The sequence below is a fragment of the Podarcis filfolensis genome, assembly GCF_964270895.1.
Source record: "Podarcis filfolensis genome assembly, chromosome: 8".
NCBI lineage: Eukaryota > Metazoa > Chordata > Lepidosauria > Squamata > Lacertidae > Podarcis > Podarcis filfolensis.
The window spans coordinates 6,314,177-6,457,746 of NC_139611.1; the positions used below are offsets into that span (position 1 = coordinate 6,314,177).

At 48.9% G+C, this 143,570-nt stretch overlaps 1 protein-coding gene across 1 annotated transcript; it reads left to right on the plus strand.

Moving 5' to 3' along the window:
• The first annotated feature begins 32,358 nt into the window (after positions 1 to 32,358).
• GFRA2 (GDNF family receptor alpha 2) lies at positions 32,359 to 115,383 on the plus strand. Its single transcript, XM_083629542.1, has 8 exons — positions 32,359 to 32,830; positions 48,866 to 49,180; positions 56,821 to 56,904; positions 77,288 to 77,636; positions 99,888 to 99,997; positions 102,482 to 102,622; positions 103,292 to 103,449; positions 113,672 to 115,383. The coding sequence occupies exons 1-8, from the start codon at positions 32,791 to 32,793 to the stop codon at positions 113,798 to 113,800; spliced, it is 1,326 nt and encodes a 441-aa protein (XP_083485668.1). The 5' UTR covers positions 32,359 to 32,790; the 3' UTR covers positions 113,801 to 115,383.
• Positions 115,384 to 143,570: the final 28,187 nt, after the last annotated feature.

Below are 143,570 nucleotides of genomic sequence, written 5' to 3' on the forward strand. Positions count from 1 at the left end.
TTCTCTGAGATTTATTTATATATAATGTGCTGTTTGTGTCTCTGATATTACTGTTATTATAAACTGAAATAATTCAGTGGTCTTCTGCTGGTGTATGCAGAATAAATTTTTCCAAGCTAATTGTTGCGTCCCAGGTTTTGCTCTCTCTCTCCCTCCCTCTCTCTCTCTCTCTCTCTCTCTCTCTCTCTCTCTCTCACACACACACACACACACACACACACACCTCGCTCACTGGGGCACTTTAAGAACCACACTTTCATAAACATTTTCAGGTGTAAGTGAAATGTGCCTCCAAGTCTAATTAATAAAAACAGCAGACCTGAACTCTCAGCAGTTTGGTATATGCTCATTTTATTCCAAATGAATGTTTTGCTCTGTGCTGCCAGATTGCCTTAAAGCCCTGGAAATTTCAGTTCATCAAGCCCTTGGGCAGCCTGTATTTGTACGCTATTTGCCACGGGGTATAAGAAGCAGTGTGGCATAGTGGTTAGAATGTCAGATGAGGACCTGGGAGACCAGGGTTCAAATCTCTGCTCAGCCTTGAAACTCACTGGGGGCCCCTGACCATTTGCTGCCTCTCAGCCTCATTTGCCTCACAGGGTTGTTGTGGTGATTAAATAAGAAGCAGGAAAATAATGCACGCCATCTTGAGCTCATTGGAGGAAAAGGTGGGATAAAAAGGCAACAAGCAAAGGTCAGTGGGTAGGGAAGATGTTGCTGTGGCAAAGCCCAGATGTGATGGATGGCCCAGATGGATCGCCCACCTGCTAAACTGAGCTATCTAGTATAAGTCTAAGGGACGTGGGTGGCGCTGTGGGTTAAACCACAGAGCCTAGGACTTGCTAACCAGAAGGTCGGTGGTTCGAATCCCCGCGACGGGGTGAGCTCCTGTTGCTCGGTCCCTGCTCCTGCCCACCTAGCAGTTCGAAAGCATGTCAAAGTGCAAGTAGATAAATAGGTACCGCTCCGGCGGGAAGGTAAACGGCGTTTCCGTGCGCTGCTCTGGTTCGCCAGAAGCGGCTTAGTCATGCTGGCCACATGACCCGGAAGCTGTTCGCCGGCTCCCTCAGCCAATAAAGCAAGATGAGCGCCGCAACCCCAGGGTCGGTCACAACTGGACCTAATGGTCAGGGGTCCATTTACCTTTTAGTAGAAGTCTAAAATCTCCCATTTTGTAACCAGTAGTTGTGGGTTGGGGGCAGCCAGCCCCAAGTCTCTTCTTGGGGTCCTGTACCCAGTGCGGGTTAGAATCAAAGAGAGGATTATATTGCTGAACTGGCCATGCAAGTTTCTTTGTAAGACAATGAGCTCGGCCAGCCCGTTGTGTGTCCTCATCAGCATGTCAAAAGAATGTGTTCGGTTGTGAGTTGAGGACCCGCCACCCGCATAGGATTATAATAAGACACACAGACACATTATGTTAGGTTAATGGGCAAAATTCGGCCACAACTTTTATTGGTTACAGCATGTGAGTAGTATTGGCTTAGGCGTTGGATGAAACAGCAACACAAGACTCCATGGGAGTCATATCAGGGTTAACAACCAATGGGAGGAGCTTGTTGATGCAAATACAACGGGAAGCTCGCCCATGACGTCACCGGGGGTCGTGCCATGGCCCTGGCCACCAGCAGGGCATCGGACAGGATCCACGACCGCTGGATTCCTTTAACGGAATACCCAGAAGAGGAGGGTAGATGATGGCCCATACCCAATCCTCCAACACAGCACACATATTCCAATGCCTAACCGCCAATACCATAAAGTTGTGACCAATTGCTACGAGGTAGGCGGAAAAACCAAGAGGCTGGTGCCAATTTGTCAAATGGATAAAAGAGTCCTACCAGGCCCCTTGGGCAACCAAGGCAACCAACCGAAGTCCATAGCAAGGTCAATATGCAAAAAGCAGCTGACCTAAGAGGGAGGGAGGGAGGGAGATCCGAAGAAAGCAGGAACAGACTGGGAGCTGAGCGCTGCCATGGCTGTTTAAATGCATTCAGCCCCACCCACCAGCCGGCCCTATTGGTCAGCTGGGAGGCTTGGGTGTGGCAGCTGAAGCAATCAGGAGCAGGGAGCCGAATCCGTCGGCTCCCTGCTCCTGCGGGAGGCTGCTCCCTCTCATAACCCCTCCTCTCTGGGAGGAGGAGAGGCCTTGTGAGAGCTACAACTAAGTGATGGGGCGCTAGTCCCTCCACTCTGCCTCTCTGCTCCAGGATCAGGTGATTCTCCGCCCCTCCCTCCATCAGCTCCAAAGCCCTTTGGCCAGAGTAAAGAAATGTTGACCGGGGAAGATTTAACATTGTTTTCTGACACGAAGCCCAAGTCCTCCCATCCTTTTTCAACAAAGGGAGCTCCTAATTCACTTACATTGTCTCTGCTCCCAGTTGGAACCTTCTTGATTACATCCCCCTAATGGATGGTGCACTCATTCCCCTCGGCCGCCCGGACAGGATCGGAGGCAGGCCTCCCAGGCTTTTAGCGAAACTCAATTTGCTGCCTGGCCTGAGCGAGGCTGAGTGGATGAAAGCAGAGCTGGCCCAGATCAGCAACTTGCTTGCTCCATTCCCCAAAGCCATTTCCACAGGAGCAGCTCTCCAAAGAATCCATCATGTTGCCCCCACACTTCCCCACTTGGAGTGGGAGGGGGGCAGAGGCAGGGTTTCCTTGCTCATCCTCAAAGTAAGCCTTTGCCAACCAGATGTGCCCTCTCCAGCTGTTTTGGGCTACTGCAGGGTACCAGGTTGGGGAAGAGGATGCTCAGAAGCAAGAAAGGATTTGAGGGACTTTATGAGATAAGGAAGGAAGAGCTGGGAAACTCCCTGCCATCAGAGTGAGGCAGTGTGGTGTAGTGGTTAGAGTCTAAGACCTGGGAGACTGGGGTTCTAGTCAGGCATGTAGCTCACTGGGTGGCCTTGGGCCAGTCACTGTCTCTCAGCCTAACCTACCTCTCAGCATTGTTGTGAAGATTAGGTGAGGACTAAGGCCTGGGAGGAGGGATGCGGGTGGCGCTGTGGGTTAAACCACAGAGCCTAGGACTTGCCGATCAAAAGGTCAGCAGTTCGAATCCCCGCGATGAGGTAAGCTCCCATTGCTCGGTCCCTGCTCCTGCCAACCTAGCAGTTCGAAAGCATGTCAAAGTGCAAGTAGATAAATAGGTACCACTCCAGCGGGAAGGTAAATGTCATTTCTGTGCGCTGCTCTGGTTCGCCAAAGCAGCTTAGTCATGCTGGCCACATGACCCGGAAGCTGTACACCAGCTCCCTCCACCAATAAAGCGAGATGAGCGCTGTAACCCCAGAGTCGGTCACGACTGGACCTAATGGTCAGGGATCCCTTTACCTTTACCTTTACCTTTTAAGGCCTGGGAGACCAAGGTTCAAATCCCCCCCTCAGACACGGAGCTCACTGAATATAGACAAACAAACACACTTCCTGAACTGTCTTAGAGTGTGAGGGGCATATTTTTTATAGAGGATCCTGAAGGGGAATCTTGTGGACTGCCCTGAGAGCTGTGGGTATAGGTAAAGGTAAAGGGACCCCTGACCACTAAGTCCAGTCGCGGACGACTCTGGGGTTGCGGCACTCATCTCACTCTATAGGCCGAGGGAGCTGACATTTTTCCGTAGACAGTTTTTCCGGGTCATGTGGCTAGCATGACTAAGCCGCTTCTGGTTTGCTAGAGCAGCGCACAAATGCCGTTTACCTTCCCGTCAGAGCGGTACCTATTTATCTACTTGCACTTCGACATGCTTTCGAACTGCTAGGCTGGTATAGAGAGATATGTAAATAAAATAAATAATAAATAAGCAAACCTTCCCCCACCCCCTGGCTGCACTTTCAAAAATCTGAGCATTATTGGGGGTGGGAGATGAAAACAGTACCTGGATTCTTCTGTAACAACGACCCCCCCCGTGGCCTTGCTTCAGTGCACCAGCAAACACTTGGTGTCTAATTATGCAACAACAAATGGGAGCATTTTTGAAAGAGAGAAAGGAAGAGCGGCAGCGAGACATGATAATGGGAAGATGTTTTGCAGGAAAACAAACCAGAAAGAGCAGCTATGGCTTTGTTATGAAGAGGAATGTAAGAACATGAGCCGTTGGCCTGATCCACCAGCAGGCTCTTATGTCCTTTATGGTGATATAAGTAAAGCTCGCCAATTGATATACCGTAAGTAAAAAAACTGCTCCTTTTCCCTTATGGGGTAGCCAAGAGCCCATATAGAGTCCTTTTGTAGGTTCTCTATGGGCAGGAGAAAATAACAGAGACCAACCAGAGAATATTGAGAAGCAAAGCAGCTGGTAAGCCTGATCTTTATTAACTGTTGCAACAGGGTGCTCTCCCACACGCAGGAGAGAGGAGGAGGACCCTGAACCATGCACACAAGCCCTTATATAGACATTTTAAATTGCCCATCCTGGAGTCCAAGACCACCCCCAGATACATCATACCCACATCACGGAAAAGGCGGTCTACAACAGAAATCTGAGTGTGTTGTTTATCTCCTGTCTGGCAAGTTACCTGATTGCATTATCTGGGTTTTGGCCACTCTTTTGTTACTATAACTACTTAATTCCTGAAACTAGGTCACAGGCTCACACCCTGTTCATATCTTGAATGTGCCCTTAAGACAGGATTTGTGAGGAAAGAAACAACGGGGTGGTTTCCCACTTTGACCTTGCAGAGAAATATTTGAGGTCAATTTGTTCAGGACCTTTTCTCTGGGGTTTCAGACATGTGTTTTAAATATACAGTTACAAACATTTGTTTTTTTTATATATGACCTTAAAATTCTTATAACAATGGAAAGCCCGGGAGCGCAGAGGTGTCACGGTCCGGTTTACGGGCGATCGAAGTCCCGGCAGGGGACGTCAGGACCGGGGGCAAGATGGCGGGGTGGGAGCAGGAACGGGGGTCCAGAAGCCAGGAGTCAGGAGCCAAAAGTCTGAGGGTCAGAGAGCCGGGAGTCAAGAAGCCAAGGGTTCTGAGAGTCAGGAAGCAAGGAGTCACGAAGTCAAGGGGCCGAGGATCAAGAAGCAGGGAGCCAAGTAGTTAGGGGTCCGAGGATCAAGAAGCAAGGAGTCACGAAGTCAGGGGTCCGAGGATCAAGAAGCAAGGAGTCACGAAGTCAGGGGTCCGAGGATCAAGAAGCAAGGAGTCACGAAGTCAGGGGTCCGAGGATCAAGAAGCAAGGAGTCACGAAGTCAGGGGTCCGAGGATCAAGACGCAAGGCAGGGAATGTGTTGCTGTGGCAAAGAGCCGAAGGGAAATGCTGACCTTATATCCCTTCCTGGCTCTTGCCACAAGATGCAGTGAGTTACCAAGCGGCCTCACCTGTGTGGCTGTGCCTTGCCTCTTCAGAACAAACTTAGGAAGGCCCCAGTCCTGCAAAGTCCTACTGGTCACAGGGCCTGGCTCCTGCACACACTCCTGACAAGAGGGCTCTTGTCCTCGGGTCCTGCTTCTGGGTCTCCCATCATGGACATCTAGTGGGCCACTATGAGAACGGGAGGCTGGACCAGATGGGCCATTGGCCTGATCCAGCAGGCTCTGCTTATGCTCAGGCAGCCTGAGCCACTAGCTCTGGGTCTGCGAGCCACCTTTCTCAGCCCTACAACCCAAGTGTGTGTGTGGGGGAGAGGCAGGCAGCTTCTGGGGGAGAAGGTGACGGGAGCCCCAGAGAACAGCGGATGAAGAGTTTTGCTCAATTTCAGAGGCAATCCTGGATTTGGTTGTCCTTCTTCCTCCACACTTCGCCCCCATCTCCCTTTCTCATTAAGCAAGTCTCCCTAACGCCTCATGAAGCTGCTGGATTGCCGCTGATCAAAATGATAAGAAGGGACCGGAGTCAAACAAATCTGCTCCTTAGGAAGAAAATCCCCAGTCATCTCGCTTCCGAAGCCAGCACTCTTTGCTTAGGTGCCTGAGGGAGCTTAATTAAATGTCAAATATAATTTGGGGCTGTGGAAGCTGATGTGGCCGTGACCAGGACGCCTGACATCTTTCCCCTCCGCGGACCTAATGCAGAGCATTTGGGAGCTAATTGGCCCCTCGTTCAACTGCGGGGTTTGGGGAGAGCAGATCGCACAGGTGGGCTTGCATCAGAAATGCAAAAGAAAGGAAGGGGCAGTTTTGCGCAGTTCTGATCAGCCCAGCGGACTCTTCGGCTTGGAGGCACATTGGATGAATCCAGGTTCCAGGAAGGGTCTTTTTACATGTGTAATAATAATAATAATTTATTATTTGTACCCCGCCCATCTGCCTGGGTTTCCCCAGCCACTCTGGGCGGCTTCCAACAAAGATTAAAAATACATTAAAATGTCACACATTAAAGACTTCCCTAAACAGGGCTGCCTTCAGATGTCTTCTAAATGTCAGGTAGTTGTTTATCTCTTTGACAACTGATGGGAGGGCATTCCACAGGGTGGGTGCCACTACCGAGAAGGCCCTCTGCCTGGTTCCTTATAGCTTTGCTTCATGCAATGAGGGAAACGCCAGAAGGCCCTCGGTGCTGGACCTCAGCATCCTGGCAGAACGATGGGGGTGGAGACGCTCCTTCAGATATACGGCTCGCCTTCTATTCTACATCAAAGTTGCAGCGCTCCCTGCAGTGCCCTTGAGGTGCCACACCCAGTGCAACCAAACTGGTCACAATCCCCTAAATCCACCTCTGCTGGGATCATCAGGTGGGTGTCCAGCACTCGTTGGTCCAACCCACACGCAAATTGCTGGGGGAAAGCTTCTAGCTGCCTTATGCCAGTCCAAGATCTAAGCAGCTCACTCCTTTCCCTGGCAGAGCCATCTCAGCTTCCTAAAACCCTGGAACTCTGAGACCCATGGCAACCTTGTCAGTTACTCAGAGGGTAAAGGCGATCCACACTCCCTGGGTCTCTCCCAGATCTCAGAAGAGCATGCTGGTCTCTTACAGCGCAGATCCTATGCTTCAAGCAGCATGAATTCCAGGCGTCTGGGTCCAACACTGGAGGCTGATGGTTTGAAGAAGGACCCTGAGCTGGCATCCTCTGCCAGTCCACCTGAGAGGCATCCCCTGCCAGTCCTCTTCAGAAGCAAAAAGGGTACTATCTGGGAAATGTGAGATATCTGTCCAGAAAGAGCCAAGTGTGGTGTAGTGGTTAGGAGTGGTAGACTCGTAATCTGGTGAACTGGATTCGCTTTCCCCACTTCTCCACATGCAGCTGCTGGGTGACCTTGGGCCAGTCACACTTCTCTGAAGTCTCTCAGCCCCACTCACCTCACAGAGTGTTTGTTGTGGGGGAGGAAGGGAAAGGAGAATGTTAGCCGCTTTGAGACTCCTTCGGGTAGTGATAAAGCGGGATATCAAATCCAAAACTCCAAAACTCCCTCCCAGGAGACAGGGAAGAGGGTTTAAGAAGCTGAGCTGCTTTTTGCAGATTGTTCCCCTCCCAACATCAGGGGGTCCAGTTCTCTTTCCAGCACTAGGGATCCAAGACTGACTTTCTTTTTTTTTCCTTTTTAAAAATAATTTTATTGTTTATTTAAGAAAATTGTTACAACATATAAGCAAAATATTACAAACACATTGTTGTTGTTTAGTCGTTTAGTTTTTCCGACTCTTTGTGACCCCCTGGACCAGAGCACGCCAGGCACTCCTGTCTTCCACTGCCTCCTACAGTTTGGTCAAACTCATGTTTGTAGCTTCGAGAACACTGTCCAACCATCTCGTCCTCTGTCGTCCCCTTCTCCTTGGGCCCTCCATCTTTCCCAACGTCAGGGTCTTTTCCAGGGAGTCTTCTCTTCTCATGAGGTGGCCAATGTACTGGAGCCTCAGCTTCAGGATCTGTCCTTCCAGTGAGCACTCAGGGCTGATTTCCCTCAGAATGGATAGGTTTGATCTTCTTGCAGTTCATGGGACTCTCAAGAGTCTCCTCCAGCACCATAATTCAAAAGCATCAATTCTTCGGCGACCAGCCTTCTTTATGGTCCAGCTCTCACTTCCATACATCACTATACAAATACATACATACATACGTATTTCAAATAAGCACATATATATGAAAAAAGGAACAAAAGAGAAAAAAAAGAAGAAAAGAAGAAAGAAGAAAAAATAAAGTGAGAAAAAAGAAGAAGAAAAGTTGCAAGATATTCTACAAATATCTCAATATGAAAATAATAATAAAATTTCATTAATTGACTTCCATCGTTTACAATCTTGCTTAAAATGTATATAGGAAGTACAGTGTATCTGTTATTCCGTATTTTTCCCCATATAAAGGTAAAGGGTAAAAGGGACCCCTGACCATTAGGTCCAGTCGTGGCCGACTCTGGTTTTGTGGCGCTCATCTCGCTTTATTGGCTGAGGGAGCCGGCATACAGCTTCCGGGTCATGTGGCCAGCATGACTAAGCCGCTTCTGGCGAACCAGAGCAGCTCACGGAAATGCCGTTTACCTTCCCGCCGGAGCAGTACCTATTTATCTACTTGTACTTTGACGTGCTTTTGAACTGCTAGGTTGGCAGGAGCAGGGACCGAGCAACAGGAGCTCACCCCGTTGCGGGGATTCAAACCGCCGACCTTCTGATCGCAAGTCCTAGGCTCTGTGGTTTAACCCACAGTGCCACCCGCATCCCTTTCCCCATATAATGTCACACAAATTTTCTAAGCAATAAGTTTTCTAAATCTCTCATAAATCTATTATCTATGTAGACAAGGATTAAATGTAAGGTATTGGTTGTGTTTAGAACAAGAATGACTTTCTATGAAGCTGACCAGCTTTGCTGAGTAAACCAGAACAACCAGTGTAGTGAGTGGATGAGGATTAGTTCAGTTTCAGAGGCACAGTGCTCCGTTTTATTTTGCGTTCTGTTTTGACCTTCTGCCTGCCCCCCCTAACTTTTGTTCACAACAAAGGTAATTTGACCGTGTGTATGTTTGCCATCCTCAGGGTTTTGGAATCCCTGCATGCCCAGGTGCTTGGCATTCAGGCTACTGGGAGTTTAGGATTGGAGTTGTAAGAGACCAACACACCCTTTTGAGGTCTCTGAGAAAGGGAGGGCTGCCTTTACACTCAGCGTGAATCACGAGGGTGTGAGCTGAACTGAGCAGTGCTGGGGCACTGACTCTGAACCTTTCCCAGAGTAATTTATTTAGTGCATCCCAGGTCCACCTGGTTTGCAGAAGTAAGTGGGATGGTTGGGGAACAATTACTGGAAAGTGCGACCCAGTGGCAAGGAAAGGAGTTTGAGAGGCTTCTCTTGGGCTTCCCCACTTGGTCACAGATGGATCCTGATGGATTTCTGAGAGCCTTCTGGGAGTTTCCCACTGGCATGGCTGGGTCACAGGGAACTGTTCAAGGAGCCCTTGGTGGAATGCTGTGACATTGCTAAACAGTTGGAAAGCGAAATGGCTCACATTCGCCCACTTTGGATGTGGTCCTGCGTCTGTGAAGGGCTGCAGTCCCAGCCACATTCTGTCTCTGCTGTCTTTTTCCCAGACCAGGATGCCAGGTGGCTTATACAAAATAAGATAGCTCAGATAAAATACAAAAAGCTAAAAATATATTAACAATGTATTAACACAAATAGAATTAAAGCAATATATTTTGCCAAGAAAAGTCTTCAAAGCTTCCATGCATTTAACAACAGGTGTGATGTACCCATATTTAGGGTCCCATTTATTCCTACCTAGACTGGATAGGGATGCGGGTGGTGCTGTGGGTTAAACCACAGAGCCTAGGACTTGCCGATCAGAAGGTTGGCGGTTTGAATCCCCATGACGGGGTGAGCTCCCGTTGCTCGGTCCCTGCTCCTGCCAACCTAGCAGTTCGAAAGCATGTCAAAGTGCAAGTAGATAAATAGGTACCACTCCGGCAGGAAGGTAAACGTCATTTCCGCGCGCTGCTCTGGTTTGCCAGAAGCGGCTTAGTCATGCTGGCCACATGACCTGGAAGCTGTACGCCGGCCAATAAAGCGAGATGAGCGCCACAACCCCAGAGTCGGCCACAACTGGACCTAATGGTCAGGGGTCCCTTTACCCTTTACCTTTAACTGTATGGTATAAGGTAATTGATAGATAAAGTGAGATTAATTTGAAGTCATTTTTGATTCTTTTCTCTATAAGTTTTATAATTGCTTTCAGTATCTGGAGTATAAAGGATGTTAGTTATATTAATTTTGTTGTTTCTAATATTGTGGTTGTTGTCTGATTTTCTATTGTTTGTTTGTTTGACTGTATGCCTGCCTGTCTGACTGTCTGTTTGTCTGTTTTCCGATAAATGTATTTATTTTAAATCAGTAAAGATATGCATGGGAGGGGGTGGGGGAAATAGCACAGCACTCTTTTAAATACCTTTCCTTAAAACACAGTCACTTCTCAAAGGACTGTTGGAATAAGGAGGACAGAAATGAGGGAGCCAGACTAGTTTCTCTAGGACAGGACTTATTGCTCTTGCCCATGCTTCCGCACTTATGTCGCCTACACCCCAGCCAGATTCCTCTCCTGTGGTGCTTGAGCCTCACAAGCAGCTGGGAGAGGAAAGACAGCGGAGCTATGGAGAGAAGAGGAGGGTGACCTTCGGTGAGTGACGCCTCCTGCCTCGACAGTGAGCAAGTGACAGGTTCCTGCATTGCATTGCAGAGGCGCTGCCTGGCTTTAATTGCCATCTTCCCGAGAGGACGCAAAGCAGCAGCGCTCTCTTAATGGGGACTTGTCCCGGTCAGATGTGTCCATGAGCAAATTCCCCAGGCAAGGGCGCTGCCGAACTTGCGCACCGCGTTCCATCCAAAGGAAGCTCTCTGGCTTGACAAACAGAGGTGTATTTATTCAGAGGGGTCACGGCTGTCAGGAGACTCTCTTTCTGCCAGGCCGACGGCTCACCTTCACTTCTGTAATCACAACAAGGCAGCTTCTCTGACAGCAACAATCCCTGAGCCTGCGAGAAGCTTCAATCAGCTGGAGGTGGTTGTGGCTTCCTGAGCAAGGTGACACAGGGGGGAGACCCTAGCAATCAGCTTCTAGGCCTTCATCAGGCTCGCATCAGGATTAATCAGGAGGATGAATACTGTGCCAACCAGGGTCCCCGCTGGGTGATCTAATTTCCCTAGGTGGGAACTTTTCTCTGCCCTGGACTCAAACAATAAAATAAAACTCTGCACTGTCAACAATGTGGGTGGAAGAGAAATGCCCCCTTTCCCAGGTAAGCGCACAAGAGCTCTGTTGGATCAGGCCAAACGCCCATCCAGTCCAGCATTCTGTTCTCACAGTGACCAGGGGGGCAGAGAGCAGGCAGGGGTGTGGCTGGTGTGTGCCCCGGGGGCGTGGCATGTGTCCTAGGGGCATGACGTGCCACCCGCAGGGGCATGGCAGCCAGCGTGGGCAGGGGGGGCAGCCACGATGGCACCCCACCAGGATCACGCTGCCGGGGTGATGCGCTCCCTCCGCTCCCCCTTTCTCTGCCAGTGCCACCCAGATGCCCCAGTGGGAAGCCTGCAAGCAGGATCAGAGCTGTGCTGGACCTGGGGGTAACCCGAGCAACGCGGTCCAGGTCCGGACCCAAATCCAAGGATTCCACAAGGAGTCAATCTAACAGGGCCAAGGCAGGAAACCAGGCTAGGTCAGGCACAGGGTAACAGGCAGATACCAGCAAGCGGCAATGTTGCTCCCGCAACTTGGGGTGGTGTCTGACAGCCTTTTATCTCTGACGGGGTAACGGGCGGTCCTGATCGCCCAGTGACTCACTTCCCTATTTCGCCCAGAGGCGAGCACTCCTCCTGCGAGTACTCAGGTCTCTCCTTCTCTCAGACCTGAGTCTCTGCAGCTCGGGAGACATCGGTGGGTTACTAGGCCCAGGGGCCACCTCAGCCTCCCCTGACCCAACCGGCAGTGGAGCAGCTGTAAGTGATGGCCCAGCTGAAGTCAACAAGGTAATCCCCACATCTGAAGCCAGGGCAGGCTCAGGCCCCTGACTCGGCCCAGCTTGTTGCAGGGGAACCTGTGCAGACTGGGGCTCTTCAGAATCAGGCCCCAGACTCGGTTCAGATGCCACCTGAGGCAAAGGACCCGGTGCGGACTGAGACTCCTCCAGTTCCGAGTCCGAGACTGAGTTCCAGGCCATCACAAGAGCAAACAAATGCAAGGATTTGAGAAGGGCCTGCTGGATCAGGCCAACCAGGGCATATCTGGTCCCACATCCTGTTCTTATGCCTGTTATGGGAAACTGCAAGCAGGATCCGAGCACAAGAGCCCTCTACCCTCTGGTGGTTTCCAACAACTGGTATTCAGAAGCATTGCTGCTTCCAGTTGTGGAGGCAGAGAAGAGCCATCCTGGCTAATAGCCATCAATAGCACAATTTGTCTACAGTATTCCTCTTTTAAAGCCATCTAGGCTGGTGGCCATCTCTGCCACCTGTGGGAGAGAGTTCCATACTTTAACTATGTGCTGCATGAAGAAGTCCTTTCTTTTGTCTGTCCTGAATTCAGGGCTGGCCCAAGAAATTTTGACGCCTGAGGCAAATGACAAAACGGCACCCCCCTCCCTGCCAGGGAAGAACTGGTGAGTTAAGATCTACATCAGGAAGAAGGGTACATCAGGAACAAGGAATAAAGATCAACGTCCAGATCTGCTGTTCGTGTGGATCCTGCCATCCAAGGCTGTCTCCCCACCTTGCCTCATAGGTGGGCCGGCTCTGCCTGAATCTTCAAGTGTTCAGCTTCATTGGATATCTGTGAGTTCTAATGCAGAAAAACAACCTACAGGGCTGGTCCTCCAGCCAGAGGAGGTGGCATCATCATCATCATCATCATCATCATCATCATCAACAGAGTAACTTAATATTCCCTATCCTGTAGAATGCCTGGAGGTAAAATAATAGAATAATTGAAGGGTAATCTAGTTCAATTCTGTGCAATGTATGAATTGCAGCTATGGTAGCCTTCAGCAGCCTGGCAACCTCCCAAAGGTTTGGGCTGCAAAGCCCCTCAGCCTCAACCAGCATGGGTCTGTCTTGCAGGGTGTGTGTGTTGGGCGCAGAACCATGCTGGCTGGGGTTGATAGGAAGAAGAGTTTGGATTTGATATCCCACTTTATCACTACCCGAAGGAGTCTCAAAGCAGCTAACATTCTCCTTTCCCTTCCTCCCCCACAACAAACACTCTGTGAGGTGAGTGGGGCTGAGAGACTTCAGAGAAGTGTGACTAGCCCAAGGTCACCCAGCAGCTGCAGGTGGAGGAGCAGGGAAGCGAACCCGGTTCACCAGATTACGAGTCCACTGCTCTTAACCACTACACCACACTGGGTCTCTGGCACACTGGCAGGCTGGGAGTTGTGCATCAGGTTGGAGAAGGCTGCCTTAAGGAGCGAGGGAAGATAGAAAGCGGCCTGGAGCAGGGAATGTAGCTGGCTGGGTCTGAATGCATGTGTCATCCTGGCAGATTGAGGGTGGGTGGGAGGGATGTGTCATTGACCAAAGTGTTTCTCAACTGTTGCAAGATTGTGCAGAGGCTGTTTGATACAAGGCACCAAATGCTCTTCTCAGTATTTGGGGTCAGTGCACAGCACAACGCCTTGCAGGGGTCAGGACAGCCAAATTTGAGGAGGCCAAGAAATGTGGCACATGGGGGTCAGCCTAGGGTCCAGCAAGGCCCTGCATGACAGAGGCAGACCAAGCACATCTTCTGAAGCTGGCGGCTGAAGAAGCAGGCCGGAGTCCCATAGCCATGGGCGTTCCTGGTGCCATCACCTCCTGGCTGGCCCTGAGTATTTTAAGATCCTCCAACTGACCCTATTTTACAGATTTACAGAAGCCTTCCTGGTTTCTGATTGGATGCGGGAACGTCCCACTTTTCCTTAGGATGCCCCCATTTTCATCAGAGAAATGTTGGAGGGTATGGAGTTACCTGACCCTGGAGCCTTCTGAAGACAGCCCTGTATAGGGAAGGTTTTTTATGTTTAATGTTTTATTATGTTTCTATATATGTTGGAAGCTGCCAAAAGCAGCTGGGGCAACCTAGTCAGATGGGTGGGGTATAATTAGTATAATAATAATAATACAACAACAACAACAACAACAACAACAACAACAACAACAACAATTGAATAAAGGTAAAGGGACCCCTGACCATTAGGTCCAGTCGTGACCGACTCTGGGGTTGCGACGCTCATCTCGCTTTACTGGCTGAGGGAGCCGGCGTACAGCTTCCAGGTCATGTGGCCAGCATGACTAAGCCACTTCTGGAGAACCAGAGCAGCGCACGGAAACGCCGTTTACCTTCCTGCCGGAGTGGTACCTATTTATCTACTTGTACTTTGACGTGCTTTCGAACTGCTGGGTTGGCAGGAGCTGGGACCGTGCAACGGGAGCTCACCCCATCGCGGGGATTCGAACCGCTGACCTTCTGATTGGCAAGTCCTAGGCTCTGTGGTTTAACCCACAGCGCCACCCGCGTCCCTTAATAATTGAATAGGACGTCCCTATTTTCATCAGAGAAATGTTGAAGTGTGTGTATTTAGTGTCCCGAAAGGCATGCTTTTTTCACTGCTAAAATCCATGCACAGCTTTGTGCTAAGGGCTGGGAGTGCGAAGGCACCAATTCTCTTCCCCAGCACTGCATGGATGAAACTGACCAAGGATGGATGAGTCAGAGCCCTAAGGCATCTCGCCCCAAATTCTCTGCTCAGACAGCAGCAGCTTTCCAGGGTCTCCTATGGTGGGGGCAAAGGGGCTGTTTCCATCATCACTTCCCTGCTCCTTTTAATGGGACATGCTGGGGCTTGGTCCTGTAGTTCTGGGCACAGCAAGCCTTCGCTTTGCCACTGAGCTGTAGCACCTCTCCATTTGCCGTCCACAGTCCATCCGGTGGGGGGGAAACACAGATGATGAATCAAATCCACCCACACATCTCCAGGTCACCTTCACTAAAGCTATTGCTTTAATGCAGGCTTTTGTATAATCTGCATTTATTCACTTTAATGGTATTTTGATTGTAGAAGATAACATTCAAGCCTCCCCTCAACAAATTCAGATACAGAAAACTCAAAACATCTGCCTTGCAAACATTCAGAAATGTTTCTCAGCAGGGCTAATTGTTTAATATGAATCATATTCATGGCAAACCATTGCAGTTCTTTGGTAAGTGGGGAGACCACAACCTTCCTACAGGAGGCCATGATGCGCACAAATTTGGATGGCTCTAAAAGAGAACTAGACAAATTCATGGAGGAAGAGGAGGCTACTAGCCATGATGGCTGTGCTTTGCCTTCACCGTTGGAGGATGGAAACCACAGGAGGGAAGAAAGCTCTTGTGCTTGCAAGAATGCTTCCAGAACAGGATGCTGGACTAGAAGGGGTCCCATTTGCCTGATCCAGCAGGCTCCTCTCAAGTGCTTATGCTTCTTAAGTCCTCAAAGAGCCAGTGTGGTGTAGTGGTTAAGAGCGGTAGACTCATAATCTGGGGAACCGGGTTCGCTTCCCCGCTCCTCCACATGCAGCTGCTGGGTGACCTTGGGCCAGTCACACTTCTCTGAAGTCTCTCAGCCCCACTCAGCTCACAGAGTGTTTGTTGTGGGGGAGGAAGGGAAAGGAGAATGTTAGCCGCTTTGAGACTCCTTCGGGTAGTGATGAGGACGCGGGTGGCGCTGTGGGTTAAACCACAGAGCCTAGGACTTGCCGCTCAGAAGGTTGGCAGTTCGAATCCCGGCAACGGGGTGAGCTCCCGTTGCTCGGTCCCTGCTCCTGCCAAGTTAGCAGTTCGAAAGCACGTCAAAGTGCAAGTTGATAAATAGTTACCGCTTTGGCGGGAAGGTAAATGGCGTTTCCATGCGCTGCTCTGGTTCGCCAGAAGTGGCTTAATCATGCTGGCCACATGACCCGGAAGCTGTACGCCGGCTCCCTCGGCCAATAAAGCGAGATGAGTGCTGCAACCCCAGAGTTGGCCACGACTGGACCTAATGTTCAGGGGTCTCTTTACCTTTACTTAGGGTAATGATAAAGCGGGATATCAAATCCAAACTCTTCTTCTTCTTCAAAGACAAGCTATGGGAAAACTATGAAATGCACAACTCTTCAGGCCCTTTTCTTACCAAGATCCTGTGGTTGTGAATCAGACACACAAATGCCCCACACAAAGCAGCCTGGTCTACCTTTCCCTTCCTAATCTGACGCCCAAACTAATCACCATAAATGCAGCTTGCTCCTTTCCCAATTCTGAGCATTGAGGTTCCAGCTCAGATACTGGAGACTCCCGGCCCTTGCTGGGACTCCTGGATCATGTTATTGTTGTTTAGTTGTTTAGTCGTTTAGTCATGTCCGACTCTCTGTGACCCCATGGACCAGAGCACGCCAGGCACTCCTGTCTTCCACTGCCTCCTGCAGTTTGGTCAAACTCATGCTGGTAGCTTCGAGAACACTGTCCAACCATCTCGTCCTCTGCCGTCCCCTTCTCCTTGTGCCCTCCATCTTTCCCAACATCAGGGTCTTTTACAGGGAGTCTTCTCTTCTCATGAGGTGGCCAAAGTATTGGAGTCTCAACTTCAGGAGCTGTCCTTCCAGTGAGCACTCAGGGCTGATGGAGAGGTTTGATCTTTTTGAAGTCTAAGGGACTCTCAAGAGTCTCCTCCAGCACCAGAATTCAAAAGCATCAATTCTTCGGCGATCAGCCTTCTTTATGGTCCAGCTCTCACTTCCATACATCACTACTGGGAAAACCATAGCTTTAACTATGCGGACCTTTGTTGGCAAGGTGATGACTCTGCTGTTTAAGATGCTGTCTAGGTTTGTCATTGCTGGATCATAGAATTGTAGGGGTGACAGGGACCCACAAGGATCATCTAGTCCAACCCCCGGCAATGCAGGAATGACAGCTAAGGAATCACTGACAGGTGGGCCAGCCACCCTCTGTTTAAAACCTCCAGTGAAGGAGAGCCTACAGCCTTCAGAGGACGGACTTTTCCTCTTGATTTCCACATGCTGAGTCTTGCTAGTGCCTGAACTTTGAAATTGCACTAATATTTGAGACAGATGGAGAATGCTGGCTAATTGCACATTCACGATTAGCACACAATTAATTAGATGGCCAATGAACAAGTTATCACCCAGGCAAGGCATGCCCAGGATTTTGAGAGCAAAAGATGAGGCAGTTGGTAGGAGCTGGGGGTGATGGTGGGGAATCTGGTCTTCTGCCCTTCCAGGCTTGAAATATACTCGGAGTCGAGCGTGAATTTCATGCTCTTTATTCAGCTCTTAGTAGCAATGAATGACACTTTCCCCAAAACATCTAGCTATATATACATTATTTACACAATGGGCCCCGCGTGATTGGCTAATTCCGGGCTGCCCCTGTAGGCCAATCAGGTTGCGGATTCACTTCCTCCAGAAACCTGATTGATTGCTCCTGCAGGCCAATCAGGTTGCTGATTCACTTCATCCAGGAGCCTGATTGGCTGCTCCTGCAGGGGCCAATCAGGTCATTGATTCACTTCCACCTGGAGCTGGATTGGGTGGCTCCTGCGGACCAATCAGACTGCTGCATTCTGGATCCTATTGCTCTAGGATTCAGCTCAGTACATAACAAGGCTCCTAACCCACCAGCCAGTCCTCCCTGAGAAAAGCTGGACTGGTTTGCCTTCCTCCTTAGCCCTCTCTGCAAGGCCCAAGAAGTCCATAGACATAAGTTTGGAAGGGAGCTCTGTGGTGATAATGCCGCTTTGTGATGTGGGCTCTATATATGTGAGTTGTGCTGGCTGCCTTACTGTGATTCTCCTGGTCCCTTGGGTGCTCTCCCCGCCGCTTTCTTGACAGCTCTGTGTGATGGCCTGGGACTCAGGCTCGGACTCAGAACCAGAGGAGACTCAGTCTGCACCGGATCCTTTGCCTCAGGCATCATCTGAACCAAGTCTGGGGCCTGATCCTGACGAGTCCCAGTCTGCACGGGTTCCCCTGCAACAAGCACCAGCTGGGCCGAGTCAGGGGCCTGAGCCTGCCCTGGCTCCAGATGCGGGGATTACCTTGTTGCCTTCAGCTGGGTCTTCACTTACAGCTGCTCCACTACTGGTTTGGTCAGGAGAGGCTGAGGCAGCCCCTGGGTCTAGTAACCCACTGACGTCTCCCGAGCTGCAGAGACTAAGGTCAGAGAAGGAGAGACCTGAGTACTCACAGGAGGAGTGCTCACCTTCAGGCGAAACAGGGAGGTGAGTTGCCGGGGGATCAGGACCAGCCATTACCCCGACAGAGATAAAAGGCTGCTGGACCCCATCCCAGGTTGTGGGAGCAACGTTGCTGTATGCCAAATCCTGCACCTGTCCTTGCCTGGTTTCCTGCCTTGGCCTTGTCCCAGTGGAACCTTCGGATTCTGGACCGGTTTCATGGGTTACCCCCAGGCCCAGCACACTCTAGTGACAAAGCCAAAACTAGGAGGCCCTGGATTTCCTTTGGGAACATAAGCACATCTGAAAAGCCTGCTGGATCAGGCCAGTGACCCATCTAACCCATCATCCCACTCTCACAGGGGTCAAGCTGGTTAGTTGCTTCAGGCAGCCGTCAGACACACAAATCACACTCTGTGCACAAGGAAGAAAATTGACGGTGTGTGTTTGTGTGCGAAGGGGTGTATGCTTCTGTCTCCCTGTGCCCCAAATGACTCCTGCAAAGGCAGACAGAGCCCACTTTGTGGTGTCCAGACAGGATTTCCCTCTTGGGAATCGCGCCTTAATGAGTTATCCATCACTTTAACAACCTTGACGCTGGTTAATGTGGTAATTCTTTCCGAATTAGATTCAGAAAGTGGGAGAAGATCCAGCTTATCCTAATGAAGCTTAAATGGAAAGGAAAATCCTTTCGTCATAATTATCAATTTCGTGCAGATAATGAAGACAACTCTGTTTTGACCCGATGCTGTGGTGCCCGGTGTGTGTGTGTTCTTGCTCTGGGATCAGCTGTGTACAGAGGAGCTCAGTGTGGAAAATTCAAAAATGGCACCACACTCTTGGATAGGGGCCCTTTACCTTGATGCCTAAAACCTCACAGGAAAATGAGAGGTTTCTATTTATTTAGAATATTTATATACCACCCTTCATTATCGAAACCCTTGGTGGTTTACAATATATATATATTTAAAATGGTATCTCAAAACACCAGCAAAATAACCACAATCACAAAATATTAAAATATGAGGTGGGTTTGTGGGGGGTCAGTCTGGATGTCCCTTCAACTTTTTGGGGTCCTGTATGCTGTGGGTTAAACCACAAAGCTTAGGACTTGCAGATCTGAAGGTCGGCGGTTCAAATCCCCGCAATGGAGTGAGCTCCCGTTGTTCAGTCACTGCTCCTGCCAACCTAGCAGTTCGAAAGCTCGTCAAAGTGCAAGTAGATAAATAGGTACTGCTCTGGCGGGAAGGTAAACGGCACTTCCGTGCGCTGCTCTGGTTTGCCAGAAGCGGCTTAGTCATGCTGGCCACATGACCCGGAAGCTGTCTGCGGACAAACATTGGCGCTGTACACCGGCTCCCTCGGCCAATAAAGCGAGATGAGCGCTGCAACCCCAGAGTCGGCCACGACTGGACCTAATGGTCAGGGGTCCCTTTACCTTTACCTTTACCCAGTGAAGGTTGGCATCTAATACAAGATTCTATTGCTGAACTGGTTGGACAAATTTTTTGTAAGACAATGACCTCATACCCCCCAACATTCCACAGATGAAAACAGGGACATTTCTCACTCCCTCACCAACTGACCCTCCTCAAGTCCTCTATTTCCCATCAGAAGAAGAGTGATTGCTGCCACCCCCAAGATACCAACAGGCCACAGGCCACATGCTCTACACCAGGGGCCAGCAAACGTTTTCAGCACAGGGTTGGCAACCAGTGTGAGGGACTGGCTACAGTTTGGGTCTCATTCCTGTGAGGCTGGGCTTCAGATCCCCAAGAAGATCACTGGATGATCTTAGGAGTCAACTTCTCTCAGCCTAACCACCCTCACAGGGTGGTTGTGTGAATAAAAAAGGGAGGGGGTACAAAAAACAGATAAATTTCAAAGTAGGGATAGATACGTGAGCAGCAGTTAATAACACTTGAGATATTGCATAGAATCAAAATGGGTTATATAAATGGATAAACAGCATAACAAGGAACAAAGCTGAAAGCCATGGAGCAGGAGGATGGGGGAGTCTGGATAAATGAGACGAATGAAGAGAATTGAAATATGAATTTTGGGAAGTGCATAAATAAAAAATTAAAGGGGGGGGGGGAGAGAGGAAAGCCCCACGTGAAAAAGAGGCTCTTAATTTTTGCTCCAGTGAGCTTGCGGTGGTAATGAGAAAGGGACTACAGTCAGACCAAAATAACATAAATGGGGAAGATTTGAATGAAAAAGGACAGACTCAGCAATAACGGAAAGATAAGAATAAAGAGAATATATGAATTAATTTATGCATTAATGGAAAACGGGATGAGAATGTTTAATCATTTTTATTTGCCAAACAGCTACCATGAAAGCATGCATGTTGCTATGCTCTGGATTGCATCTTCCCCAAACCTCCCCCAGTCAAAACTAGTTAAAAAGCTTACTAGATTCCCAGCCTTCCTTTAGTTTAGCCTGAAGATTAAATGTGTGTGTGTGTGTGCAGAATTATACTATCAATCTCAGCATAAGGAATCTGTGAACCTGGCTTCTGTGGGCTCCAAGGGAAAGTTGAGAATCCAAAATCCAGTATGGTCCAGGTGGGAAGTAAGTTCAGGAAAAATATTTAAAATCAGAATAATGCAGCCTGAGTCTCAGCAGTTAAGAAACGGAACAAACAAATCAAAATATGAAGGATCTTAGGGAAAACAAAGCCCCATAAAAATTGCATCTCATAAAAACTATTCATGAGCCAAGTATCCAGGCTTAGAAGGGCTGATTCAGATAAAATAGCCAGAAGGAGGGAGACGTTCAAAGCAAGGAATCTCTTCTCCTCGCAGAGAGAAGGCGAAAAGGCCTCAGAGCAAACAAGGCTCTATTAGCAAAACTTGGCGTGAAGTAAAAATAAAATTAAGCAAAGAAAAAGTGAGCACTAGCACTGAGTGCAAGTCTGTTATCGATTCCTCTGCACCTTCACATTTTCCTGTCGTCTGATTTGCTTTTTTCTCACTAACATTCAGTTATGTATTGGTAAATACAAACCCTCCACGATGCTGCCCCCCCCCCCCCAGTGCTGGATCAGATGCACGGGCACAATCCTGCAGCCTTTAATTTCTGCTGGTTTCTCTGTCTTGATGCTGTTTACAGGATCACTGTTTGTGTGATCTGCATTACGTTTTATATTGCATTTCTCTGCTTCTCTTTTCATGCTGGTTTATTGTTTAGTTGTACGGCATTTTTCATTCTTATGGTTTATTGTCAGGTGGAGTTGCTTTTATTGGAGATTGCAAGCTGTTTTGGTGAGGAAAAGCAGGATTTGAAATTGTAAATAAATAAATGCATGTGTAGAAGCACAGAGTTTCCCCTCCTTCCCCCCCAGCGGTGGAGCAAGCCGAGTGGGCGCCTGGGGAGGTGTGTGTGCCCTGTGCCCAGGGTGGCGGGGCCAGCCGGGGCAGGAAGCTCTGTGGGGCCTCTGAGTGTAGCACCCTGCTTGTGGTTAACGCTTAGCTGGAATGAAATATTCAACGCAGCAATAGAGAAATTAAAATAATAATTTATTTGTCAGACAAATAAATGAGAGACACAGTGGTATATGGTTACCAAAGCTCTGCCCCCTCCAGCCCTGATGGCCAGCACTTATATTTCCTCAGCCCAGCCCCCTTGCTCCTCCTTTGGCTGCCTCTGTCCAATCAGCCTGGTTGAAATTCCTGTTGGCTGTTTGCTAGAACCAATCATAAAAGATACACCCATTTCCTATTACCTTTTATGGGAGACAAAGAGCTATATTTCCTTCTATCTATAAATGGCAAACAAGTAGCCATATATCTTACATTTGCCTCAACAAGGCACCTTAATTACCAGATCACCTCTTGCCCTTCTTGCCCTTTTGCCCTCCAAAACAGATGGCTAATGGTTTTAAATTTTTATCTTAAACAGAGGTCAGAGATCTTGGGTTCACATTCTCACACACCATCAATGAAAGATCTCCTTCTTTGGAGGTCTTTAAGCAGAAGCTTGACAACCATATGTCAGGAGTGCTCTGATGGTGTTTCCTGCTTGGCAGGGGGTTGGACTCGATGGCCCTTGTGGTTTCTTCCAACTCTATGATTCTATGATTCTATGAAATAAGAATCTAACATAAGAATCTAACATTTCTTACTTTCTAAATCCTTTGCATAATTACATTTAAGCCAATATATTTCATACATAACATATATAGATTTTTAGAAGCAAAGGCTTTTTCAAAGTAAAAAAGGAACTTAGTAAAAAACACTTTTCAAAGGCAACCCCCCTTTCCTGGCCAGCTGCTTTTCCCATTAGCTCTTGCCCTTTAACCTGTGGCTCAAGTCTCTAATGGGAGACACATGGTATTATATTTTGTTAAACAATGAATCCTACTATGTACCAACTCTTAATTAGTGCTTTTGCCGCTTGATTGTATTCTGTAGGGTCAGTAACCTAGTAACCTTTGCTCTCAGCCTGTAATTCCCTTTTTACAACTTTGAGAATTTTGGCTCCTGCTATAAGTAAATCAGGGGGGCCTTTGTCCAGGAGGATAAACATCTGCCAGTCTTTTAGACAGCTGGTCTTCTGCCTGGCATTAAAACATCTTTAAGCTCATTTTTTAAATGCAGGCCTTGATCAGATGCCTCATGAGGAGTCTGCCTGCCTCCTCCCCCTCAGCCGCCCTACAGCTGAGGGAGAGGTGGCGGGCAAACCGTTTGGGGCAGTGCGGAGCCTGCGGGCACCCAAGTCACTGCATCACTCCCAGGAGAGGTGCATGACTCGGGTGCGCTGCAGGCACCGTGGTGAGTGCCACCTAGCATTTTGTCACATAGCTGTCAACTTACAGATTTGAAAATAAGGGACCAGCAACCAAAATAAGGGATTTTGCTTAACTTATACATAAAACTGGCACTGATGAAGCCATGCTGCTTTTGCTGCGACTGACTGTGTTTTGCAGGGGGTTGGACTAGATGATCCTAAGGGTCTACATCTCCGACCAAAGAAGAGTGGCAGACAAAACTGATGAACGACGTCGAGATGGCAAAGCTTACAGGCAGAATTAGAAACCAGGAAGAGGACCTCTTTAATAAAGAATGGGGAAAGTTTGTAATTTATTTGAAAAGCTATTGTAAAGAGTTACATACATTGGTAGGATTGACAGAAAACTTGTAGTAAAAATTTGAACTATGGATGGACAAATGATTTATAAAAAATAGAGTTATGAAAGGGATGCAGAGGGGGAAATCACTACATTAAGATGCTGCACTGGTTGGAGGGGATGCTAAGCAGCACGTCGGGGCTGCCGTCGTCCTGGCGCGAGGAGTTCCATCGGCCCTTCCCCACCTGAGAGAGAGGGAGGGAGGGAGAGAGACTCTCGCCCACGCCACCCATGAGCCTGGCATGTGGCAGTTGCGGTGCGGTCACTGAAGCGCCGCCATTCTGCGTCCCTCCCCATCCCCTCCTCTTCCTCCTCCCTCAGGCTGCCTCCTCAGCCACCGATGCCGCCTCCGGCTTCCCCTGGCAGCGCGGCGGAAGTCTCGCAAGAGAGGGGCTGCCTGTCCCCCCGCCGCCACCCGTCTCCTCACGACGTGCCCCTGAGGGGGAAAAGGGAGAGACGGAGACGCGGCAGCTCATGCGCGTGCTCTCTTGACACAGAGGACCCTGAGCCGCTGCTTCCCTCCCGAGCCGGGCGAGCATGAAACCCGGGAAATTTAAGGGACATCATCAATCCGGGACAGCAGCGGGAAACGGCGCTGGGATAAGGGAGTTTCCCACCAAATAAGGGACAGTTGACAGCTATGTTTTGTCACCCCCCTCAGTGGTGACACCCTGGGCGACCTGGCCCCCCCCACCCCCCGTGCTCAGCAAGCTTGACATTTGGCACCCACAGCATTGGAACAGGAGGTCAGCTCCCCCAAATAGAGTGGGGGGAGCAGAAGGGGCAAGAGCTTTGATGTAACTAGCCCCCTTCCACCACTCTGCCTGCCACTATGGAGACGGCAGCCTCGCTCACCTCCCCACCCCCATCCTAGACACATAATTCCATCTCTAATCACAGCCATGGGACACAACCATCCCAGCCAAAAACCAGCTCACCTGTCCCCTGGCATGTTGCAAGCACACACCCCTGCCTCTCACCCTTCCTTCCACCCCTCTCCCCCCATGCAAGCGCCTGCCCCGCCATGCGTTGACACTTGCTTCCTCCTCACGAGTCTAACAACTGATGCTGGATCCCTCCAATGGTGTTTCTCCACCAGACCTGCCCTCCCCACCTCTGACCAAGATGTCAGGATGCTGAGAACAAGGAAGATCTCCTGAGGTACAAACAGAGATATTTTTAGAAGCAGACAGCTACGAGGTTTTGCACTGTGAGGTGCAAATGCCTTGCACAATAGCACAGTCAGCCTAAACCCAGGCATGCTGTGAGATTTATGCAGATATTGCGGGTAACTTCAGGAGGCAATTTAGACTTTGATGGTGATGCAGCCACGAAACCTCTGAAGTATCATCTGATTATTACCAGTTAAAGGCTTCTGGTGGAATGAGTAGAGCTTTGAGGCATACGCCAGGCAGACCCGGGTCCAGCTCCCTGCCTATGCTTTATGTTCTCTGTGTAGCTTTGAACCAGCTGTTCTTTGTCAGCCTCACTGACCTCAAAGGGTGGCTGTGAGAATAAGGTGGGATCTCCCACACACGGCACCCTGAGCTCCATGGGAGCAGGAGGTGGGAAGGTGTGGGATGAGCCAAGTGATTCTCTGGGGCAGTGTTTCTCAACCTGTGGGTCCCCAGATGTTGTTGGACTACAACTCCCATCATTCCTAGCCAGAATGACCAGTGGTCAGGGATGATGGGAGTTGTAGTCCAACAACATCTGGGGACCCACAGGTTAAGAACCGCTGCTCTGGGGCAACCAGCCAGGTGTAACATTCAAAAGAAAGAAGGAAAAGCCCTCCAAATGAGAGCCTCCCTGGTCGTTCAGAGCAAGATCCTCCTAGTCCAGTCTTTGTCAACCAGGTGCCCTCCACTATAACTCCCAGCCGCCCTGTCATCCTTCAGGAATTGTAGTCCACATGTGGTGCTTCACTGTGTTTGCAGCAGCTCCCTGTCAGAACCCCTGCCAGACATAATGACATGAGGACATAAGGAGAGCACCTGCTGGATCTGGCCAATGGCCCATCTAGTCCAGCATCCTGTTCTCACAGTGGCCAAGCAGATGTCCCAGTTAGAAGCCCACAAGCAGGATTCAAGCACAAGAACACTCCCCTCTCCTCCTGTGGCTTCCAGCAACTAGCATTGCTGCTTCCAACTGTGGAGGCAGAACATAGCCACCATGGCTTAATGACCATGGATGGCCCTCTCCTCCATGAATATGGCCAACCGTCTTTTAAAGCCATCCAAGTTGGTGGCCATCACTCTCTCCTGTGGCAGGGAGTTCCATAGTTTAACTGTGCTTCATGAAGAAAGACTTTCTTTTAGCTCTCCTGAATAGTCCAACATCCAGCTTCATTTGTTCTTGTTGTTTAGTTGTTTAGCTGTGTCCGACTCTTCGTTCGTGACCCCATGGACCAGAGCACGCCAGGCACTCCTGTCTTCCACTGCCTCCCACAGTTTGGTCAAACTCATGCTGGTAGCTTCGAGAACACTGTCCAGCCATCTCGTCCTCTGTTGTCCCCTTCTCCTTGTGCCCTCAATCTTTCCCAGCATCAGGGTCTTTTCCAGGGAGGCTTCTCTTCTAATGAGGTGGCCAAAGTATTGGAGCCTCAGCTTCAGGATCTTTCCTTCCAGTGAGCACTCAGGGCTGATTTCCCTCAGAATGGATAGGCTTGATCTTCTTGCAGTCCATGGGACTCTCAAGAGTCTCCTCCAGCACCAGAATTCAAAAGCATCAATTATTCGGCGATCAGCCTTCTTTATGGTCCAGCTCTCACTTCCAGCTTCATTGCATGTCCACAAATTCCGGTGTTATGTGAAGAGCCTGGTAGCTGGATCAGACCAAAGTTGGCCCATCTAGACCAGCATCTTCTCCATGAAGTGGCCAACCAGATGCCCACAAGCAGGTCCCAAGTCTAACAGTACATGGTGCCCAGGAACTGAGATTCAAAGGCCCCCAGCCTTCAGCAGTGGAGGTAGGACCCAAGAGTTATCCCAGCCAGAGCAAGGCTGATAACTCTGTTCTTCAATCATTTCTTTAAACTCATGCATACCTCCACCCCAGGGAGATGACCATTTCTTTTCTTCCTCTTGCATTTGTACTCAAAACTCATTGCCGATCATTTCTGGAGTCTGAAGTGGGAAAGGAAGGGATCTTGTGTTCCTTGGAAATTTCCACTGCTAAATGGGAAAACTCGGTCCTTCTACTCTGGCCAGATTCAAACATACTTTGCTTCAGAATAAATCTCAGACACAATGTTTTCCGGTCACACATAAACTAAAAATAGCTATGTTGGCCCACAAGGGGGGGAAAAACAAACCAAAATCCTTATTAAAGTGATGTCTTTATCAGGCCAAAGCGACCCACCAGAGCAGACTCTGTGATAATAGATTTTGAACATTTTTGTCTGTGTTAGTGGAGGAAAGAAATCAGTCCAAGGCTTTTGTTATAATAATGAATAATGGATCTCTCTGCCCCCTGGAGCTTCTGTTGCCTCCCAGCTGGAAGGAAAGGTAAAAATACTGCCTGGAAGCTTTGTGGAGGAGATCCAGGAAAAGAGTTGAGATGCGGGCTGTGTACACATGACTCCAGCATGCTTCTACTCCTGGCTTTTGATTCCTTGTAAGTACATGAGAAAAAGGGACGCGGGTGGTGCTGTGGGTTAAACCACAGAGCCTAGGGCTTGCTGATCAGAAGGTCGGCAGTTTGAATCCTTGCGATGGGGTGAGCTCCCATTGCTCGGTCCCTGCTCCTGCCAAGCTAGCAGTTCAAAAGCACGTCAAAGTGCAAGTAGATAAGTAGGTACCGCTTCGGCGGGAAGGTAAATGGCGTTTCTGTGCACTGCTCTGGTTCGCCAGAAGCGGCTTAGTCATGCTGGCCACATGACCCGGAAACTGTTTGCGGACAAACGCCGGCTCCCTCGACATATAGAGCGAGATGAGCGCGCAATCCCAGAGTCGTCCACGGCTGGACCTAATGGTACCTTTTAGCTTTGGGAAGGATGTGGGAGGGAAGCTTGGGAAGGCAGAATGAAGGCTGGGGGGGCATCAAATTTCAGCCTCGCTCCCCACCCCACTGCAAGGCAGCGTGCAACCCACGGGTTCCGTGTCCAAGTGTTCTTTCGGCATACTTGGTGTGAAAAGTTGGACCGCCCTGTTCTAGATCTTCTCTGCGTAAAGAAGGATATCTCAGCAGGCTTCCAAAGGAAGCTCTGGCCCAAAGGCAGCAGCAATGGCTTAGCCCACATCAGTTAAAAGCTCCAGGCTGAAGGGGCCTCTTCCAATCTCTCTTTTTTTTCCATGAAGGCCAGAGCCAGGGGAACCACAGCAGAAGCAGCTGCTGCCAAATTAGGACCTTTCCTAATTGGAAAGATGGAAAGGAAAACAAACACCACATTTATTTTTAGTGCTTCCCTTGCAGTTGACCTAATCCAGCACGGCGGTGGGAGGCAGCGTTGATCTCTTGCCTCAACATGCAACCCTGCTGCGTGTGGTTCTGGAATCGTGAGGAGGGAAGTCTGTTCACAATGAAGAAACCCTGCAATGGGGGGGAACGTGCATTTTTGTCCTTGGAGGAGTGGAGCGTGCTGCCTTATGGAAAGGGTCAAAGAGGCAAAGGGCTTATCAACTGACAAAGCATCACTGAGGAAAAGAAGGCACGCAGTTTGACACAGGCTGCTTTTTTCCTGCAAAGGGTAAGGTTCCCCAGAGTGCTGTTCCCCAGATGGGGTGGAACAAAAGTAGCAAACAAGAACCTAAGAACATAAGACAATCCTGCTGGATCAGACCAATGGCCGCTTTAGTCCAACATCATGTTCTCACTGTGACCAGCAAGATTTGGCCACATGCTCCCATCACTGATGGCAAGTTTATGTGTTGCATGAAAATATACTGTCTATTATCTGTCCTGAATCTTCCCACCTTCAGCTTCATTTGGATGTTCATGAGTTCTAGTGTTTTGAGAGATGGAAGAAAACTTTTCTTTTCTATCCACTTTCTCCATGTCAGTCATGCTTTTATAAACTTCTATCATGTCACCTCTTACCAGTATTTGCTTTTTTCTTTAAACTGTCCTGTTATGTACTGAGTTGAATAGGATTCAGAATGCAGCAGTCTGATTGGTCCTAGAACAATACGATTCAGAATGCAGCAGTCTGATTGGTCCTCGAACAATAGGATTCAGAATGCAGTAGTCTGATTGGTCCTAGAACAATAGGACCCAGAATGCAGCAGTCTGATTGGTCCACAGGAGCCGCCCAACCCAGCTCCAGGTGGAAGTGAATCCGCAACCTGATTGGCCTACAGGAGAATCCCGGAATTAGCCAATCACGTGGGGCCCATTGTGTAAATAATGTATATAAAGCAGACATTCTGGGGGAACTTCCATTCCTCCTCACCACTGTGAGCTGAATAAAGAGCATGAAATCCACTCTCGACTCCGAGTATATTTCATGTCCCAAACGCCGCAGCCTTTTCATTCATTGTTTTCTTTCTTTTTGTTATCTCTGCACTTTTTTTTTGTTCACCAGTTGATGAAAATTAAACAAAAGAAAACAAAAATGAATTCTGAACCTTTAGTTAGATTTCCTCTGCAAAGTAGAGAGAGAAAGAACAAAGCTCCCTCACTCCATGAGGCAGCAAAAGAAAGAAAGCCTTGCATGAAAGATCAAAATTTTGTTTGACTTAAGTTTTTGCAAAACTGTGTTGTGTGTTTTAAGAAGTATCCACCATCATGCTACCTCCATGACAGTTGAGAAATTTCACCCTGCTGGGAATTCCCTTTGGGGGCATGAGTGCCTTCTTCCACTATTTCAGCTTTCCAGTGGGTGGCCCCATAAGCCTGCTTGGTCATGTGGGCTGACTTACTTTGTGCAGGGCTAATTTTAAGGGTGCCCCAGTTCTGCCCTCCCTCTATCCCTTTCAGCCAGGCATTGTGCTCTGGATTCCTTTCCTCCCACACTCCTGACTCCTGACTTTGTGTCCAGGGCAGCTGTCTACCAGCTCCATCTGATATGCAGGCTGAGACCCTACCTGCCCGCAGAGTGTCTCTCCAGAGTGGTGCATGCTCTGGTTATCTCCCACTTGGACTACTGCAATGCGCTTTGTGTGGGGCTACCTTTGAAAGTGACCCAGAAACTGCAATTAATCCAGAATGCGGCAGTGAGACTGATGACTGGGAGTGGCCGCCAGGACCATATAACACCGGTCCTGAAAGACCTATACAGTGGTACCTCGTTCTGGAGGTCTGTTCTTAACCTGAAACTGTTCTTAACCTGAAGCACCACTTTAGCTAATGGGGCTTCCCATTGCTGCCGCACCACCGCTGTGCGATTTCTGTTCTCATCCTGAAGCAAAGTTCTTAACCCGAGGTGCTATTTCTGGGTTAGCGGAGTCTGTAACCTGAAGCGTCTGTAACCTGAAGCATCTGTAACCCGAGGTGCCACTGTATTGGCTCCCAGTACGTTTCCGAGGACAATTCAAAGTGTTGGTGCTGACCTTTAAAACCCTAAATGGCCTCGGCCCAGTATACCTGAAGGAGTGTCTCCACCCCCATTGTTCAGCCCGGACACTGAGGTCCAGCTCCGAGGGCCTTCTGGTGGTTCCCTCGCTGCAAGAAGCAAAGTTACATGGAACCAGGTAGAGGGCCTTCTCTGTAGTGGTGCCCATCCTGTGGAACATCCTCCCATCAGATGTTAAGGAAATAAAAAACTATCTGACTTTTAGGAGACATCTGAAGGCAACCCTGTTTATGGAACTTTAAATGTTTGATGTTTTATCGTGCTTTTAATATTCTGCTGGGAGCCCCCTAGAGTGGCTGGGGAAACCCAGCCAGATGGGCAGGGTATAAACAAACAAACAAACAAACAAACAAACAAACAACAAAAACAACAATAATTAATTTCTCTCTCTCTCTCCCCTTCTCTCTCTCTCTCTCTCTCACACACAAATGGAATACCTTGTGCTGGGAACATAGGAAGCTGTCTTATATGGAGTCAGACCATTGGTTCATCTTCCTCAGTATTGTCTACACTGACCACCAGCAGCTCTTCAGGGTTTCAGATTCAGGGGTCTCTCCAACCCCTACCTGGTGATGCTGGGGATTGAACCTGGGACCTTCTGCATGCACGGCAGGTGTTCTGCCCCTTCCCATCCCCTTCCTGTCCTAGCCAGCTCCAAGAAGGGACAGAGGTCACTGTGTCTGCCCCATCATCTTGGCACCTGGGCAAGAATTCTCGTGGGAAGTGGGGAGAAAGTCAGCAGAATCTCCCACAAGATGCAGGGCAGCCCCAGGGGCAAAATCAGTCTCAATGTCACACAGGGTGTTATGTACTGAGTTGAATAGGATCCAAAATGCAGCAGTCTGATTGGTCCTAGAACAATAGGATTCAGAATGCAGCAGTCTGATTGGTCCGCAGGAGCCACCCAATCCAGCTCCAGGTGGAAGGGAATCCACAACCTGATTGGCCTACAGGAGAATCCCGGAATTAGCCAATCACGTGGGGCCCATTGTGTAAATAATGTATATAAAGCAGACATTCTGGGGGAACTTCCATTCCTCCTCACCACTATGAGCTGAATAAAGAGCATGAAATCCACTCTCGACTCCAAGTATATTCCACAGACCCAGGCAGGTTGGGAAAGCAGGAGCAGCAGTGGGAGCTCATAGCCCCCTCCAAGGTTGGTGGCCGGGAGACCCATCTAAGAAGCACAGGAGGAAAGAGATGGTGGGGCAAAACTAGCCTCTTTGGTTGTCGCATTCTGTCCCCAGGGATACAGCTGGATTCCTGCATTGCTAGCTGACCTTTGGTGGCCCTTCCAACTCTATCATTCTTTGATTCTAAGGCCTGGAGAAATGAGCCGCCCAGAAAGGCCGGGGGGGAAAGGCCCAGTGGTTTGCAGGCTGGGCAGAATCATGGCCCTGTCTCAGCTGAGGCTGCCTGGCCACCTGAGAGCCCTCAGAGCAGCCTGTGGCCAGTAGCAGCTGCTCACCAGTCTGCTGGGAGACACTCATGCATCTGTAGGGCTACCTATGCCCAGATTTCTCAGCTAGGGGTGGCAGGTGGCTTAGAGGAGGCTGAAAAGGCCTCTCTCAGAACCACCTCCCTACCAGTAGGCCCACTTCCCAAATCTGCACTCTGTCTCTCTGCCTCTCCATGCAGACACCCTCTCTTTAGAGATAATGGGCAAGGGGTCAGATCTAGAAAAGAGAAGATCCTCTACCTGGGGCAAACATTCCAACAGGAAGGTTGTTGAGCTGATGGGGCAGGCCAGAGTTCCTTATGAGCTGGTGGAGGCTGCAGTTGTCAGATCCTGCACTGAGATGACCTCCAAGGCACAAAACCAGAAGCTAGAGAGTCAGGGCAGCCTAGTGGTTAGAATGCTGGACTAGGACTTAGGAGAGACCAGGGTTCAAATCCCCACTCAGCCATAAAGAAGCTCACTGGGTGACCTTCGGCCAGTCACTGACCTTCAGCTTAACCTACCTCACAGGGTTGTTGTGAGGATAAAAACGGGGAGGCGGAGGAAAACCGGGTGCACCAAACTGAACTCCATGGAGGAAAGGGTGGGATATGAATGCAAAGATAGCATTCCTAAAAATGAACGTGGAGAGCTTTGGAGAGCAGGCTGCGTGAAATCAGCTGGGAGGGAAACGCACTCTGCACGCACACAGAGGTGTTCCTTTGCTTGGCACGCTTGTATGCACCTCAGAGATGCCCTCGGGGCCGTTTGGCGCCAGCGCGGCAGGACACCACCGCCAGGCACGATTTTGGTTTGGGGAGGCAGCTCCACGTCCCCGGAGACGTCCCGGGGAGGTGGGGTGGGAGGTCAGGTAGGTCCTGCGAAAGCTAGGCTCGACGGCGCGCGATCCGACTCCTCCTCGCCCCGCTGCATCCGCCTCTCGCCGCCTCCCTTGCGCCGCTACTCGGAGAGGAGGCATCGCCGCCGCCGCCGCTGCTGGGGCAGAAGGTAGCGGCATCCCGGGCGGCGCGTCTTCAGGGCCAAGTTGGACGGCGCGCCCGGGCGAGGCTGTGCCCCGCCCTCGCTCCCTCCCTGGCGGAGCCACCAAGGGCCTCCCCTCCGCCTCAAAAGGTCCCCGCCCGCCCGCGCCTCCGCCGGGGGAGAGCTCTGCACGTCTGGGCTCCGGCGGGCTGCGGAGAGGCTGCCGAGGAGCGGGCGCGGAGGCCGGGCGAAGCACCGCGGACAGCTCCGCCTCCTCCGCCTCCTGCCGGCCACTTTTGCGGCTGCTTCCCGCGGCCGCCAGAGCGAGCCGAGCGCCGTCCTCGTTGTCGTCGTCGGGCAGGCGGAGAGCGCGGAGAGGCGGCGCGGCATGGAGCCTCCGCTCTGAGCTCCGCTCCGTCGTCGTGGAAGAGACAGGCAGGCAAGATGCTGCCGGCGGAGCGGCGGACGGCGCCTCCGCCTCGCGGGGACTGAGGAGCAGGGCGGCGGCGGCGGCAGGACGGGCGGACGGAGCCGTGAGAGCGCACGGAGCGCGGGAGCTGCTGCTGCTGCCTTGGCGGAGCCGCCGCCGGTCCCGGGGACGATTTGCCTGCCATGATCGCCGCCGGCGTGCTCTGCCTCTTCCTCTGCCTGGGTGAGTGACCGAGCAGGTGCGCCGGGGAAGGTTGGACCCTGGACGGCGAGGCGGAGGGGCGCCCGAGCCTGGACTGAGAGCGGGGTGGGGGGAGACTGGAACGGGGGCGCGCTGGTGGGTCTTCTTGTGTGAAGGGAGGACGGGTGTGTGTTGGAGGGGCGCATCTGCCTGGCAGGGGGCGTCTCAGCTGGTGGGGGGCAGCGCTGCCTTTGCCAGCTGGGAGCGCGGCAGGAAATGGGACATGGCTGGCGGGGGGGGATGGGGGGGGGGTTGGCTGCTTCACCGCAGCGCTCCTGATCGGAGCTGCTTCTCCGCCGCCAAGGTCGGGTTGGAGAGCCCCCCGCCGAAAGTTTAGTTGAAAGAAGGAGAGCGCGGGGGTGCGGGCGGCATTGTCACCTTTGTCTTTCCAGGCCAACCGGAGCTGTGGGGGTGGGAGGGTGGTGTATTTGGTTGGCGGAGGGTGGGGGGCGTCCTCTCTTTTTGTCCGGAGGAATCAACCTCCCTGGCTTACGAGCTGGGGGGCATAAAAGTGCGCCTCGCCCGCCTGCTGGAGGATAGTGAGAGGCCAGTCTCCTGGGGTTGCCCCAGGTCGAGTCCTAGGTTGAGGGGCGGGAGGGGAGTGTCCTGAAGGGCGAGTTGGAGAAATAGGCCAGGGCGGCGGAGAGGGGGGTGTCTCCTGCCCACCCACCCATATATAAGAGGGGAGAGAAGCAGGATCACCTCCATCTCTCCCCAAATGCTGACACCAGGCTGCGGGCGGCCAGCGCCTCGTGAAGAGACCGCCTTAAGTGCTTTGCTGGACTAGAAAATGACCTCAGTGGGAGCTAAGCACTTGCCCACCCCCAGAATGCCAGATGTCTGTGCAGGGATGGCAGAACCAGCGAGGGAAAGGAAGGGTCTTCCTCAAGACCTCACAAAGGTCTGTGGCAGGAAGACCAGCTGGAACAGGCGCAGGGACCCCAGGAGCCTACCAACCCATCTTTGCCCTCTCTGGGCATCCTGGCTGTAACTGGGCATGAGAGAGCGATCCTCGCCACACTGGAGATGCAGCTCACGCCTGCCCTCCTGCCACAACCTGGCCACTCCCCATTTCCCGCTTGGGCTAGTGACTGGTGCTGTCACTGAGAGAGCCTCCATTCTCAATGGAGGAAGGGTGCGTGTGTGTGTCTCATTTCAGGCCTGCTGAGCCCCCCAGCCTTCCCCCACCTCTGCCTCTTCCCTTTCCACTGCCCTTGCCTTCTGCAATGCTTTTGGAGGCTGAGACTGACCCCAGTCGTCATGTTGTCTTTCTCTGCACAAATGTGTGTGCATGCAAACAACGCAGTGTAAGGAGATGGTGGCCAGGATTGGGCCGCTGGCAACAGCAATGACCAGCAGGGCTGATGATGAGGTCCAGGATCCAGTGGACCCCCCACCCAAGCCACCCAACTGGATCTAGACTGCCCACCTCCTTCCTTTTACCGGGAATACTCTCCAACAACCTGGTGCCCTCCTGCTGTGTTGGGGAAGGGCTGTGGCTCAGTGGTAGAACATCTGTCTTGCATGTGGAAGGGCCTGGGTTCAATCCTTGACAGCATCTCCAGAAGGGGCTGGGAGAGATCCCCTGCTGGAAATCCTGGAGAGCAGCTGTCAGTCAGTGTAGACAATACTGAGCAAGATGGACCAATGGTCTGACTTCCTACGTTCCTATGCAACTTCCCTTGGTGTCCTAACAAACCTACAGCTGTGTGATGCTTCAACGAATGGGAGAGTCACTGCACTGGCTGGGGGTGGTGGTGAGAGTTGTAGTCCTAAACATCTGGAAGGTGTCAGCCAGGTTGGTGAATAAAGCTGCTCTCGTGTGGGGCTGATTCTGGGAGTTGAAGTTGAGTTGCAAAGCCACAGCTGGGTCACTCTACCTTTCAAGAGTGGCATGCAACTGAAACGGTGTCCTTTGTATGATAAGGAAAGCTGGAACTTGTCAGCAGAACCAACAGTCCAGTTCCACAAATCTGCTGTCCTCTGTGTGTGTTGCCTCACATATGACTTTTAAAGAAAAAGGCCTGCTGTGGGTTTGGAGGAGAGCGTACAGACTTGACTAGCTGGCAGCGAGCATTTCTGGCTTTCTTTGTTGGGGGGGGGGGTATTCTGTCTTCGGGAGGCGTGTGTGGGATTTCTTCTTCTCTTGATACAACAGCAAAGTGTGGGCTGGCACTAGGACAGGTGATCCAGGCAGGGGGCAAACCAATTACAAATGCAACCTTTGGAACAAGAGTTTGGCACCCAGACAAACTGCATGATTAGATTTCCAGATCTGCTTTCCGTTTGCTGGCTGACCACAGACATCAATAGGTGCCTGGGATAACTTGGGTGTCCAGAAGATTTAGCAGGGAAAGGCATTCGTTTTTCGTTGTTTTTCGCACAAGCCAGGTCCTGGATCACCAATGCAGAGCAGGTCCAAAATCCATGGAGAGTGTCTCGTTGTGAACTGACAGGACATCAATTCCACGGATGTCTTTAGGCTGGCTTCTGAACAGGGTCACAAAACGAGGAAGAAGCTGATGTTTTTAAAGTGGGATGGGCTCAGGCACCATGTGAAAGGAGAGCGATCCCAGTGGGAATGGGGAAGTTGCCCTTCTCTTCCTGGTTCGGGGGGCGGGAATGTGGTTTTCAGGCCCTTGTTCCTGATGCAGGGCATGAGATTTAGGGGCTAGGTCTCCTGGAACGACCCTTGGGGGATTCCCATAGCACTGTGAGCTTTGTGTCCATGGCTTGGATTACATTATCCCCGTATGGAAGCATATTCTGGAAACAGAGAAACTGAAACAGGACAGATGGATCACCGAGTCTTAACCAAGTGGAGTATCTTGAGTTGGGTGCTCTTGATTGCAGTTGCAGTAGAGTAAATACGGTTCCTGCTGTTTTGTTGCTAGATTTAGTTCTCTCTTGATACCTTGGGATATAGTGGTCTCATCTGGGCTGGATTATCGTGAGTGGGACCTGTGGCAGTTTGGTGGGTGACCATCCTGAGTGGGTGACTTTTCCCATCCCTCTCATGGATGATTCTGTTAACGATCAAGGTTGCTGCTGCTTGCTGAAGCTGCTTCCTTGCTTTGTGGATCCCAAGCCTAGAGGGAGGACTGCTTTGTTTCTTGCTGTGCTTGGTGTCTGCTGCTTCTAAGAGTGTTGTTTGGTGGTGATAAAGTCAAAGCAACCAGTGTGGTGTAGTGGTTAGAGTGTTGGACTAGGGCCTGGGAGATCAGGGTTCAAATCCCCACTCAGAAATGGAAACAAGAGGAACTACCGACGATTGAAGAATGGAGAATGAAACTGACAGACTATGCAGAATTGGACAAATTAACTGGGAAGATTAGATATCTTTGAGACCAAAAGTTCTTCGAGGACTGGGAAAAATTTGTAGAATATCTGAAAAGCTTAAGTGATGGACAGATAACGCTAGTGGGGTTTCAAGAAGCACTGTGAAAATTGAGAAGTATTGTTAAAAAGAAATAGAAGTAGGAGGGTATATTAATGACAATATAAAATTTAGGGAATGTGTAACTAAAGATTAAATATGGATGATTAACAGAGAAGCTGAAGGAAGTTCAAAAAGAGATATTCTGTGAAAACTTGGATATGGAATTTTTGTACAATTTTTGTATTGGAAATCAATAAAAATTATTATAAAAAAACAACAAATCCTCACTCAGATATGAAGCTTCCTGGGTGATCTTGGGCCAATCGTTCACTCTCAGCCTAAGCTGCCTCACAGAGGTCTTGGAGGAAAAGGCGGGATATCAATGCAACAAACAAACAAATAATATTCTGCCACCATTTGCCATTGCAACTTTTCTATGTTGCCTTGCATAAGTGTCTGGTGAAAAACTGCCTAACCTCATAGCACACAGTGCTGCCATATTGGCCTCTAGGGCCGAAGTGGCTTCTGAATTCTGTCTTGGCCTTCCGCTGACAGTCACACAAGGAAAGGAGCAGGTACTACATGGGATGAAATTGTCTCTCAGCACGTGTCCCCTGGGTGCTGGGCTCCACTCCTTTCCAGCAACTTGATCAGAGATGCATTGTCTGGTTATGCAAGACAGTCTGCTATGCTCAAGGGGGGGGGGGTTCCAGATGAGGGATGAGCTGCGCTAGACAAGGGTACCAAAGCTGCCTAAAGGGGGAGGGAAGACCATTGCTGAACACCATTCAGATAATGGCTCTCTTCCAAGTGCTTGTGTGTGTGTGTGTGTGTTGTTGGGGGGGGGGCAGGGGAGGAAGGAGCAGGGGGAATCACATTTCTCCTGCACACAACGAAAATGAATGGCAACAGCCACTTCTTCACACAGCACATGGTTAAACTACAGAACTCCCTCCCACAGAGCAGGAGGCAGTGATGGCCTCCACCTTGGATGGGTTTAAAAGAGGATTAGACAACTTCATGGCAAAGAAGGCTCCTAGCCACAATGGCTATGCTGTGGAGGCAGCAATGTTTCTGAATACCAGTTGCTGGTAACCACTGGAGGGGAGAGTACAGTGGTACCTCGGGTTAAGAATTCGTTCTGGAGGTCCATTCTTAACCTGAAACTGTTCTTAACCTGAGGTATCACTTTAGCTAATGGGGCCTCCCACTGCCACGCCGCACGATTTCTGTTCTCATCCTGAAGCAAAGTTCTTAACCCGAGGTACTATTTCTGGGTTAGCAGAGTCTGTAACCTGAAGTGTCTGTAACCTGAAGCGTCTGTAACCCGAGGTACCACTGTACTTGTGTGCTCAAATCCGGCTTGCGGGTTTCCCTTTGAGGCATCTGGTCAGGCACTGTGGGAACAGAGTGCTGCCCTAGATGGGCCCCTATGGGCCTGATCCAGCAAACTCTTCTTATGTGCTTATGATCTTACTGTACCAGGTGACTCCACCTGGTGGTATAGAAGTGCCAGTGACGGGCTGTTGATTGGTGGTCATGGAGGCAGCGAGGTCAAAGGTCTCAAGCTCCTCTTGCACAATCAATATGCAGCCAATTTTGGGACTCTTTCCTGAAATAGCTGGTGTTTAAAACCGAGCACCCCTTCCCCAATGTAGAGCTCACATGCTTCTCACCCAACACCCTGTCCAATGACTGTTGTCCACACAAAATCATTTCACAAATCTTTCCAATATTTTATTGAGTTTATATCCCACCTTTTTCTGCAAGGAGATCAAGGTGACATAGATGGCTCTCCCCAAAGGTCATCCAGTGAACTTCATGGCTGAGTGGGGATTCAAATCCTGCTTTCCCAGGTCCTAGTCCAGGCAGTGGCAAACTTGGCCCTCCAGATGTTTTGGGACTACAACTCCCATCATCCCTAGCTAACAGGACCAGTGGTCAGGGATGATGGGAACTGTAGTCTCAAAACATCTGGAGGGCCGAGTTTGCCTATGCCTGTCGTAGTCCAACACTCTAACCAGTACACCACACTGTATCTCAGTGTACACCGCCCCCTTCCCCGCTGTGTCCAGTGTTGGAGCAGAACTCTGCTTCTTTGCAACGGGTTTGTTTGTTTACACAACGTGTTTACTGCATGCACACCACAAAATGGTGTGCATAAAAATATTAAAACAAAAAGCACCAATTAAAATGATGCAATAAAGCCAAAGGGTGTGTGGGAGGGGAACAGCTGGAACGTGAGAGCTCTCTTTCCTTCAGGACGAGATGCTGATGGAGTAGTTCTGCGGTGGTGAATTTTGCCAGGAACGGTTGTCTGAGTACAGGAAAAATGTTAATACTTCTGCTCTTCCTGCCCTGCTGCCCCCCCAAACAGAAAGGCTGCCCCCTCCCCTCTAGAGGTGGGAAAGGACTTATTTCTTTCTGTCTGGAAATGCTCTGAGACTCAAGTCATTGAACTTAGGAGTGACCACTGTCATAGGCCAATGGCACTGCAGGCGCCAGTGGTGGTTTAAGAGAGAATTGGACAAATTCATGGAGGAGAGACCTATCAAGGGGTGCTGGCCATGATAGCCATGCAGTCACACTTCTGACTCTCAGGGCTTACCTTTCCTCCCCTCTTTCCAGTGTTAAACCCGGGGGGGGGGGGGCGGAATTGCAACACCTTCTATTTTCCCTTATCAACAGGCACAGCCTGCGATTTAAAGCTCCGTGTCTGAGTGCCCACCCTCTTTTTGCTCTAGAGCTTTCCCCGCGAACACCCACCCTTTAAATCTCATTCAGAGCAAGCGTCAATCCGCTGAAAAGCCAAATTGATGTTTTCTCCGATTCAGCTTTAAAGAATGGGTATTTGCAGGGAAAGTTTGGGGCAAAAACAAACAAACCCTGCTCTGACACAGACCTCTGCCTGGAAATAGGGGTGGGGGGGATTTAAGTAAGAATAATCCTCCGGTTGTTCAGAATCGCAAGTGGGGAAAGAATTGCTGTTATGTTCAGCTCCTTCTTGCAACATTCCCTTTAGGACATCTGGTTGGGCAATGTAAGAGCAGGATGTTGGACTAGCTGGGCCATTGACCTGGTCCATCAGGATCTTATATTCTTATGGAACCTCCAGGTCCACAGGCAGTCTGTCCAGAATCTTAAGTTCTTAGGAGCATTTGGCCACTGTGAAAATGGGATACTGGGCTAGATGAAACCCCTTTTCACCTGATCCAGACCCTTCACACGTTATTTCAACTGCTCCAACTTTATCTCATTTCCTGAGAGCCAGTATGGTGTAGTGGTTTAGAGTGGTAGACTCGTAATCTGGTGAACCGGGTTCGATTCCCCGCTCCACCACATGCAGCTGCTGGGTGACCTTGGGCCAGTCACACTTCTCTGAAGTCTCTCAGCCCCACTCACCTCACAGAGTGTTTGTTGTGGGGGAGGAAGGGAAAGGAGAATGTTAGCTGCTTTGAGACTCCTTCGGGTAGTGATAAAGCGGGATATCAACTCCAAACTCTTCTCTGAGGAAGGATAGGCCAGGATGTGACCGGTGCCACACAAACAACCATTCAACTTTCCTTTTTGCCTACCTCTCAGAGCGCTCCGCTTTTGGCCTCCTTCTGGCCCCAGCTGTTTGACCCTCCTGCCTATGCCAAAGCAGCTCCACCCTGGTCCCCCTGAGCCTCTGTGTGCTGTAGAGCCAGGTCATGAGGAACTGGGGCCTTGATCAGAAGGCCTCTCTGAGGCAGCTGCACCTCCCTTTCAGGTGGGGGTCACCATGCAAGGCTTCAAGGCCAGTGTCCAGGGTCTCCCATAAGCCTCTGGGATGGAGAGGCCGTGTGCTGGCTACTGCCAGGGACCAGGCACTAGCCTTCAGAGGGCCTTGCAATGGAGCAGGCAGGCTCCGGTTTGAACACGATGCTGGAAAGTATCTAGAGGAGCAACCCTTCGAACTGCCCCACCTGTGTGTTGCCTTGGGAAGCACTGAATGGGCAGAGGGCCCACCTGCCTGTAGGTGTCGCTGCTGCCTCACTTCCTAGGGGCTCTGCCCGGTGCCTTTTCTATGTATGGTGGTGGCATCAGTGGGGTGGGGCGGGCAAAGGCTCTATGGGCCCAGATTACAAGCCAGTGCCAGGCTGTGTGTGCTTGGAGGCAGGGGGCCTTGGAGAGGCAGCCCTTTTGACCCCCCTCCCCACTGTCTTTCAGCCAAGAAGCTGTTGGGAAACCTTCCCAGTCTTCCCTCCTTAGTCAAGTGGGTGGCAAGAGGGGGGGGCGTTGCCTGAACCAAGCTAGGGGAAAGCTGAATTTTCCCATTCAATGGGATGTTCCTGCCAGACCAAGCCAAACAAAGTACAAAAGAAGCGAAGTTCCCTCCTGGGGGAGCAGGGTGGAGAGCTGCAGCCCTGAAATGCTGAGCTTATTTACGCTGGATTAAGTGGATCAGTTTGGGGGTGGGGTGGGGGGAGGAGAAGGAAGATGGGGAGAGACAGAGAGACTCACTCTTGCGAAGAGAGGAGGTGATTGTGTTTGCTGGCCTGCTGGGCTCCATGGATGTGGGGCAGAGCCTTCTCTGCCTCCTTTCCAACATAAGAGCAGCAGCCTGCTGGGTCAGGCAAATGGACCATCTCGTCCCGCATCCTGTTCTCACACTGGGGAGCTTGCAAGCTGGACATGAGCACATGAGCACTCTGCCCACTTGCAGTTCCTGGCAGCTGCTTTTCTGAGGCACAGTGGCATCTTGGCTAGCAACCACTGATAGCTGTATCCTCATCCCATGGTGGTCGAATCCTTTTTCAAAGCTTTGGAGTACAATTTCCATCAGCCCCAGCCAGTGCAGTCTTAAAAGTTCAGCATCTGTTACGCTGTCTGGGACTGATGGGAATTGTCGTCCGGAGCATATGGGGTTGGGAAAATGCCATGCACCCAGCAGGGATGGGCAATGCTCTAATAAACCCCCTAAGGCAGGCCATCCTTTCCCTGAGCTGGGATCTACAAAGCCTTAAAACTTTACTGACGCACTTCAAAGAGCAACTGGGCCAGGAACAAAGTCTTGGGAGAAGATGCCCTTTGAAGGCTCAAGTTTTGATCTCTGCTGGCGGCAGCTGGATCCTGTTCCTCGGGTTTCTTAGCAGTTTCTTCTCACCCACTACTAAGGGGTTGTCCTGCCATGGCTCCCACCCAGGCCTGCTTCTCCCTCTGGATTGGGGGTGGTGGAGGTGGAGAGAGCATGCCCCAAATCCCAGAGTGCCCCTGTCAGCCCCTGTCGACAGTGCTGAGCTATATGGACCAATGGTCCGATGCTGGATGAACCAGCTTCCTGGCTTCCCAAACTTTGCTGTTGCTTGTTTGCCTGTGTCAAATTACTTTAGGCAACTGGTCATTTGGTCATTTCAAGTTTCCATTGTATCTTCTTGTGCTGACATTGACAGCCCTCCCCTTCCCTCCTTTTCCTTTAGCCTTGTTCTTGGCTTTGACTCAAAGGGTTGACACCACCTTGGCCACCAGCTTCCCAAGTTGCCTGCAACTCTTGGCCTTACCTTGGACAACCCGTTCTGCCTCATTCTGTGCAGTGCTGGTCTCTGTGGCTCATATGACACTCAGAGCAGGTGCCCAAAGCTGAGCAACCACAGCTTTGGCCAAGTATGGATGTCAGGATTGAGCAGCCCAAGATGCAGCCTTTGTTGGCTCTTCTTGGAGGTTCCCAGGAAGCTAAATCAAGGGAAGTATAGTACTGTTCTGTTCTGCGTTGGTCCGACTCCACTTGGAGTCTTGTGACCAGTTCCGGTCAGCCCAGTTTAAGGAGGAAATTGACAAGCTGAAGGTGTGGAAAGCTGGATGGCCAAACTGATCAAGGGTCCGGAACCAAGAATTATGAGAAACAGTGGAGAGAGTTGGGTACATTTAACCTGGAGAAGAGATGACTGAGAGGTGACACAGTAGCCATCTTCAGATGTCTAAAGGGCTGACCCATGGAAAATGGAACAAGCTTGTTTTCTGCTGCTTCAAAGGGGAGGATCCAAACCAATGGATTCCAGTGACAGTAAAGGAGATTCTGGCTCAACATCAGGAAGTTGAACAGATTACCTGAGAAGATGGTGGGCTTTCCTTCACTGGAGGTTTTTAAACAGAAGGTTGATGGCTATCCGTCAAGAATTCTTCAGCTGTGATTCCTGCTCTGCGGGGCATTGGGCTAGGTGACTTTTGGGGTCCCTTCCAGCTCTACAAGCCTATGAAATCAGAACACACCAACTTATTCACCGCTCCCAAATTCCCTCCTCTCCTGAGTCTGCGTGACTTTAATCCTGTAAAGCAGATGAAGGCATCAAATCTTGTCATGCTTTCTCTCTCAGCGCATCATGCAGTTTTAATGAAAACAACATGTCCCAGGCATGGAACTGGGTGAACTTAGGTGAACCCTGAGAGGGTGCTGAATTCAAAGGAATGTGTGAACTGTGGCTCTTGTGTCACCTTGTGCTAACCTCCGCGCAGCACCCACATGTCTGACACGTGATGGAGCCCAACCCCTTTGCATTTGGAAGACGGGGTGCTCTGCTTCAAGGCTGCTAGGATAACCCCTTCAGGGCTTTCCAGACTTTCAGCATCTAATTCCTGCAGACAGCAGTCTGAGACCGAGGTCATTTCACAGATGGAGGCTTAGAAGAGGAAGCAGCAATTCCCTCTCCACTTTCTCACAGGACCCTCCTGAGACGGCATGACTGGAGGGCCAGTGAAATGCAGAAGACCCCCAGGCTGGGGACAGTGAAAGCCAGCCTCTGCCAACATGGTGCCCTAGCAGCCATCCATAGCCTTGTTCTCCATTCATATGTCTAATCTTCCACCAAGTTGGTGATGGTCACAGCTTCCTGTGCAAGTGAGTTCCAAAGCTGAACTATGTGAAGACACGTGTCTGTCCAAAATCATCCAACATTCAGGGCTCGTCCACACCCTGCCCTTTCTAGGCACAAGTTGGCACTTCCCTGGTCTGTGCCCAAGTGCTGCTTCCCTCCCCTTCCCCACCGAAAACCTGCTCTTTGCTGCTGAATTGGAGCAAACAACAGTTCAGGTCAGGCATCCCCGAACTCGGCCCTCCAGATGTTTTGGGACTACAACTCCCACCATCCCTAGCTAACAGGACCAGTGGTCAGGGATGATGGGAATTGTAGTCCCAGAACATCTGGAGGGCCGAGTTTGGGGGATGCCTGATTCAGGTTTTCTGCAGACTGCTGTTTGCTCCAGTTCAGTGGTAAATAATAGGTTTATAGACCTTGAACAGTATCCTTTTTGAGGCTCTATAGAGCGAGATGAGCGTGCAACCCCCGAGTTGTCCACGACTGGACCTAACGGTCAGGGGTACCTTTACCTTTTAAGCAGAACTGTACACAATATTCCAAGTACAGCCACACCATAGAATTACATAATGGCATTCTGATATTGGCAGTTTTATTTTCAGTTTCCTTTCCTAATGATCCCTAGCACGGAATTCACTTTTTTCAAGGCTCCCACACACTGGGATTGAATCCACCTTTGCCCCCAAATCTTGTTCCTGGTCAGTAATGCCAATTTGAACCCTGTTAGAATATATGTTAAGTTAGGAATTTTTGCCCAAATGTAGAGCTTTGAAGGCTGGATGGGGATGGACTGGAAAAAGGGGAGAAAACAGGTATTTCCCCACTTCTTCAAAGCCCTTTTTCTCCCATTCTGTCCTTCCTGTCCCCCCTCCCCCATGGACATTTTGAAAGGTTTTTGGATTAAGAAATATTTTCTTTTAGAATGAGGAACAAAATGTTTAAGACCAAGTTTTCATATATTTATGCCCTCCAAATGATTTCTAAAACTGTGTAACAGTAAGACATTTGTGTAACACCATGTACTGTATTAGAGACGCGGGTGGCGCTGTGGGTTAAACCACAGAGCCTAGGACTTGCCGATCAGAATGTCGGCGGTTCGAATCCCCACGACGGGGTGAGCTCCCATTCTTCGGTCCCTGCTGCTGCCAAACTAGCAGTTTGAAGCACCTCAAAGTGCAAGTGGATAAATAGGTACCGTTCCGGCAGGAAGGTAAACAGCGTTTCTGTGCGCTGCTCTGGTTCGCCACATGACCCGGAAGCTGTATGCCGGCTCCCTCGGGCAATAAAGCGAGATGAGCACCACAACCTCAGAGTCGGTCACGACTGGACCTAATGGTCAGGGGTCCCTTTACCTTTAGCTATGTACAGTATTGGATCACTACAATTCCTGTACCCCAGGACAAGCAAGCCCTGAGAGTACAGCTCAAATGCAAGAGAGAGATACATTTCTGCCTCTTGGGGGGCCTTGCCATTGTGACAAGGGAAGTAAGAAGGATTCAATGCTTTCTTTGTTTGTAGTCTTCCTCTTCTTGGCATAGTTGGTGGATCTCTTTCTGCCTTCTAGATGAAACCTCAAAGGACTGGGCTTGGGAGTAAGAACAAAGCAACATAAATTTTATTGCCATCCGATACATGCTCCTGAAAATCTGTCGGATCCAAGATTCAAAGCCAGGAATGTAAGTGATGACAGCACAGTTTCTTCATTTGACTGGACTACAAAACAGGCAACACATTGCAGTCTGGATGTTGGGCATGTACTTTTTAAGTGTTTCAGAGTACAGACCATCTTCATGCATTTGGTTAAGGGATGTAGTCTGGGATTCTGCCAAGCATATCCCTCCTGCAAGACGGTGGCAAGGCCTTTGCGCAGCACAACCCCTGACTCCTCTTGCTTCTTAGCTACTTCTGATTCCTCCGTCTTCTGCAGCACATGAAAGAATCGCCATTGTCCTCCTCTTGTCTTGCAGTAAGGTTTGATGGATGTTTTAGGAGGCTCTCGGAGTCTGCTGGGATGTTTCTTTGGTGCCTGAAAATAAAAAGGCAACTGGATTCTTTAGAAAGGGCTGACTTTGTAGGACAGCTGTGCAGGAGATGGGTTCTTCAAATCCCAAGAATGACTATAGCCCCAGCATTTCAATGGGATATTCTTGGCTTTGGAGAAGAAACAGCAGGACTCTCTCTCTCCGCCTTTCTCTTTAAACGTGGTGTTTGGAAGCTGTCCTTCAATGAACAACACTGAGCTTGCTGTACCCTTATTGCTCCTCTTGGCTCCACCCAGCTTGAACAGTGAGGAAAGTTGTGATACATGAAAAATGAAACGTGAACTGTGTATGTGATAAAGGGGAACCATACCGCGGTAAAGGCGTCTTCTTCTGTTTGTCCCTGTGCCAGTTTCAGTTTACAGTGGTACCTCGGGTTACATATGCTTCAGGTTACATACGCTTCAGGTTACAGACTCCGCTAACCCAGAAATAGTGCTTCAGGTTAAGAACTTTGCTTCAGGATGAGAACAGAAATTGTCCTCCGGTGGTGCAGCAGCTGCAGGAGGCTCCATTAGCTAAAGTGGTGCTTCAGGTTAAGAACAGTTTCAGGTTAAGTTACGTACCTCCAGAACGAATTAAGTACTTAACCCGAGGTACCACTGTATTGGTTAATTTTTGTAGTAGGGCTGTTTCCCATACTATTTGGTACTATTGGTCCATGCTTACTCCTGACAGGTCTCTCCAATGTCTGGTTATGGTGTTTCACCCACCCACCCGACTCACACACAAAAACAAAGATCACCACAGCCAATCACAAACAACCACACCCTAGGCCAACCCCAACCTCTCTCACCACCAAAGGAACACAAGTGAACAGCAGAGAACCTGCACAAGCAACGTTGACACCAAACCCCACATACATTAAGCAAAATAGATACATCGCCACCCGACCCCCACCCCCCCATCTTCCCCCTCTGCCCCCCTAATGTCTCAACAAATGAAACTGATTTGTAAAAATGTTACATGGAAAAAATATGAGAGACATTACACATACTTCTGTAAAACAAGAAAATCTTTAATAAACAACAACAACAACAACAACAACAACAACAACAACAACAACAAAAATATGAAAAGTGAGGCTTGGCAGTGCTGGGCAGTCCGCCTCCCCACTGTGCCCCCAGAACTGTCGTTCCAGTAACACTTTCATTTGACATTCAGTTGTGACCTTCCTGCCAAAGACAGGCTGGCAGCTCGGTGTTTTAAAGTGACAAAAAGAAAGAAAGAGAAGAAAGCGCTTTACCTGCAAAAGAGCTGCCCAGGTGCTTCTGCTGCTGCTGAGACAGGTGTTGCCATCTGCCAATGTGGGATAAATGAGCCTCATACAAGCAACATGCTTAACCCTAATTAATGCACGAAGGGGTTAAGACCATAGAGTAAGTTGCTCTGCCAGACCTAGATAGGTCACACCCCCTCACCTTGAGAGGAAGGTTAGCAAATGCTTTGCTTTCTCACTTCCACCATGTGAACCTTACCTGTAAGGAGCCCTAAGCTAGATACTCCAAGCTTAGACTGCATGGCTTAAGCAAGCCACTTTTATGTTTCTATACAAATAATTTAGACATAATTTAGTGCCCTAGTTTAATGTGAAGAAAAACTTGCTTCTATCTGTCCTAAATATTCTCTCTGTGTGTATGCCTTTCCTGTTGTGTGTGGGCAAGGAGGTTCTTGAGTAACCCTCAGTTTTTCTTCCACATTTTGTGGTGCCCAGGGCGTTTCTTCAGATCTCCAGATGTGCACCTGGTCCCTCAAAGGTTGTCGTCTCCTGGCTGGCAGGAGCACACCTGGTTTCTGTCAGCAGATGATGAGACACAAGAAGCTTGCATTTTCTCATGGCTCTTGGTCCATGTGTGGTCCATGCATTTGATTGCTAGATGCCTTCTCTGCCTTTTGCCCGAACAAATGCTTCAAGGCAGTTTCCAGCAAATATATGAAGTATTCAGGAAAGCACCCTTGGGTGCTGCGCGATGGCAGGTTCTGGGTGGTGTGCTCTTCACTTCTCCTGGGGCTAGTCTGGGAAAGGATGGTGGGTGGCCTCCGTGTGCTAACACTCACCAGCTGTGAGGCCTTGAAGGTCTGGTGATCCTGCTGAGTTGAAGGAGAGGCAGCCTTTTAGGTGGGGCAGGAGGAGCTTGGGGCTACTATTTTAATACTTAGATCCTCTCATTGCCATTTCTGGTAACACAGAAATGTTAAAACATCAGAACCAAAGAACATTTTGGGTCTGTTCTTGGGGGACAGGGGGCAGGCTGGTGTGGAAGACCTCCTGGTTCTGAATAGGGTAACTGTGCCTCTGAAGGACCATGTGCACAGCCTGGGAGTCATTTTGGATTCACAGCTGTACATGGAGGCGCAGGTCAATTCTGTGTCCAGGGCGGGGTATAAATAAAATTATTATTTATTATTATTATTATTAAATTGGTACACAGGCTGAGACCCCACCTACAGGCAGACTGTCTCGCCAGAGTGGTACATGCTCTGGTTATCTCCTGCTTGGACTACTACAATGGGCTCTACGTGGGGCTACCTTTGAAGGTGACCTGGAAACTACAACTAATCCAGAATGCGGCAGCTAGACTGGTGACTCGGGGCAGCCGCCGAGACTGCATAACACTGGTCTTGAAAGACCTACATTGGCTCCCAGTACGTTTCCGAGCACAATTCAAAGTGTTCGTGTTGACCTTTAAAGCCCTAAATGGCCTCGGTCCAGTATACCTGAAGGAGCATCTCCACTCCCATCATTCTGCCCAGACACTGAGGTCCAGCTCCAAGGGCCTTCTGGCGGTTCCCTCACTGTGAGAAGCAAAGCTACAGGGAACCAGGCAGAGGGCCTTCTCGGTAGTGGCACCCGCCCTGTGGAACATCCTCCCACCAGATGTCAAAGAGATAAACAACTACCTGACATTTAGAAGACATCTGAAGGCTGTTCCCTGTTCAGGGAAGTTTTTAATGTGTGACATTTTAATGTATTTTTAATCTTTGTTGGAAACCCAGCCAGATGGGCGGGGTACAAGTAATAAATTATCATCATCATCATCATCATCAGACCAGGGGCTAGATACCCACAAGCAGTTCTTAGTGTTATGAGAGAGGGAGAATAACTTTTCTTGGTCTACTTTATCCATGTCAGGATGATTTTTTTATGAACTTCTTTCATGCCACCCCTTACCCACAGTGTTCAAAATTAGCCAGGCACCAGGCTCATTTTGCACCTGGCTTTCAGTCACTTGCAACCAAGTGAAGATGCCTGGGGGCCAGGATGACACCTGACATCTCCACCATCTGGGGACCGTTGGATCGGCACAGTTTTCACAGCCTAATCCTGCAGAATTCTATCAATTATATTTTATCTGCACAGTTGCAATGAATTTCTGCAGCCCAAATGCTTTTTCTGTGCAGCGTGATTCATGATTAAGAGAAAGAGGTCAGAACAGGCCTGTTGGACTGTCCTTGGCTCAAGTGACTTTTCTTCTTTAAGTTCTCAATGCTCTTAACCTAGCTCAAGATTGTGAACTAGCGAGATGTTCAACTGAGAATCAATCACGGTCAGTCCATCATTTTGGGAAAAAAGACTCTAGAGCCGTCTTGCCTCCTAGACATTCCGTTTTGGTGACTGCAAATTTGGTTTAAGGAGCCATTTGGTGCCTCGCTTATATATCTGAGTTTGTAACACTGCTTACCCAGGCTTTGGGGACGTGGTGCCCTGTATCTCTGCTCTCTGCCTCTCTGAGCCGCTTCTCTATGTTCTCCTCCTTGCCTGCAGACAAGATGTTGCACACCTGGGCTGCTTCTTCCTCGCTCACCACCCAGGACTTCCACACCTGGCGGATCCCTGTGGACTGTGTCCGCGCCAACGAGCTGTGTGCGGCCGAGCCCAGCTGCAGCTCCCGTTACCGCACGCTGCGCCAGTGTGTGGCCGGGCGTGACCGCAACACCATGCTGGCCAACAAGGAGTGCCAGGCAGCGCTGGAGGTGCTACAGGAGAGCCCCCTCTACGACTGCCACTGCAAGCGCGGGATGAAGAAGGAGCTCCTGTGCCTTCAGATCTACTGGAGTATCCACCTTGGCTTGACAGGGGGTAAGTAGCTTCCTGGCTAGCAGGGGTGTGCATGTGTGAAACTGAGTTGATCTTTGAGAACTGGGCTGGATTGCTGCAATGCGCTCTACGTGAGGCCGCCCTTGTGCTTCATCTAGATCAGGCATCCCCAAACTCGGCCCTCCAGATGTTTCGGGACTACAACTCCCATCATCCCTAGCTAACAGGACCAGGGGTCAGGGATGATGGGATTTGTAGTCCCAAAACATCTGGAGGGCTGAGTTTGGGGGTGCCTGATCTAGATGCCGCAGCATGACTGCTGGCAGGAGTGAGGCCCTTCACCAGATGGAATACAGTGGTACCTCTAGATGCGAACAGGATCCGTTCCAGAGCCCCATTCGCATCTCGAAGCGAACGTAACCCGTGTCCACGCATCTGCACGTGTGCGGGTCACGTTTTGGCACTTTTGCTCATGCGCATGACGTCATTTTGAGCATCTGCGCATGCGCTAGTGGCGAAACCCGGAAGTAACACGCTCCATTACTTCCGGTTTGCCGCAGAGCGCAACTCGAATGCGCTCATCCCAAAGCACATTCAACCCAAGGTATGACTGTACACAGGACATGAAAAAATAATTACCTTTTGCTTTAAGAGATTATTTTTTAAAAAACAAAACAGAAAGAAATCAGTGCCTAAAATGGCTAGTAAGCCTCTCCTTGTAAGCAGGTGAAGGAATAATTCAGGGAGTACAGTTTCAAACAGTTACGGACAGCTTAGCCACAGTAGTTCATGCACCAGTTATTTCATGGATGAGACTGCATTGCACTCTATGTGGGGCTTCCGTTGCGCTTGATCTGGAAGCTGCAGTTAGTGCAGAATGCTGCAGCACGATTGCTGACGGGAGTGAGGCCTCGTCAGCACAGAACACCTTTGCTCAGAGATCTGTACTGGTTGCCAGCTTGCTACTGGGCCAAGTTCAAGGTATTGCTATTAGTATATAAAGCCCTTAACAACTTGGGACCGGTTCACTTGCGAGATCGCCTCACCCTTGTCTGCCGACATGACCGCTTCGGTTGGCAGCACTGGCATTGTGAAAAGTACAGTGAAGACGCCGGCCTGATTTCAAGAGGCGGGGAGTTCCAAAGAACCAAACGATTTGAGTTCTTATAAATGCATAACGGGTATTACATGGCACCTGTACCAGTGCCGGTTGTGCAAGTCTGCATCTTATGTTTCGATGGGAGAATCCCAGGGAAGCCTAGACCACGCTTCCTTTGAAGAGAGGCTGGATAAGGTTTACTGCTGTATGGACTTGGTTAAGATTGTAGGCTTTTCAAGCACATCTTCCAAGCCACATGACCTTGCTGGCTGCTCTTGATGCTGCTGCTCTTGCAGACCAGATGTGCTCCCTTTCCCATGCCTTCTTTCCCTGGCCAGCTGTTAGACACCTCTTCCCCTTCCCCACCCAGTGGAGAACAAACCCTGCAAAGAAACCACATTGAAAGGGACTTGCTTCTGTGTTGCTGCAGGCAGTGAGGGGTATGAAAAAGGAAGGGGACAAAATATGGTTTGCTATCCCCCTAACGGGCTGCCCAAGGCACATGTCCCCTTTGGCACTCCCTGCAATCCAGACTTGCAATGCCATGGCAAATTCTGAAGTGCAGGAGCTCATCAGGAGAGTCCCACATGGCCATGCTCCCCACAGCGTGTCCAGGAATGCAGGTAATGGTGCTGATCCATTACGATGCACACATATCAGCAATCTAACTAGGGGTAAGATCCATGGAACTCTGTGCAGTTACAGGGAACCAGGCAGAGGGCCTTCTCGGTAGTGGCACCCGCCCTGTGGAACGCCCTCCCTTCAGATGTGAAGGAAATAAGCAGCTATCTTCTCTTTAAAAGACATCTGAAGGCAGCCCTGTTTAGGGAAGTTTTAATATTTAATGCTGTATGGTTTTAACACTCGACTGGAAGCCGCCCAGAGTGGCTGGGGAAACTCAGCCAGATGGGCGGGGTATAAATAATAAATTATTATTATTATTATTATATATTATTCCTGACTGCAGAGGTTCAATGTGCAAAACACATCGAGATTTCACAAAAGATCTCCAGCCAGCTGAAATGCAGCCGTTTGCCTTTCACTGGAAATGCAAAGAATCTTGTAAAGAGTCCTGCACCGGAGTGGGTTGGACCAGATGATCCAGGGACAGGTGGTACCTTCCGTCTCTTATAATTCTAAGTGTTAACATTTAAACTTTTAGCATGAAGTAGGGACCCTGCCAATGAAAAAGAAGGCAGTACCCAGCCTCTGTGTGACATTTACCTCATTATCTCAGTTTTTCTATGTTAATCTGTCACAAACAAACTAGCCCAGGAAGGTGCAGCAGCTGTAAGTAAACTGGCAGGAGGAGGGAGGAAAGCAGTGGTGAAAAGGGGGGTGCTCTATTGATGGATGCACCCCATTTTACACATATAAGATCTGTGGCGCAGTTTCCTGTTTCCAGCAAATGCAAGTCCCTGGGCATATTTCTCTGCACCTACAGGCAAAGGATAGTTTGCAAATGGCAAGATCTGCCCACCTGCCCAAGGTGTGGCCCCTGACCAAATGCCCAAAGGTCCTCTTTCCTCTTGGAAAGAGCCCAGCTGAGCTCCCCACCCGCCACAAGGCTGCTCCCGTTCCACCTTGGTGCTTCCCCCCAGAGGCTATTTCTGCCTCCTCCAGCTCAGGGGAAGTCCACTGCCCTTTTGATGCAAGGCAATTTTCCTAGCGAGGGGCAAAGTTTTTCAGATACCTAATTACCTATGGCCCTGGCGAGGCGATATAGAAAAAGAAGCAGCTGAGGCACCTGAATTGCGAATGTGTGATTTGTCATTGCAAGCCCAGCGAGGGGGAAACGCAAAGCTGTGGCCTGTCAGAGCTGCCCATGGAGAGACAAAGCTTTGATTCCACGCCAGCAATTCTCCAGCTTCATGGAGGCAGAAGCAAGGCTAGCCACTTAATCGATTTCATAGAATTGCTAAGTTGGAAGGGACCCTAAAGGTCATCCAGCCCAACCCCCCGTGCAGTCCAGGAATCTCATTTAAAGTATCCCTGGCAGATGGCTATCCAACCTCGGCTTAAAAACCTCAAAGGAAGGAGAGTCTGCCATCTCTCATGGGAGTCTGTTCCACTGCTGAACAGCTCTTACCGCTGAATCAGAACAAACAGCAACTGACTTTTCCATGGATTGCTGTTTGTTCCAATTCAACAGCAAAGAGCATTCTTCCAGGGGAGCTGTGGGGCAAATGCAAAACCTTTTGGACCTGTGCCTAGAAAGCATGGGAGAAGTGGAAAACCACTCGGACCTGAGCTTTTTAAGCATGGGACAAGCAGGGGTGTGGACAAACCCTGACTGGCAGCAGCGCTCACCCAGTCAGGGAGTGAGGTCTCTCCCAACCCTTCCTGGACATTCCAGGGATTGGACCTGGTACCTTCTACATGCAAGGCAGCTGCTCTGCCACTGAGCTATGGCTGACAGACACCAGGACTTCCCTCACTTGCTCCCCCTTTGCACACTTAGATGGAAGTCAGAGCCTCTTTAAAGGCAAAGGGACCCCTGACCATTAGGTCCAGTCACGGACAATTCTGGGGTTGCAGAGCTCATCTTGCTTTATTAGCTGCAGGAGCCGGCGTACAGCTTCCGGGTCATGTGGCCAGCATGACTAAGCCACTTCTGGCGAACCAGAGCAGCTCACAGAAACGACATTTACCTTCCCGCCAGAGTGGTACCTATTTATCTACTTGCACTTTGACATGCTTTCAAACTGCTAGGTTGGCAGGAGCAGGGACCGAGCAACGGGAGCTCACCCCGTCGCGGGGATTCGAACCGCCGACCTTCTGATCGGCAAGTCCTAGGCTCAGTGGTTTAGACCACAGCGCCACCTGCATCCCCAGAGCCTCTTTGGGCATGTTCAAATGACCGCTTCCTCCGCATCCAGTGCACGCCCACTGCTAAATTTAGAAGCCGCATTCACACGATGTTAGCCACGATCCGTTTTGTTCCTGCTGTTCCTTGACAAATGCTGCCATTTCTGAAGCCAGCTGCAATCTGATTAGGAAACTGGGTGCGGAGTCAGCGGTCACGCGAATGTCTGGCCATCCCGTGTGCGCAGACAACAGCTTCGTAAATAGGAATTGTCAGGGTGGGAAACTGAAAAGGTCCTGAGATAGATAGATAGATAGATAGATAGATGATAGATAGATAGATAGATAGATAGATAGATAGATAGATAGATAATTTATTACGGTCAGAGACCAGCTTATAAAACACACTTGGGGGTACAGTCCCAGAAGGAAAACAAACATTGAAAACAATGTACAACAGTAATTTAAAATTTATAAATGTGATAAGTGTATAGACACTTAAAACTTTAAGATAAGCTACCGCAGAGAATTGACCCAGAGTCACCCATGGAACCAAGTACAGTGGTACCTCGGGTTAAGTACTTAATTCATTCCGGAGGTCTGTTCTTAACCTGAAACTGTTCTTAACCTGAAGCACCACTTTAGCTAATGGGCCTACCGCTGCCACTGCGCCACCAGAGCACGATTTCTGTTCTCATCTTGAAGCAAAGTTCTTAACCTGAGGTAATATTTCTGGGTTAGTGGAGTCTGTAACCTGAAGCGTATGTAACCCGAGGTACCACTGTATGGGGATTTTCTTAACGAACTAGTTTGGGTCGGGGGATGGTCTGCGCCTACAGATCTATACACAGAATCTGGCGACCATCGTTCAGGCATCCCAACCCACCACTCCCTGATGGGAACGATACTCTGTAAATGCATCTTGGAACTCTGTGGGCGGCTGGGAAACGACCTTGCTGCGTCTCAAGTCGGATTGCAGGGGGTTGGGTTCCGTGACGCCTCTACAACTCTATGATTTCCATGTGAACCTCCCGTTAAGGCTCTGTCTTTCCCTTCCCGGGCTCCCGTTCCCTATTGAGAAAGGAGAGGAGCAGCCTGTGTGAGAAACGTGCCCTTGAAAAGCAGCCTCTGTGCACGGGGGCAGCTGAGCTCGCCTGGCAATGGGGAACAATCCCCAGTACTGTAATGAAATGCATTTGTAACTGTCCAGCGAGGAGCTCCCGTGGTGGGGGCTGACCCTTCCTGGAGTGCTCCTGGCTTGCTAATAACCTTGTGTTTGAGCAGCTGAGCTTCTTAATTACAAGAGAGGAGGGGGGCAGCTGCCACCATCACCTCCTCCTCCTGCAGGCTGAGAATATCTTCTATGAGTAAGCAGCCCAGGAGGAACCTGGGAGGGAGGTCTCCTCCTCCTCCACCACCAGAGTCTTTCCATCCTTTGAGCTTGTTTTGCAACTCCTGATCGCAAAGGGTGGAACAAGTAAATCAGGGGTTGGCAACCTAAGGCCCGTGGGCCACACGCAGCCCACGGAGGTCGTTTAACCGGCCCCCGAGCCGCCCCCGAACTGAGCTGCCCGCTCAGTGAGTCCCCACGCGCTGCGCTAAACCGGTGTGGCGCAGGGACTCACTTCTGTATTGCTGGAAATTGCATCTGCATGCATGTACACTCTCTCACACACGCAATCCAGCCTACAGAGGGATCCGCGCTGGAGTGAACCTGTCCAGGTGAGGTAAACCTTGCTGACCCCTGAAGTAAACGATCAAGGGTCTGGAAACGAAGCCTTAGGAGGAGGAACAGTTGACACTACCCAGACACTGAGGTCCAGCGCCCAGGGCCTTCTGGCAGTTCCCTCACTGCGAGAAGCCAAGTTACAGGGAACCAGGCAGAGGGCCTTCTCGGTAGTGGTGCCCTCCCTGTGGAACGCCTTCCCACCAGATGTCAAAGAGATAAACAACTACCAGACTTTTAGAAGACATCTGAAGGCAGCCCTGTTTAGGGAAGCTTTTAATGTTTGATGCATTACTGTATTTTAATATTTTGTTGAAAGCTGCCCAGGGTGGCTGGGTTATAAATAAATATATAAATAATAATAATAATAATAATAATAATAATAATAATAATAGTTATTTAGCCTGGAGAAGGGAAGGCTGACAGGTGACATGATAGCCATCTCCAGATACCTGAAGGGCTGTCATATGCAGGATGGAGCAATCTTGTTTTCTGCTGCTCCAGAGGGCAGGACCTGAACCAATGGGTCCAATTTTAGGGGAAGGAGAGTCCGTCTAAACAATAGGAAGAACTTTTCGGTGGCAAGAGCTGTTTGCCTGTGGAACAGACTACTTTAGAAGGTGGCGGACTCTCTGTTGTAGGGTGCTCGCTTTGGCAGCACATATACTGTGAGTTAAACCACAGAGCCTAGGGCTTGCCGATCAGAAGGTCGGCGGTTCGAATCCCCGCGACGGGGTGAGCTCCCGTTGCTCGGTCCTGCTCCTGCCAACCTAGCAGTTCGAAAGCACCTCAAAGTGCAAGTAGATAAATAGGTACTGCTCCAGTGGGAAGGGAAACGGCGTTTCCGTGCTCTGCTCTGGTTCGCCAGAAGCGGCTTAGTCATGCTGGCCCCATGACCCAGAAGCTGTACGCCGGCTCCCTCGGCCAATAAAGTGAGATGAGCGCCGCAACCCCAGAGTAGGCCACGACTGGACCTAATGGTCAGGGGTCCCTTTACCTTTACCTTTATATTAAAATTGGAATGATACAGAGAAGACTCTCCTTTGTAGGAGGCTTTTAAACAGACAGTGGATGGCCAGGGATTCTTTAGCTTTGATTCCTGCATTGCAGAGGATTGGACTAGATGGCCTTTGGAGTTCCTTCCAACTCTAAAATTCTATGGTTTAAAGTGGCGTTGGGACTAAGAGCTGCTGAAATCCATGGTTTAAACTGGGGCCCTCCCTCCTCTGGATTGCTTCCATGCTCCTCTGGTCTGGTGTGAGAATCACAGTCACACCAGGGCTTCAGAGGTGAATTGGGAAGCCAAGGGCTCCCCAATGCATCTGAAATGCCTTGCCTGAGCAGCTTCAGGGGCCGTTCAATCAAGCTACTTAGGCTCTTGACGCTTAGAACTGTCCATGTTAAAATAGCCTTTTCCTCTTTCGTCCTTGCAACAACCCTGTGAGGCTGTCAGTCCTGTTTCATAGGTCAGATATCAAGAAAAAGGGGGCAAGAGAGCTTCATCTGGAGAAAAGTGTTTGTGAGCTGAATCCGATTTCACAGATCAGCTAAGGCCAACCCATGATAGCTGCTGATCCACACCACTCTCTTATCCAATCAGTGGAGGTGGTGCTGTTATAGGTGCCACGCAATACTCATTCCACATTTGCAAGAAGTTGGTATTTTAGTGTGGTGGAACCTGCACTCTGGAACTCCCTGCCTATTGACATCAGACAGGCGTCTTCACTATCCTCCTTTTGGTGTCTGTTAAAAACATCCTTGTTTAGACAAGCCTGCCCGGATCTTTAGAAAGTTGGTGTGAGTTTTAATCTGTGCTTAGTCTATTGTCATTTTAAATTCTCCAAAGCCTTAAACTGTTGCTGTTAATTTTTCTGATTAACAATGCTATTGATTCAGGTTTTCGGTCAACTGCTTCGCGTTTGTTTTCACAAGAAACAAATCGCAGATTAACAGGGATCCAGGGATCTGTGGCTCTCTGCCCCCACCCCGCGCAAAAGCAAAAGGACATTATGAGTTTCTAAGAGTCTCCCTTTCTCCTCCTTCTCATTCCAGGAGAAGAGTTTTATGAAGCTTCCCCCTACGAACCAGTCACCTCTCGTCTCACTGATATATTCAGACTCGCTTCAATTGTCTCAGGTAAGAGAGGCCAAGGGAAAAAGGCTTCCTGGCCATTTCCGTTTGCTGTTTTCTATCCAGGAGAACCAACATCTTCTTGCTCCTCTCTCGTGGGAGTTCAGGGCTGTCTGTGTATGTACACATGGCACTTTAAAGCAGATCTGGTTCATCCCACCAGGGCCAGCCCTACAATGAGGCAGAATGAAGCAGCTGCCTCAGGCGGCGGATGCTGAGGTGGGGCAGGGAGTGAACAGAGCTGTGATTGCCACATGACCTGCCCTGTAGCCCCTAGGCTAGCCTTTTGCCCTTGAGGGTAGTCATTTCACCAGTATTAAAGTAGGATTCAACTACCAGTCCAGTTGGCTTCAGGACGGGCCTTGGAGGAGGGCGCCATTTTGTTTTTCGCCTCAGGCAGCAAAATGTCTTTTCCTTAGCTACTGTTTTGTGCATGTCTGGTATATTGGAAACTGGTATCTTGAAAATGATTTAGAAATTGGCTGGGTGCACAGTAGGCCTCGAGTTTCCAGAACTCAGGGCAGGTGGGGAGACCCACAGGCAGTGCAAAGGCATCCCATCCTGAGAAACATGGAGATATTCAACTGAGAGCGTTGTGTGTCAGCAAACGCTCACAAGAGAAATTGGATGCGTGCAACTTTTGAATATGCTGTGTGCCTGGGACAGAGCAGGGCATGGGGTATGCCTGTGGCTCTGTGGGCCAGTTTTTGACCAGGATAGGCCTTCTGGGCCAAGCCGCATGATTGACTGGTGGGTTGTCTCACAAAGTCCCTTGAGAAAGTTCTAACACTAGAACTCTTGGACGTCCAATGATGCTGACTGTTGGAAGATTCAGGACAGATAAAAGGAAGTCTTTCTTCATGTAACACATAGATAAACTATGGAACTCATTGCCACAGGAGGCAGTGATGGCCACCAACTTGGATGGCTTTAAAAGACGGTTGGACATATTCATGGAGGAGAGGGCCATCAATGGGGATCAGACTAAGGTTACCAGATTTTTTTCAAGAATTCGGGGACACTTTTTTTTTTGAAAAGAGAAAAAAATAGTTATTAAAAAAGTTATTTTTTTAAAAAAAATAAGAAGTAATATCTTCTCTTCTGTGGTCTCCTCTGTCGTGCGGCTTTCCTCTGGGCCCCGGCCTGCTCTCTTGGAGCGCTAGCCACCGTGGAGTAGGCTCAGGTCGGGCCTGGGCTCAGCCACATGTCCTTGCCCTTCCAGTGCTCTCCTACCTCTCTTCCTCAGTGGCAACGGCCCGGCAAGGTCGGGGCTCCCCTCTTCTTTTCCCTTCCTCTTTTTCTCTCTTCCTTCTCCTTCTCCCTGTGTCAGCTACAGGGTTTTCCTGGCCCCAGAGTACCACTGGGCTGTCAGCCAGGCGCTCTCGCTCCCGGCTCGATTTGGCTTGGGGGGGGATGGTGGTCAGCGGTTCCCCCAGTTGACGCACCAGGCGTCCCTGGTTCCCCCTTGGCAGTGGCGGCGGCAGCGGCAGTCTCAGCAGCCCGGAGCCAGCCTGGTAGCGCAGTTGGCTCTGGCTGGCTTCAGGAGCTGCTCACTGCCATGGCGTCTGCCATTTTGCCTCGCCGGAAGTCCCCATATGATGTGTCTTGTGCTGTTGAACCAGTCACGCAACATTCATTCCCTACTAATAAATCTACCACACTTAAAATATAAATCCGGGGACATTCCGGGGACAGATCTGAAAATCCGGGGGACTGTCCCCGGGAAATGGGGATGTCTGGTAACCATAGATTAGAAACCATGGCTCGGCTCTGCCTTTGCAGTTGGAGGCAGCAGTGCTTCTGAATCTCAGTTGCTGGAAAGCACAGGAGGGGAGCTGAGGTCCTGCTTGTAGGTTTCCCACAGGAATCTGGTTGCCTATTGCAAGAAGATGATGCAGGGCTGGATTGGCCACTGGCCTGATCCAGCAGCTTCTTCTAATGTGTGTGACCTGCTTTGGTCTTCCTCCTGTGACATCCAGTCATCCCCCAAAACACAAGTTTGTTGGATGGCTGAGCATTGACATTATACATCTGTTAACACCTGATCCTGCATAATAATAATAATAATAATAATAATAATAATAATAATAATAATAAATGTTTTATTTATACCCCACCCTCCCCAGCCAAGACCGGGGCTCAGGGTGGCTAACACCAGATACAAAAACAATTGATTGAAATACAACTTGAAAAACAAGATTAAAATGCAGCATTAAAATACAGCCTCCTTTCAGTAGAAACTCAAATCAAAGACTTTTTTGGGGATGAAAACGCCAAGTCTTCACCAAGGCTAACTATCCAGACTGGTCCTACATGGGCCAGAAAAAAGCCAGGGAAGTCCCCAAATAGGAGTTCCATCACAGAAGGAGAAAGGAAAAAAAGAAAGAGGGGGAGGGAATCAAATGAATTCTAAGCCAAAGGCCAGGCGGAACAACTCTGTCTTACAGGCCCTGTGGAAAGAAATCAGATCCTGCAGGGCCCTGGTCTCATGAGGCAGAGCGTTCCACCAGGCCGGAGCCAGTGTTGAAAAGGCCCTGGCTCTGGTTGAGGCTAATCTAACTTCCTTAGGGCCTGGGACCTCTAGGGTGTTGCTATTTATGGACCTTAAGGTCGTCCCTGGGGCATACCGGCAGAGGCAGTCCCGTAGGTACAAGGGTCCTAGACCGTGAAGGGCTTTAAAGGTCAAAACCAGCACCTTAAATCTGACCCTGTACTCCACTTAAGGCTCTTGCAGCCATCTTCTGCATCAGCTTCTGGACCATAGCTGTCAACCGTCCCTTATTTGGTGGGAAAGTCCCTTATCCCAGCGCCGTGTCCCGCTGCTGTCCCTTATTGATGATGTCCCTTAAATTTCCCAGGTTTCAAACGAAGCAGCTCCTCTCCCTCCCTCCCCGCCGGCCAGGGAGGAGGGAGGCTCCAACTGTGTTGCTTGGCTGCGTTGCTCACCCAATAAGGAGTCTAAGAACGACTGGGGGGGTGGAGCTTGCATGCCTTGTGCCGATCAAATTGGCCGCATTGCCTGGGGACTCGCCTTTGCTCAGCGCTTCCCAGCGGAGAGGTGATGGTGGTTTTCCTTGCCGCATCCCCTTTGCCGGGTTGCTGCGCTGTGGGAACCACCTCTTGAGGCTTCGTTTGGCTGCCGGTTGACTAAAATTCCTTATTTTGGCTGCTGATCCCTTATTTTCAAGGCTGCTGGTCCCTTATTTTCAAATCTGTAAATTGACATCTATGTTGTGGACCACTTCGTATATTACTCACCACGGCAACGCAGCCTGGACATAACTAGAGCATGGATCTCTCGGTGGTCTGGTCATCCCTTTCCAGGTATCGAGAGCAGGCAAAAGGCACCTTGTGTCAGCAAAGTGGGGCAAAACAACCCTTCCTCCGCCCCATCCCAGTTCAGGAGCAGATTCTTTGCTTCTCAGACTCAACGTCAAGCCACTGACTCAGCATTCAATGGTCTTGGCCAGGAAGGATGCCAGAAAGAGGACTTTCCCCCTCCCCTTCCAAGGAGGCAGGGTGGCGTCCAGCTGACTTCATTTGCATTTTTCTGGAAGGCCTGGAAGGGGGGGGGGGGACTCGTCTCCTAGCGGAGTGGTGAAATCCACCCTCCTTCCCTCACCAGGTGCATCTAAATCCTACTCACTCCAGACATTGATGGAAACAGTCTTTCCTTAGATCATCCTGTCATGATACTAAGTAACCTGGGTAAATACAGAAGCTGTTTTTAATTATGATATGTGGAATGTTTAGAGCAGAGGCTTACATTTGGCATGGAAACAGAATATCCAGATACGGCAGCAATAAAGGCATGTAAATATTTGAGAGAAGAATAACCTCAAATAAAGGTAAAGGGACCCCGGACCATTAGGTCCAGTCGTGGCCGACTCCGGGGTTGTGGCGCTCATCTTCCTTTACTGGCTGAGGGAGCCGGCGTACAGCTTCCAGGTCATGTGGCCAGCATGACTAAGCCGCTTCTGGCGAACCAGTGCAGCGCACGGAAACGCCGTTTACCTTCCCGCCAGAGTGGTACCTATTTATCTACTTGCACTTGACGTCCTTTTGAACTGCTAGGTGGGCAAGAGCAGGGACCGAGCAACGGGAGCTCACCCCGTTGCGGGGATTCAAACTGCCGACCTTCTGATCGGCAAGTCCTAGGCTCTGTGGTTTAACCCACAGCGCCACCCGTGTCCCAACCTCACCTGCAGTACTGTGTCCAGTTCTGGGCACCACAGTTCAAGAAGGACACTGACAAACTGGACCGTGTCCAGAGGAGGGCAACCAGAATGGTCAAAGGCCTGGAAACGATGCCTTATGAGGAACGGCTAAGGGAGCTGGGCATGTTTAGCTTGGAGAAGAGGAGGTTAAGGGGTGATATGATAGCCATGTTCAAATATATAAAAGGATGTCACATAGAGGAGGGAGAAAGGTTGTTTTCTGCTGCTCCAGAGAAGCGGACACGGAGCAATGGATCCAAACTACAAGAAAGAAGATTCCACCTAAACATTAGGAAGAACTTCCTGATAGTAAGAGCTGTTCGACAGTGGAATTTGCTGCCAAGGAGTGTGGTGGAGTCTCCTTCTTTGGAGGTCTTTAAGCAGAGGCTTGACAACCATATGTCAGGAGTGCTCTGATGGGGTTTCCTGCTTGGCAGGGGGTTGGACTCGATGGCCCTTGTGGTCTCTTCCAACTCTAGGATTCTATGATTCTATGAAATACCAGTCAGGTAAAAAAAAAAAGTAAAAAAAAGTGAGGGTGAGTGTCTGTTGATTCTGCCCTCTTAGAATCATAGAGTTGAAAGGGACCCCAAGATTCATCTAGCCAACCCCTAGCTAATGAACCCCTGACAGATGGCCGTCCAACCTCTGCTTAAAAGGAAGGAGAGTCCACCACTTTCCAAAGGCATCCTTTCCAATGTTTAACATCTCTTTGCCCTCAGGAAGTTCTTCCTAATGTTTATTCGGAATCTCCTTTCTTGAAACCAAAGTTGGGAACCTGCTGGCCAGCGGGGGGAGGAAGGAGTTGGGTTGTTTCAACATAGGTGGGACCTGACTGCTGCTACCAGATGTCAGAAGCACGAGTATTTACTAGCAATGCCCCACATTCTGAGCTCTGTGCAAATGTTCTTGTGCCATCATTCATGGAACTGGAATGAATCAAGAGCCTTGTTCTCAGCTTATTTCTACATGCAATCTAAACATTTTATTTCACAAAGCTTTTGAGATCTGGACTGGCTACCAGGTATGTAGTAGGGGTGGGGCTGGACTCCAAGTCCCATCAGCCAGCCTGACCAGCTGCCAGGGGTAATGGGAATTGTAGTCCCACAGCATCCTTGTGGGTTGATTCTGCTTTTGGTGGCAATGTTGCTGCACTGTTTATACCTTTTCTCATTGCCAGATTGTTTTATTAATGCTTCTGCTAGTTGCTTGCTTTAAATTTGGGCAATGCTGTGGACATTTTGGCTGAACAGTAGCAGATAAATGCTTCAAAGCAATAAATAAATGCTGAACTTGATTCTGTAAACGAGGTTGCAAAGATTATGAGCTGACGACAGCTGATGGCAACCCAGAGAGGCAGAATAATAAATATAGCCAATGACTAATACTTGATCTTAGAGGGAAAGTCAGTTTCCATCGTCACGTGGGTGCATGCTCGTGGCATTTTAATGTCATAAGAACATAAGAAGAGTCTGCTAGATCAGGCCAGGGGCCTATCTAGTCCAGCATCCTGCTTTCAAAGTGACCAACTAGATCCCCTGTGAGAAACCCGCAAGCAGAATTCAAGAACGAGAGCCCTCTCCCCTCTTGTGGCTTCCCGTAACTGATATTCAGAAGTATTGCTGCCTCTGTCTGTGGAGGCAGAGCAGAACCATCATAGCTTGGTAGCCATCAAAAGCCCTCTTCTCAATGCCTTTGTCCAATCTTCTTCTAAAGCCATCCAAGTCGGTGGCCATTCCTGACTCCTGTGGAACTGGGTTCCATAGTTTAACTCAGGGGTCCCCAAACTAAGGCCTGTGGGCCAGATAAGGCTCGAGGGACTTGTTTATCCGCCCTGCGGTGACCCCTGCTGCCCACTGCCACCTGGCTCTAACCAGCACTGCACTGCACGGCTGCCCACTTCCGGGTCGGAGGAGCACCGGAAATAGCTTGTGCGCATGAGCATGCGTTATTTGCGCATGCACAAGCGTTATTTCCAGTGCACATCCAGGTCGGAGGGGGCCCATGCACATGCACACAAGCTATTTCTGGTGCTCCTCCAACCCGGAAGTGTGCCGGAAACAGCGTGTGCACACGCGTTTGGGCATGCGCTCCCCTGCGCGATCGGCGCTGGAGACACCAGCCCGAGGCGCAGCAAGTTTGCTGACCCCTGGTTTAACTGCACAGTGCATGAAGAACTTTATTTTATCTGTCCCAAATCTTCCAGCAATCAGCTTCACTGGGTGACCTTGGGTTCTAGTGTGGTGTAGTGGTTCAGAGCGGTAGACTCGTAATCTGGTGAAGCGGGTTCGTGTCTCCACTCCTCCACATGCAGCTGCTGGGTGACCTTGGGCTAGTCCCACTTCTCTGAAGTCTCTCAGCCCCACTCACCTCACAGAGTGTTTGTCATAGGGGAGGAAGGGAAAGGAGATTGTTAGCCGCTTTGAGACTCCTTGGGGTAGTAATAAAGCAGGATATCAAATCCAAACTCTTCTTCTTATGAGAGAGGGAGACAAAAATTTTCCCTGCCCACTTCCTCCACGCCATGTAAAATTGTATGCATGTTCAAGCAGACCTTGGGGAAATTCCTTCAAGAAAGCTGTGGCTCAGGAGGGCAGCCATGCAGCCCCATTGATTGCCCTGTGGTTTGTGTGGGCTCTTTCCTCTCTTTCCTGGAGGTGCTGGGGTTGGGGGCAGCCAAGGAACCTGCTGTGTGTGTGTGTGTGTTGTGCCGGGCAGTGAGAACTGGATGTGCTCAGACAATGCCCCATACACAGAGTTGCCCTGAAGGGCTGCCGGGCCGCTTTGGTCCTCCCCTCCCCTCCTAATTCTGTGGGCAGGAAATATGAATTGACATTCAGAAGGAAATCTGCAAAACTCCCTTCCAAGAATTGCAGCACGTAGATTCCAGTCGACAATACTTTTCTTCTTTTCCGCTCTGAAGCAAATCCCCATCAATAAACTATTTAGCTGGTGGAAAATAAGGAATGGGCCGTGTTTGGCATCAAGAAGCATTAGCGCTTGGATGTATTTATTCTGGATCTCATCGCCGAAAATATTTTCAGGAAGCGTGTATGCGTGTGGGTGGGGGGCGGGGGCTGAGAGCTGGGGGGGGGGGTTGTCCTTGCACAAGGAAAGGAGCTAAACGCTGAGGAGCGTCGCTTTTCCAGCTGCACGGGGATGTAAAACGATTACCCTCAGGTTGGATCCAAAGGCAGATGTGGAAAACATGCTATTTAAATTTCAAAACCTCCCACCTCCTCGCCCAGCGGCTGTCAAACCTGCTAAGTCTCACCACAAAGCAGGTTAGCGACGGAGCTCAGCTTTTCAAAGCTTTCTTTTGCAAAACCAAGGAGCCCCTTGGGACATGCTGGGGATGGCAGCTGGACAGGCAGCTTGGAAGCTGGGGTGGCTCCAGATGCTGTCCCTGGGGGGGGCATGGCATGTTCTATGGGCAGGGCCACAAGGACCCCTTACCTGATGAGCATAGGCCAAGTGCCTGGGAGCCCAGGAATGACTGCAGCATCATCTACTAAGCATGGTATGTTGTAGCATCCGAATAACAACGACAATTTATTTATATCCTGCCTTTTCCCCAGACCAAGTCTCAAGACCATGGGTAGGCAAACTAAGGCCCGGGGGCCGGATCCTGCCCAATTGCCTTCTAAATCTGGCCCACGGATGGTCCGGGAATCAGCGTGTTTTTACACGAGTAGAATGTGCCATAATAATAATAATAATAATAATAATAATAATAATAATAATAATAATTTATTTATACCCCGCCCATCTGGCTGAGTTTCCCCAGCCACTCTGGGCCGCTCCCAATCAAGTGTTAAAACAACACAGCATTAAATATTAAAAACTTCCCTAAATAGGGCTGCCTTCAGATGTCTTTTAAAGATAGGATAGCTACTTATTTCCTTCACATCTGAAGGGAGGGCGTTCCACAGGGCGGGTGCCACCACTGAGAAGGCCCTCTGCCTGGTTCCCTGTAACTTGGCTTCTCGCAGTGAGGGAACCGCCAGAAGGCCCTTGGCGCCGGTTCTCAGTGTCCGGGCTGGGTTATTTGTGGGGCCTGCCTGGTGTTTTTACAAGAGTAGAATGTGTGATTTTATTTAAATTGCATCTCTGGGTTATTTGAGGGGCATAGGAATTAGTTCATTTCCCCTCCAAAAAAATATAGTCCGGCCCCCCACAAGGTCTGAGGGACAGTGGACCGGCCCCCTGCTGAAAAAGTTTGCTGACCCCTGCTCAAGACAGCTCCCAGATTAAAATACAAAAACACAGGTAAAACAGAAGAAGCTAAGAACATAGAAAGGATAATCATTAAAAAACAACAGCAATTAAACAGTAAAAGAATTAAAACAATATTTAAAAATCTATTAAAGGTATAAAAGCTTCATAGTTCCATCCCTTTCCTTTAAAAAAGTCAGCAGTTGAAGGCACAGGTTTGGTCCCCATATGGGACAGCTGCATATTCCTGCTTTTCAGGGGGTTTGACTAGATCATCGTCAGGGTCCCCTCCAGCTCTATGATTCTATGCTTCTATGACTTTTGGAATAGAAAGGTCTTTCTTCACCTGCTGGCAAAAGGACAACAAGGAGGGAGAAAGTCTAACTGCTCTAGGGAGGGAGTTCCAAATTGTATCAGCGTTTCCAAAGGCTTGTTGTCTTTGATTCCTTCTCTGCTGTCACAAGTACAGAGCTTTTCTGGGTGGTGAACGGCCTTCTGTCGTCTAGCTAAGCGGGCCACCCGCCCCCCCCCAGTTGTGTGCCATAGCACTGTGACCCCATCATCCCTAATATAGTAAAAATAACCAGGCAGGACAAAAAATGTAAAGGTAAAGGGACTCCTGACAGTTAAGTCCAGTCACGGACAACTCTGGGGTTGCGACACTCATCTCGCTTTATTGACCGAGGGAGCCGGTGTACAGCTTCCGGGTCATGCGGCCAGCATGACTAAGCCGCTTCTGGCGAACCAGAGCAGTGCGCGGAAACGCCGTTTACCTTCCCGCCGGAGCGGTACCTATTTATCTACTTGCATTTTGACATGCTTTCGAACTGCTAGGTTGGCAGGAGCAGGAACCGAGCAGCGGGAGCTCACCCTGTCGCTGGGATTCGAAACGCCAACCTTCTGATCGGCAAGCCCTAGGCTCTGTGGTTTAACCCACAGTGCCACCCGCGTCAAATAGGCCACAATTTTATTGATTACGGATGTAAAAGGTGTGGCATAGGCACTGGGTATACCTTTTCGCACTCCAGCCCCTCTGCTTGGGGTGTTTCCAGGGCCAACACAACTCTGGGGAGACCTTCATCAAATAGGGGTACCCCCAGAGGGGTCCCCATCGGGGAGTGCTCTGGCCCTAGCACCCACCTGGGTACCTGGACAGATGCGACTCCTCGCAGATCCCATTAAGGGGATATCATTTTCCATGAAGGGGCAGGCAGAGGCTACAACCTCCCCTGCATCTGAGACTAAGGCCCACTAGTCCACAGTCTTGTACCTGGGTCCTGTCTTGAAGTCTCCCAGAATGGTCATCTGGTCAGCCACCGTGAGATGCTGGACTAGATGGGCAGGCTCTCCTTAGGTTCTGAACTTTATTTGTCCCAAGCGGTTTCTGGCAAGCCCTGGAGATGCAGGAGGGCAAAGGGAAAACATGCCTTTCCTTTCTGAGTGTGGAATAAAGGATCTTGGGTATTTGAGACCTTTTGAGGCAGGAGAGGCAGCGGATGTCTCTTTGGCCCCTGAGAACAAATGGGGTCAGCGATGCTCAGCTCCCCCTCCGAAAGGCCCGGCTCCAGCCTCCCTTTCTTCTTCTTCATGAAAGTTTAATGCTTGTACCTCATTAATGAGCTCCCCAGAAAGCAAGACTCCTGCAAGCCCTGGATCTATTAAAATGCATCCAGGTCCCTGCCGGTCTCAGGCAGGGCAAGAGCAGGGGGGACTCGGGAGGATTAGGCAATCAAGCCTGCTTTACATAGATCCCTGCACTGATGCTCTTGCAAAAGGGCAGCTTGGATTCAGGCTCGAAAGCTGGAGGAGCTGGAGGAGGAGGGGAGATGCGTCCCCTGCTGTTCCTTTCTCCTGTGCCAGGTTAAGGATAGGAAGATGGGGAGGGGGTGTGTGGCCCAGGGTTGGCCCAAGACATTTTAGCACCTGAGGCAAACCAACAAACGGTGTCCCTTGCCAGGGAAGAAGGAGTGAAGTTCCACATCAGGAACAAGGGGGTGGTGGTTGTGGGAATGTTCAGGGATGCAGGAGAGGATATATTGTTTGATTATAGCCTTTCCAACTTGTGTAAACAAGTTCGCAATTTAGCAGAGTAACATTCCCCTTTTTAAACTTGCAGCGGATGCGTATGCTCAGGCTCGCTAAAGCCTCTATAATAACTGTTCTGGTATTTTCCCCTTATTCCCTCATAAAAGATAAGACACGACACAGTCTTCTACAGAAGTATAAAAAAAGTTTACTCACATTCTGTTCACAATCGGATCCCAGAAGGCGGACTTAGCTTAGAAAAGTTACATATACCTGGAAACTATCTCATAAGGAGAAAGTCCCTTTGTCCTCTCTTGGCTGGAAGTCAAGAGAGCATCTTTGGCTAAGCAGATGTTGCTTCTTCGATGCATGTAGTCAAAGAGAGAGGTGGCTGCCCTGCCCTGTGCTTTTGTCATTACCTGCACAGGTGAGGCCATGCCCACGTCTAGTCACATGCAAAGGAAGTCTGTCCCAGCCCAGAAGGAAACAGGAAGTTTACCTGCTGGCTGGACAAACATTTCTCCCCATGTGTAAACATGTTCACTCTAGGAATATTGTACTTGACTGCTCTTGTGTTTCACATCCCACAGTGGTGGAATAAAGATGTACCTCGAGAGCAGACCAGTGGATCATTGCGGGGGCGGGGGGGCTGCCAAGGGGACAACAGATCCAGCCTCCAAGGAGTGTGTTATGAGAGAAAAACTGCTCCTTTCCCCTTATGGGGTACCCAAGAGCCCATGTAGAATCCTTTTGTAGGTTCTCTATCAGTAGGAGAAAATAACAGAGGCCAAGCAGAGAATATTGAGAAGCAAAGCAGCTAGTAAGCCTGATCTTTTTTAAAGCTGTTGCAACAGGGTGCTCCCCCCACACGCAGGAGGGGAGGAGGGACCCCGAGCCATGTGCACAAGGCCTTATATAGACATTTTAAATTGCCCGCCCTGGAGTCCAACACCACCCCCAGAAACATCATACATACATCACAGAAGGGGTGTGGCCCAAGACCACCCCCTTAATGCATCAGAGAAGGGGCGAAAATCTGGGTGTGTTGTTTCTTCCTGTCCGCCAGGTTACCTGATTGGATTACCTGGGCATCCTGGCCACTCTTTTGTTATGATAACTACTCAATTCCTGGATCTAGGTCACAGGTCACAGGCTCACACCCTATTCATATCTTAAATGTTCCCTTAAGAGAGGATTTGTGAAAGAGACAATGGGGAGAGTTCCATTTCCTTTGATCTTGCAAAGGAGTATTTGAGGTCATTTTGGGAGAGAAAATGGTTTCAGGACTTTTCTGTGGGTATCAGACATGTGGTTTACATATTTGTATGTGTTTGCTTGGTACATTTATGAACATCTATTATATATACAGTGGACGCTCGGGTTGTGAACGTGATCCATGCGGGATGCACATTCACAACCCACAGTGTTCGCAACCTGCGTCTGCGTGTCTGTGCATGCGCGGGTTGCGATTCGGCGCTTCTGCGCATGTGCAAAGTGTGATTTAGTGCTTCTGCGCATGTGCGGCCGCCAAAACCTAGAAGTAACCCTTTCCGGTACTTCCGGGTTTGGGCAGTCTGCAACCCCCAAAAAAGCAACCTGAAGTGTCTGTAATCCGAGTTATGACTATATAAGACCTTTATAAAACTCTTATAACAAGCGCACCAGTGGCAGCAGCAGCGAGAGACACATTCTCACATCGCCTTGCCTTACGGGTGGGCTGGTGCTGGTGTGACTTGCCACGTTCTCCCTCTTGCAACTTCCGACAGAAGAGTCTGCCAGTTCAGGCCAATGGGGACCCATCTAATCCTGCACCCCAAATGGAAACCTACAAGCAGGATTGGTGCACAAGAGCCCTCTCCCGTCCTGCAGTTTCCAGGCATAGCTGCCTCTAACTGTGGAGACAGAGCAGAGCCTTTGTGGCTAGGAGCCACCAATAGCCCTCTCCTCCATGAATTTGCCTAATCCTCTATTAAAGCCATCCCGGTTAGTGGCCACCACTGCCTCTTGTGGAAGGGAGTTCCACGGTTTAACTATACGCTGCATGGAGAAGGACTTTCTGCTGTGGCTTTAGGAGCTCTGTGTCCCCCAGCCATAGAGGGCTGGTGGCAGGGCCAGGATCAGCTTCAGCAAAAGGAACCGAAACATTACTCCCCTCGCAGAGAAAGCTGGTTTGAATCAAGAGCAGATGGCGGATGAGGACAGGCTTGAGTTCAAGGCAGGCACGTGGGAGAGGCGCCCCTTTCACTTGCGTGTCGTCTCATGCTTTCCCTGGTCTGACTTTAATTTTACGCTGTATTAGAACTTGGCACATGACACATGTTAACTCTATCATGAAGTATCCAAACAAACCCCTGTGTTGCAAAGAGAACGTCAACAATGTCTAGGCAACACGATGACCATATACATACGTAATAGACAATCTTTATAGAATTCCTTCAAACCATAAAGAGTGGGTGGATATAGAATGCTTCAAAAGCCCATCTTATTTCAAATGAATGTATGTAAATGAAAATATCAAATGCTGTGGAACAGTTCTCATGTAATAATGTGGTCATTTGAAATAAGATGGGTTTATGAAGCATTCTATGTCCACCCACCACGCTGACGAAGAGTTCTGCGAAACAGTAGTCAATATCCGGAATCACTGTTCAGTGTTGGACATCATATTTGTTGAATACACAAAGCTTCACAGCTTGTCTTTCATTGTACAAAGTCTGGTAAAGGTAAAGGGACCCCTGACCATTAGGTCCAGTCGTGACCGACTCTGGGGTTGCGGCGCTCATCTCGCTTTATTGGCCAAGGGAGCTGGCGTACAGCTTCCGGGTCATGTGGCCAGCATGACTAAGCCACTTCTGGCGAACCAGAGCAGCGCACAGAAACGCCATTTACCTTCCCGCCGGAGCAGTACCTATTTATCTACTTGCACTTTGACGTGCTTCGAACTGCTAGGTTGGCAGGAGCAGGGACCGAGCAACGGGAGCTCACCCCATCGTGGGGATTTGAACCGCCGACCTTCTGATCGGCAAGTCCTAGGCTCTATGGTTTAACCCACAGCGCCACCCGCGTCCCTACAAAGTCTGGTACCTCGCTTCATTTAAAGATTTTCAGAGACTTTGAGACTTCAAGATTTCATTTTGAACTCTTTATGGTTTGAAGGAATTCTATAAAGATTGTCTATTATGTATGTATCTGGTCATCGTGTTGCCGAAACTCTATCAGGAAAGCGGCTAACTGGCTCTGTGCAGTAAAGGAAACTGGCTATTGCAGGAGAAGGGAACTGGGGGCACCAGCACTTCCCAGTAAGCTCTCTTCCCATTTAGGCTCACCGGCTTAGGGTGGGGAGGGCCCAGGCACCATAATAAGACTGGCATGGAATGACTAATGATGAAAGTGAATGGAAGCAAGAAGAACTACCGACGAAAGAAGAATGGAGGATGAAGTTGAGGGACTATGCAGAATCAGATAAATTAACAGGAAGGATTCGAAACCTGCGGGATCAGAGACTCTTAGAAGACTGGAGTAAATATATGAACTATTTGAAAAGTAATTGTGATGAACAGATTACGCTCGTAGGACTGCAAGAAGTTTTGTAAGGTGGATTATCAGAAATATTACAAGAAAGACTATGATAAGAATTATTAGTTAAGGATAATTAAATGCAATACAGAAATTAAGACATGCAGAATAAGTGATAAAGAACGGAAAATCATCAGAGGTGTTGACGGATGTCTAAAATATTGTATAAGATGAGAAGTTATGTTGTATGACTGTTGGAACCGATATGTTAAATATATATATATATATATATATATATATATATATATATATATATACCGGTATATATAAAAGACTAATGATGAATGTTTATTTATTTTATTTATTTAGTTTGGATTTGATATCCTGCCTTTCACTCCCTTTAAGGAGTCTCAAAGCGGCTAACATTCTCCTTTCCCTTCCTCCCCCACAACAAACACTCTGTGAGGTGAGTGGGGCTGAGAGACTTCAAAGAAGTGTGACTGGCCCAAGGTCACCCAGCAGCTGCATGTGGAGGAGCGGGGAAGCGAACCCAGTTCCCCAGATTACGAGACTACCGCTCTTAACCACTACACCACACTGGCTCTCACAATGTGCTCCTACCATAAGAACATATGAAGAGTATGTGCTGGATCAGGCCAGTGGCCCAAGTAGCCGAGCCTCCTTTTCTCACAGTGGCCAAACAAATGTCCGTGAGAAACCTGCATGCAGGAATTGATCACAAGAGCAGCTCTCCTTCCTGTGGAACCCAGCCACTAGGCTTAAGAAACATTGCTACATCCAGCTGTGGAGGCAGAGCAGAGCCACCTTGACTAACAGACTTTGATAACCTTTTCCGCCATGAATTTGTTTAAACCTCTTTTAAAGCCATCAAGGTTGGTAGCCATCACTGCTTCCTGTGGGAGCGAGTTCCATAGTTGAACTTTGTACTGCATGAAGAAGGACTGCCGTATTTTTCCATGTATAAGACGACCCTTTTTCTGGTTTACAGTGGTAAGGTAAAGGTAAAGGGACCCCTGACCATTAGGTCCAATCGTGACCAACTCTGGGGTTGCGGCTCTCATCTCGCTTTATTGGCTGAGGGAGCTGGCATACAGCTTCCGGGTCACGTGGCCAGCATGACTAAGCCGCTTCTGGCGAACCAGAGCAGTGCACGGAAACGCCGTTTACCTTCCCGCTGGAGCGGTACCTATTTATCTACTTGCACTTTGACGTGCTTTTGAATTGCTAGGTTGACAGGAGCAGGGACCGAGCAACGGGAGCTCACCCCGTTGCGGGGATTCAAACCGCCGACCTAGGCTCTGTGGTTTAACCCACAGCGCCACCCGCGTTTCTCGGTTTACAGTGGTACCTTGGGTTAAGTACTTAATTCATTCCGGAGGTCCATTCTTAATCTGAAACTGTTTTTAACCTGAAGCACCACTTCAGCTAATGGGGCCTCCTGCTGCTGCCGCGCTGCTGGAGCACGATTTCTGTTCTCACCCTGAAGCAAAGTTCTTAACCTGAAGCAATATTTCTGGGTTAGCAGAGTCTGTAACCTGAAGTGTATGTAACCCAAGGTACCACTGTATTTTTTTTTTGATAAATTGAGGGTCTTCTTATACATGCTAAGTAAGCGAGGGCTGGTGCTGCGGTGGTAGCAGGGAGATGTCCGAGAGGAGGCTGCTTACCCGATCTTCCTGGCTTAGGAAGATTATTTGGTGAGTGCCAGTATGCGGTGTATTATGGCACCAGTTCCGTCAACCAGAGCGGGGGATCGTGGAAAGGCTGCTCAACAGCTCAGCGAACTTACAAAAGAAGCTTGAGGGCTCCCAAAAATAGGAGTCGTCTTATACATGGGGTCGTGTTATACACAGAAAAATACGGTATTTTTTATCTGTCCTGATTCTTCCAAAGTTCCTTTTCACTGGATGCCTGTGAGTTCTAGTTTTATGAGAAAGGGAGAGAAATGTATCTCTATCTACCGTATTTTTTGCTCTATAAGACTCACTTTTTCCCTCCAAAAAAGTAAGGGGAAATGTGTGTGCGTCTTATGGAGCGAATGCAGGCTGCGCAGCTATCCCAGAAGCCAGAACAGCAAGAGGGATTGCTGCTTTCACTGCACAGCGATCCATCTTGCTGTTCTGGCTTCTGGGATTCAGAATATTTTTTTTCTTGTTTTTCTCCTCCAAAAACTAGATGCATCTTATGGTCTGGTGCGTCTTATAGAGCGAAAAATACGGCACTTTCTCCGTCCCAGGCATCATTTTATAAACTTCTGTCAAGTCACCTCTTCCTTGCCTTTTCTCCAAACTGAAATTCCCCCAAAGCCGCAACTTTTCTTTACAGGGGAGTCACTCTGGCCCCTTGACCATCCTGGTTGCCAAAGGCAAGGAAGATGCTTTGAAGACTCAGGCCAGCTTGTGGCAGACTGAATCAACTTCCCCCATGAACATCTGGAAAGGATCTCTGAGGTCAGAGATCTGTGTGCTGGAGTGAGGCCGTTGCTCAGGGAGGCCTCTTGCCTCAAGCCAGCTTGCTGGTCACCACTGGAGACAGCACATGCTGGGGCGGGGAGCCAGGATGGGTGCATGCTGCTCTGAAAGTCGCTGTGGATCTCTTCTTGTTGATGTGTGGCCAGAGGAATGGTGTGTCCCCAAAACTTGCTTGTACAACTCTCATTCAGATTATGTGCTTCACTGACCTTTGTTGAAAAATGAATATGTTGTGGGAAGAGAAGTCCATTCTACAACCTGTTGCCCCAACCCCTTGATCCTTTTAGTTGCCTTTTTCTGATGCTTTCCCCCCAAACCACAAGTTGAGCCTGTTAACCAGATCACCTCTATCTATCTGCTTCTTGACAAAGAGCTCCAAGAGGTTCTAATAGGTCCATGAGGTATGAATAACATGATGGCTGAGGTTCTGGGTGGCTATGGAGCAGACTCAGTGTGGTGTAGTGGTTAAGAGCGGTAGACTCGTAATCTGGTGAACCGGGTTCACTTCCCCGCTCCTCTACATGCAGCTGCTGGGTGACCTTGGGCTAGTCCCACTTCTCTGAAGTCACTCAGCCCCACTCACCTCACAGAGTGTTTGTTGTGGGGGAGGAAGGGAAAGGAGAATGTTAGCCGCTTTGAGACTCCTTAGGGTAGTGATAAAGCAGGATATCAAATCCAAACTCTTCTTCTTCTTCTTCTGGTGGGGGGGGGGGGAGCAATGCTTCTTTCAGACAGAAATCCCAGCTTTCATTTTTTCTTGCAACCTCCTCTGTTTATGCAGTATTTGGTGATGCAGGGCAGATGCTGAGAATCCAACTGCAGTTGGCAGGAGAGGATTTTCCACTTTGGGTGGGGGTCATATTTCTCCACAATAGAACACATAAATGGCCCAGCCCAGCTCAGTGCTGCAGGGTTAATGGCAGCTTCAGACGTGCCTTGTTCCTTTCTTCTGGTGCTTCTGGTGGAGCAAGGCAGTCCACTGGGGGCATGTGGGCTCTCCCTGCTTCCCACCTCTGTCCAATTTCAGCTGCAGTTGACAGGAAAACCCTTGAGAAAATGTGCAGAGGAGCCCCTCCAGGGATGACTGCGAGCTGGAAGAGGCCTTCATTAGGCTCTGCCGCATTTTCTGCTTTTGTCCAGTTCTGCATTTTCAGTTGTGATTTCCCCCCTTTCCTTTTAAAAAGTTGATGCTCTGTTATTCTTGTTGTATGCTGGCCTGTGGGACACTGGCCTGTGGGACACGGGTGGCGCTGTGGGTTAAACCACAGAGCCTAGGACTTGCCGATCAGAAGGTCGGCCATTCGAATCCCCGTGACGGGATGAGCTCCTGTTGCTCAGTCCCTGCTCCTGCCAACCTAGCAGTTTGAAAGCACATCAGGTGCAAGTAGATAAATAGGTACCGCTCCGGCGGGAAGGTAAACGATGTTTCCGTGCTGGCCACATGACCCGGAAGCTGCATGCCGGCTCCCTCGGCCAATAAAGCAAGATGAGCGCCGCAACCCGAGAGTCGGCCACGACTGGACCTAATGGTCAGGGGTCCCTTTACCTTTATGCTGGCCTGCAGGTCTCACTGATGGGCATCCTAAAAAATATTTTGACTAAGTAGTTTAGGGCTCCAGAATGCTCTGCTGGTGTCAGCCCTTGAGGGTCTCAGTGTTACCCAAAGTGGGCAGGGGGTGCTAAGAGGCAAGGGGGTGGTGGGGTGTGGGGTGGCAGAGGTGTAAATGACTATCAGACTTTGAATAGCTGGTCTCGCTGGATCAGTTTTGTTGAATCAATTAAATGAAATACTTTTAATTGGCTTTTGAATAACTGCAATTAATTGTTACTGTTTTGAATTTTATTGTGCTATTACCCTCCTTTACGGGTTGTGCAAAGTGATGTTCTGAACAATGTTTTTTTGGGAGCCGCAGAGTTAGTGGGTCAGTGCTTCTGTGGTTTGGTGAGAGGGAACAGCTGGATGGAGGGGAAGGAAAGGGATGGGGGGGGGCAAGCCCCACAACGATGCTTCTGTGCCAGTCCCTTCTCTCTTGCTTGATTGCCCCTTCTGAGCATTTTAGAGGTATCTATGCCAAATCTCCCAGGTGCACATCCTTCAAATTGGATCAGAGATGCATGTAATCTTGGACCCAGATGCCATGCTTGGGAGTTCTCCTTCTCGAATGGCTGCAACCTGCTGTTCCCAGAGCATAGATAAGAATCCCACCTGCTGCAAAAGGACCCCAGAGAGCAGCTAGAGGAGGGGTGCATGTCTCTCTCGCATGCCCCAAAGCACCAAGGGCACAGATCACACAAAGTGCACATTATAAAGGACCCGTCTGGAAGCGCCCAGAGAACCCTGTGGTGCATGATGGAAGATCTAGGACAGATAAAAAAAAGGTCTTCGTCAGACAGTCCATAGGTAAACTATGGAACTCCTTGCCACTGGGGGAAGTGATGGCCACCAACTTGCATGGCTTTAAAAGAGGATTAGACAGATTCATAAAGGAGAGGGCTACTGGGGGCTCCTACCGCCTTCTGTCGGGACGCGGGTGGCGCTTTTTGGGTTAAACCACAGAGCCTAGGATTTGCTGATCAGAAGGTTGGTGGTTCAAATCCCCGTGACAGGGTGAGCTCCCATTACTCTGTCCCTGCTCCTGCCAACCTAGCAGTTCAAAAGCACGTCAAAGTGCAAGTAGATAAATAGGTACCGCTCCGGTGGGAAGGTAAACGGCGTTTCCGTGCGCTGCTCTGGTTCGCCAGAAGTGGCTTAGTCATGCTGGGCACATGACCCGGAAGCTGTACGCTGGCTTCCTCAGCCAATAAAGCGAGATGAGCACCGCAACCTCAGAGTCGGCCACGACTGGACCTAATGGTCTTTACCGTTACTGCCTTCTGTCAAGAGCTTGGGTGTAACATTCAACTCCTCTCTTTCCATGGAGGCACAGGTGGCATTTTCCCATCTCCGCCGTATCAAGCAGCTGGTCCCTTACCTTTCTCGCCCTGATCTGGCCATGCGACGGTCACCTCCAGCCTTGATTATTGTAACTCGCTCTATGCGGGGCTGCCCTTGAAGCTGACCCAGAAACTCCAGCTGGTGCAGAATGCCGCAGCGAGGCTCCTTACGGGGTCCTTGCCACGGGATCACATTCATTCAGTGCTTTACCAACTGCACTGGCTCCCGGTGGAGTACAGGGTCAGGTTCAAGGTGCTGGTTTTGACCTTTAAAGCCCTATGCGGCCTAGGACCCATGTACCTACAGGACCGCCTCTCCTGCTATGTCCTGCGGAGGACCTTAAGGTCCACAAATAACAACACTTTGGAGGTTCCGAGCCGCAAGGTGGTTAGATTGGTCGCAACTAGGGCCAGGGCCTTTTCAGCACTGGCCCCGACTTGGTGGAACGCTCTGTCACAAGAGACTAGGGCCCTGCAGGACTTGACATCTTTCCGCAGGGCCTACAAGACAGAGCTGTTCCGCCAGGCCTTTGGTTTGGACTCCGCCTGACCCTTATGTTTCCCTCTCCTTATGGTCTTGATCTATTGGCTACTTTTAAAATGAGGCTGCATTTTAAATTGCACTTTAACCTGTATTTTAAATTGGTCCCCCCCCCCCCCATTATGTTTTTACTGTGATTTTAGTGGTGTTAGCTGCCCTGAGCCCAGCTCTGGCTGGGGAGGGCGGGGTATAGATAAAATAATTATTATTATTATTATTATTATTATTATTATTATTATTATTATTACCACCCATGATGGCTATGTTGTACCACCACAGTCAAGGGCAGCAATGCTTCTGCATACCTGTTACTGGAAATCACACAGGGAGGAAAGGGCTCTTGTGTTTCGCCACAGTGAGAAGAGGAGGCTGGACTTGGTGGGTCATTGGCCTGAAGCAGTGGGCTGTTCTTATGCACAGTAACCCCTTTTTCTCTTCTTCTGGGACAGGGATGGATTCGACTGCCAACGCCAAAAGCAACCACTGCCTCGACGCGGCCAAAGCCTGCAACCTGAACGACAATTGCAAGCGCCTCCGCTCGAGCTACATCTCCATCTGCAACAAGGAGATCTCCTCCACGGAGCGCTGCAACCGCCGCAAGTGCCACAAAGCCCTGCGCCAGTTCTTCGACCGCGTGCCCCATGAGTACACCTACCGGCTGCTCTTCTGCTCCTGCAGGGACCAGGCGTGTGCCGAGCGACGCCGACAGACCATCGTCCCCCATTGCTCCTATGAGGACAAGGAGAAGCCCAACTGCCTGGAGCTCCGCAGCCTGTGCAGGTCGGACCCCCTCTGCCGGTAAGGACCGCCTCACTGTGAAGCTGTAGCCTTATTGGACTTTAGCATTCCTCCTGGACGGGAGGAAGGAAGTCAAATGACACCGAGGGTTGGTTCAGAGAAAGAGTTTATTCTGCTCTCCGGATAGCAGAAGGTACTTGCATGGTCAGCTCACAGCAAGTCCAAAGAAATGAAAAATTTCATGCAGTATATATATCCTCCAGGCACTCTCTCCCCCCTTTCCCAGGAATCCAGCCACGTCAGCTTATACACGCAGGTTGACATCACAGATGTTCCTGCTCTGGTACTTTTAACCATAAAAGGGTGTTCCTCTTCCTGTACTCTTGACCATATAAGGGTATTCCTGTTCCAGCACTCTTATCTTGGGGTAAGAAGGTCACCAACTCTCCTGGCGCTGTTCCTGGACTAGACCTGTGCGTCAGAGTGTGGTCAGGACATAAGATAAGACCCAGATGCGCCATCCCTGCTCCACTGGAACAGTCAAGGCCATACATTGCCGTCACGGACTGATAAGGGAGAGGGCTTTGAGCACTTATTTATACAGCTGGGTTTCTGTTACGCATTTGCTCAACAGCTCAAGTTAATGCATTTTAGAAATGCTCCCTTGGAGAAGGAAAAATGCGGATTTTGGGTCAGTTTCAAACTGACTGCACAGAAACCCATTCCTTCAAAGCCAGGTTTCCTAATGGCAAAGCCCCTGGGGCTCATGAATGGTTTGTGAAATTTGGGTTTTGTTATGAGCAGAGTTTTCAAACGTGAGGGAAGATACCTAGGAAGGAAGGCCTTGAGCCCTGGAGTTTATTTCCAAAGGAAGGTCACTAAGGAAAACGGGCTCAGCATCCTGGGCTCACCAATGAAACGTTGTCATTGTGGTCCATTTGTGGCTCTGAGTTTTGGGTGTGTGTGGTTTTTGATGGAGTCTCCAGCATCTCTGGCGATGGATTGCTTTGACGCAGTGATTTGGGTGCATGCTGCAAGTGTTCTTGGGGAAACCATAGCTGTCAACTTTCCCCCCTTTTAAAGTAATAGTACCACTCTATTCTGTCTTGGTCCAACCCCACCTGGAGTCCTATGATTGACAAGCTGGAAAGTGTGGAAAGGAGGGGTACCAAGGTGATCAAGGGCCTGGAAGCAAGAATTGTGAGGAACAGTGGAGGGAGCTGGCAATGTTTAGCCTGGAGAAGAGAAGACTGAGAGGCGATTGGAGAACCGTCTTCAAATATCTGAAGGGCTGTCATGGGGAAGACAGACAAGCTTGTTTTGTGCTCCTTCTGAGGGTAGGAGCCAAATGAAAGGATTCAAGTTACAAGAAAGGAGATTCTGACTAAACACCAGGAAGAAATTTCTGACAGTAAGAGCTGTTTGACAAGGGAATGGACTTCCTTGAAAGATGTTGTGCTCTTCTTTCTTAGAATTTTTTGAACAGAGGTCAGGGATTGTTTAGCTGCAATTCTTGCCTTGCCGGAAATTGCACTACATGGCTCTTTTGGTTCCTTCCAGCTCGACAATTCTATTACTCTAACGCGGATGGGGTGCTGTTGGGGAAGGCGACAGTGCTGGCCATGCTGGTTCATCCCTCATGTCTGCCACTGTGGGACAGGATGGGGATCCTGTCAATCATCTGGCCCCAATGGACCAGGCAACCTGGAGCTGGCTTTGCCAAGAAGACAGGCCTGCTTAAGAAGGCAGAGGAAGGGAGCTGGTCTAGGCGCATGTGTCTCCGTGTTTGTGGGGGTGGGAGGGCACGTGATACTCTGCTAGGGCTGGACACAGGGGCAGGGATGTGTCTCAGGAGATCAGGGAGAAAGAAATTGCAAGTGATGTTGAAAAAGGAGGTGTCAAAGTGCTGGCCAAGGGGGAAACATCATTAGTGCTAGACTTGTCTCCCTGAATTTCGGTCTCTTGCTCTGCCCTGTCTCTCTGGTTTTGTCTCTCTGTCTCTCCAGCTGCCAGAACTCCCCCGGCAGTCTAATCAGCTGCCAGGGCAATATTCTCTTCCAAGGGCCAATGGGCACTGCCGATCCTTGTGTGCCTCCCCTTGCCCCTTGCTAAATGCTGGGTACAAAGGCAGGAGGCGGGGGGAAGAAACTCTGAGCTGCTGGAATGGCTAGTGGATGAACTACAGCACATAGGGACATGCAAAGAGCCCTGCTGGATCAAGCCAGCAGGGCTCATCTAGTCCAGCTGTTCTCCCAGCGAGCAACCAGATGCATCACTGGGAAGCCCACAAGCAAGACCTGAGCACAAGAGCCTTCTCCCCTCCTGTGGCTGATATTCAGAACCATAGTAGCCATCGGTAGCCTTCTCCTCCATGAATTTGTCCAATCCTCTTTGGAAGCCATCCAGATTGGTGGCCATCACTGCCTCCTGCAAGAGTGAGTTCCACAGTTTAACTCTGCACTGCATAAATAAGTCCTTTTTAAACATCTGCATTGACCCTTCCAACATTCAGCTTCACTTGATGTCCGCGAGTTCTAGTGTTATGAGAGACGGAGAAAACATTATTCACTTTCTCCAAGTCATGCATAGTTTTATCAACTTCTACCATGTCACCTTTTATTCCCCTAAACTAAATTAAAAAGTCCCAAGCACTGCAATGTCCCTCCCTCCCTCTTGCTCTACTCTTTTCTAAACCGAAAAGGTCATCTTATTTCTCAGGCTCTCCCATGAATTAAGGCCATCATAATGATAATAGATAAAAGGGACGCGGGTGGCGCTGTGGGTTAAATCACAGAGCCTAGGACTTGCCGATCAGAAGGTTGGCGGTTCAATTCCCTCGATGGGGTGAGCTCCTGTTGCTCGGTCCCTGCTTCTGCCAACCTAGCAGTTTGAAAGCATGTCAAAGTGCAAGTAGATAAATAGGTAGCGCTCCTGCGGGAAGGTAAATGGCGTTTCCGTGCACTGCTCTGGTTCGCCAGAAGCGGCTTAGTCATGCTGGCCACATGACCCAGAAGCTGTACGCAGGCTCCCTCGGCCAATAAAGCGAGATGAGCGCCACTACCCCAGAGTCGTCTGCGACTGAACCTGATGGTCAGGGGTCCCTTTACCTAATGATAATAGTAGAGAAAGGCCTGGGAAATGGTGTTTGGAATAGAACTGGGCCCGGGCCCAACAAGTGCCCAGGAATGGGGAATCCCTGGCAAAGCCTCACCCTGGAAGAGGGATGATTCCTGTACTCAGGTGGCCAACCAGATGTCTGTGGAAAGCCTGCAAGCACAACCTTGCAAGTGCAAGAGCATAAGAACATCAGAAGGGACTGCTGGATTGGGCCAATGGCCTATCTGGTCCAGCATCCTGTTCTCGTAGTGGAAACCCAGATGCCCCAAAGGGAGACCCATAAGCCTATGGGAAACTTGCTCCAGCTTGGCTCTGCCTGCTCAGTAGGAATGTTGGGCAGCCACCTCACCCTCCTGCTGCCCAAGAAAGTCTCCCTGGGCATGGCCAGCATCTAATGCTTGGTGTTTGTGCCTCCTCTGTACACTCTTAGGTGGATGCTCGGCTAATCAAGCAACTACAGTGGTACCTCGGGTTACAGACGCTTCAGGTTACAGACTCCGCTAACCCAGAAATAGTGCTTCAGGTTAAGAACTTTGCTTCAAGATGAGAAATCGTGCTCCGGCGGCGGCAGCGGGAGGCCCCATTAGCTAAAGGAGTGCTTCAGGTTAAGAACAGTTTCAGGTTAAGAACGGACCTCCAGAATGAATTAAGTACTTAACCCGAGATACCACTGTATTTTCCTGTTAGTTTCTTTCTATACATTCGAAGAAGAAGAAGAGTTTGGATTTGATATCCTGCTTTATCACTACCCGAAGGAGTCTCAAAGCGGCTAACAATCTCCTTTCCCTTCCTCCCCCACAACAAACACTCTGTGAGGTGAGTGAGGCTGAGAGACTTCAGAGAACTGTGACTAGCCCAAGGTCACCCAGCAGCTGCATGTGGAGGAGCGGAGACACGAACCCGGTTCCCCAGATTACGAGTCCACCACTCTTAACCACTACACCACACTGGCTCTTGAGGTTAGCTCTGCTGTGGAACTGGGAGCAGTGAATTCTGGGTGGCAAAGGGGACCACCGAAATAGGTTTGGAATCAACCAGGCCATTCTAAAGGGAAATTTGTTTATGGAACATCCAGCATGAATATTAAGGCACCTTTCACTTTGTTCCCTCCATTAACAGCCTTTGCACAAGGTTTGTGGGGATGGGGTCCTTCAAAGGTACTTTCATTGTCCCATGTGGAATGCCTTCAGAAGGGTTTCCCCTGGCATCTGGTGGGCCACTGTGAAAACAGGGTGCTGGACTAGATGGGCCCCCATTGGCCTGATCCTGCAGAATATTCTGCTCCAGTACAGGATAGTTTGCCGAGTGTCAGGAAATGAGCAGGGGGCTACCTGAATTTTTCTGAGTCTCTTCTGCTTTGAGGGAGGGCCTTCCGTGGCACCTTGGACAGTTCCATGCAGGGCTCTGGCTGAAGGCTCCATAAAAGCCTAGGTGTGGTTTCAGCCTCTTTGCTCCAAGGCTGAGTCCTGAATAAGAGCTGCAGCTCTTCCTCAGTGGCTTGCTCTGTCTTTGGTGGCAGAAACTTCTTCAGTTACAGCAGCCTAGCTGGCTTTAGCAGTTGTTGAGCAGAGCAGGAGAGATGATGGTGTCACTGAGGCTTCCAAGCTGGAGTCCAAGGAGAGCAGCTTGGCCTCTGTGGCTGGAGAGGTCCTGGCACATTGGGATCCTCTTGCCCAAGTGCTTTGGGAAGCTGAAGCTGGTACAGAATGCTACTGCCCATTTATTATCTAGAATGGCAAGACAGGCTCATATTTCATCCACGAAATGACCTGGCCCAGTTTCAGAGGATTGGTACTAATGTACAAATCCCTGAATGACTAAGAGCCCAGTACTCAATGGAGCGTCTTGCCCAGTGCTGACCAGCTTGGGCATTGGGAGCTGCAGGCGGTGTGTGTGTGTTCTGCTGGTGGTCCCCCCGTTGAGGATGGTCTGAGGGCGGGGGCTTCTTGGTGGCGGCATCCAGTTTGTGGAATTTATTCTCTCTGCAGGTCAAGTTGGCTCCTCCCCTCCCCAACTTTATTCAGATGCCAGCAAAGAACATTTATGTTCTGGCAGGCCTCTGGGACAGGATGCCTGCAGCACTTCGGATTGTGATAGGCTGCTTAATGGCATTTTTATGGCTGTATTTTTAGTCTGTGCTTTCAGGAGTCATTTATTGCTATATTTTATACATTGGTAGCTACTCTGGGCTCTACATGAGGAGCAGCGAGATAAGGAATGAAGGAGAATATGTATGTATATAAATCAGCCCAGAAAAGATGACAGCGAAAGTGGAGGAAAGTGTAAAAGAGAGCAAATCGGGTGGGCATCCTGGTATTTTAGGATGGGCCATTGTTTTCTGTGATTGGCAAAGGTTACTGCCAGCAGGGTCAGGGCACAAGGGGACCAAACCCGAAGGCTTGGTGGAAAAGGGGAGAGGCATAGATGTATAAAGGGGGAGCATTGCAAGTCCAAGAGGGCAGCAAGGGGAAAGGGAAATTGGGTGGCTGAAGGCATTGGAGAAAAGCACACAGGTCGGAAGTCAAAAAGCATTAGGAGTGGATTCCACGGAAGCCATCATGGCCTCTAAATAATGGACAGGTGGTCACTGTATGCACCTTGACCTGAAGCAGCAGCTCTAGCTGGACTGGGAAAAAAGAAAGTCCTTCTTCACAAAGCACATAGTGAACCTGTGGAACTCTCTCCCACAGGAGCTAATGATGGCCACCAATCTAGATGGCTTTTAAAGAGGATTTGGACAAATTCATGGAGGAGAGGGCTATTGATGGCTACTAGCCAGGATGGCTAAGCTCTGCCTCCACAGTCGGAGGCAGCAATGCTTCTGAATACCTGTTGCTGGAAACTGCAGGAGGGGAGAGGGCTCTTGAATCCTGCTTGTGGGGTTCCCAAAGGCATTTGGTCGGCCACTGTGAGAAACAGGATGCTGGCCTAGATGGGCCATTGGCCAGACCCAGCAGGTGCTGTTCTTATTTTCTTATGAAACATGCAGTGTCAGGTGCAAGAGACCACGTGAAAGGCGCTGCTTGGCTGCTCTTGGGAAAAAATGCCTCCTTGATGCTCATTCCTTCGGTTTTCAGGTGGCACTGTGGGTTAAACCACAGAGCCTAGGACTTGCCAGTCAGAAGGTCGGTGGTTCGAATCCCCACGATGGGGTGAGCTCCCGTTGCTCAGTCCCAGCTCCTGCCAACCTAGCAGTTCGAAATCACATCAAATCACTCCAGCGGGAAGGTAAATGGCATTTCCGTGCGCTGCTCTGGTTCGCCGGAAGCGGCTTAGTCATGCTGGTCACCTGACCCGGAAGCTGTATGCTGGCTCACTTGGCCAGTAAAGCGAGATGAGCGCCGCAACCCCAGAGTCGTTTGCAACTGGACCTAATGGTCAGGGGTCCCTTTACCTTTAAGTGATGGGTGCTGTGCTGGTGCTGGAGGAGACTCTTGAGAGTCCCATGGACTGCAAGAAGATCAAACCTATCCATTCTTAAGGAAATCAGCCCTGAGTGCTCACTGGAAGGACAGATCCTGAAGCTGAGGCTCCAGTACTTTGGCCACCTCATGAGAAGAGAAGACTCCCTGGAAAACACCCTGATGCTGGGAAAGATGGAGGGCACAAGGAGAAGGTGACGACAGAGGACGAGATGGTTGGACAGTGTTCTCGAAGCTACCAGCATGAGTTTGACCAAACTGCAGGAAGCCATGGAAGACAAGAGTGCCTGGCGTGCTCTGGTCCATGGGGTCACAAAGAGTCGGACACGACTAAACGACTAAACAACAACAAAGTGATGGGACTCCAGCCAGAACCAAGAACACCACACTTATCACCCCAATAACAACCTAGAGACAAGATAAGGTTTCTGTGCTAGGAGGACAGCAGGTAATTAAACCTCCAACCTGAGAGCTAATAGGCAAAGAGATGAGCTGTAATTGGAGAGCCTTTAAAGAGAGTTGTTTTTCCCCCTTCCCCCTTACTGTTATCTCAAGTGCAGGAGGACATCAGAGGAAGGAAGGCGGGAGCAGATTGCCCCTTATAGGACTGGGGTCAAACTGCTAATGCAACCAGGGGGGCAGAAATGAAGAATGGGAACGTGGCTAGCAGGGGAATGGCTAACAACACCGTCACTTCCTTGTACAAATCTTCGTTGGGTGTGTTGTTTTTTTAAAAAGATACAGTAGGTTGGATGGCCACCCATCAAAGATTCTTTATTGGGATTCATGCATTGTGAGGGGTTGGACTAGATGGCCTTTGGGGGTCCCTTGCCACTCCACAATTCTGTGATTCAGCCTCCCAATGATCCGCTTTTCATTAAAGCAGCAGCCAGGAAACCACCCTCCCATGCATTTGTATGTCACGTGCAGTTTGCCACCCCTTGGGACCTTGGCTGAGAGTAGGAAAAGCCCCCACCCCCACCCCAGGGTGCCTGGATCAGGCTCCCCATCCCCTTGGAATGGAAAAAAGGTGGTAGGAAAAAAGGAGCAGCACCCCCTCCCTCTGCTGGCACCCTCGTTCCCCTCTGTGTGGCTTTTCTTGTCTTCCCCGCAGCTGCGGGGATTTCTGACAGACTCTTTGCACCGCGGCGCTGATTGTACCGGACAGGTTTTAGCTTCAGAATATAAAACCTTTTTCAAAACCATAACCTCAGCTAAGGGGAAAGAGGAGGGGAAAGGATGAAAAGAGCTGATTTCAGCAGCTGCAGTTTGCTGTATTTTTTCATCTTGCATCAGCAAATCAGGACCACAAATAATCTGGTCTTAACATGCTTCACTGAGTGCTGCCTCGGAAGAATTTCCCATCTTCTACAAAGGCTGTGTTTCCACCGTCTCCAGAGGCAAGGAGAGACCTTCATCTTTCATTGGGGTTCTTCCTTCAATTCCAACTCTCTTTTCCACACCCTCCAACGGAAAACCTCGAAAGAGGAGAAGATGCTCATTAAATGACCTGACTCTGAGAGCATCCGTGTTCCAAGTGGGACGCTTGCTTTTTTATTTTTTTATTTTTAACTGGACCCAAAGAGCTTCACACCCTCTGCAGCAATGGGCAAAATGTCATTTGGTAATACAGTAGATCCATCTCTGGAAAAAACCAACAACCAGAGCGGTTCAGCCTTCTCATTACACTACATAATGAGAAGGGCTTGGAGCAGCTGTTCATAGGTCCAGGTTTTAGCCAGAGACTAGGCAGGGCAGGAGAGGAATCAGAATTGCCTATTAATCTGTGGAAAGGAGGGGTTCAGAAATGCTTCTTAGGGAAAGAGCCATATATTTGTGGTGTTGAGCTCATCATCTGCTCAACAGTCAGTTCTCTTTGTGGGAGTTGTACCCAATGTGACTGGCCAGATTTTCTAGCGTGTCTAGCAATGCAATGTAATTCTTTCCCTGTTTTGTTTTCTCATGTATAACCAAGGTTGGGGGTTTCATCCAGTCGTAAGGCTTCCCCAGCCTTTACTGCTTGGTAAAACGGTTGTCAGGGATGCGGGTGGCGCTGTGGGTTAAACCACAGAGCCTAGGACTTGCCGATCAGAAGGTCGGCGGTTCGAATCCCTGCGACGGGGTGAGCTCCCGTTGCTCAGTCCCAGCTCCTGACAACCCAGCAGTTTGAAAGCACGTCAAAGTGCAAGTAAATAAATAGGTACCGCTCCAGCGGGAAGGTAAACGGCATTTCCGTGCGCTGCTCTGGTTCGCCAGAAGCGGCTTAGTCATGCTGGCCACATGACCTGGAAGCTGTACGCCGGCTCCCTCGGCCAATAAAGCGAGATGAGCGCCGAAACCCCAAAGTCGGCCACAACTGGACCTAATGGTCAGGGGTCCCTTTACCTTTACCTAAAATGGTTATCTGGATCAATAAACCATGGCAGGTAACACCTGTTCACGTGCCACAGGGATCCATGGTTAATGGCTTACCTTGGATGCTTTGCTTTCATGGGAAAACAAAGCTTGAACTCCGGCTTAGCATTATGTTGGAACTGTAAGTCATAGAAATGACACACCCACACCCATTTCTCTCATGACAGAATGGCATTCAGCTGACTCACCCTTCACACAGGACCACAACCTCCCCTGTAATTATATAAATACTGTCCATGTAGTTAGATGGGGAAATGTCAGCTTTCCTTGGTCCCCATCAGGGAGGAATGGAGGGGAGGGGCTGTGCCGAATGGAAAGTGCTCCACAAGGGGGAGGTGACCCTGAGCCTCCCTCTGATTGGACAGGTCTCAAGACATCCATATATACCTCCTCCTGCTTCCCCTGACTTGAGCTTCATTCTTCAAGGTGGTGGGAACACGTTAATCCCTGCAAGCATACTGTTGTGGGGTTTTTTTTGGGGGGGTGAAGGTCAGTCAGGATGATGCCTAAGTTTAGACCCTCTAATTCTTTGGGGCAACAAGGGTCAGAATCTAGTACAGTCATACCTTGGGATAAATACGCTTCAAGTTGAGTGCTTTCGGGTTGCGCTCCATGGTGAACTGGAAGTAATGGAGCGCGTTACTTCTGGGTTTCGCCGCTCGCGCATGCAGTCAAAATGACTCCCTGCACATGCGCAGAAGTGGCAAAATGTGATCCGCGCATGCGCAGACGCGCTGTCGTGTCTTAGGTTCTGTTCAGGATGCGAACAGGGCTCTGGAATGGATCCCGTTCACATCCCAAGGTACCACTGTAAAGGATTCTATTGTTGAATTCGTCAGATAAGTTTCTTGATATGACAAAGACCTTAGCCTGGCCACTTAAGTGTCCTCATCAGCATCCCAAAAGAATGAGCCAGATTGCAAGAGCTACAACTAAGTGATGGGACCCTCCAAGCTAAGGGATGGGTTGCTCCTCACTTAGCTGCTAGGCAGGAGAACAATAGCCAGAGTAGTTTGTGGGAGCTGAGCTTTTGGACGCAGGCTAGAAGCAGGATACACAGAGACCTGCTTGCTCTGTGCTGGAGCCAAAGCTGTGATTAATGGAGAAGAAAGATCTGCTGGGGTATTGATGCTGTGAACCCCTTCATCTTATGCTCAGTATGTCGGTGTAAATAAAACCACATACCCTAAAGATGCAACAGGCTCCACTGACCTTCATTCCAGGGAATCTGAACCCTGGCTAAGCATGCAGGAGCCCTGGAGTCTCTCATCGCTCAGAGACTGGGGCAGCGTGGAACAATACATCTGGGGGAATTGAGGCTCTTCGATTAGCTCTGAAAGTGAAATAAGGCTGGTGACTTTTTGTTAGGGAATCATTGATCTCAGCTGGCTGATATTCAGCTCCAAGGCTTGCTGGGGTCGTGCTTTGATTCAGGAATGTATGAATGGAAAGATACAAAAATGGAAAGCTGCCTCCTTCTCCCCATCCCCAGCTGTGTCGTCCCCCCCAGTCGAAGGAGCTTCTGACGATGGTGAAGATGTGAGAGACCGTCTATCTCTCTCTCTATCTCTGAGCCCCATCCCATTCTGGGGAAAGCCGAAAGAAGCCTTTTCAGTTCTGCGGCTCCCTTTGCTCAAGGCTAACCACCATCTTAACACAATAATAAGTCAATCCTCACTGAATAATTAAACAGAGAACTTTCATAAGTATTGACTTAACGTGACAGCAAGTCTATATCGACTCGGGGCTTGCTTATGTAAACACAATCCTGTGTTCGGCTTAGTTAGCAGTTCAATGGGATAGAACATTCCTTCAATTAAAATCAAATGATGCATGCCCTTAATTCTTCCCTTCCCTCGCTAGGTAATCATGGCCTCTGAGCACAGGTGAGGGGATGCCATGGGGAGGGGGCTCCTTTTCAAGTGCATTTAACCGCTGTGAATTAAAAAGAAAACACAGGCTCTTAAGAGGAAACAACACCACACCGGCAAATACTGAGGTGCGATTTGAAAAGGAAGTTTTGCTAGTGGAACATAAGCCTTTGAACACAATCCCCCTGGTGGGTGCATTGAAATGTACCAGAGTGATGGAAGATGCTGTCAGGGACCTCCCATTCACTTCAACAAGTCTCGCCGTGCAAGGAGATGTTCTCTGTGGCTGGCTGGCTGCTGGTTTCTCTGACCCAGCCCTGGCTGGCCTCCTAAGTGAGATGTTGTTGTTGTTGTTTAGTCGTTTAGTCGTGTCTGACTCTTCGTGACCCCCTGGACCAGAGCACGCCAGGCACTTCTGTCTTCCATTGCCTCCCGCAATTTGGTCAAACTCATGCTGGTAGCTTCGGGAACACTGTCCAACCATCTCGTCCTCTGCCGTCCCCTTCTCCTTGTGCCCTCCATCTTTCCCAACATCAGGGTCTTTTCCAGGGAGTCTTCTCTTCTCTTGAGGTGGCCAAAGTATTGGAGCCTCAGCTTCAGGATCTGTCCTTCCAGTGAGCACTCAGGGCTGATTTCCTTCAGAATGGAGAGGATTGATCTTCTTGCAGTCCATGGGACTCTCAAGAGTCTCCTCTAGCACCATAATTCAAAAGCATCAATTCTTCGGCAATCAGCCTTCTTTATGGTCCAGCTCTCACTTCCATACATCATTACTGGGAAAACCATAGCTTTAACTATACGGTCCTTTGTTGGCAAGGTGATGTCTCTGCTTTTTAAGATGCTGTCTAGGTTTGTCATTGCTTTTCTCCCAATAAGCAGGCGTCTTTTAATTTCGTGGCTGCTGTCACCATCTGCAGTGATCATGAAGCCCAAGAAAGTAATTGAGATAGACACCTACAAATCTCCACCTGCACTCTATGGCCCCACTGCAGTCTGATCCAGCACAGGTGGTCATGTTTTTAAAAGATAAACACATCTACCTGTGCTGGACTAGACTAAGACTGGTCCACAGAGTGCAGCCTGGTTCAGCTTTGTAGCCTTCACCTCTATTAGATTATCACTCCCATCAGTCTGTGGTCTACAACACCCAGAGGGCACCAGGTTGAGGAAGGTGGATCTGGAACCACATCCCCTTTGTGTTTGCTGCTGCAGGGACACACTTCCAAAAGATGCAGGCCAATCCAAAGTTTCAGGGGACCAGAGGGGAATTAAGGCTTCCAGAAGAGAGATGAGCCAAAAGCCAAAGAGCTAGAACTATAGTCTAAGGGACGTGGATGCAGTTTACTACAAGGATAGACCGACAAAATAGGTACGTGTCTTTCAAAGGTCAGGGCATTAAGAGAGACACTGTAGTGAACAGAGGGCTACACAGATAACATCTCTGAGAAAGGTCACACTTCTTCATGGCCTACATTCCCCAAAGGAAAGGCTTCTTCTTAGCAAGATATAGAACAAGGTGACTAGAAAGGAGTTTTTTTGGCAGGAGCTTTTTGTGGAGGAGGGAAGCAAAAGACCAAAGCAATTGTGCCAGTTCAGCAGAGTCTCTCTCTCTCTCTCTCTCTCTCTCTCTCTCTCTCTCTCTCTCTAGTTTTGGAGGCTCCCAAAACATCCGTTTGAACAGTTGGCTCAATTACCTTCCTCTGTATAAAATAAGAAACTCACTTAATGTTCCTTGTAGATTTTATAGTTGTTTTTTATGGGCTGCCATTCTCAATTCTATTTGCCATTTGTGACGGAAAGAAATCCACACGTGTGGTTCATGGACTTGCATGGGAACAGTCCGGATGATCCCACCTAAAGGTGTGCATTTTAATGCATACATTTTGAATGTGTGCGTTTTAACACATGCATGCATACATAATTTTATTTGTATGCCACCTTTCCATACTTTAAACCAGGCATGGCCAAACTTGGCCCTCCAGATGTTTTGGGACTACAACTCCCATCATCCCTAGCTAACAGGACCAGTGGTCAGGGATGTTGGGAATTGTAGTCCCAAAAAACATCTGGAGGGCCAAGTTTGGCCATGCCTGGTTTAAACCACGTTTAAGGTGGCTTACAACATGGAAAAGTACATAATTACAACGTAACAAAGTACTCATAAACAATCAAACATCAAAAAATACACAACCAGTTTGAACAATTCCCACATAAATCACAGTAAGATCTAAGATAAAGATACAAAAATTAATATCAATTGATTAACAACTACAGTGGTACCTCAGGTTAAGAACTTAATTCGTTCTGGAGGTCTGTTCTTAACCTGAAACTGTTCTTAACCTGAAGCACCACTTTAGCTAATGGGGCCTCCTGCTGCTGTGCAATTTCTGTTCTCATCCTGAAGCAAAGTTCTTAACCCGAGGTAATATTTCTGGGTTAGCAGAGTCTGTAACCTGAAGCATCTGTAACCCGAGGTACCACTGTACACAGAACCTTAAAACCAGGGCTACTCCAAATGTTGGTCTCCACTGAGCCAATACTTCTGTAAGATAGAATCTCTCCAAGTCAACCTGCAGTTTCCTTAGCCCAAATTTGACAAATGAAAGCCATTCTGTGATTGTCCTCTCCTTCCAGACACTCAGCTCCCCTCAGCCCTTTACTTGCGGGGCCTCTGGGGACTCTGCAGATACTTGCAGGCCTTGGAGAAGCGTAAGAAGTCTTAAGCATAAGGACATAAGGAGAGCCTGCTGCATCAGGCCAGTGGCCCATCTAGTCCAGCATCCTGTTCTCACAGTGGCTGACCAGATGCCTCTTCTGGGAAACCTGCAATCAGGATTCATGCACAAGAGCCCTCTCCCCTCCTAAAGTTGAAGCATTGCTGCCTCCAATTGTGGAGGCAGAGTGTGGCCACGCTGGCTAGTGGCTTGGCTCCATTATTGTTTGTCTAACCTATCTTAAAGCCATCTAGGTTGGTAGCCATCACTGCCTCCTTTGGGAGGGAGTTTCAGAGTTTAATGACATGCTGCCTGAAGGACTTTTTCATCTGTCCTGAATGTTCTGACACTCGGCTTCATTGGATGCCCACAAGCCATTTACTCCTCCGATTATGGTTAGATAAGGGGGGTAAAGGGACCCCTGACCATTAGGTCCAGTCGCGCACGACTCTGGGGTTGCGGCGCTCATCTCGCTTTACTGGCCAAGGGAGCCGGTGTACAGTTTCCGGGTCATGTGGCCAGCATGACTAAGCCACTTCTGGCGAACCAGAGCAGCGCACGGAAACGCCGTTTACCTTCCCACCAGAGTGGTACCTATTTATCTACTTGCACTTTGACGTGCTTTCGAACTGCTAGGTTGGCAGGAGCCGGGACCGGGCAACGGGAGCTCACCCCGTTGCAGGGATTCGAACCCCCGACCTTCTGATCGGCAACCCCTAGGCTCTGTGGTTTAACCCACAGTGCCAGCCGCATCTCATATGGTTAGGTGTTAAGTGGTAAATAGCCAGCATTGTGATCCCCAGTATTACTGATTGATTGATTTCATTGACGGCCCACCTTTTTCTCCAAGGAGCTCAAGGTGGCATACATGGTCCTCTCCATACTCATTTAATGCACCTGCTGCTTATTTCTCCAGATCTCCTCCCCCTTGACACCTCCACTTTAGACTTGCTCTTCCATTATTCAATTGCAAATACCTAGTTCATTATTTCTACTGTGCACTTGCACATCTGCATATCAGCGCATGCACAGAGCACTTCAAATCCAGACATGCTTTGAAATCCAGGCCTGGGCTGGTTTTACAAGAGCTGGACCAGAGGTGTAAGGGATAACGCATCTGACTATGGACAAGGAGATTGTAACTTCAACTCCTGTCTGGCTCCATGGTTGAGAGCCAGTGTTGTGTAGTGGTTGGACTAGGGAGAGACCAGGGTTCTGATGTCCCCATTCAGCCATGAAGCCCACAGGGTGGCCTTGGGCCAGTCAGTGCCTCTCAGCCTAGCCTACTTCATGGGGTTGTCTGGGGGATAAAATGTGGAGGGAGAGAAGAATGGAAGAAGAGTTTGGATTTGATATCCCGCTTTATCACTACCCTAAGGAGTCTCAAAGGGACGCGGGTGGCGCTGTGGGTTAAACCACAGAGTTGCCGATCAGAGGGTCAGTGGTTTGAATCCCCACGATGGGGTGAGCTCCTGTTGTTTGGTCCTAGCTCCTGCCAACCTAGCAGTTCGAAAGCACGTCAAAGTGCAAGTAGATAGATAGGTACCGCTCCAGTGGGAAGGTAAATGGCGTTTCCGTGCGCTGCTCTGGTTTGCCAGAAGTGGCTTAGTCATGCTGGCCACATTACCTGGAAGCTGTACGCTGGCTCCCTCGGCCAATAAAGCGAGATGAGCGCCACAACTCCAGAGTCAGTCACGACTGGACCTAATGGTCAGGGGTCCCTTTACCTTTAAGGAGTCTCAAAGCAGCTAACATTCTCCTTTCCCTTCCTCCCCCACAACAAACACTCTGTGAGGTGAGTGAGGTTGAGAGACTTCAGAGAAGTGTGACTAGCCCAAGGTCACCCAGCAGCTGCATGTAGAGCAGCGGAGAGGCGAACCCGGTTCACCAGATTACGAGACTACCGCTCTTAACCACTACACCACACTGGCTCTATGAGGGCCATCTTCAGCTTCTTGGCAAAGAAGGTGGGACAGAAATGCAATAAATAAATAAAAATAAATGCCAGGGGAAGCTCGGGGGGTTCTGCAAATTAGGCCAGCGCTTGATCATGGCCCTGTCCCATGACAGAGGTCTGGGGATCCAGCCACTTTGAGCGATGTGTGCTCTTTGTTTGCCAAGGAGACATTCTCAGCAAGTCCCGGCCAAGTCAAATGGTTCCAGAAGGAAAGTACATTCATGTAATGAGTTCATCAAAGAGGAACAACTGGGAGATTTAATTTTGAAATGGAGCCTTTGGAAAGCAGCCTGCGTTTTTCATCTGTTTTTCTTTATACCTTTCTCAAAAGTATTTCAGGAAAGGAACCCAACCAAGTTCTTGGACTCTTCTCCTGGCCTCCTGGCCTCCCTTCAGCATTAATCCCGTTTTCCAGAACCTCAGCCAGGTCCCCCTTCAGCTTTGAAGCCTGGACGGGACCACCTGCCTGCCCCAGGAGTGCTTCAGTGGCAGCTTGGCTTGACTTCTCCATGCCACCACACCCAGGGACTTGGCCCAGGGCTCCCGACTGAGGCACTTGAAAGATGGAAACCTGAGAAGCCCTGGAATGGCTCCAGGAAGGTTTATTCCTGGCAGTTAAAATCTCATCCAATAACTGTGAATTCATTGTGCCTAATGGAAAGAGCGACATCTGGCTTGGATATTACGGAAAGATTACCAGCTGGCCTGTCATGTATTGTGCAAAGAATAACATTTGCCTTGGAGGATGCTACAAGCCAGGAGCAGGACCCAGTGGGGGTGTGTGTGACAAATTTCTCTCCTTGTTGGCAACGAGCTTGTGACGCTTCCTGGGGCAATTGATGCGACCGACTCTGATCCTGGGATCAGGGATGCAGCAGAACCTGAGCACTGAGATACCCACCCAGGGAATGAATCTGTGAAAATGCAACATGTACTATTTCTCCAGATTTACACCAGGGGGTTGATTGATTGATTGATTGATTGATTGATTGATTATACCCCACCTTTTCCCTTGACATGGACCTCAAGGATGCTTATAGATTAAAATAGGTAAAGGGACTCCTGACCATTAGGTCCAGTCGTGACTGACTCTGGGGTTGCGGCGCTCATCTCGCTTTACTGGCCGAGGGAGCCAGCATACAGCTTCCAGGTCATGTGGCCAGCATGACTAAGCCACTTCTGGCGAACCAGAGCAGCGCGCGGAAACGCCGTTTACCTTCCCGCCGGAATGGTACCTATTTATCTACTTGCACTTTGACATGCTTTCGAACTGCTAGGTTGACAGGAGCTGGGACCGAACAACAGGAGCTCACCCCGTTGCGGGGATTCGAACTGCCGACCTTCTGATGGGCAAGTCCTAGGCTCTGTGGTTTAACCCACAGTGCCACCTGCGTCCCTTTATAGATCAAAATAAGAACAGCTTAAAAGACAGGGGGGAAATCATTAAAAAACAACAACATTTATACAGAGAGAGAGAGAGAGAGAGGGAGAGAAGCACAGTGCCATCTCCTTCCTTAAAAGAAGTCAGCTCCCAAATGCCTGTTTGGGAAGTCTTCAGCTGCCGGCAAAGGGACAGCAAGGAGGGAGCCAGTCTGGCTTCTCTAGGGAGGGAGTTCCAAAGTCTGGGAGCAGTCACCGAGAAGGCCCTCTCCTGCATCCCCACCAAGTGTGCCTGGGAGAGTGGCAGGACCGAGAGAAGGGACTCTCCCGAAGATCTCAAAACCCGGGCAGGTTCTTATGAGGGAACAGAGTCTTTCAGATAGCCTTGATTTAAGCCATATATAAGGACCAAGCCATATATTCCACCTGGAATATTGCTTATTCTTTGTGTGCTTCCTTTAGCCTGTGGTTAAACAAAGAAATAACTATTCATAATTCTACCCGCCTGCCTGGACAAAGCAGGTTTCAGCCTAGGAGCAAAATAAGAAGAAGCTTCCTTAGTATTTAGGTGGCCTTGTCCTATGCAGGCACTGAACATCTCTTACAAGCGTGATGCCAGAAATCCTTATACCAACTGTATATGGTAGACTCATATTACAGGCTGATATTTACCTCTCAATGGTTCCCAAGCATTTTATTTCCATAAACTCACCCCTGCTGCCCCTACCCTCTAAAAAGGGTTATCCGGAATAGTAGTATTCACGACCGACTAAGAAAGATAAGCAGTGCTCCCAGTGTCTTGCTGGTGCCCAGCCTGGCCCCACGAAGGGGCTGCAAATGAAATGTTGTTGTTGTTGTTTAGTCGTTTAGTTGTGTCCGACTCTTTGTGACCCCATGGACCAGAGCGCACCAGGCACTCCTGTCTTCCACTGCCTTCCGCCGTTTGGTCAAACTCATGCTGGTAGCTTTGAGAACACTGTCCAACCATCTCGTCCTCTGTCGTCACCTTCTCCTTGTGCCCTACATCTTTCCCAACATCAGGGTCTTTTCCAGGGAGTCTTCTCTTCTCATGAGGTGGCCAAAGTATTGGAGCCTCAGCTTCAGGATCTGTCCTTCCAGTGAGCACTCAGGGCTGATTTCCTTCAGAATGGAGAGGTTGGATCTTCTTGCAGTCCATGGGACTCTCAAGAGTCTCCTCCAGCACCAGAATTCAAAAGCATCAATTCTTTGGCAATCAGCCTTTTTTATGGTCCAGCTCTCACTTCCATACATCACTACTGGGAGAACCATAGCTTTACGGACCTTTGTTGGCAAGGTGATGTCTCTGCTTTTTAAATGCCCCCCCCCTTCTCCTGCTGCGGCCACAGCACCTTCCCTGCCCCCACCCTGGAGCCTCCCTCAAAGTGAAGAAGGGTGAAAACCCATCGATTCTCTTGCTTCATTACCTGCCCAGAACATGCCAGCTTTCCAGCAGGAGATGCCTCAAGACACCAGCGCGCCCAGGCTCCAGCGAGAGGCAGAGAGAACATGTCAAACTCAGCAGCGCAGGCCAGGATTTTAGCATTGCCAGCCTGCCCTGTATCGCCGCGAAGACGATGAAATACCTATGAAATGCCAACAGGCTGAATTGCTGGAAGATTTGGGCAGAAGGAGGTGCTTCTTCACCAAACCATGTAGTTAAACTGGTCACTCCACAATGCACGCCATACATTTACTGGACACATTAAAAGGGGGTTCAGTGTTATCTGGATTAAATAGGGGTGCAAGTTTCTTTCTTGATGGGGTGGAGGAAGAGAGAGCTGTGAGGTCAACGCCAGCGAAATGAAACGCACATAACTTCCCAGACACACAGATTAAAAGGCTTCCTCCAAGCAGGTGTGTTGAATTATGTGATTATTTATTGGTTCAAAACCAATAGGTTTTAAATGTAAAGTTCTCCACTTAGATAGGAATAGAGAGATCCACAAATAGAATGTAGGGAGAGGAGACACCTGGTTTGACAGCGGTACATGTGAAAAGGATATAGGCGACCGTGTCTAAACACAGTACGTTTCCGAGCACAATTCAAAGTGTTGGTGCTGACCTTTAAAGCCCTAAACGGCCTCGGCCCATTATCCCTGAAGGAGCGCCTCCACCCCCATCATTCAGCCCGGACACCGAGGTCCAGCTCCGAGGGCCTTCTGGCGGTTCCCTCACTGCAAGAAGTGAGGTTACAGGGAACCAGACATAGGGCCTTCTCGGTAGTGGCGCCCGCCCTGTGGAACGCCCTCCCATCAGATGTCAAAGGGATAAACAACTACAGTGGTACCTCAGGTTACATACGCTTCAGGTTACAGACTCCGCTAACCCAGAAATAGTGCTTCAGGTTAAGAACTTTGCTTCAGGATGAGAACAGAAATTGTGCTTCGCGGCGTGGCGGCAGCAGGAGGCCCCATTAGCTAAAGTGGTGCTTCAGGTTAAGAACAGTTTCAGGTTAAGAACAGACCTCCGGAACGAATTAAGTACTTAACCCGAGATACCACTGTACCTGACATTTAGAAGACATCTGAAGGCAGCCCTGTTTAGGGAAGTTTTTAACGTGTGACATCTTTGTTGGAAGCCTCTCAGAGCGGCTGGGGAGGCCCAGCCAGATGGGTAAAGTGCAAATAAATTATTCTTATTCTTATTCTTATTCTTATTCTTATTCTTATTCTTATGAAGAACTTCTTGATGGTATGAGCTGTTCTGCAGTGGACTCACTCGCAAGACGGTGACCTCTCCTTCGTTGGACGTTTATAAAGATAGGTGGGCTGGCCATCTGTCAGGGATTCCTTAGCTGTGTTTCCTGCACCGCAGGGGGTTGGGCTAGCTGGCCTTTGGGGTCCTGTCCAAACCTTGCAGTTCTATGATTCAGTTCTCTGATTCTATGCAGCGAACGAGATGCCACAACGCTGCAAAGCCAATTCAATTTGGCCGCGTGAAGATGTCACTGAGGGTTAACTGAGAGAAAAGACAGCCAGTTGTCAACGAAGGAAGTGCATAATTTCACAAGAAGGACGTGGGGACCAAATGCTAAGAGTGCCTTTTTTTCTTTTTTGCACTGCCAGAAAAATTTATGAAAAGCTGTGAGTCATTTCAGCCCCGCTCTAGTTTCTGTGCTTCCCTGGGTGATGGTCTTCACGCCTCCGTGGTCATCTCGGACATAGATCTTCCTGGCAGCTTTCTCTGCCTTCTCTCGCTCACGGTGTGAGGTCCAGGAAGAGCCACAAAAGAGTTGGGAATATGACTTGTGACATGATGACCACCTCCTGCAGCCGTTCAGACCCTTGACTGCCTTTATTCTTTATTCTATTTTATTTGCGGACTACAGCCAAAAGTGCAAACGTAACAAATGGGCAAAAAGAGAGAGTCAGAAATGTAAACCGTAAAGCCTGGAAGGACAAAAGTACAAAGATAATAAAATCATAGAATTGTAGAGATGGAAAGGGACCCAAAGAGTCATCTAATTTGAACCTTGCAAAGCAGGAATCATAGTTAAAGATGTCACATAGCTCCAAAGGCATAATAAAGTATTAACTCACAAAAATACTCCTTTTTAAAAAACAAAAAGATTTATAAAAATTAAAGTATTCTTCATCTATGAGTTCCATCATTACTGAGAATAAAAGGTGGAATCTACACACATATAACAAAACACTGTGATCATGCTTTTTTTCTAAAAAAAGGTTTTGAAAAAGGTATTGAATTTTGCATAGCTCACTATCGCCACCTAGTGTCACATTTGTACATTGCTCTTTACAACACATTTTAAATGTTTTATTTGCAGCTGTGTAGATGTGTCCAAAGTTTTGTATATGCTTAAATGAGTCAGACATTTGCGTATGCTGGTGGCACTGAGTGACCATGTGCCTCAATATTTGTATAAGAAATAAAACCATGCCATATGAACGAACTTTCTTATGGTAAGGTGGTGAACTCTCCTTCATTTCAGTTTTTTAATCAGTGGTTGGACATCTGTTAGGGATGCTTTAGCTGTGATTCCTGCATTGCAGGGAACTGGGCTAGACAATATTTGGGGTCCCTTTCAAATATGCAATTCTATGATTCTATTACGGGACGCGGGTGGCGCTGTGGGTAAAACCTCAGCGCCTAGTGCTTGCTGATCGTATGGTCGGCGGTTCAAATCACCGCGGTGGGGTGAGCTCCCATCTTTCGGTCCCAGCTCCTGCCCACCTAGCAGTTCAAAAGCACCCCTAAGTGCAAGTAGATAAATAGGTACCGCTTTATAGCGGGAAGGTAAACGGCGTTTCCGTGTGCGGCGCTGGTGCTGGCTCGCCAAATGCTGCTTAGTCATGCTGGCCACGTGACCCGGAAGTGTCTCCAGACAGCGCTGGCTCCCGGCCTCTTGAGCGAGATGGGCGCGCAACCCCAGAGTCTGTCACGACTGGCCCGTACGGGCAGGGGTACCTTTACCTTTACCTATGATTCTATTATATATAGCAAAAAGAAGGCCAGTCAAACCCTGCCCTTTAGTTACTTTGTTTATGAGATACCTTTTCAAGAAGGACCATTTTCAAACCCTTGAATACCAGCAATCCAAATTACGGTGGTACCTTGGTTCTCAAACGCCTTGGTACTCAAACAACTTGGAACCCAAACACTGCAAACCCAGAAATAAGTGTTCTGGATTGCGAACTGTTTTCGGGAGCTGAACGTGCTCCGTTTTGAGTGTTACGCTGAGGTCTGTCTGTTTTTGCTGCTATTTTGCATTTTTGTTTTTGCGGCTCTTTTGTTTTTGTGCCTGTGTGGAACCCAGTTCAGCTACTGACTGATTGATTGTGTGACTGCAGTATGTCGTTTATTCCTTTCATTTTATGGATCAGTGATCTCGTTAGATCATGGGTAGGCAAACTAAAGCCCGGGGGCTGAATCCGGCCCAATCGCCTTTTAAATCCGGACTGCAGATGGTCCGGGAATCAGCATGTTTTTACATGAGTAGAATGTGCCCTTTTATTTAAAATGCATCTCTGGGTTATTTGCGGGGCATGGGAATTCGTTCATTTTTTCCCCATAATACAGTCCAGCCTGCAAAAGGTCTGAGGTACAGTGGACCGGCCCCCTACTGAAAAAGTTTGCTGCATTAGATAGTAAAACTCATGTCAAATGGCTGTTTTAGGGGTTGTTTTTAAAAGTCTGGAACGGATTAATCCATTTTGCGTTACTTTCTATGGAAAAGCACGCCTTGGTTTTGGAACGGGCTTCCGGAACGGATTAAGTTTGACAACCAAGGTACCATGGCACTAAGATTAAAGGTCTTCCAGGATTTGGCAATACCATAGTTCCCTTCATCTCCTCTCTCTTCCCTTCACCCTGACTCTCATAAACAGCTTGCTACTTCTTGAGCAGGGCAATATTTTAACTTTCCTTCCCCTTTCTTCCATTGTCTTTGTCATCAGGTCAAGACTGGCAGATTTCCACACGAATTGCCAAGCCTCTTTCCAGTCACTGACCAGCTGCCCTGGGGACAATTACCAGGCTTGTCTTGGTTCTTACGCAGGCCTAATAGGTGAGTAGCATTAATAGGCTCATCCACACTGAAGCTAATGCTGTGTTGAAACTGCTTGTTGTGTCTTTTATTTTTATTTTTGGCAGTGTCCACATGACATCCCTTTTGTGATACATAGATAGCAGTCAAGTACAACATTCCTAGTTTTCCTAGAGTGGACATGCAAGGGGATGTTTGGTTCAGCCAGTTGGAACGTCCTGTTTCCTCCTGGGCTGGGACAAACTTCCTTTAGCATGTGACTAGAGGTGGGCATGACCTTACCTGTGCAGGTAACAAAAGCACAGGGCATGCAGCCCCCCTTCTTTCTTCTTTTTGCCTTCTCCGTCACAAGACCAGCAGTTTTTTTAGCTAGAGATGCTCTGTTGGCTTTTAGCCAACAAAGAGATTATCTCCATATGGGATAGTCCCACATGTATATACTCTGTAACTAAGTTTGCCTTCAGGGATCCATCTGTCAACTGAATGTGTGAGTAAACTTCTTTTATATAGGTTGCACAAGATTGTGTCATGTCTATTCTTTTTAAGAGGAATATAAGGGAAATTACAAGGAATCTTATATTGAGAAGCTTAAACAAGCTTGCAAGAAGCTAACTTCTGTGTGTTTAAAAGGGGGATGTAAAACTCTGCTAAGTTACAGAACTTGCTAGCGCAAGTTAGGAAGGATATTATTAAACAATGTATCCTCTCCTGCCTCCCTGAACATTCCCACACCTTCCAAGTCTACAGTTGGATTCCTCATTAAAATAGTGGTTTGTACTCTCCCACCCCACCCCACCCCCAAAATCAGATTTTACTCAGCCATGTATAATCTGATATGGGAAGGCAATCCAATATAGAATTGCATGTTGCCCCATTGTGAATTTTGTCACTTGAGGCAAAACAGAAAGGCTTCCATCCACCTCCCTCCTCGGCTCCTACCTGAGGCTATCAAGTCACAGCTTGTGCAGCAGAACAACATTAGGAATTTAGGTTCATGGACCTTTCTTATCCCAATTAGCTGCACACAGCAGCTGACCTCTTTCTGCCCCTCTTGCAATGAAAAGACCATCTGATGGGATGTGATAGCCATCTTCAAATATCTCAAGGGCTGTCACACGGAAGATGGAGCAAGCTTGTTTTCTCCTGCTCTGGAGGGGAGGACTCAAACCAATGGATTCAAGTTACAAGAAAGGAGATTCTGACTGATCATCAGGAAGAACTTTCTGACAGTAGGAGCTGTTTACCAGTGGAATGGATTCCTTCAGGAGGTGGTGGAATCTTCTTCACTGGGCATTCTAAAGCAGAGCCTGGATGGCCATCTGTTGAGGATGCTTTAGTTGAGGTTCCTGCATTGCAGGGGTTGGACTAGATGACTCTTGGGGTCCCTGCAATGCAATTCCACGATTCTATGTTAAGTAAGTTTAAAATGCTCTGCTTGCAGATGCAAGGTCTCAGTCATGCATTGTTCCATGCAGGGATAATACCGGCAAAATAGTCTTGGGTAGAAAATGCAGCCAGAGTCAGACATGTGGTCTAAGTGTAGAGGTAGCTTAAGCCCATGGCATAAAGGAGGAGGAAACAATCTTTGTTTCCTCTTTGGAGAAGGGCATGACTTAACAGAGTCTATCTAGCAATACAACGTAGTCCTTAACCCCTTAATGTACTAACTAGGAGTCATGCGTAGCTCTGTTTGACTGCAGTCTCCCACAATATCATGGTGCAGCCCAGAGCTGGGTCTCTGAGATACACACTGATGCTTAAATTGAACCTTGGGGGTCCAGTACCTGATATGCGCTGGACAAATGGGGCAGGGTTTTGAGAAAGGAATTAAAAAGACGGTGGCATTTGCCCATCCCTCTGTGTGTAGGGGGGGGGGACATGGGTGGCGCTGTGGGTTAAACCCCAGAGCCTAGGACTTGCCGATCAGAAGGCGGCAGTTTGAATTCCCACGACGGGGTGAGCTCCTGTTGCTCAGTCCCTGCTCCTGCCAACCTAGCAGTTCGAAAGCACATCAAAGTGCAAGTACAGTGGTACCTCGGGTTAAGTACTTCATTCGTTCCGGAGTTCCGTTCTTAACCTGAAACTGTTCTTAACCTGAAACTGTTCTTTAGCTAATGGGGCCTCCTGCTGCCGCCGTGCTGCCGGAGCATGATTTCTGTTCTTATCCTGAAGCAAAGTTCTTAACCCGAAGCACTATTTCTGGGTTAGCGGAGTCTGTAACCTGAAGCGTATGTAACCTGAGGTACCACTGTAGATAAATAGGTACTGCTTCAGTGGGAAGGTAAACAGCGTTTCCATGCGCTGCTCTGGTTTGCCAGAAGCGGCTTAGTCATGCTGGCCACATGACCCGGAAGCTGTACGCCAGCTCCCTTGGCCAATAAAGCAAGATGAGCACCGCAACCCCAGAGTCAGCCACGACTGGACCTAATGGTCAGGGGTCCCTCTACCTTTACCTTTGTGTAGGAGGTGGCAGACTCAAGCTTTACCCTCTCCCTTCTTGGACAGGGTTGGACATGACACCCAACTATGTCGACTCCAGCACTGCCAACCTCGTTGTGTCCCCGTCGTGCTCCTGCCGGGGCAGTGGCAACATGGAGGAAGAGTGTGAGAAGTTCCTGAAGGACTTCATGGAAAACCCCTGCCTGCGTAAGTCATTCTGTGGTCCCCAGAGTAGAAGTTGGCCAGAGGGAGGTTAGTGCTGTTCTCAAACACCGTGGAGCCTCATGCATGTATGTGTGTGTGTGTGTGTGTGTGTGTGTGTGTGTGAGAGAGAGAGAGAGAGAGAGAGAGAGAGAGAGCCACATGTAATGGTGGAGAGGGCTATTGATGGCTACTAACCTTAATGTGATCAGACCAATGGCCCATCGAGTCCACTGTGAGAGCAGGATGCTGGTCTTGATGGGCCATTGGCCTGATCACATTATGGTTAGTAGCCATCAATAGCCCTCTCCACCATTACATACCATGTGCCACTTTTGAGAAACTCGCAAGCAGGATCTGAGCACAAGAGTTTCCAGCAAATGGAATTCAGAAGGCTTGCTGCTTCCAGCTGTGGAGGCAGAACTTAGCCTTCATGCATGGCTAATAGCCCTCGCTAGCCCCCTCCTCCATGAATTTGCCATCCAGTTGGTCGCTGTTACCGTCTCCTGTGGTTACAGTCATTATATGACATTGATGTGGGGCTGCAGGAAGCAATGGGCAGGTCAGAGAGGGGTGGGTCCCCAACCGGGAAGCCGGATAGGAAAGGGCATGGAGGTGATGTCAAGGAGGAGCTTTCATTGTTCCTTCAGTAAAGCTGTCTGTTTCCCTCTCCAGGAAATGCCATCCAGGCTTTTGGCAACGGCACGGACCGGCCTCTCCCGCCGATTCAACACATCACCTTGCCGCCCAAGATGGAGACATCAACATACGACGCCAATGACAGCAACACCATCTACGACACAGGTGTGACCACCACTTCAGCCTCCATCCAGGTAAGTCCTATGAGAAGGCATCCCTGCATCCCTTCATGGCAACTCAAGAGCACAGGTTTGCTTAGCAGGTGTGCTGGTCCTGTGGGTAACCCGAGAGGCGAGGTCCAAGTCCAGGCCGAGGTCAAAGGTGCAACGTGGAGGCAGTCCATAGTAGCTGAAGCTGGGTGCAGGGCAGGGAGCCGGATGAAGTCAGGAACAGGCTTGCAAGCAGGGAGCCAGGGTGGGACAGGAGCTCAGGCAGGAAAGCAGGACAGGGTTCAGGCAGGAACTAGCAACCAACTATGTTGCTCCCGCAACTTGGGACTGGGGCTGGCCGGCTTTTATCTGCCCCGAGGCATAGGGCGGCCCTGATCCTCTGGTGACTCGCCTCTCCTGGCCTGGAGGCGAGTACTCCTCCTGCAGGAACTTAGTTCCCTCCGCCTCTCTGCCCTGAGCCTCTGCAGCTCAGCAGAGGCTGGAGGATTACCGGACCCAGAGGCAACCTCAGCTTCCCCTGACAGGGCTGGGAGTGGAGCACCTGCAGGCAATGGGTCCTCCATCACCTCAGGCTCCAGAGCGGACTCAGCTGTTGCCTGCACCTGAGGATTCAGCACAGGTGAGGACCCTTCAGGCTCATGCCCCAGTCCCGGCTCAGATGGTTCTGGAGGCGGGGAATCCTGTGCAGGCTGGGATCCCTCAGGTTCAGCATCCGAGTCTGAATCACAGGCCACAGAGTGTGGAGTCTGAAAGGCCCAGCCTTCCTTCTTCAGAGGATGGGGCATTTGGCCAGTCCCGCCAACTCCACTTTCTATTCATGTTCTTATTGCTTGTGTAAGTTTTAGCTCCAAAGAGCAGCTGATGAGGGGGGTCAGCTCATCGAGGGTGACGGGGGGGCACAAGGAGGCAGAGTAGACACGCTCATGGTCAGTCTGCCTCCGATGACGGTCATTCGAGCAGTTGAAGGACTTGGAGATGTTTAACCTGGAGAAGACTGAGAGATGAGATGACAGCCATCTTCAAATATCTAAAGGGCTGCCACATGGAAGATGGAGCAAGCTTGTTTTCTCCTGCTCAAAAGCCGAGGAGCCAAACCAATGGATTCAAAAGACAAGAGGTTCTAACTAAACATTAGGAAGAGTTTTCTGAGGGTAAGAGCTGTTCAACCGTGGAACTGACGCCCTCGGAAGGTAGTGGATTCTCCTTCAATGGAGGTTTTGTTTTTGTTAAAAAAATGATCTTCATGGGGGGGGGGGGTTAAGTTGAGGTTGGATGGCCATCTGTCATGGATGCTTTAGTTGAGATTCCTGCATTGGTGGGAGCTGGACTTGATGACCTTTGGGTCTCTTCCAACTCTACAATTTTATAATTACCGTATATACTCAAGTATAAGCCGTCTTTTTCAGCACATTTTTTATGCTGAAAAAGCCCCCCTTTGCTTATACTCAGGTGAGGCGGGTGGCGGTGGCGGAGGGATGAGCAGCCCCAAAGGGCTGCTTTCGGGCTGCTCGTTCCTCCTCCGCCACTGCCGCCACCACCAGGTTTGTGGTGTGGTGAACCAGCTTATACTCAAGTCAATAAGTTTTCCCAGTTTTTTGTGCTAAAATTAGGTGCCTCGGCTTTTATTTTGGTCGGCTTATACTCAAGTATCTTGGGAGAAAAGCAATGACAAACCTAGACAGCATCTTAAAAAGCAGAGACATCACCTTGCCAACAAAGGCCCGTATAGTTTAAGCTATGGTTTTCCCAGTAGTGATGTATGGAAGTGAGAGCTGGACCATAAAGAAGGCTGATCACCGAAGAATGGATGCTTTTGAATTATGGTGCTGGAGGAGACTCTTGAGAGTCCCATGGACTGCAAGAAGATCAAACCTCTCCATTCTTCAGGAAATCAGCCCTGAGTGCTCACTGGAAGGACAGATCCTGAAGCTGAGGCTCCAATACTTTGGCCACCTCAAGAGAAGAGAAGACTCCCTGGAAAAGACCCTGATGTTGGGAAAGATGGAGGGCACAAGGAGAAGGGGACAGCAGAGGACGAGATGGTTGGACAGTGTTCCCGAAGCTACCAGCATGAGTTTGACCAAATTGCGGGAGGCAATGGAAGACAGAAGTGCCTGGCGTGCTCTGGTCCAGGGGGTCACGAAGAGTCAGACACGACTAAACGACTAAACAACAACAACATACTCAAGTATATACGGTATATGACCTGGGAAGGTGATGGACTCTCCTTCATCAGAGGTTTCTGAATAGATACTGGGTGGGCATCGGTCAGAGTGTCTTTACCTATGATTTCTGCATCGCAAAGGGCTAGACTACATGAACCTTGGTCTCCCTTCCTACATGACAGTTCTGATTCTGTGATTTAAGCCACGCTTGGAGAAGACTTGAGGGAGCAGCAGGAGGCCTTGCCACATGGCCGTTTCAGTGAGCCCCTCGCCAAAGAGCGCATTCCCATGTGCGTGGAGACACAATGCCTGCTTGCACCCCCCAGCCCACCTGCGAGACAACTCTCTGCTGAAGCCCTTCCTCCTCTCCCGGGGGTCTTGTTGGCCATTTGGATCCCCTCCTCAGCTCGGCGAGCAGATGCAAAAGGCAGCAATGTCACCCTTGGGCAGCCTCTAATTAGATCCGGCATGCCTGAGAAATTACATCTTATGCTTCTCGTTACCGCCGCATGAGACAATCAGCGGCTCAATTTCATGCTAGAGTTGCATCGCATCAGAGGCCCGGTGCTCCGTTTGCGGGCACCTCTACTCGCGACAGAACCTCTCCCCCCCCCCCACGGCAAGTGGGGGATAGGACAGAACGTTTTCCTCTCCATTAGCACATCCTCGGCCCCATTGACTGATTCGCTGCCTGCCCTGGAACAAGGGACATTCATTACCCAAGCCTGGGGTCAAATCTGGACAACCTTTGTTACATCTTGCTCAGGCAAAAAAAAAAAGTCTTTTGGTGCTGTAGTTGACAAAGACCAGTTCCAAACTGTACAACCCCCCTTTCCCCCTCCAAAGACCTAGCGTGCCCTATTCTAGAATTTGTCTGGAGGTTTAGACTTGGTGGCTCATTCGGTAGAGCATGAGACTCTTAATCTCAGGGACAACAATTCTAAGGTTCTAGGGTGTGTACCCCATAATATGCACTCAGTGCTGGATGCAGGTGCCCTTTTTGGGGTGGCTTAGTGAAATATCCTCAGAGCCGAGAGTGGATTTCATGCTCTTTATTCAGCTCATAGTGGTGAGGAGGAATGGAAGTTCCCCCAGAATGTCTGCTTTATATACATTATTTACACAATGGGCCCCACGTGATTGGCTAATTCCGGGATTCTCCTGTAGGCCAATCAGGTTGCGGATTCACTTCCACCTGGAGCTGGATTGGGTGGCTCCTGTGGACCAATCAGACTGCTGCATTCTGAATCCTATTGTTCTAGGACCAATCAGACTGCTGCATTTTGGATCCTATTCAACTCAGTACACAAAACTTAGAAGCCTTTGTACACTAATAAAGATATCCTCTGTTTATCAGTATATCAGCGCACCAGTTTCCATCCCTTCTCTTCCAAAACTGTGAATATTTATTTCAAAAAATTTATGCACCGCCTGATTGTTCAAAGAAAAAAACACGCACACCTCAAAATGGTGTACAAAAAAAGATAAAGCAATAAAATACTCACTAAGAAAAATAACAAGAGTAATTGAAAATTTCAAATGCTACTGGGTCAAGTTCAAGGTGTTCAATTAGTATCCAAAGCCCTTAATAACTTGGGACCAGTCTACCTGCGAAGTCACCTTGCCCATATGCACCCACTTGGCTGCTTCTATCGGTGGAAATACAGTGGTACCTCGGGTTAAGTACTTAATTCGTTCCGGAGGTCCGTACTTAACCTGAAACTGTTCTTAACCTGAAGCACCACTTTAGCTAATGGGGCCTCCTGCTGCTGCCGCGCCGCTGGAGCCCGCTTTCTGTTCTTATCCTGAAGCAAAGTTCTTAACCCAAGGTACTGTTTCTGGGTTAGCGGAGTGTGTAACCTGAAGCGTATGTAACCTGAAGCGTATGTAACCCGAGGTACCACTCTACCACAATTACAGGTGTCACATAAGAGCCATCCTACTTTCATTAGAATCATAGAATTGTATTGCTGGAGGGGACCACAAGAGCCATCTAGTCCAACCCTCTGCAATGCAGGAATCGAACTCGCTCTTTGAGTGTGGCATCTTTTCGGCAAACTGCTTTGAGATTTTAATTTTATTTTATTTTTACAAACCAGCGGTGTATAAACATTAGGAGACAAACAATGTGCGAAATAAGCAAATTAATAATATTAAGCATGGGGGCCCTTCCTCGGCTAGATGATTTGCTCCATACAGTCTTTTTATTCTATCCTAATACCAGCTTCCCAGGGACGCGGGTGGTGCTGTGGGTTAAACCCCAGAGCCTAGGGCTTGCCGATCAGAAGGTCGGTGGTTCGAATCCCTGCCACGGGGTGAGCTCCTGTTGCTCGGTCCCAGCTCCTGCCAACCTAGCAGTTCGAAAGCACCTCAGAATGCAAGTAGATAAATAGGTACCGCTCCGGTGGGAAGGTAAACGGCATTTCCGTGCGCTGCTCTGTTTTGCCAGAAGCGGCTTAGTCATGCTGGCCACATGACCCAGAAGCTGTACGCCGGCTCCCTCGGCCAATAAAGCGAGATGAGCACCGCAACCCCAGAGTCGGTCACGACTGGACCTAATGGTCAGGGGTCCCTTTACCTTTACCTTTGATACCAGCTTCCCACTCCCAAGACACAGGCAGACTTTGGTAATCTTTTGTAATATGGCGCCCTTGCAAGGCCAAAATTTGGCACCCCCAAATGGACCTTCTCAGTGATGGATCTTCTCAATTTTGCACTATGCTGTGTAGCAGAACTGCTGTCCAAGATCTAGACATTTATGAAGAAGCAGCAATGTTGGTGCAATGAAATCTCTTCTCTTTTTCTCTTCTCTCCCCCCTCATTAAAAAAAGGAAAGGGCAGGAGGCTCCCAGGGAGCTAAACGTGGGGGCCCTTCTTGTTCCCTCTCCAAATCTCTTCTGGCAGTTGGAGTGTCAAGAAATGCATGTAAAGAGGCGAAATATTTAAGCAAACAGATAGCATCCAAGCCTCCCGCCTCCCCAGCTGAGTAATTGCCTGCTTGTGATGAGCATGAGAATTTGTCCATTGCCCTTGGGCCGCTGCCTCACAAGGACATCAAGCCCCAGAGTTCAGCACGCACAGATCCAGGGGGGCCAGGCATGGGTGTCACAGGGTGGCCCCTGTGAGGGTGAGGGGGCAAGCTGAGTCTGCAGGCAGGGCACCCATGGAAGAGCACCATTGCAGACCTTTGAGAAAGGAATGGTCTTTGGGAATCCAGATGTGTTAGATGTGGGAATGTTGTGAGAATATATTGATTACAGTCATACCTCGGGTTACAGATGCTTCGGGTTGTGTGATTTCAGGTTGCGCACCGCGCCGGACCCGGAAGTAGCGGAACGGGTTACTTCTGGGTTTTGGCACATGTGCATGTGCAGAAGTGCCAAATCGTGACCCGCGCATGCGCAGATGCGGTGCTGCAGGTTGCTAACGTTGCAGGTTGCAAACATGCTTCCCGCACGGATCACGTTCGCAACCCAAGCGTCCACTGTACATATTACCCTTCCTAACTCATGCTAGTGAGTTTATTCATGCAGCAGAGTACATTCCCCCTTTTACACAGCAGGAAACTAGTTGCAGATTCGTTAGAGTCTCGTAAGTTCTATTATTCCTGGTTAAGATCCCTTTGAATCCTCATAAAAGAATAAAGACACAACAGTCTTGTTCATAAGTAACAAAAAGAAGTTTACTCACGATCAGAGCACAGTGTGGTTCCTGAAGGTGGGCTTTAGGCTTGAAGTTGCAAATAAAGAGAAGGAGTGGATTTACCCCATCTGGATATATCCCTGTATGGCTAGCTGAGAGCCAGCAGTGCAGTCCAGGAGGCAAAAGGCAAAAGAGTCAAAAAGAGGAAGGTGGCTTCATGACTGGACCTTTTGTAAGGTCTGGAAGGGTCACACCCACCTACCTGGTCACATGCAAAAGGAAGGATGCTCCAGACCAGGTGTAACAGGAAGTTCAACTGGCTGGACCAACATTTCCCTGCATGTTCACTCTAGGCAAACAGGAAATGTTGTACTTGACTGCTCCAGAGGATTACATCCCACATTAGAGATGGACAGGTATCCCCCCCCCCGGCTCTGCATACTGGGAATTCTGGGTAGTAAAGGTAAAGTAACCCCTGACCATTAGGTCCAGTCATGGCCGACTCTGGGGTTGCGGCACTCATCTTGCTTTATTGGCTGAGGGAGCCGGCGTACAGCTTCCGGGTCATGTGGCCAGCATGACTAAGCCGCTTCTGGCGAACCAGAGCAGCGCACGGAAACGCCATTTACCTTCCTGCAGGAGCGGTACTGATTTATCTATTTGCACTTTGACGTGCTTTTGAACTGCTAGGTTGGCAGGAGCAGGGACCGAGCAATGGGAGCTCACCCCGTTGCGGGGATTTGAACCGCCGACCTTCTGATCGGCAAGTCCTAGGCTCTGTGGTTTAACCCACAGCGCCACCCGCGTCCCTCTGGGACCAGGGTTCAAATCCCCACTTGACCATCATTAGCTCATCATTCATTTGTAATTTTATTTGTATGCCACTTTTCCACTCAAAAAAATCAGGCCAAAGCGGCTTACATGCAAGAATGCATTTCAAAACCAAAGAGTGCAAAAACGTTTCCCTAACATTTCAGTACTATAAATGTAACAAGATCAGAGATTGCCATCTGTCATGGGTGTTTTAGTTGAGATTCCTGCAGTGCAGGGGGTTGGACTAGATGACCCTCCCGGATCCATTCCAACTCTACAATTCAATGAGTATGTTAACAAAATACAACAACAAAACTAAGTTGGGAGCTTGGCAGTTTCACCTTGGTCCTGGGAAAACCCACCCGATGATGTTGCTTGCTCATCATGAAGCTCCCTGGGTGACCTTGGGCCAGTCACTGACTCTTGGCCGAACCTACCTCAGAGGGCTAAAATCCCCACTTGGCCATCATGACACCCACTGGGTGACCTTGAGGCATTCACTGCCTCTCAGCCTGACCTCCCTCCTAGGATTGTCATGGGGATTAAAGGAGGAGGGGGTGAAAGAACCATGTATGCCCCTTCAAGCTCCTTGGAGACAAAAAAGTGGGATAAAAATATAATCAATAAATAATAATAATACATAGTAAATCGTGAATGAAGGCCACCCGTCCTCTCTCAACTGGGCGTTCTGGTATGACTGCCTTCCCCCTGTCGCCCAGGTCAAATTGCACTCCATCAATTCAGAGATGGCTTTTATATGTACAGCAGCATCTCATAAACAAGGTAATTTGCTTGTTCTCTGTGGCTTGAGGAGCTCCTGAAGGAAATCCATCTTGTGGAATTTAATGAGGTCTTTTTTTTTGCCGCTGAAGTTATCTCTCTCAAGTTCATGAAGGGAAAGAGACGTGCGTCTTTGATGGTTTCATGCCAAAGGATGCTGCTCTGATCCCTGATTCCTTTACTAGCTCCTGGTTTTGAAACATTAGTGGCTCTTTGGTCCTTTTGTCGTTCTTCCCAGGCTCAAGAAATTTCAACTGGAGGGGACAAATACAGAGAAGCTGCCTTTGACATCTATTTAGGCCCCATTTCCCAGAAAGAATCTCTCATTCGGGGATCAAAAGAAGTGCCGGGGTGCAGATTCGAGGGACCCGTGGACTATGTACTCATTTTAAAGAGTTGGGCCATTCTACTCAGTTGTAATTACCTTGGGGTCTTAATTTCTTTAAAAAAGTAAACAAAAGAAGCCAAAGACAAAGAGCATAAAGAACTACTGTGCTGCCACAGCAGGCTCAAAGCAGCAAAAGGTTGGACATTATCATTGAACTTGTTGCTCCACAAACCTGCTAGGCTGGTTTATATGTATTGTTTTGTAATAAGTTAGCTTAATCAAACCAAATTTTCTTCAGTCCATTCAGATATAGCAGGAGATTTGATTCCCCCACCTCCTAATTATTTGATACTGCAATCTTAGCAGATGTTATACGTTTGAACACTATTTCTTGATTATTTTGTGGAATTGCAGCTTTTAGATAACCAAGCAGAACTATTTAAGGTTCCAAGGAGTATATTGTATCCTAACATGCCAAAGACATTAGCATGAACAGATTTCCATAATATCTCCAGTTGAGAACAATTCCAAAAGATGTTTATGTAATCTGTTTTTATTCAATCCACCTCTTCAGCATTTATCCAATCCTGATTTATATAGGATAGGACAAGTTGGGGTCTTATTTCTTTTTAACCTTTTGCAAATTCACAGGGTCTTACTTCTAGATAAGTGGGTATAGGATTGCAGACGTAGAAAATTAACTTTATTTATTCCCATACTTTTGAGGCCACTCCCCTTGGATCCATAAACTCATCCCCAGTGCCCCCCATCTTACCTTATAAAAAGGATTATTCGGGAGAGCGGTTTGCATGACCCGCTAAGGCAGATCATAGAACACAATAAAATGCAAAGCAGCAACAATTAATTGCACATGTGTTCAAAATCCAATTCAAACTCCTTTATTGAATTAATTTGACAAATCTGATCCAGTGATACCAGCTTTTCAAAGTCTGATAGTCATTGACACCTTTAGCACCCCCCCTTGTCGTCCCCTTGCCTCTTAGCACCCACCCCCTGGAATCCCACTGCCCCCCCACGAGCAGTACCCCCCCACACACTTGGGAACCATTGCACTAGCGTGTTGTGGTCAAACACGCTCCAGCACATCTCAGGTTTCTTATTGTACATTTGTTTGGCTCACACCTGGCCTGGCTGCTTAACTGGTAGAGCAGTGATCCATTTGGAAGTTCATAAGGTCATCTGGCCATCTCCTATAGCCGGGCCCTCTAAGAGGCATCAGGAATGGAAATCCCCTTCTATGGCCTATTTATTGATGTGAACTGTCCATACATACAAGCAGAAGCAGATATTGTAATATCCAGTGGATTGAGGTTCACCAGAATCTCCTTCCTTGTTGCAGAGAGACTTGAACTCAGGACTGTCAGTATGCGAATCAGATGTGATAATAGTGGGTAGGGGTACATGGTGTGTGTGTGTGTGTGTGTGTGTGTGTGTGTGTGTGTAGAACAGTGGCTGGTCTAAGGCCTGTTCATGAGTTCATGGCTTTGACCCAAGCTATTTGAGGGACTATATCCTCCCATCAAACCTTCCTGGGTTCTGAAATCTTGAGGGAAGACCCTTCTCTCAGTCCTGCCTCCATCACAGGCCTGCTTGGTGGGGATGCAGGATAGGGCCTTCTCAATGGTTGCTCCCAGGCTTTGGAACTCCCTCCCTAGAGAAGTTAGCCTGGCTCCCTCCTTGTTGTCCTTCTGACAGCAAGTGAAGATGGTATTACCCCTACAGGCCTTTGGGAAATGACTGGGTTTTGTTTGTTTGTTTGTTTTAAAGGGTTTTTAAGGAGTGCTGTCCTGCTTTTATTGTTTTTCATCATCTGTATTTTAATAGATCTGTTCTTTAGACGGTTTTAATGCTATTGGAGTTTACCGTAATTACTTGTAAACATTTGTACACGTTTGTAGCTTTTTGCATTTATCTGTGTTGCTTTGATTGGCGTATGCAGTCTTGAGTCTTGGGCAGGGTAATGGGAGGGATATAAAGAAACAACAACAACAGTGCCTTCCCATCAGATGTCAAGGAAATAAACAACTACCTGACTTTTAGAAAACATCTGAAGGCAGCACTGTTTAGCGACGTTTTTAATGTTTGATGTTTTGTCATGTTTTTAATATTCGGTTGGAAGCCGCCCAGAGTGGCTGGGGAGGCGCGGCCAGATGGGCGGGGTAAAAGTAATACATTATTATTATTATTATTATTATTATTATTATTATTATTATTATTATTTTATTTTATGATGATGATGATGATGATGCAGAGCCTCCTGCAGTCACTGCCTAGGTTTTTACTAATCTCCCCAGCAGAGCTGTATTGCTTTGCATGCTGACAATGACACTTGCCAATATCCTCGCTCGAAACCAAGAGGTCTGGCTCCTTGGCTTGGAAGGAGAGAAGCAGCTCTTTCAGGAAAAACTCCAGTGCCCTGGGGTGGCTGCCGCTCTGTTGAACTGACCCTCCTTTCTTTTCCTCTCTCCCTCCCCCTCCTTCTCCTTTCTCCCTGCAGAAGTCGCTGACCACAGACATGATTCCCGAACAGAAGACGTTTGTGGACACAAATGGATCTGGCATCCGGCCTGCTGTCCCAGGGACCCTCTTTGCTCTCCCTCTCCTCCTTTTGATAGTGGCATTATAGAAGAAAAGAGGGATGAGTGCTCTGAGGGGGTGGGGGAAGGCGCAGCCCAAACTTTTGCGCATGCAGAGATGGACAAAGACACCTTGAAAACGTTTCCTTCGGCTGTTTGGCCTTCCGGAGTCTCTGCTTTCGAAAAGGCACGGCGGCAAGTTTTGCAAGAGCTTTGACAGGACAATTTCCCCCAGGAAATATGTGCTGAGGGAGCACTTAAACGCCGGGAATTCTGCATACTCAAAGAAGGGTTTTTTTTCGCTTTGTGTTTCTTTTTGGTTTGAAGTGTCTAGAGCAAGAGTCCGAGAGTCTCCCATTGTGTCCAAATACATCCATGTTCAAAAGGGGTCGCAAATGGCGTTTCAAAGGAGCACGCCTGCTTTTGCAAGCAGTTGGAGAATCTCGAGGAGGCCGACTCTGGACGGAGAGACTGAGCCAGTTGTGGCTTATGCGCCTTAGTTTGCCAAACTGCTTTGCAGGGCAAGAGACAGCTATGTCCCTTTCCCCCTGTCCCCCCAGTCTCCATACCATTCCTTTTTGCTGCTTGGGAAAAAACAAACCACACAACTGTCTCCTTCCTCCCCTCAGCCAAGCTTGGCTTCCGTCACCCACAGAAGTGTCTTAACTTTCTCCTCTTGAAGCAGAAGGTGGAGAAGATGTTTGTGCAGCTGGCGGGGGGCAGGGGGGTCCCTCCAGGAGTGTAAGGAGCACTGTGAGATGAGCAGCAACACCCCATGATTTTCTAGGCCTTCAGGACAGCCTTCCTGATAGCAAACCCAGTCAAGTCTCATGGTGGAACAAGAAGCGTATCGGACAGGTTCAGAGGAGATACCCCGTTCTGCTGTTTCTTCTGATTCCCTTCCTCTCTCTTTTCTAGGATTTTTGCTGTCCAAGAGGTGAAGCTTCTCCTCTTCTCAAGGTTGCCCCAATGTCACTTTGGGTTCCTGATGGATGGAAGCAGCCATAGCTGGCAACCAGCATTCATTACTCTCCTTTGATCCTAGGCATATCTAGCATATGTATATCAAGAGAGACCTGCTTCTTTATATACCGTATTTTTTGCTCTATAAGACTCACTTTTTCCCTCCTAAAAAGTAAGGGGAAATGTGTGTGCGTCTTATGGAGTGAATGCAGGCTGCACAGCTATCCCAGAAGCCAGAACAGCAAGAGGGATTGCTGCTTTCACTGTGCAGCGATCCCTCTTGCTGTTCTGGCTTCTGAGATTCAGAATATTTTTTTCCTTGTTTTCCTCCTCCAAAAACTAGGTGCGTCTTGTGGGCTGGTGCGTCTTATAGAGCGAAAAAAATACGGTACATATGGATATACGTAACCAAACACATAACCTGGATAGGGTTCCTTTAGCTTTCCTGTCTTCTTTTTTAAGGATCAAAACCACAACAAAAATGTATTATTGTAAAGTTTTTTTCTCCAATTATTATTTAACCAATGTCTACAACAGGGAACAAAATATCTCTGCCCTCCATGTGCAAGATGACCTCCTCCAGAGCCCTGGGGCTGGTGGGGGCATTGGCAAGAGGAGAGCGGTTGGGAGTGCTTAACCAGTATCTAAAATAAACATACCAAGAAGCAAAGTGTGTGCTGTTTGAGTCACTGGCCGTCCACTCCAATCCTACTTCCCCATCCTGCTTGAGGAAGGTGAGGGTAAAGCTCAGAGCACCTGCCTCAACTTGACTTTCTGTAGGTGAATACAGCTGGAAATGGCCAGACCACCATATTTCTGGTCTGTGCCTATTTCATTTTTTAAAAAACTATATGCTTAAAAGGTAAAGGGACCCCTGACCATTGGGTCCAGTCGTGGACAACTCTGGGGTTGCGGCACTCATCTCACTTTATTGGCCGAGGGAGCTGGCGTACAGCTTCCAGGTCCTGTGGCCAGCATGACTAAGCCGCTTCTGGCGAACCAGAGCAGCCCACGGAAACACCGTTTACCTTCCCACCGCAGTGGTACCTATTTATCTACTTTGATGTGCTTTTGAACTGCTAGGTTGGCAGAAGCAGGGACCGAGCAACGGGAGCTCATCCCATCGCAGGGATTCGAACCACCGACCTTCTGATCGGCAAGTCCTAGGCTCTGTGGTTTAACCCACAGCGCCACCCGCGTCCCATGAGCTAAACCTAATTTTAAAAAATCTCTAAATGGTTAACATAAAATTTTTTTCAATCATTTAATGGACCAAGCCTTCGATGAACAGTTGAGGGAGTTGGAGGGTGTTTAGCCTTGAGAGAAGACAGGTTGAAGATAGCTTCAGAAAGTAGAAGATAGCTACCCATCTTCTCCTCTCAAGGCTAAACATCCTCCAACTCCCTCAACTGTTCACATGGAAAGTAGAGCAAGCTTGGTTTCTGCTGCTCCAAAGAAGAGAACCTGAACCAATAGATTCAAATGGTAAGACAGGAGATTCTGACTAAACATTAGGAAGAACTTTCTGACGGTAAGAGGTATTTGCCAGTGGAACGGACTCCCTCAGAAGATGGTGGACTCTCCTTCATTGGAGGCTTTGAACCCGTGTTTCCCAGCTCTTTTTGGACTACAATTCCCATTATCCCTGACCACTGGGATGATGGGAGTTGTAGTCCAAGAACGGTTGGAGACCCAAGTTTGGGAAACACTGTTTTAAACTGAGGTTGGGTGGCCCTCTGTCTGGGATTTTTCGGCCGTGATTCCTGCATTCCCGCAAACCAGCTTTGACCTGATTTGGAATCATAGAATTGCAAAGTTGGAAGGGGCTTTGAGGGTAATATTGCCCAACCCTCTGCAATGCAGGAATACACATAAGCTATATGAAGGCACCTATGCTCCCTCTTCACCCGCTTGTGTGGACAGGCAGCTGGCAATGTGGACACATCCCTGACCTTAACGACACACATATGACATTTGAAACAAAGTGGGTTGGGGGCAACCTTGCTGTGTTTTAAGATGGTCATGAGTAAAAAGGTAAAGGTAAAGGGACCCCTGACCATTAGGTCCAGTCGCGGATGACTCTGGGGTTGCGGCGCTCATCTCGCTTTACTAGCCGAGGGAGCCGGCATACAGCTTCCGGGTCATGTGGCCAGCATGACTAAGCCGCTTCTGGCGAACCAGAGCAGCGCACAGAAACGCCGTTTACCTTCCCACCGGAGTGGTACCTATTTATCTACTTGCACTTTGACGTACTTTCGAACTGCTAGGTTGGCAGGAGCAGGGACCGAGCAACGGGAGCTCACCCCGTCGCGGGGATTTGAACCGCTGACCTTCTGATCAGCAAGCCCTAGGCTCTATGGTTTAACCCACAGCGCCACCTGCATCCCTCACTTCCAGCCATGCCTGGAGACATTACTGGATGCTGAACTACCATGATGGTTTGCTCTGCCATCACAGCTAGAAGCAGCAATGCTTTTGAATACCAGTTGCTGGAAACCCCAGGAGACGAGAGGTCACTTGTTTTTTGGGTACTGCTTGCTGGTTTCCCTCTGGGGCAACTGGTTGGCTGCTGTGAGACCAGAATGCTGGACTAGATGGGCCACTGGCCTGATCCAGCAGCCTCCTTTCATGTTTTTGTGGCTGCGGGGCTCAAATGTGGCCAGGGGCAAGAGATGGTGGGTCTGAATGGCCTCATTTGCTAAGAGGCAAACGGCCCCTTGTTCAGGTGACTGATCGGAAACCAGCTCGGTGGAAGAACCAGCGCTCTTCTCAGAAATACCCAGGCCCATTATATATGCTCTCAACAGCCGCCTCTCCAAATGGGGAAGAAAATAGATACAATCTCCGGAGGGCAATGAAATTGAAAGATTCTGATGTGCCTCGCAAGCAAACAGAACTCCACGAAATTGCCTATTGCCGCTGCCTTTACGATAATTGCCTTCCACCTGTTCTACCTGCAGGTGGAGATTGGGGGGAAGGGGTGGGGAGCAGGAGGAAACGCATCTTTGCAAGGTATTCCAAGGCAAAGGAAATCGCTTCTGGGCTGAAGGGAACCAGGCCAGAAGACACAGTGATGGCCGTGGCTTGAAATTGCCCGTCACCCGCAAGACTGCCTTCGGTGAAGGGAAGTCCTTTGCTGGGGTTCTGCGCCTCCCCCCCCACAGCTGTTTTTGTTGTGGTTGTTTTTGTCCTTGGGGAATTGCTGGTGAGCAAATTGCAGTGGTACCCCGGGTTAAGTACTTAATTCGTTCCGGAGGTCTGTACTTAACCTGAAACTGTTCTTAACCTGAAGACCACTTTAGCCAATGGGGCCTCCTGCTGCTGCTGCGCCGCTGGAGCACGATTTCTGTTCTCATCCTGAAGCAAAGTTCTTAACCTGAAGCACTATTTCTGGGTTAGTGGAGTCTGTAACCTGAAGCGTATGTAACCTGAAGCATATGTAACCTGAGGTACCACTGTACAGTGGGGATAAAATGAGAAGGGTGCACCTATCGAGACCGCACAATTGCCTTTAAATACGAGCCATAGCTCATTAGTGACACAGGAGCTTGGCAAGCTCAGTTGGTTAGAGCATGATACTGGTGACATCAAGGCTGCAGGTTCGATCCCTGTGTGGGGCAGCTGCATATTCCTGCATTGCAAAGGGTTGGACTAGATGGTCGTCAGGGTCCCTCCCAACTCTATAATTCTGTGATTCTGGCTCATACCATTGGTTCATTTATTGCATGGGTAGGCAAATTGAGGCCCGGGGGCTGGATCCGGCCCAATCAGCTTCTAAATCCGGCACGGGAATCAGCGTGCTTTTAAATGTCCTTTTATTTAAAATGCATCTCTGGGTTATTTGTGGGGCCTGCCTGGTGTTTTTACATGAGCAGAATGTGTAGGCATAGGAATTCGTTCATTTATTTCTTTTTTTCAAAATATAGTCCAGCCCCCCACAAGGTCTGAGGGACAGTGGACCGGCCCCCTGCTGAAAAACTTTGCTGACCCCTGATCTATTGTCTACACCAGGGGTCGGCAACCTTTTTCAGCCATGGGCCAGTCCACTGTCCCTCAGATCTTGTGGGGGGCTGGACTATATTTTGAAGAAAAAAAAGAATAAATTTCTATGCCCCACAAATAACCCAGAGAAGCATTTTAAATAAAAGGACACATTCTACTCATGTAAAAACATGCTGATTCCCGGACTGTTCACAAGCAGGATTGAGAAGGCGATTGGGCTGCATCTGGCCCCCGGGCCTTAGGTTGCCTATCCCTAGTCTACACTGACCAGCAGCAGCAACCTGGGGTTTCAGGCAGGAGTCCCTTCCAGCCCTGGAGGTGCCACTGGGGAGTAAACCTAGCCCAATCTGCTTTCAAGGCAGATGCTCTAACCACTGAGCCACAGTTCTGTACCATGCCAGTTGGTTACTGAAGTGGACATAGAAGCATTGCAGAAGGGCAATGTTAAGTTGTGGGTGAACATATCAGATGACACAGCGATTCTTCAAACAGCTCTTCTTTATTCAGATGCCAGAACAGAACTGAACTGAAGGGCTCAGTCAGCCTGCTTATATAGAGCTCCAGAACAACGTTAACTGTTGCAACTTTCTAAAACTATCCAATCACTGAACGTCACTTTCGATCCTTCATTTGCATAACTATCTACAGTATCCCCCTGCTGGCCCAGGGTGAGAACTTCAGTACATAACAGGCAAGGCTGCCCATGGGCCACGTGACTGGCCAGACAAAGCAGCTCGTCTCTTTCTCTCAGGGGTGAGACACAGGGACTTGCCCACCAACAGTAAAATGAGCCACTTCTACTTTTATTTATTTATTTGTGTGTGTGTGGGGGGGGGGAATGCATACCGCTGTGTCATAAAAAATACTGAAGTGCTTTACAGCCATAAAAACTATTTTAAAAGTTTAAAACAGACATCCATTAACCATTATGGAAGGATGCATTCTTCATTGACTGCAGGCATTTAAAATTGGCAGAGAAAGTGACTGCTAAATCTCTAGATTCAGGTAGGTAGCCGTGTTGGTCTGAGGCAGTCGAAATATCTGATGCAGTCCAGTAGCACCTTAGAGACCAACTAAGTACCTGAAGAGGTGTGCATGCACACGAAAGCTTATACCAAGAACAAACTTAGTTGGTCTCTAAGGTGCTACTGGACATTTTTTCTATTTGCTGAATCTCCAGTAGCAGAGAGTTCCACAGGACTGGGCCAATGGCAGTAAACGGCACTGTTTCTTGATGCTGTCAGATGAACATCAAAACGATGCTCTTGCAGTTGATCTCAGTGACCAAGCTGGGATGGAAGGGTTCAGGAGGTCCCCCAGGTCCCCTGGACCTAAGTTCTTCAGAACTTTGTGAATTCATGCAAATATCTTGAACCTGGCTCAGGAGTAAGTGGATGGTCAGTTTGGGCTGTCACCTGAAATCTAAACTGATCCACCAACAGAAGAAGAAGAAGAAGAAGAGTTTGGATTTGATATCCCGCCTTTCACTCCCCTTCAGGAGTCTCAAAGCGGCTAACATTCTCCTTTCCCTTCCTCCCCCACAACAAACACTCTGTGAGGTGAGTGGGGCTGAGAGACTTCAGAGAAGTGTGACTAGCCCAAGGTCACCCAGCAGCTGCATGTGGAGGAGCGGAGACACGAACCCGGTTCCCCAGATTACGAGACTACCGCTCCTAACCACTACACCACACTGGCTCTCTCAGTGAAGAATTTTCAAAGAGAATAGTTCATTTATTTCTTTTCAGACGCCGCCTGCCGTGCCTGTCTGATGCTAGAGAGAGAGGGAGCCATGTTGCAGTGCTCCGTGTGTGTTTGTATGTAAATAAAGTAGATTAGCCAAAATGCTGAGTTGCTGAGGTCTGTCACGCAAGTGTGCAGACTCTGCAGATCCCTAAGTGTGCCTGTGTTGGTTGGCATCGGTCGCTGTGATGTTCGGGCAGAAGAAAGCTTTTGAAGCTCCCGAACGATCGACCAGGAGGGAGGGAACATGCCAGTCGGGCATGTGTCTCTGCCAGGGTCCTACTCGAGTGCAGGCTGAACTCCCGACAGCCATATCAGGTATTTGCCAGTGCCTCTTCTCTCTGTGATGGTGCCAATCTTCTTATAAAACAGGACTTCCTATAAACAGCAATGCAAATGTATTTTGAACACTGCTGCTTGATTTAGCAGGGGAGCTCTTTTTAAGAGAGAAATGCAACTGATCAATTGACTAAATGGTGCGGCCGCACATTTCCCAAGCTATGCAGTGCTCCTGCGGGAGAGCGCTGGCAAAGTGTAGGCTCTGCTTCCTCCCCCCCCCCCCCCACATTCTGAATTCAGGAAGTCTATAGGCTGAATTGCAGTCACGACGACAGCTAATGAAGCATGATGGTGGATGGTGGGGATTGCTGACCAGGGTTCGACAAGATGACCCCTAAGACCCTTTCTGCAGCAATGATTCCTGCAGTTGCTGGAAGCTCCTCAATGAGCAGGCCTTTGTTAAGAGACGTGGTATAAATACTCCAAATACACACTTAACATCTAGATGTGGTCTGTGATCATTCTGCATTGGCAGCCATGGGGAATTGGGAGTTGCCGGCTCTGAAAAAGAAAAATTAAAATCTAAAAGATGTGCTTAAAGGTAAAGGGACCCCTGACCGTTAGGTCCAGTCGCGGACGACTCTGGGGTTGCGGCGCTCATCTTGCTTTACTGGCCAAGGGAGCCGGCGTACAGCTTCCGGGTCATGTGGCCAGCATGACTAAGCCGCTTCTGGCGAACTAGAGCAGCGCACGGAAATGCCGTTTACCTTCCCGCTGGAGTGGTACCTATTTATCTACTTGTACTTGACGTGCTTTCGAACTGCTAGGTTGGCAGGAGCAGGGACCGAGCAACGGGAGCTCACCCCGTCACGGTAATCTGAACCGCCGACCTTCTGATCGGCAAGTCCTAGGCTCTGTGGTTTAACCCATACCGCCATCTGTGTGCTTAACCTCCAAGAATTAGAACATAAGGAAAGCCTGCTGGTTCAGGCCAACGGCCCATCTAGTCCAGTATCCTGTTCTCTTAGTGGCTAATGCGATGTCCTAATGGGAAGCCTGCAAGCAAAATCCAAGCACAATAGCAACATTCTCCTGTACTTTCCAGCAACATGTATTCAGAAGCATTGGTGCCTCCAACTGTTGAGGCAGAGCATAGCTGTTGTGGTTAATAATAATAATAATAATAATAATAATAATAATAATAATAATAATAATTATAATAATACCACACCCTTCCCGGTTCAAAAACCGGGCTCAGGGCGTCTAACAACAAATTGAAAATACTTAATTGATGCAACAAAAAACAGCATAAAAGATAGTATAAAACATGAATAACAATAATTTCAGAATTCAAAAATCAACTTAGTGGGGGGGGCATCCAATTAACATTAGATGATCACCAGGGCTAGCTGGCTAAATCAGTCCTATTTGGGCCAGCATGGAGACCAGGGGAGAATTCTTATGTCTCCTGTCCCGTCACAGATAAAGAAGGCACACATATGAAAGTTAACTCTTTCTTTGCAAGAGAAACAGACACGTAAACATGCTTCTAGCCTCTAAGCAGCTGTCCACTGGTCTTGGCACTATGGAGCAGTTATGGCAATAGGAAGCAAGCACACACAAGCGCACCAGTGTTCTGGTTTATATGCCCTCCCCTGGTGGGTTGCACATATAGAACCTGAGATTTCTCTTTCATAGCAGTCACCGCAGCTCTTGCTGCCCCGTGGCCCTCCAGAATCTAGGAGACAGCAGGGCAGAAGAAGGTGGGGAGTCTGCAGACCCATCTGTTGGCTGAACAGCCTTGCCTTCTGGTGCCACATCTGGCATGCCTTTCTCCACGCAGACTGCCCTGACTCTCCCACTTCCCCCGGCTCCTTACAGGCAGCACCAAGCCCCATCAATCACTTGGGTCACTCTCCTGGCCCCCTGCCTCCATCCCACACTCTTTGGAGTCCTGCCTGCCCCTGACATCATGTTCCGGTTGTTGTTTTTCTGGACTTAACCATGTCTCCTCTATGAATTTGTCCAATCCCCTTTTAAAGCCATCCGAGTTTGTGGCCATCACTGCCTCATGTGGGTGGGAGTTCCATAGTTTAACAATGTGCTTCAGGAAGAAGGACTTCCTTTTATCTGTCTTAAATCTTTCAACATCCAGGTTCAATGGATGTTCACAAGTTCAAGTGTTAGAAGGGGCAGTGGGGGGCAACATTTCTGTGGGAATGTTCAGGGATGCAGGAGAGGATATATTGTCTGATTATAGCCTTTCCAACTTGTGTAAACAAGTTCACAATTTAGCAGAGTAACATTCCCCTTTTTAAACTTGCAGCAGATGCGTTTGCTCAAGCTCGCTAAAGCCTCTATAATAACTGTTCTGGTATTTTCCCCTTATTCCCTCATAAAAGATAAGACACTACACAGTCTTCTATAAAAGTATTAAAAGAGTTTACTCACATTCTGTTCACAATCGGATCCCAGAAGGCAGACTTAGCTTAGAAAAGTTACATACACCTGGAAACTATCTCATAAGGAGACAGTCCCTTTGTCCTCTCTTGGCTGGAAGTCAAGAGAGCATCTTTGGCTAAGCAGATGTTGCTTCTTTTATGCATGTAGTCAAAGATGGCTGCCCTGTCCTGTGCTTTTGTCCTTACCTGCACAGGTGATGCCACACCCTCCTCTAGGCACATGCAGAGGAAGTCTGTCCCAGCCCAGAAGGAAACAGGAAGTTTACTCCTCTCCATGTGTAAACATGTTCACTCTAGGAATGTTGTACTTGACTGCTCTTGTGTTTCACATCCCACAATTTCTCCATCCACTCGCTGCATGCCAGGCATAATTTTATAAACTTCTATCATAGCATAATGTTATAAACTTCTACTTGCCTTTTCACTAAACTGAAAAGTCCCAAATGCAGTAACCTTCCCTAATAAAGGAGTAAGTCTATCCCATTTTCCAGGTCTTGGGAGAGATATAACCTTCCTTCTTTATTTCCCCTTGCCAAACTCATGCATTGCATTGAGCTAAGAACGTTGTGGCCGTCAGGTCTTGTTCCAGCTGAGCACAGTGTGTTGACACGGTTTGTTCCCTGCCTTCTCCCCACTCAGCGATGTATATGGCGAGGCACACGAGAGGGTGAACTTAGAAGGAGCAGTGCATTCGCCTCCCTATTACTGAAAGAAATCAAATTTCCTTCAGCTTAGCAAGGATGGCAAGCAGGGAAAATAAAAGCCGCACTAATTGTCTGGCTGGCATTCCGCTCACATGTTTGTGCAAAGGGAATTACTCGCCTGCTGGAGTGTCGGGGAGAATAACCTCCTCAGCCGGCACTCAAATATGTTAGAGACTCATAAACAAAGCTGGTTGCTCAAAATGGAAAGGGGGGTGGTGGTTTGAAAAGGACTTGACGTGGGTCATGTTCACCTGCAGTGTTGTTGTTGTTGTACTAGCATGTGATTTCATGGATGTGGCTCCACAATCCTCTGAGCGAAGGAAGGCAGCCCTGTGGCTATTGTCAACCAGTTTTGTTGTTGTTGTTGTTTAGTCATTTAGTTGTGTCCGACTCTTCGTGACCCCATGGACCAGAGCACACCAGGCACTTCTGTCTTTCACTGCTTCCCACAGTTTGGTCAAACTCATGCTGGTAGCTTTGCGAACACTATCCAACCATCTCGTCCTCTGTCATCCCCTTCTCCTTGTGCTCTCCATCTTTCCCAGCATCAGGGTCTTTTCCAGGGAGTCTTCTCTTCTCATGAGGTGGCCAAAGTCTTGGAGCCTCAGCTTCAGGATCTGTCCTTCCAGTGAGCACTCAGGGCTGATTTCCTTAAGAATGGAGAGGTTTGATCTTCTTGCAGTCCATGGGACTCTCAAGAGTCTCCTCCAGCACCAGAATTCAAAAGCATCAATTCTTCAGTGATCAACCAGTTAGCTGAACACAAAGGGGCAGGACCGGACATGGATGACCCAGGCATCCTCTTGCAAAGGGCAGCCTTGCCAGCCTCCTTTGTGCAGGGCACAGAGTTGCTACAGAGATGGAGGGAAATGGGACTGCACCTATGGATTCACTTGACAAGAAGGGAGAACCCAACCCAACCAAACCAAGTTCTTAGGAATAACTTTCTGGTGGGGAGAGCTGTTCAACAGTAGAATGGACTCCCTCAGGTTTTCAAACTAGGTTGTGTGGGAGGTTAGCATTCCAACCTAACAAATGGATATTCTTGCTGGTTGCATACCTTCCAAGTGTCCCGATTTTCCAGGGACAGTCCTGGAATTATAGTCACCATCCCAGTTTCTGGTTTGTTCCTGGAATGTCCCAGTTTTCCTCTCCTCCACGTTTCAGAGGACAATTAAAAGTGCTGTGTGTGGGCGTAGGTGTAAAAACGGAGTCCTGTTTATATGGAAAATAAAATGCCTGAACCAAATGAAAGAAATAGGGAAGCTGGCATACGAAGCCCTTCCTATAATTTTGAAGGAAAATGTCACCAATCCACTTTAAATTCTTTAACTGAAATGCTTCACCAGCCAGCCATTTTTTAAGGAAACGCAGGGAGTGTTGATTCATTTACTGGAAATGGAACTGCAAGCCTTTATGTGTCTTCTCAGAAGTAAGTCCCACTGTATTCAAGAGAGCTTTCTCTCAGGTTACTAGGGAGAGACCATGTAGCTTTACATTGCAATCCTCTGCATTTTTACTCAGAACTAATGAGAGCTGGACCATAAAGAAGGCTGATCGCTGAAGAATTGATGCTTTTGAATTCTGGTGCTGGAGGAGACTCTTGAGAGTCCCATGAACTGTAAGAAGATCAAACTTCTCCATTCTGAAGGAAATCAGCCCTGAGTGCTCACTGGAAGGACAGATCGTGAAGCTGAGGCTCCAGTACTTTGGCCACCTCATGAGAAGAGAAGACTCCCTGGAAAAGACCCTGATGTTGGGAAAGATTGAGGGCACAAGAAGAAAGGGATGAGAGAGGACGAGATGGTTGGACAGTGTTCTCAAAGCTACAAACATGAATCTGACCAAACTGCGGGAGGCAGTGGAATACAGGAGTGCCCGGCATGCTCTGGTCCATGGGGTCATGAAGAGTCGGACACGACTAAACGACTAAACAACAACAAGTCCCACTGAGTGATTCCTGCACTGCAGCAGGCTGGACTAGATGACCACTGGGGTCCCTTACAACTCTACCATTTGATAAGCCATGGAAAGAGATTCTGACTAAACCTTAGGAATAACTTCCTGACAGTGAGAGCTATTCAGCAGTGGAACAGTTCTGTGATTCTGTGACACTGGCTCGCTCCTGCTGAGTGTTCCTTGTGAAAATGGATGCTGCACAAGAGCAGGCCCGTCTTACCCATAGAGGCTAGTGTCACGGGGCGCCAGGGTGCCAGGTTCTGGAGGCGAGAGTCTGGGGAACACCGAACGAGCGCACTGAATGAGCGAGGGTGCATGCGCCGCTCCCGCCGATCGCCGGCTCAGTTTTTTCCCCTTTAGCCTGCAGGTGCCGAATTCTGCGGGGCGCCAGAAGGCTAAAAGGGAAAAAACTGAACCGATGCTCAGTGGGAGCAATGCATGCACCCTCGCTTGCTTGGCGCAGGCCTGCTCGCTCTCTCAGTGTGTTGCCTGCCATGCCACTGCTGCACAAAGCGGCCAGCTGAACCAGGAGGCACCGTGTCCAGCCTCTGCGCCTCTTCCCCGCCAGAGGATCCGCCCTCCAGCCGCTGTGCGCCTCCTCCAGCCCTAAAAAAAAGGTCAACAACTTTTGGAAAGGGGGGGGGCGCCTGGGGGATCTTTGCACCACTGCGCCAGATATGCTTCCAAGAGCATGGAAGGAGTGCAGTCCTTTTGCACTAAGTTCCACTGCCTCGTTTTTGTTTTGTCACCCTTAGCAACACACAAGATTGCAGCTGAGATGCACAGTGAAATATATGCTTTGTGGTAAAACTCCGAAAGCAGCCCCTGTAGAAGCGTTCATCTCAATAATTTCAATATGCTATTTGGTGGGTTCTCTTTCTCCCCGCCCCTTCTTTCCTCTGTATTGTTTTCGTGCTTGGGAGCAAGAATACCTCGTTAATTTATCACAGATCCATGTGTTCTATCAAAAGAGAAAGGCAGTGGTGGTTTCCCTAACTTATTTCCAGTAAATTAATTATAGGGATGAAAAATGTTATCATTGCATGCAGAATTACTTTAAGCTGCACATGGTGGGTACAAAAGAGAAGTCCAGGGATGTAAGGGATACTGTCTGCTAAATAATTCAAACTCCATATATGCTTATGTTTCAATTTAACTCTGCAATTGTTCTGCTATACCGGGGAACAAAGAGGGTTTTGCTGTTGCCTAATAGCTGTACTTGCAAAATGATTGATGATGTGCAGTGAATATTTACTTTTATTTGCTTTAGTAGGAAAAAAACAAACCCCGGAAAGATTTGCTTATTAAATTTTTTGATTCTAATCTCCTCCCAGTCTAACTTGGAAATACCAGCTGTGAATGCCTGTTTTCACACCACCCCAATCACCAAGCAGTGAGAGGCATCTGAGGTTCCAGCTACTTCCTCGGGTTTTGGTTTCCTAGGAATAAAACTCAGCAGAGACTATGGCGTCATTAGGATATATGGTTTATTTATACATGGACGCAACCTAAACATAAGATGGAGGGGCCCATGGCATTAACATCCAAACAGATCCTACTTCGCCATTGGTGGCAAATTTGGATCCAGCACAGAGCAGGCAGGTCTGTGTGTCTCCATCTTCCAGCCTGAGTTCAGCTCAGCTCTCACACACAACCTTGGCTATTGTTCTTCATCCTAGCAGCTAGGCTGGAATTCTTGGAACTTTGCTCATTCCTTTGGGATGCTGACGAGAACACTTAAGTGGCCAGCGAACATCGTTATTTTAAAAGGAGGGTCTAAGACAGGGGTAGGCAACCTAAGGCCCAGGGGCCGGATGCAGCCCAATCGCCTTCTCAATCTGGCCCACAGACAGTCCGGGAATCAGCATGCTTTCACATGAGTAGAATGTGTGCTTTTATTTAAAATGCATCTCTGGGTTATTTGTGGGGTATAGGAATTTGTGCATATATTTTTTTCAAAATATAGCCCGGCCCACCACATGGTCTGAGGGACAGTGGACCGGCCCATGGCTGAAAATAGTTGCTGACCCCTGGTCTAAGAACACATAATTAAACAGTTGTTCTGTAAGTGCTTAGAAGAGGATGCTGTGATTACCAAGACCCAGCAAGGGTTTTCCCCAAAACAAGTCATGGCAGTCAAAACTCATTGCTTTTTCATTTTTTTTTGATGGAGTTGCAAGCTTGGCGGACCAGGGGAATGCTGTGGATATAGCGTATCTTGATTTCAGTAAGGGTTTTGACAAAGTCCTGCATGATATTCTTGCAAAGAAGCTGTTAAAATGTGGGCTGGATAAGGTAACTGTCAGGTGGATTTGTAGCTGGTTGACTGTCTGAACCCCAAAAGTACTCATTAATGGTTCCTTGTCGTCCTGGAAAAAAGTGACAAGCAGGGTGCTACAGTATCATGTCCTGGCCACCCACTCTGGTTCACCAGAAGTGGCTTAGTCATGCTGGCCACATGACCCAGAGGCTGTACGCCGGCTCCCTCGGCCTATAGAGCGAGATGAGCACCGCAACCTCAGAGTCGTCTGTGACTGGACCTAACGGTGAGGGGTCCCTTTACCTTTACCTTCAAATCAACTTCAAAGGGGCCTGGCATTAAAGCCCCTGGACCTATCTATCTGCACTTTGACAGGTTTTTTTTTATAAATATATAGCAGGCCACCTGTTTCATGCCTGCTATTTCCAAACCAACTGACCATAAAACACTATGGGAGATTAAGCGAATCCTTTTTATTAGACCTCCCCTAAAACTATAACGGTTGCCCTTGCAGGAAAGTTCTCCTTCTGAAAAATGTGGAGTTGGTGGTGGGGATTGTTCTCCAGTGTGGTGTAGTGGTTAGAGAGGTGGACTCGTAATCTGGTGAACCGGGTTCGCTTCCCCGCTCCTCCACATGCAGCTGCTGGGTGACCTTGGCTAGTCACATTTCTCTGAAGTCTCTCAGCCTCACTCACCTCACAGAGTGTTTGTTGTGGGGGAGGAAGGGAAAGGAGATGGTTAGCTGCTTTAAGACTCCTTTGGGTAGTGATAAAGCACAATATGAAATTCAAACTCTTCTTCTTCTTATGCCTGGCCATGCAGTGTCTAGGAAACAGAGAAGGATGCTGCTGGATTTCTCAAGAGATCAAAGGATATTTTCCCCGCATGGGATGGGTGTGTAGGAAGGCAGCAAAGCGGAGGAGTGATTAGAAGTGAGATGTTTCAGATAAATTTGACACTGAATCCATTGAGTTATAGGTGGCATATGGTTCCTGGTCTTCTGAAGAACACAAACCCTCGAGGTGGGCAGGGGCTGGAGGTCTCAAACACTACGCACCACTGACCTACATTTATGATGCTCAAGTCCTCAAACATTAACCTTCTGGCAAGAAATGCTCGATTTAATAAAGGACGTAATGCAGGTGATATGCCATTCTCAGGACGCCAAACAGAACCCTCCCGGCTTACCTGGAAGGAACTTTTAACAAAGCTGCAAGCTTACAAAAACCCTGCTAACAGATGTTAGGCAGGTGATTGCCACTAAGTGTAAATCCTGTAAATCGTTTGACAGACCACAAAGGTATGACAGCACCTGGGAGAGAGCCTGTCCAACAAAGCTTGCTAACTATCAAAAGCAATGACAGATGGGCATCTAACAAATTAATAGTGAGGCTGGGGCCTTGATCACACCTGGGAGCTGGATCTCACTTGGAATCCACATTGTCTCCCTTTCCGTTTGACCTTATTAGTTCACACATGCACAGATGCATTTACAGTTGAAGCTGAAGGTCAAGCTGCTTTTCCCAACCCATAACAGGAAGTGTTTCCTTTTTTGTCTCTGCCTTCCATCTTTTTTTATTCAAATGTATTAATTTTGCAGAAACAGGGCATGCGCACAGGAATCAGCTGAGCAGTGCATGCAAACCGCCCTGCCCAGAATTGCAGAATAGAACTGCATTTCCCCTCCCCATGCAATGCAAACTTACCTGCACAGACTTTGTTTTATACACAATCCAGAAATGGGATTTCCCCAACAATGAGAAGCAGGATTAAGATGTGGAGATATGCTCCAGAGATCCAGACTGTGGGGAGCCCCAAGAAATTAATAAATACAATTTGGACTATAATTTGATCTTTTTTATTTTAGTTTTTTTAACTGAAGTATTATGATTGGATATTTAATTGGATGTTTTTAAATGGAAAATCAATAAAAATGATTAACAAAAAACAAAAATGGGATTTCCCATTCCAAGACAGGAAAATGGCTGTTTGATACCATTACATTGCACCCTAATCTCTGAGAAGTGAGAGACTCCAGGGGTTCCAAGCATTTGTCTAGGGTTTGGTTTCCTTGGAATGAAGGTCAGTGGAGACTGTGGCGTCTTTAGGAAATATGATTTCATTTACACATCTATATATGCTGAGCATAGGAGGGAGGGGCTCACGGCATCGGCACCCCAACAGATATTGCTTCTCCCTTCGTCACACCTATGGATCCAGCACAGAGCAAGCAGGTCTCTGTGTCTCCAGCTACCAGCCTGCTTATGGATGCTTGATACAGTGGTACCTCAGGTTACAGATGCTTCAGGTTACAGACCCCACTAACCCAGAAATAGTACCTTGGGTTAAGAACTTTGCTTCAGGATGAGAACAGAAATCGTGCAGTGGCAGCGGCAGTGGGAGGCCCCATTAGCTAAAGTGGTACCTCGGGTTCAGAACAGTTTCAGGTTAAGAACGGACCTCCAGAACGAATTAAGTTCTTAACCCGAGGTACCACTTTATATACATACACAAACACAAGGGGAAATGCCTCTGCTGTCTCAAAAGCAGCAGTTTGGAGTTGCATTTTTCAAAACTTACTGGATGATCCCTGGATCAGGGAAACCCAAATTTACAGGGGAAAACCAACTGGGTAGGAGCAGTTTGAGGGAGATGTCATGTGGAAGAGTTTCAAATACACATTCAACAGCATTTGACAGTCAGTCTGGTGTTGTGGCTAGAGGGTCATACAAGGGCCTGGGAGAGACCAGGGTTGAAATCTTCACTTGGCCAGGAAGTGAGGGATTGCATGAGCTCCATGGAGAAAAAGTTGGAATACAAATCAATCAATCAATCAATCAATCAATCAAATAAAAACTTCAACTCAAGTTGTGAACAGTCCTGGAGCCACTTGCTATACAAACCCCCAGGATAATGCTCAGCTTTGTGTGTTACTGTGTGATTGTGTCTATTAATAATTGTTTTGTGATTATCAGATATGAACGGGATCTGGGAGCCTTAGGAGAACAAGAGCTTAGCATGAGTCAACAGTGTGATGCAGCAGCAAAAACAAGCTAATGCAATTCTAGGCTACACCAACAAAGGTCTAGTGTTCAGTAATAGTAGCCCTCTGTTCTGTCTTGGGGAGTCCAGCGGGCCAGACAGAGCCTTGGACAGCCATATTTGGCTCCTGGGTGCCCCGGTCTAGAAGACAGGAAAGGGGATTCTAACCTCAGAGGAAAATGTAAAATGCAATATTCAGAATCAAATACACATTTTTTAAAAACGTTGCAACTGTTTTCAAAATTCTTCCACCATAACCCCCACCCCTCAAAACATTTTGCTTTCATCAGCACTGCCCATACTTTTTTCTGACTGATTTGGGGTGGGGGTGGGGGTGGGGAGAAATTCAACCAGCCCTTAAAAGCATTTCACATCCCATCAGAAGCCCAAATGTCAGGGAATTTCACAGAATGTTAAAAGCCAACAAGGCTTTGTGCATTTCCACTGGCTTTTCAATTGAATCGCAATGATTTAATCTGGTGAAACACACCCTTTGCAGCTTCATTTTCCTCTGCACTCTAAACTGAAACATTTCATCCTAATTGACATTTTCCAGGGGAATATCGCGGAGGGATCATATCATCTGGCAGGGAAATTGGCGGTGTGAAAATTCCCACCCATTCTTGACAAAGCTTTTAAAACCCAAAGGAATTGCAGCTCGTGGAAGACCAGGGGGAGGGGAGCTGGAGACTGATTGCGCACACATGTCTCCCAAACATGCGCCCAGTAAGGGGTGGGCAGGGGAGGGCGAAGGAAAGTGAGATGATGATGCAGTGGGACTGTTGTGAGCAAGACCATTTATGATGGTCCGGTTCACGGGCGATCGAAGTCCCGGCTGGGGACGTCAGGACCGGGAGCAAGATGGCGGGGTGGGAGCAGGAACGGGGGTCCAGAAGCCAGGAGTCAGGAAGCCAGTGGTCTGAGGGTCAGAGAGCCGGGAGTCATGAAGTCAGGGGTCCGAGGATCAAGAAGCAAGGAGTCACGAAGTCAGGGGTCCGAGGGTCAGGAAGCAAGGAGTCACGAAGTCAGGGGTCCGAGGGTCAGGAAGCAAGGAGTCATGAAGTCAGGGGTCCGAGGGTCATGAAGCAAGGAGTCACGAAGTCAGGGGTCCGAGGGTCAGGAAGCAAGGAGTCACGAAGTCAGGGGTCCGAGGATCAAGAAGCAAGGAGTCATGAAGTCAGGGGTCCGAGGGTCAGGAAGCAAGGAGTCACGAAGTCAGGGGTCCGAGGGTCATGAAGCAAGGAGTCACGAAGTCAGGGGTCCGAGGGTCAGGAAGCAAGGAGTCACGAAGTCAGGGGTCCGAGGATCAAGAAGCAAGGAGTCACGAAGCCAAGGGTCCGAGGGTCAGGAAGTAAGGAGTCATGAAGTCAGGGGTCCGAGGGTCAGGAAGTAAGGAGTCATGAAGTCAGGGGTCCGAGGATCAAGAAGCAAGGAGTCACGAAGTCAGGGGTCCGAGGGTCAGGAAGTAAGGAGTCATGAAGTCAGGGGTCCGAGGATCAAGAAGCAAGGAGTCACGAAGTCAGGGGTCCGAGGATCAAGAAACAAAGAGTCAAGGGTCTGAAGATCAAGAAGCAAGGCAGGGAACGTGTTGCTGTGGCAAAGAGCCTAAGGGAAATGCTGACCTTATATCCCTTCCAGCTCTTGCCACCAGGTGCTGTGAGGCCACGCCTTGCCTCTTCAGAACAACCTTAGGAAGGCCCCCGTCCTGCAAAGTCCTATTGGTCGCAGGGCCTGGCTCCTGCACGCGCACCTGACACCATTCCGTTGGCTGGCCCTCATGGTTGGGCTTTGTGGGGAAACAATTCAGAATGGAAAATGGTACAGGACAAGGGGAAGCTGGCAGATGGCCTGAAAACGGGGTTATCCTTTTCTGATCATCCCACCTGGATCAGGCCAATGGTCCAACTAGTCCAGCCTCCTATTCTCACAGTGGCCAATTGGATGTCCCCAAGGGAAATCTGCAAGCATGACCTGAGTGCTTCCCTGTGGATTCTAGCAAGTGGTGTTCAGAGGCATTCCTGCCTGTGGCCACATACACCTAGGGATGCCCTGGAAGCTTGCCAGAGAGATCAGCCAGTGAACATTACTGTGTACATAGGTGCGCTGGAGACGAGATCTGAATGTGCTGGACTGAATAGCTGCAGCAAGGAGGGCTATCCCTCCCTTCCTCCTTTCCTTCCTCAAATAGATGGCCTTTGGGGGAGTCAGAGTGGAGAATCATGGTCTTCCTTTTGTCATTTACATAATGGCAAAGCGTCCCCACTTTGCAATTACTGGCCTTGATGCACCTTGATTTAAAAATAGACACAATGCAGCTTGCAGACAGATTGAAGAGAAAGGCAGAAACACAGGAGAGCAGTTTATTTGTTGCACAATTGACAGCAGCCCCAAAATCTCCCAGTTGGGGCATGTGTGTGTGTGTGTGTGTGTGTGCGCGCGCATGATTTAGTTGAATTATAGACCTGTAAAGTTGGAAGGAACCCCAAGGCCCACAGCTCCAACAGGCTGATCATGTTGTTGTTTAGTTGTGTCCGACTCTTCGTGACCCCATGGACTAGAGGACGCCAAGCACTCCTGTCTTCCACTGTCTCCCAGTTTGGTCAAACTCATGTTTGTAGCTTTGAGAACACTGTCCAACTATCTCGTCCTCTGTCGTCCCCTTCTCCTTGTGTCCTCCATCTTTCCCAACATCAGGGTCTTTTCCAGGGAGTCTTCTCTTCTCATGAGGTGGCCAAAGTATTGGAGCCTCAGCTTCAGGATCTGTCCTTCCAGTGAGCACTCAGGGCTGATTTCCTTCAGAATGGAGAGGTTTGATCTTCTTGCAGTCCATGGGACTCTCAAGAGTCTCCTCCAGCACCAGAATTCAAAAGCATCAATTCTTTGGCGATCAGCCTTCTTTATGGTCCAGCTCTCACTTCCATACATCACTACTGGGAAAACCAGAGCTTTAACTATACAGACCTTTGTTGGCAAAGTGATGTCTCTGCTTTTTAAGATGCTGTCTAGGTCTGTCATTGCTTTTCTCACAAGAAGCAGGCGTCTTTTAATTTCATGACTGCTGTTACCATCTGCTGTGATCATGGAGGCCAAGAATGTAAAACTCTCACTGTCTCCATTTCTTCCCCTTCTATTTGTCAGGAGGTGATGGGACCAGTGGCCATGATCTTTGTTTTTTTGATGTTGAGCTTCAGACCATATTTTGCGCTCTCCTCTTTCACCCTCATTAAGAGGGTATTTAATTTCTCCTCATTTTCTGCCATCAAAGTTGTGTCATCTGCATATCTGAGGTTGTTGATATTTCTTCTGGCAATCTTAATTCCGGTTTGGTATTCATCCAGTCCAGCCTTTCGCATGATGAATTCTGCATATAAGTTAAATAAGCAGGGAGACAATATACAGCCTTGTCGTACACCTTTTGAACCAATCAGTTGTTCCATATCCAGTTCTACCTGTAGCTTCTAGGCTGATCATAGAATCCTAGAATCCTAGAGCTGGAAGGGACCAAAGGATCATCTCGTCCAACCCCTCCACAATGCAAAAATCTCAGCTAAAGCATTCATGACAGATGACCATCCAACCTCCGCTTGAAAATCTCTTCTCAACAGCTCTTGATGTCAGAAAGCTTTTTTTGAATTCCCCTCCCTCCCAAATGGAGAGCAACAAAGCAGAGCAGGGCATCAGCTAAGACACCCACACCCACACTCACCTTTGTACATAGGAAATACAGAAGCATGAAGGGAGGAGTAGAAAAACATGCTAATGCTCATATAAAACAGCCGCATCCCACCTTTTCGTCATGCTGATGTAAACACTCTGCCTGTTCCAGCAAGATCGGATTTACAATTCACTCCCTGGGCTGGGATACGGAAGGGATCGTTTAATTAGCAGCAAGAGGCAGCCTGTGTGTTAATTTGGGCTGCACGAGTTGCTGCCCTCACATTCCAGTTGCTATAACAACTTTAATTTGTTTTGAAGTCTTTGCTGATGGCTTATGGGCGGGGGCAGCTGTTTGTTTATATCCTTCTCCTGCAGCACATTCCCTGCTATTCTGCACAACTAGCCTATCAAGATTCTGCAACCTGGACAGACTTTGCTAACTGGGGGTAAATGGGCCCAGTTCCTGATGTTTTCTGCAGTCAGAGCTTGTTGTTTAGTCATTTAGTCGTGTCCGACTCTTTGTGACCCCCTGGACCAGAGCATGCCAGGCACTCCTGTCTTTCACTGCCTCCCACAGCTTGGTCAAACTCATGCTGGTAGCTTCGAGAACACTGTCCAACCATCTCGTCCTCTGCCGTCCCCTTCTCCTTGTGCCCTCCATCTTTCCCAACATCAGGGTCTTTTCCAGGGCATCTTCTCTTCTCATGAGGTGGCCAAAGTACTGGAGCCTCAGCTTCAGGATCTGTCCTTCCAGTGAGCACTCAGGGCTGATTTCCTTCAGAATGGATAGGTTTGATCTTCTTGCAGTCCATGGGACTCTCAAGAGTCTCCTCCAGCACCATAATTCAAAAGCAGCAGTCAGAGCTACTTGGCATCATTCTGGTTTTGGAAGCCAGGAGGGAGGGCAGAAAGCTCTCAATACAACCCAGGTATTTAAGAAAGCCCAACAGAGACTCCGTCTCCTCAGAGTATTGTGAAAGAACGGTGTCAATCAACATTTGATGATCTCCTTCTACCGGTCTACAATAGAAAGTGTCCTTTCATACTGCATCACGGTGTGGTACGCTAGTTTGACATCAACTGATAGGAAGTTGCTACAGAGGGTGGTGAATACACCACAAGATATTATGGGCTGTCCCGTGAACCCGCTGGATGACATCGAGGAAGAACGTTGACTCAGGAGAGTGAGGAAAATTCTCAGGGATGATTCACACCCTGGCCGGCACTTTCTTGACCTCAGGCAGAAGATATAGAAGCATGATTAGTCACACCAACAGGGTAAAGAACAGCTTCTATCCATGGGCTGTTAGGCTGCTGAATGAAAAGATAACAACAGGGCAACTGACTTTCGGGTTTGGTGGGTGTGCGTCAGTAAACGAGGGGAATTAAGACTAAGAGAGCTGAGTGGGGGGTGCTCATGTAATCTCACTGTATACAAGTTGTACAAGGGACAATAAAGTACTTCAAAAATAAATAAATAAATAAATAAGTCCCTTCCAATACTGAGAGGTTGGTTTAGCCCTTTTCTGGAAATTTCTCTCCCACCTTAAGTAAAATCCTACCCATTTTTAAGCAATAAGCTACCCAAGAAAATAAGCAATAAGCTACTATCCGAGAAGCACCAGCTCTGTTTCTTTTGCACACCTGTGGAGCCATGGTGCATGCAGACAGGTGTTCCTGCACAGACAGATAGAGGTGGAATCTACACACATTTTTATTTTAAAAAAACCCCACTGTGAAATTAAAAAAGTTTTTAAAAATACTTCAAATTTTGCATAGCTCACTCTCGCCACCTAGTATCACATTTGTATATTGCACTTTGCAACACATTTAAAACGTTTTAGTTGCAGCTGTATAGCTGAGTCCTAGACAGCCCACCCTACGATGTCATGCCTGTCAATGGTTTGAAATGTGATTCATGAAGTAGGACCACAAATATTCAGCTTCAAATCCGGTCACAAAGCTCACTAGATGTTCTAAGGTTAGGGGTTGGGTGGTGGTAACAGCCTTACCCAGTGCACTGAAAGGACAAATAAAAATTAACAAACCGTGATACAGATTATAATACTGCAAATAATATAATACTGCAAATAATAATAATAATAATAGAAAAACAATAAAGCTCTCTGAAGTTCTCATTGAAAAAACATCACTTGCTAAATATCATCCATGGGGCCAAATTATAGAGAGAGAGTCCGGAGGCATCCTCAGAGAATTTGGACCTCACTCTTGGGCCAAGAAGGACTCCAAGGGTGGCTTAAATACAAGCAATTCAAGCAAGGCAGTCCCTGCTTGGAGGGCTTAGAATCTAAAAGGCACAACACACAAAGGGACGGGGGGGGGGGGAGGAGGGGTAAAACACACTCAGGCGCCAGTTATTGAAGTTAGAAAGTTGTTTTTCTAATGACCAGCTGGGAACAATTCAGGAGCAGGAGATGGAACTCTGCTTCTAATCCAATCCATTCAATAAAATCCCTTTTGGATTAACATGTTGTGTTAGGCACTATCCGTGTTCATTCAAACTCCCAGATGCCAGGAAATGAGGCCACTCCTAGGGGGCTATAGGGGTACAATTGTACCAGGCCCCATGCCAACAGGCCCCCCCTCTCTCTCTTTATTTTAGTACTTTCCTCCTGTCCACATTATAGTGGTACCTCAGGTTACAAACGCTTCAGGTTACAGACTCCACTAACCCAGAAATAGTGCTTCAGGTTAAGAACTTTGCTTCAGGATGAGAACAGAAATCGTGCTCCAGCGGTGCGACGGCAGCAGGAGGCTCCATTAGCTAAAGTGGTGCTTCAGGTTAAGAACAGTTTCAGGTTAAGTACAGACCTCCGGAACGAATTAAGAACTTAACCTGAGGTACCACTGTATTCCATTCACACCCCCCCCCAAGTGTGCTGCCTTTCAGAATAAAATACAACTGGTTGGTTTTGGTATGCTTTATTCAGAAGTAAAAGGTAAAGGTACCCCTGACCATTAGGTCCAGTTGTGTCCGACTCTGGGGTTGCGGCGCTCATCTCGCTTTATTGGCCAAGGGAGCCGGCGTACAGCTTCCGGGTCATGTGGCCAGCATGACTAAGCCACTTCTGGCGAACCAGAGCAGCGCACAGAAACGCCGTTTACCTTCCCGCCAGAGCGGTACCTAACTATCTACTTGCACTTGACGTGCTTTCGACCTGCTAGGTGGGCAGGAGCAGGGACCGAGCAATGGGAGCTCACCCCACCACAGGGATTTGAACCGCCAACCTCCTGATTGGCAAGTCCTAGGCTCTGTGGTTTAACTCACAGCACCACCTGCGTCCTGTTTCAGAAGTACCTGTCTTGAAATAAATGAGGTTTACTCCCTATGAGAAAATATGGTGATAGTATTGGAAGACACAAGAGCTACCCACGCTGGAAGAATGGCAGACAAAGGTGATTGACTATATGGGACTGGCTGAGATGACTGGCAGAATCCGTGACCAAGGGAAAGAGACGGTGGAAGAAGATTGGAAGAAATTTAAAGCTTATCTTAAGAACTGTTGTAAAATTAATGAGTGCTAAAATGTCATGGGTAATGTAAAACAGAATTGCAGTGATAAATAATTGGGTAAGAGAAAAAGGATTAAATAATTGGGTAAGAGAAAAAGGATTAAAGAAAGTGAACTATAAGTAAGTAAAGTGATAAGTAATTGGATAAGAGGAAAAAGATCAGAAATTGTATTACAAGTATTGAAATTAGGGGTTGCTGGGAAAATTTAAAACAGGGATGCAGAAAAGGGAGGTATGGGGAAGTCGTTGAAACAAGGTTTAAGAAAATGAGGTTAAGAAATTATACGTGTTTATATGTTTGTTTGTTTATGTATTGTCTTGTATTGTTTTTTTTAATATGTGTTGGAAAATCAATAAAAATTTATATATATAAAAAAAAGAGAAAATATGGTGATATTGCAGTCACCACCCTCTGGTTTCCCATGCCCCACCCCACAACATGACTGGCCTGCTGCCATCAGTGGGCTGCCATTTATCAATGTACAGTAACCATCAAACAAAACTAGAAACTACAGAATGATCATAAAACAATTAAAAGCCTCACAGCTGCAGCAAATTAAAGTTCCTGTCAACTTTACTTTTAACACTATACAGTGGTACCTTGGGTTACATACGCTTCAGGTTACAGACTTGGCTAACCCAGAAATAGTACCTTGGGTTAAGAACTTTGCTTCAGGATGAGAACAGAAATCGTGAAGCAGCAGCGGGAGGCTCCATTAGCTAAAGTGGTGCTTCAGGTTAAGAACAGTTTCAGGTTAAGAACAGACCTCCAGAACGAATTAAGTTCTTAACCCGAGGTACCACTGTATTATATCTATCTATCTACTGTATCTATCTACCATCTATCTATCTACCGTATCTATCTATCTATCTATCTATCTATCTATCTAGGTTGGCGATATACATATACATATACATATACATATACATATACATATATATAGCATAAATTCAACACAAAAACAGTGACAATTTGTTGTTGACAAAAGGCAGCTGGACATATAAAGTTCCCCATTACCTTCAGTAGCTTAGGGCCTCATAAAACCTAAATCCGGCCCTGGCCGCACCCCATAGTCACCTTTGACTGGACTTAACCAACCACGTGTCCTTTACCTTGCCTTTTTTTTAAAGATCTTTATGAAGAAAACTTGCAGTGTCTGGGATTTTTTAGTTTAGAGAAAAGGCGAATAAGAGGTGAAGTTTGTAAGATTATCCCTGGCATGGAGAAAGTGGATGGGGGATTATTTCCCCCCTCTCTCATAACACGAGAACCCTTGGAAGCTGAATGTTAGAAGATTCCAGACAGATAGTAGAAATATTTTATTTACATGGTGCATAGTTAAACTATGGAACTCTCTTCCACTGGAGGCAGAGATGCCCACCCTCCAACATTCCTCAGATGAACAGAGGGACATTCTATTCTACATCAGGAGGCTTCTACCATGTTAGATCTCACACATAGACATCTGTCACCTTGAGCCACTTACAACCTCTCAGCTTCACAGGATTGTTGTAAAGGAAAAATCTGCAAGGGAAGGGATCACATACACCTTCAACACATAAATAGAATGAGATGAAATTTAAGCTCATTGCCCCTTTAAGAGCGGCTTAAATTGTCCCAATTTGTGGCAAAGGAAAAAGCCACAATGGCTTCATTTTTCTGTGGCGATCCCAGCAGATTTGGGGCAGTTGGAGATGGTCACTGACCTATATGGCTTTAAAGTAGGATTAAATTCATGGAGGAGAGGTTATTGATGGCTACTAGGCTGTGCTCTGCCTCCAAATTTGGCAATGCCAGAAACCACAGGAGGGGAGAGGGCTCTTATGCTAAGATCCTGCTTGCCAGTGTGGTGTAGTGGTTAAGAGCGGTGGACTCGTAATCTGGTGAACCGGGTTCGATTCCCCGCTCCTCCACATGCAGCTGCTGGGTGACCTTGGGCCAGTCACACTTCTCTGAAGTCTCTCAGCCCCACTCACCCCACAGAGTGTTTGTTGTGGGGGAGGAAGGAAAAGGAGAATGTTAGCCGCTTTTGAGACTCCTTCTGGTAGTGATAAAGCGGGATATCAAATCCAAATCCAAACTCTTCAGGTTTCCCAGAAGAGGCATCTGGTAGCCCACTGAGAGAACATGATGCTGAACTGGATGGGCCATGGTGCGAATGTGAAAAGTGTGGATCAGCGTTTGTCAATCTGGTGCCTTCTAGAAGTTTGGGACTGCATCGCCATCAGGTCCAGCCTGCCCAGCCTGTGGCATCATCACTTTTGCTGAATAATGGCACTCTCCATTTTGTGACTTTCTTTTACTTGGACAAAATTTATCTGTCGCATGCTGCAGCGAACCCATTCAAATGCATGCTGATTTTTTTGCTCCCCCCTCATGCACACGTGGGACGTGGGTGGCGCTGTGGGTTAAACCACAGAGCCTAGGACTTGCCGATCAGAAGGTCGACGTTTCGAATCCCCGCGACGGGATGAGCTCCTGTTGCTTGGTCCCAGCTCCTGCCAACCTAGCAGTTTGAAAGCACGTCAAAGTGCAAGTAGATAAATAGGTACCGCTCCGGCGGGAAGGTAAACGGTGTTTCTGTGCGCTGCTCTGGTTCGCCAGAAGCAGCTTAGTCATGCTGGCCACATGACCGGGAAACTGTACGCCAGCTCCCTCGGCCAATAAAGCGAGATGAGCGCCGCAACTCCAGAGTCGGCCACGACTGGACCTAACGGTCAGGGGTCCCTTTACCCTTTACATGCACACACAAGTCCTTCTTTCTGCCCCTCGTCCCACAGCTGCGTTAGAGCTCTCCCACCCTGCCTCCTCTCTCTTGTATTGCAGGCTTGGGAAGAGATTGGCTTGGAAATGAGACTGCGAATGGCACCGCGGCCAAGCCATTGTGCTCTTTGCGTGTGTTTGTCGCAGGCTTCCCTCCAGAATTAACTGGAGCAGGAATAGGGTTGCATCAAAGCTGACATTAATAATAGTCTGATCGGAGCCTTGCTGAGGAGTAGGAAGCCAAGGAGTTTTGGCTGTGCTGGAGAAAGGTTCTCATGGAAAGCGATCCGGAGGCTGGTTGCTCCAGTAAACAAGGGGAGCAAGGTGTTTGCTTGTTGGAGGAGGCACCACTTTTCCCCAGGACCCCACCCAGGGCGAGCAAGGAGTGGCACGACAAAGAGGGAAGGAGGTCCGTGGTGGTTTATACAGCAGACATTGACAGAGTAACACCTCATCCTTCTCTGTCCTTCCTGTAGAGTTCACCCACCTTGGCTTAGAGGCTTCCAGCATTGGCGTATAAACAATTGTATACTGCCTCTCTCTTCAAGACTTGCATTTTGACTTGCGGTGCTTTGAATTGCTGTGCCGTGCACTCAAAATACCTAGTTCCCTGCCACGCCCGTTTGAGCAAAACCCCTCTTCCAAAGCACTTTGCTGCCTGCCATTGCCGATGGGGCCGGCAGCCGTTGCACAGAGCCGCTCTGCTGCCACGATCCCCCTCCGCCCGAACTCGTGGCCTGACCTATTTCTGGGAATGAGCAGAGCTATTTGCAGCAGCTTCCAACCATCATTACGCAGCCCCTACGAGAAGCAGAAGCACGGCTGCTGTCTAAACAACTCTGCAATTAGCCTGACATGTTTAGATATGCCTGTCTTCTAATCGGCCTCGGCGAACAGAAGGTGCTTCTCTGCAGAGGGAGGCCCACCTGCCAGACTTTCCGCTCCAATGAGGCCCTTTGCCTTCAGCCTGCCCCACGAGTGGGGTGCCCCCTTTCTCCGTGAGCCCATAGGCTGCTCCCTCCCTGCTGAACACCCAAATCCCCAATTACATCCGCTTTATAACTCCCCATAAAGGAGACTTTCCATCTCCTGCCTTGCCTCTTTTTAATTACCTTGCAAACAACCTCATTCAATTTACAGCTTATTTGACACCACCAGCCATAAATATTAAATGCCAGCAACAATGGCGTTGCACCAAGTGCCCCGGTTTCTTTGGCTGCTAACTGCCTTCATTCTTAGTCATTAATTTCCCTGTTCTCTGAAGCTGCCTGCAATTACTATCATTAGATGGTACATGGGTGGCGGTGGTGGTGGGGGCTTGCTAAGGAAGAAAAGGTAATAATTGGCCAAGTAGCTTCTAAAATGATACACTTCCTTTAACCCAAATACAACAAATGTTGCTAACTGCAGGCGAAAGGGATTAAAAATTTTTTTGTAATGGCCTTGGCTGCCAAAATTCAAATGTTTGACTCCTTTTGAATAGGAAAACGTCAGCTACATGGCAGTATCACCTGGGATTATAATGAAAAATAAATGCGTCCTACCTCATTTCCATCGGTTATGCCCTCTCTTCAAAGCGGAAAGCAGCCTTTGAAACCTTCTCTGGCTGCAGAGCTATGATCTGGTCCTTTGTTACATGAGAAGAGATTCACCTGGAGACGGTGAGGAGAACTCAGCCATGGATGTGACCTTGTAGGGAGGGTCAGTCAAAGCCTCTTTTCCTAGCCTACATCACAGGGTTGTTGTGGGGGTTAAATGAGGAGGGGTAGTCCTAGGAATGCCACATTGAGCTCCTCGGAGAAAAGGGTGGGATATAAATGCCATAAACGAAGAAACTCCCAAATAGTATGTGTGACTGCCAAAGGTGACCTTGTGCTTGAGATCCACGTTTATGGGATGTTAAATGCAAACAGAAGCTGCTGAAGAGGACAGTTGATGACCGGGCCGGGAGAGGGAATGGGCATCGTAAAAATTACCAACACACACACAGTGATTGTCCGCTTGCGATTGTCTCGCCCTGACCTAGCCACTGTGATCCACGCGACAGTCACCTCCAGACTTGATTATTGTAACTCGCTCTACATGGGGCTGCCCTTGAGACTGACCCAGAAACTCCAGTGGGTGCAGAATGCCGCGGCAAGACTCCTTACGGGGTCCTTGCCACGGGATCAGATTCACCCAGTGCTATATCAGCTGCACTGGCTCCCAGTGGAGTACAGGATCAGGTTCAAGGTGCTGATTTTAACCTTTAAAGCCCTACACGTCCTAGGACCCTCGTACCTACGGGACCGCCTCTCCTGGTACGCCCCACAGAGAACCTTATGGTCTTCAAATAAAAACATCTTGGAGGTCCCGGGCCACAGGGAGGTTAGGCTGGCCTCAACCAGAGCCAGGGCTTTTTCGGCCGTGGCCCCGATCTGGTGGAACGCTCTGTCACAAGAGACTAGGGCCCTG

Bases quoted from the DNA above. Each gene is read 5' to 3' on its own strand.
- GFRA2 (XM_083629542.1), top strand. From the start codon at position 32,791: ATGATCGCCGCCGGCGTGCTCTGCCTCTTCCTCTGCCTGG. The intron at 49,181-56,820 runs GTAAGTAGCTTC...TTCTCATTCCAG, and splicing joins CCACCTTGGCTTGACAGGGG to GAGAAGAGTTTTATGAAGCT. The intron at 102,623-103,291 runs GTAAGTCATTCT...TTCCCTCTCCAG, and splicing joins CATGGAAAACCCCTGCCTGC to GAAATGCCATCCAGGCTTTT.